The following is a 144,179-nucleotide window of genomic DNA, read 5'->3' as shown; positions in this document are numbered from 1 at the left end:
TTTTGACATCTATCGCTTATGTGAAGCGGGTGTATTTTTCGATACTTTTTTCCTGTTGTTGATGTTTGGCTACGAGAGACGACGACACCACCGCCGATGATCTGTTGTTTTGGCTGAGACGAGGTGCCGCGATGAGGCATCCTTCGATCAGCTTTTTTTCTTCTTCCTGGCTTTTCTCGTGTGAGTGCCTGAAGCTGTTTCACCACATTTCCTATTGGATTATCTGGTACGGTTGTCGAATGTCCGCCGCATGCGGGAGTTTGTTGATACCAGCTGTATGAATGGCTGTAGAGAACACATCACCAGGGCTAAATACCGTTTCCTACGGGCAAGTCGGCGAACTACGGTTGCATATATGTAGAACAGAGTCAACCATGACGCGAGATGACAACATCTTTTTTTCTGACTCTGTGATGTATTTTAAACTAGGTATTCAGTGAACTTGTTGGGACGTTTGATGCGTGCCGACATTATTGATTTCTGTTGCTTTTGAAGATTACTTTATTTACAAGAAATTTAGAAAGTCTTGAATTATGTTCATAGTCCAAATATAATGTCCATAGCAATATGTAGGAAATTTAATTTTATTTTGGAATTATGAACAAGGTTTCGAAAAATACAGTTAAAGGGTGAATTGTGGTAAACTAATAATATTAAGTCTTGGAGTATGTACTTGTAAACTGTTACAAGGTAAGGAAGAAACGTTGGGGTTATACCGATATTTGACATAAATTATTGGTTTTAGCAGGTGTTTTTTAAGTCTGGATTCGCCAGGTTAGTTAGTGGCTCCTGTTACCGGTATAGGTGCTAATGCTGAGTCGCACTCGGAAAAACACTCAGTCTGTCTGTGAGTGATCATCCATTTGTGTCCATGCCGGAGATTGACACCTACTCAACTGTCCTTTTCAGATTTTAAACCGTTACTTCTGCTGCTGGCTGCCAGAGGTAGAGGTAGTTTATTTTTATACCCAGGTACTTTTACTTCAAACAAACAATATGTCAATGTGAGTTATTAATGTTGAAAGTCTTTCCTCTTGAAGTAGCATATTGAAATTTACGACTGACGAACACGGTTAAAATGATAGTCTCACGATAAATAAGAAGATTTTCAACGAACCTGTGGAGGTGATAGCTTTCAAAAATATGTGCCCTTTTGCTCGCGGTTTTCATCGCATTCATCCATCCAGATGATCTTGTCGGTGTTGTTCGGCTTATGACTGCTTGGCAGCGAAAACACAAGATGCGATGGTATGTGCCACATTGCCGTCTCAGCAGGAGTAACAGGGAAGAGCCCCTCCACTATTATCATTCTTCGTCCTCGTACATGCAACGCAAATATGTAGGTTGGTGGGTAGGTATTGCTAATCGCGTCAGGAATGCAAAGTGGAAAACTATTTTCGCCGGGCTTGAGTGGAAAAGCTAATATCGTTTGGTACGAAGCTACATAGTGCATTTATAAACAAGGTAACATTTGACGAAAAACCATTTCTCATTCTCACTTCCCAATCTACGCAGGGGGACGGTGTGTGTGTGTGTGTGTTAGGAAAGTTGGTGCTTGGTAACCTGTCGTTGTACTTTGAGATCGATACAAATGTTACAAGTATACATAACCATAATCCTATTTTTGAACGCATGTTTCACGGTGTCTCTGACTGAAAACGTTCTTCAAAAACCAACTAAATCCACTTAGCAGCGAGATGAGAGGTTTCTTTTATATATCACGGTTGGGTCATTCGTTAATTTGCAGTGCTCATTTGATATTTATTTATTTATTCGTCAAATTTATAGAGACTACATATTTACTTATATACTATATGGTTAAGTTACAATTTAAGTTGTTTTCTGGACATTGAGTAGACAATCATTTCATACTTTTCAGGGGGAATGCCGTTGAGAGAAGACATCCAAATAGAGTTGGGATGAATTCAGCTTCGAGTCCCATCTCTAAGAAACTGAATAAAATATAAAAATGGAATTAATAAAACAAAAAAAAACGACAAAGAATCATTAAGTCCATGAAATGAGTAGAAATAAATAGAAATTTAATTGATAAGATCCAAATTAATAAAAAAATAGATACAAAAAGAATGGAATGAATGAAATAAATAAAACAAGTCAAATAACCTTCTTTTAAATAAAAAGAGAGAAAAAAGAATAAAATTAATAAAAGTAGTTCAACTCATTAAATGGATAATAAAAAAACAAAATGAATAGAATAAATCAAATTAAAGTTAAAGTAATAAATTGGATGCAATATTAAAAAGAAATTATTGAGCATAATAAAACATTGATAAAATGAAGAAAGTGAATAAAATGTATGAAATAAATGAAACAAATGAAATAAGCGAAATATGGATAAAACAGCAAATAAATAATAAGGATAAAATAGGAAAGTGAATAAAATGCATTGAATGAATAAAAAACCAAATAGAATTGATAAAATGAATAAAAATAGGGGAATGTGTTCGGTTGGCGGCACACTTTTGTTTTTGGCTCACAACATCACTCCAATAGAACAATATATGAGAATAAGCATACCAATGGAAAGCTTAGAGGCCTTAGCTAATAACTTATGAAAGAATTTAATTTATACTGTCAACATGAAAAAATTTATTAACAAAAAATAAACAGTAAAATGATAAATTTTTACCATTTTGAAAATGTGGTCGGTTGTCGGCACTCTAACAAAATTTACTAAAAATGGAAAAATATCAATTAAAATCATCAATTTATTCATTTCAACAACCATCAAAGGCATTATGAACATCACTCTTTATCAGAACCACAATATGTGTATGTGAAAAACTGGTGCGAATATTATGCACTGCTAATGCACTGACGGATCGCATTCACTGCAATTGGGTGAGTTTCATGTAGTCCATTTTTACTAAAGCTTCACACAAATCAGACAGAAGTCCGCGCTGGCACGTAGCCAAAAAGGGAGGGGTGCTACAGGGTAACCCCGCCAGCCCACCAAATTTACTGGTCGTGAAAATCTGGTATATACAGTGCTATAGTGGTGGTGAAAACACTACCAGGTGGGCTTTCTTCATGTAAATGTAAAACTCTAAATCGGAAGTCGCCTTCTTGGTTTTCAGAATGATTCCAAAGATCGATCTCTGGTATCTATACGTAAAGCCCGTTCCAAATATACCTATATTGATTAGATTATTGAGAACTCAGCATTTGCCACAAAAATGGGGTGCCGACAACCGACCATGTTTGGGTGCCGACAACTGATTTTAGTAACCTTTTTGAAAACTGATCAAAAAAAAAATTGTGGCAAACATTTCTGTACCATTAAATGTTGAATCACAAAATAGAATAAATTCACATCGTAAATAATAATCAATGCGCATACTTTTTCGATCGAATTACTTCTTTCTGTAACACTAAGCAAATCACCAAAAAAACTTTTAATTGAAGTTTCACTTGTTCAAAAATATTTTTGTTGTAGAACAGAACATTCGAGTAGGTTTGCTTCAGCAATCAGCTCAAAATGATCGTGTTAATATTACACACAAATAATATTTATCAGAATGTCCATGTCTGCTTTCTGTCCAAAGTTACGTAGGGGTGCCGACAACCGACCAGTGCCGGCAACCGACCACTTTCCCCTAACAATAAAGTGAATTAAAGTATTGTAATAAAAAATTGATTTTTTTAAATAATTGAATATATTCAGTTGTGTCAAATTTATAATTTGGACGAAGGAATAAAATTAATGGCTGAACATAACTAGTATTGATATTTTAATGTTAAAACCTGACTAATAGTTCTACCCATTAATAGGAGCTGCTGTAGCGGCGCTTGTTCACGCTTTCTTGAAAATACGATTTGCTCAGTTTTCTCCCCGGAGATTTCGATACCCAGCTGGAGGGCCCATGCCAAAGTACCTCTAAACAAGGTCCTAGCATGCGTCAAAACTATTAGTGGTAGTGAACAGAGACAGCTTATAAAACGTAGTATTGATGACGTAGACGCTACCATTCGCCCATAGAAACTGTCACACATACAAGAACAGAGGTAGTTTTCGTGTTGACGCATGCTAGAACCTTCCTATATAACGACTTTGGGCCCATGCTGAAAAATAGTCTAAGGTATCTTGCATTGATTCTTGCAAATGGACAGCTTTAGAACCTGTAATAAGAACCACACCGTCAGCTGCAGGCTGCCGTGACGTGCAGGTAAGGGAGTCTTCGGATTATATACATGATCCCTGGGGATATAGCTGAATCGTGATGTCGATAAATCACCATACGGAAAATGTATGTGTTTATCAAACAGAAAGTTTAGCACAAAGTTTTTAAAATCGACCATGTCGGTACAGCCTCTCCAAAAAAAATTTTTATGGAAACTGAATCAAAGGCTCCCTTAATATCAAAGAAAACTGATGCCATCTTCTCTTTTATAGCATAGGTCATTTTAACTTCGGTTGAGATCAACACAAGGCAATCGTTCGTTCCTTTACCTTTACTGAAGCCTAATTGTATATTGGACTGTAAACCATTTACTTCAATCCAATTGTCAAGGCAAAACAAGATCATTTTCTCGAATAACTTCCGGATACAGGAAAGTATTTAATTGGACGATATGAGTTGTGGTCGGATGCTGGTTTTCCAGGTTGTGAAATTTCGATGACCTTCGTTTACCTCCAGATACAAGAGAAAAAATTGAAACCGTGCCATCTCTAGCATGTCTGATGTCATGTTCAAACAGTATTGTTCCGTGATTTTCCGTCTATCTAGTCCTGGCACACGTTGTGCTAAAAATCAGAATGATTAAAAAAAAAACCAAGCCGTTAATACCACCAATTTCGAAGTTGCGGAAAATATAACTCACGTTTCGAATCACCGTCACCCAATGTTGATAAAATCACGATTCGAACATCAAAATTAGTTGCAGCTGATCTGATTTTTTCCGCTGATTGCGCGATTGAGGTCACAATAAAAACCACCGACTCATCTTGGTTGTAAACATTTTAGCAGAAAATATTCAGGGATTAGGTTCCAACATGAGCTTCATCAATTTGGTTCTCACCAGTCTGGTTGTAGTTCTCTATTTGGTGTCTGTCCAGTATGCTCCTGTGGATGCTGACGATGATCTTCCAATTGGCCAAAGGTGCAATAATCCAAATGAAATGTTCTCTCCTAAACTGACGTACGTGTGTTTCTGCAATATGTGGAGAATAGTCCAAACTTGTCGATTAGAATATATTCCAGGAAGGTAGAGCAATGTTTAATATTAAGGCTGTTATTGTAATCCTATGTTGCAAAATATGCACATTTTTCTGTGGTTAAATAAAGTTATATTCAATCAATTAATTTTTGAAAGCTTGCTAGGCAAATCTTACTTATCTGAATTCGAAAATTCGCCAGGTAAGGTTTTCAAAACTACTCTGAGTGAAAAACAGCAAAGCAAGATAATCTTAACTAAAGCGACACGATGGCTGCTACTTCTCTCAGTAAAAGAATAATGATGAAAATCGCTCGTGCGCTCCCGGTGACCAAAACTAATCGAAATTGTAAAATGATTTCTGCAGCAACATGCTTGAGGACAATGTCCTACCTCACGCCGAATGATTGCCTCGTCCGATTCCAAATCTACTCAGTTCTCCTTTCTAAAGAAATGGCTATTTACGTGGCGAGTGAGAGTGTTCCAGATGATCAGGATTACGAGATACTTTGAAGATAAACGATAAAACTGACTGTGTTATACAAAATACAACGCGAGTACCCGTGTTAAAAATTTGCTGCGAGTCCCGAAGGGTTAACCCAATCTACCCACACACAATCGAAAAAGCAAGGATTTCTCTCAGAATTTTTATGATTACGATCATGATAGCTGAGCGAATTGTTGTGATTTACATAAAATCCTGCACATTGTTCATTAAGTATAAGAATCAGTTTGAATGCGTTCAAGCGAGTTATTACAACACAGTTTCACACGTCACGTCTGGTGATGGCATCGCATGCCAGGAATGGGTTAATCATACATCACTATGCATATTTCAACAAATAGAAATTCAAATTCCTGAAAACCCGACGGAACGATGCTTTTTGAAGAAAGTGCATATTTTATTCAACAATAGCACAAGTGCGATGGTATGGAATGCAGACATAATATGATGCCATCATGACATCTCGGAAAAGAAAAATTAGAATATTGTAATTTTTATAAATTAAATTCTTGAAAATGCGTTATTTTGAAATATCATTTGCTGTCTGCCAATTTTCATTTTATTATGCGTATCTCAGCTTTTCACCAATGACAAGTTGAATGCACTCTTATTTAGGTCGTTGCGGAAAGCACGTAAATCATTGGCTGGTTTTTTGTTTTTGTGTCAACTACGATGGCAGTTTTTATCATCTCACAATTTATTGTTCATTTCGACATGATTGAACTATACCCCATCTATTACACAGACACACGTAATTCCAGTCATGTTGAAATAATGAGTTTGGAGTGTAGCAGTCTTCTCCATTCGGCAATCCAGCTTGTGAATCTGCAAAAACATTGTAACAATTATTAAAATAATTATCAAGCTACCAATATATTTCGTACAGGGGACCAAACACAGGACAGCAAATAGACAAATAAAAACCAGGCACACCAGCTTCATGATGAATTTCTTTTGCAACAAATGTGCTCGTAGCGAAAGGTAATCTCGCGTCTTATAAAATACCTTTCATCGTGCTATCACATCAGTTGTGACTAATTGCTATTTTCAAAACAGTTTCCTACCGTCACATTGGGTAAATATCTGCAAAATGCTGTCAAAATGCATTTTTTGTGTCATTACTACTATAGGAATTACTGGCGTTCAAAAGTGGGTAACCCACATTTTTCATTTTTTGGCAGGAAACGGGAAAACTCCCTCATTTCTGATTTTTTTATCGTGAAAATAAATTACAATATCGCCTTTATGTCAAAGAGTATGTGCCTTTTGGAAAACCTGTTGTTGTTGATGGAGAAACGCGAATAACTTCTGAAAAGGTCGCAACAAAACAAAAGAATTATGTTGTTAAAACAAAATTTAAAATATCCCGAGAACTACTACATTTCAGAAATTTTTTGTTTTTAGCATTTTGATTTAAAATGGCGTTTAGAATCATATTCAAAAAGAAAATTGTATTTTTTGCTGCAAATAGTGTGAATTGTAAGAATATGTCAAAAGATGTTGTTGGGAAATCTTTTTTATTAATAACATCTCCATGATTCAAACTTACTGAAAAAGTTTCTTATACGTCTTAAAAACGATGAACGTTAGATTTTTGACATTTTATGATGGGGTAACTCGAAAAACTATTAAAAAGGGCATAATCACACGATTTGTCTATTTTGGCGGGAAAAAAGTTCCAAATAACTCGAAAACTATCCAATTTTGGAAGATTTTTGTTGAAATCATTTTAATTCAAAACGAAACTTAGAATTATATTCTGTCATAAAATTACAGTTTTGTATGTCATTCAGTATGGAATTTAAAAATATGCGTTAGAAAAAAATTTACCGATAAGTTCTCCATCATACAATCACATTCAAAATATTTCTTTTCTCTTTAGGTTTATTTTGACAAAATATAAAAAATAGAAAAAATAGGTTTTTTTTTTCAATTTAAATTTTTAACCATTTTTTATGTTTTTGTGAAAAATGACGCAACATTTTTTTCAGTGTGTATTTTTTCGTACAGAAATGTTCATCCCCTATAACTCGTTCTCAGAAAGTTTTGCTGTATAAAGTACAGTAATCGATCAAAAAAAAATTGAAATTTGTATCTACGCCCTTGTATCAAAATATTGCGATATAGAAAATCATGGAGATTCATAAACCCAACATAACTTCAAAGTTTCGTTCGAATCGACGATGGTTATAGGGTGATGAGCCTATTTTGGCACCATTATGGAGAGGGTCGCACTATTTTTTGAACAACTTAAAAAGAAGCCATATTACCTATAACCTTTTTCAGAATATCAAGTATCAGTATACTGTTTCTTAAACATCTGTATAATGCTTATTTGGCAGAATTGTCTCAATTTTCAGCATAAATGAAAATAAATGTTCTATTCTGTGCATCTATTCCCACCTGAACGTTCCAATTATCGCCTCATGGGTGTGCCGATTTCCACCTCATCGAAAAACAATCTAGTTGAAACGCAATGCCTCATATTTCATTTGCGTCGATTCTAACTAGGTATCCAGATCATGGACGCCAACGCGTGATTTGTAAAACGAATTATTCTGCTTTTTTCAGCCGATCAAAACAAACGTAAACATTACGCACACGAAAGAAACTCATCAGCTGTTAGTAGAAGAGCGCCCAGAACTGCGCATGCAGGAAATAACCATGCGAAAGTTAACAACTGGAATATAAAGTTCACATCACTCATTACTTCCTCCCGATCCAAATTGTATGTGCAGATGAAAATAAAATATCTGCGATCAACAATTAGTTGAATAACTTGAAATAATTGATTACTTATACCTGAAATTGCATAACATTATGTTTTCAAGTTCATGTTTTGGTTTGGCCGCACTGGTGATTCTTTTCTGTATGATGGATGCAAAAAGTCGGTTTTGATTGTGGTAGTGTATCAGCAAAACATGCCAATAATAGGAACCCCCGTATTTAGTTTTATCCTATTATAACACTAGGCCTATTCTAGTGTTTGACGAGTGCTTTTAAAGTGAAATAATCGTAAAAAGGTTCTCCAGCTAAAATAAAGGTATGTATCAGTGCAATATTTAATATATTTGTGCCGGAATAACGAGATATGAGGCGGTAAATGCTGGCTCGAAAGTGTTTATTTTGCTAAGCGCCGTTGCGTCCTGTTTCGGTTCACTACGCGAGTGAGGCGGATTAGCAGATATTTCAATAAGGTGATTTTGTTTTAATTAAAAGTTGGATTTAGTGGATAGTTCTGAATACGTATGTGCACAACAAATAAAGAATATAACTTGAGCTTTTTTTGCACACCTGTTTTAGCCAAATCGATATTGTCATTATCTCATATACTTGGTTCGAAACCAAGGGGTACGAAATAGGGTCACAATAGGCTCTACTGCCATAATAGGCACATCACCCTATTTTGTGGTCGGCCGGTTTCTCATGAAAATCCTTCGTTAGGAGAAATTATTTAACTTTTAACGAAATGCTGTCTGAGTCAGTTTTGCATGGTGTCTAACACATAATAAAGAATCATTAGTCTATTCCCACAAACTTTATATTTTTTGCGAAATCTTTTGACTACTAAATTTCAGTTCCATATTTCACCGCACAGAGGGCACCTACACTAAATTTCGAAGTAATAGAGATAGAATATGTTCACAAGAATTACTGGAAAATATTTGTTACGCAACTTTGTAGAAGACATCTAATTTCTATCTCTTTTCGTTGAGTAGTTAGCGTTGGTGGTGAAATGTAAAACTAAAATTTACTAGTTGAAAGATGACGCATAGCATGTTCCCAAATTCTTTCAGATACATTATTTATCCAAATCTAATCATTCTTACGCAGAAAAAAGTTCGTAGAAATCGAGTACTGATACCATTTGCTGTTAGGCCCCATGTAAAGCTGACTCAGCCATCACTTCATGAAAAGTTTAATAACTTCTCCTAAAGAAATTGGATTGATGTACAGTAGAGTGACAGAAAAAAATGACCTCCATCGGCCCACCCCTGAGTCGATTCCTAGTCCCACCAGGAGTGTCTGCTCCAAATTTGAGCCAAATCGAACAAGTCTAGCTACCGGACCAACGTTCTTGAAGTTTGTATGGGATTTTTCGACAATTTACATGGAGAAAACCCACCTGCGAACATTTTCACCGCTAGGTGGCACTGTATACATCAGATTATTACCAAAAGTGAAACTTAAGAAGATAATTCTATTATCTACAACTGTGTTCAAGACTGCAAAGCAATCCGACTTGAACAAGAAAAGTTATTAAACTTATAACGAAGTGATGTCTGAATCAGTTTTGCATGGGGCCTAGCAATGCATGGTAGTGTATCAGTACTAGGTTCTAACAAACTAAACATTTTTATGGAATAATGGTTAGATTTAGCTCACTAGTGTGTTCGGAAGAATTGTAGTACATAATAAGAGTTATGTTTTGGTTAGAAAACTTTAGTTCCAGCTGTGACCGCATAGATGGCGCCAACACTAACTTTTCAACGGAGAGAGATAGAAATTAGTTGTCTTCTACAAAGTTGTAGAACAAGATTTTTTCAGTAATTTTGCCAAATATCTCGATATTCTATCTCTCTCCGTTGAAAAGTTAGTGTTAGCGCCATCTATGCGGTCACAGGTGGAACTAAAATTTTCTAACCAAAACATAACTCGTGTTATGTACTGCAATTCTTCCGAACATACTATTCAGCTAAATCTAACCATTATTCCACAAAAATGTTTAGTTTGTTAGAACCTAGTACTGATATACTACCATGCATTGCTAGGCCCCATGCAAAACTGACTCAGACATCACTTCACTAAAAGTTTAATAACTTCTTTCAACAAAGCCGGATTGACTAGCAGTCTTCGACAAAGTGGTAGACAATTAAATCATCTTTCTTATTTTCACTTACTGTGATAATATGATGCATACAGTGCCACCTAGCGGTGAAAATGCGAGCTAGTGGGTTTTCTCCATGTAAATCGTCGAAAAATCCCATACAAACTTCAGGTACCTTGGTCCGGTAGCTAGACTTGTCCGATTTGCTTCAAATTTGGAGCAAGTACTCCTGGTGGGACTAGGAATCGACTCAGGGGTGGGCCGAGTGAGTTTTCAAAAGTTCATTATTTTTCAGGGCACTTTAATGTGCAGTCTTCGACAAGGTTGTTGACAATAAAATTATCTTTCTTGTTATCATTTTCAGTGACAAACTGACTGATACAGTGCCACCAAGCGGTGGAAATGCCAGTTAGCGAGGTTTCTTCATGTAAATTGTCGAAAAATCCCATACAAACTTCGAACTCCCGACACTCTGCTCCAAATTTGAGCTAAATCGGACAAGTATAGCTACCGGACCAAAATGTTCGAAATTAGTATGGGATTTTTCGACAATTTACATGGAGAAAACCCACTAATTTGTACCGGAATTGGTGGGATTAGGAATGGACTGGCTCAAAGGGAGTTGTGCACCTTGCTTTCTGCTTCCTCCCTGTAATTTTTATCTTCCGCCGTCTGCAGATTGCAGTTGAGGTTGTAGTTTGCTTGCGATAGGCGAAGTGCGCTATAGTTGCAGTCCGCAGCACAAACTGCTTGATATACTCCATGTCGGATGGCATTTTCCACAAAGTATTCTCGCAGTTGTAGCACCTGCGCTACGCATAGTGCTGGATATAGACCATTCCTTGCCCTGTGGCAATGTGAATCTCTCCAGCACCGACTGAGGATGGCGTATTCTCGCTAGTCTAAACGCCTTCCTCAATTTTCGCTCAAGATCATCCAGGTCAGTCCGGCTCCATTAGATGACGCCGAAACTGTAGGGCAACACGAGGACAGTAAACGTGTTGATTGCACTGATCATATTCCCCGCGTTCAGGGAAGACTTAAAGACACAGTTCACTCGACTCAAGAACTGCTCTCGAAGCTTAAGCTTGATGTTGGTGTGGCGGGTCTCGGGGAGCTGCCGGAATCCGGGATACTTATACAATTCTCCCGAATCATCTCGCCTTCATCGATCTCGTAGCCTACAGTGTCGACCAATCGCCCTAATAGTAGCTGAACAGATGGGAATTTCGCTAGGCTAAACACCATGCCGAAGTAGCCACGGTTATCTTTCGCGATGTTCTACGGGTGCCTCCCAAATACTGGCCCTAAAAGCTAGTAACATCGCGGATATTCGGTAGACATTCGCTTCGGGCTTCTCGTGGCTGATCTGGTCATAAAAGTATAACGCCTCAGTCATTTTGATGCGACACTCTATTGCTGTACTAGTGTGTCGAGCTCTTCAGTCAGCTGGCGACCTCCCCGCACGCGAAGCTCAGTAGCTACAATGATCGCAGCCACATGACGACACGCTTTCGCCAATCTTTTGCCGTCTCCTTGCGTGGTCAGCCTTCCAATAGCGGCACGTTTGTTCGAGTTCTGACTCTTCAATCTCCGATACCATGGATGTACTCGCCTTTCCCGGTGATATTGTGGTGGGTCGGCTCTAGGTGTAAGTCAGTATCTTAACTATTAAACGGTTGCCACTGCAGCACGTAATACTATTAGCAGTAGATCTGCAGATTAAGGATCCCGGGGCGTGATATTCGATCCGGACGCGAAACTGCACAATCGCTTCGTCCGTATTGAAGACCGAATCGCGTAGTAGCCGTCGATCAAGGGATGGATCTTCTTGCAATGATTTTCTTTTCTTCCTTTTTATTAAAGAGTGAGTAAATATTTTTCTTTTTGCCTTTCTCCTATAGAAAGGTTATACAATCACTCTGAACATCGCCAACTTAATCCCGGCCTGGAGGGCCGTCTGTCATATACCATTCGACTCAGTTTTTCGAATTCGGCAAATGTCTGTTTGTGTGTGTGAGTGTGTATATATGTGACCAAAAAATGCACACCCGTTACTCGGAGATGACTGAACCAATTTCATCAAACTTAGTCTTAAATGAAAGGTACAACGTTCCCATAGGCAGCTGTTGAATTTCATTAAATTCCGGCTTTCGGTTCCGGAGTTACTGGTTGAAGAGCGCGGACATACTGCAAATTTACATTTTTTCCTTTCTCCTATAGAAAGGTTATGCAATCACTCTGAACATCGTCAACTTAATCACGGCCATTTTTTTACTTACATAGGTTTTCTGTATTTTAACAGTGCTGTAGTTAGGGGGATACAGTGAGGGTTACCCCCCCCCACCCACATCACTCACCACCCTTCCCCAAACCGCCCTTCTCTCATCATTTACCCCCTCTATCTGAACAAAACTTTCTTGTTTCTCCAGAATAAATTTTCCTAGTGATTCTGAAAAACCAGTGATAAATTTGGGTTGAAATGATTTTGAGTTGAAAAACTAATTTAAAATTTCTTAACAAGTTGAAAATTTTTGGCGGGGTCCAAGCCCCCGAATCCTCCTCCTGAATCCGCCGCTGGTTTCAAGTGTTTCAGACACATAGCATCTCAAGGTCGTAGCTTTCGTTCCATTGTATGTATGTGCAAATCGCACTGAATTTATTAAACATAACCAGCCATGGAATCGTAGTTTGGATAAATGAAAAAGGCACAATTGTACCACTAAGTGGATTAAAACAGGTTTTTACTGGTGTAATCAGCGAGACGGTTAAGGAAGAAGGTTTAGAAAAGCATTTAATAAAGTCATATGAGAAAACTTAGAGCTTCCCGAAGACTTAGCCCTTTGTCTTCTACAGCAGGAGTCAGGAACGTCTCGCTCTCCCTTGAGTACTATGGCTCTTAATATTGAAAAAAGTACTTCATGTCTTCCGGTCCTTTGCTAATTGAATGTCGTTTCATCATAAAAAGTTGAAATACAGTAATGTTCCGATTATATCATGCTTATATATCCATATATGTATGTATGTGTCTGTGTATATGTACGTGTCCATGTAAGCATTTGTAAATCGGTATGTATATATTTAGTGTACTTATATATAGTTTTATACATATGCGCATCCATTCCTATATACAACTAGGCGTGATATAATCGAAACATTACCGTATACGTTAAATTTAATAAACAATATTGACCCCCACCTCCCCCCCCTGGCAAAACAAAATTGCTACGACTCTGAGTAAGACCTCTTACGACATAGGAAAGAAAACCCAGTTGGCCAATTATTTGGTGAAATATTTCGAGAAATTTCAGCCGTCCGATACCACACGGTCGGTTGATAATTAAGTGGTCCGTTACGTATAATTTGGCCATTGCCTGTAGACAGGGCACTGACTGGATATCGTAAACTCAATTGTCACATGGCTACTATTCAGCGTGCTGAGTATTATTCGTGTGACCATTGTGAATCCTATTACGGACCTTCATATCATTTAATTATTAACTGCCATGAAGTAAACCAATCGCGTATCCGAATTTTTGGTTCTCCATATATCGTTGAAAGTTGGAACTTAACACTCAAGGACATGCCATTGTTTCTAATCCAGTGTGATAAATAGTTATAGGCTTCATCAGAACGGTCCAGGCTGTTTACTGTTTTGTGTTGTAATTGTATTGTGTTGTCATTAGGAACCTATTTTGTTCAGCTTTCTTTCCCTTCCCATAAGGAAAGCGATCAGACGACATGGAGAGGCACAAAGCTCCGAAAATATAGGGTACGTGCCATTTGAGCCTATATAATGATTCTTCATCCCTTTATATTGCGTAGTCCCTAGAAGGCTCTTTTCAATTAGTTATTGTAGTTTTCAGAACTGATTAGCACCGAAGCAAACGGGAAAATTTAATCCTTTCCGGTAATCCAAGCGCTTCGCGAATTAATAGGGCTGTAGGGCTCACTTTCGTCCTGTTTCCATTATAACTCTACCGATTTGAAACCGTCGATTAGAGCAGCGTTTTTGTTCGTCGAATTGGTTCAACCATATTGCTCAACATGAGTTATCACATTTTTCAGACCATTTTGGATATTTTTCACCATTTCCATAGAATCAAAGCAAATACGTTGATAGCAATTAATGCGCAATTTACCCATAGCATGCCGAGAAAATAACAAAATAGCGCGGAAGCGTCCGTAATTGTCTCATTGCCCTAATATAAATTATTTGATTGCTAGATCTTGTCAGCCAACGCATTTCGCCGAATTAGGCATACGTATTCCGTACAGCAATGGTTTATGGTGACTTCTGGTTAGCCTTTGTTGGTTATACAGCAATCGGCTGTTCGTGGAAACCGTCAACAGCGAATAGGCGCATCGAAGGCCCCGACTAGCTGTCGGATCAGTTCAGGCTATGAATAATTGAATAATCGATTCCCCAAATATTGAACCTGGCTGGAGAAGAGCACTTTTCTCCTCGGGGCCATTGCTGATGAAAGCTGTCTCGCGGTCCGGTAGGAATTGTTGTGATTCGATGCCGCCGGGCGAAGGAAGGAGCGGGAGGGAAATTTAGAGTACACGAAAGAGGATTATGTGATTTGTACGTCAGTTCGACACCATCACTCGTCCACCTAGCTCGCTGGGTGGTGGCCGTTGATGGAGACCACTGGGGTCCCATGTGCTACACCGATATGTGGGAAATGTATTTTTTTTTTCGTTTATTCAATTAGCTGCCGAGCAACTGATGGAGAGTTTTGCTTTTAATCGAAATTGTCGGGTGAAATTGTCTTTCGTGAGTGTTTTTCTAATTTTACATTTCTTTGGCAGAGAAGTCTAGAAGCGACAGAAAATAAAAATGGCAATTTAGCAGATCAGCCAGCAGCTGTAGGATAGCATTTTTCTAAATGTTATACTTGTTTGCAGAGTTGTGTAGTCTGTTACACGTAAGATGATTTAAATTTGTAAATCAAAGCTATCAAAAATGAAAATTGAAAACAACGCCACTTAGCCCCGGGCTCCACTATATTTTTACATTTATTTATATATGTATTGTCCTCTCGATATACTACTATTGAGGTACTTGCAATCAACCTCTTAAAGCAACTTTCTGGATATTTCACACGATACGAATTAATGCCAGAACGATACTTTTTTATTAAAGAAAAATAAACCCATCTCAAAACCAATTAGCGGAGGCAGCAGCTGCAACTGAGCAAATAATAAATACAACCGTTCGCATTGTACGATCGTTCAACATTAGTTTATGACACTCAACTAGACTGTGAAACTATAAAAGATACGTCAATTACATATTATTGTTATAAGACAGACTTTGACACTCTGACCAATAACTAGTTTTAATCCAAATAGGGACGTCGAAGAGTTCAACATGTCTTGTTACTATCGATTATTAATACAAATAAATACGTGGACATGCTGGTGGAATATCAATCCTAATATTCCGGGCCGCTGATTCAGTTTTTTAGGTTTAGGTGTTTGCATAGACATTTTTTTTGAAATTTAAATCATAGAGGTTTTAATCTTAGGGTTATTCGTCTCTTTTTTGGATAAGGAAAATCTCTAACCCTATCTGCAGGTAGGGACTCAAGTTTTATTGCGTTATATTCAAGTTTTATTGCGTTTAATATTTAAAACCTTCCATGCTTACCTTATGGTTTTATGTCCTTCCTACAGGTTGTAGAAACCCATGTTATGATCTAGTTGGTCTAATTTTATTGTAATAAACAGAACCTGCTATAGAAATTACTGTAGGAGTAACAGTTTTATTACAATTGTATTCTACTCTTTAAGTGTAATACTAAACGTACGGCATAAAACCTTCTTATGACTTAGTAGTTTTAAGAACCATTAAATGAGCTCTATAAAACCATCATACAACTATGTAAACCATTCCTAAAAAAGTTTATAAAACCGTTTATGCTTTCCATACTACGGCTTTTAGTTTTGATTTGCTCTACTCATTGGATGCGTTTACAAAAATTTTATCAAGGCTTTATTTTTTAATGCCCCCAGGATTCCGATCATCGAACGAAATGGCAGACTTAGATCCAAAATTTTTCTCAGAATATTTAATATAAAAGTACTTTTTTGTTATTTAAGCCCCTTTCAAGATTATTTGGAAGCATGCCGTTAATTTTTTTAGGAAAAATACGGGAGCTACTGAGTGCTTTATCTGACAAATCTTTCCAGATCACCTTGGTTTGGGTCCCATCCCATTGCTCCATCTCGGGCAATGAGAAGGCGGACACTTTAGCTAAGGTGGGTGCATTAGAAGGTGACATATTAATGAAAGACAAATTTGAATTTTTCAGTATCATCAGAGAACCCTCGAAAGTTGGCAAACTTCGCAAAGTTCCTAAGGTATCGACGAAACATTTGTTCAGGGGAATGGATGTGGGTCGCGACTTTATTGTGATGATACGACTCATGGCAAACCACTACACACTGGTTGCGCATCTCCAGCATATTGGATAGTGGTATCTGCGTTTGTGGCGACGTCTATCACGATATCGAGTACATTGTCCGGGCGTGCACCGGACAATGTGCTTGATATCTATATGTCCCTCATCTATCTCTTCCTAAAATCAATCAGTATAAGAATTTAGCCGCTCTCTTTCTTTTTTTCTTATTCTCAGAAGTCTCCTGTACTGCATTGTGGCGCTAACTCGCGTCAGAGCGCTACTACGTGATTTTTTTTTATTCAAATCGTTTATTTGATAAGGCACGTTGCGTTAGCTTAAAGGTGCCAATTTTGTTTTGTTTTACATTTTAAATTGCTTAAAACTAGGGGATTACATATTGATTTTTTTAAAATGAAACTAATGCGATTTTATAGCTATCTTATATATCTACACAAGGGGATAATATTGTTTTCGTAAGATTAGGGGGGTCATTTAGTTTTTGTGGCAATATGGTTTGACATTTTTATCAGTGAGATTATTGGAGCAAATAATGTTTAATTAAGGGGGACAATTTTTTACGACTAACTTAAAACTAGGAATAACTAGAGGGCATGATTGAATTTTGTAAAGATTCGTAATTATAGTTATTTTTGTGGGTAGTAGAGTTGGGCAATTTCAACGAGATTATATAATATAATAGTTAAAACTAGAAGAGACAAGAAGAGCTAAATGCTTCGTGATGATATTGGGGGGGGGGGGGGGGTAGGGGTGTTACTTCTGGGTATAAGAGTCAGGGGAGGGAGGGTAGACAAAGATGGCAGGGAGAGAAAATTATTTCAGTTTCAGGCATCGTGAGATCAACGGATGGATTACAAACTCGGGTGGCCTTCATCAGGAGAATCATGTACTGGGACGCCGGGTGGTCCTCCTCAAGATGGCAGGGGTTTTTTCCAGACGATTTCGTAGTACGGCTCAGATGTGGATCGGCTACATTTCGAGTTAAGCGTGTTATGTTCGTGCCGTAGGTCCCGTGTTTGTTGGCTCATTCGATACAGATGCTTTGATACAGGTGGAAGAGCGTTCTGAGAATGATAAGGAGATAACAAGGGGCAGTTAGACTTGTATATTGATGGTTTTCACAAAGGTGTATATAAGGGACATATAGAGAACATCGCGGCTTGCCAGCACATCTCGAACCGGGACGTTGGTTGGTCTTCCTCGGGCCCGCAGGGTATCCATTAGCCGAGACCTAGCGGAACTGTACTCGGTGCACGCCCAGACAATGTGCTCGATGTCGTGATAGCCGTCGCCACAAGCGCAGATACCACTATCCACGAGCCCAATACGCCGGAGATGTGCATCCAGCGTGTAATGGTTTGCCATGAGTCGGGACATCACACGAATGAAGTCACGACCCACATCCATCCCCTTGAACCAAGGTTTCGTCGATACCTTAGGGATTATCGAATGTAGCCACCTTCCCAGCTCTCCACTGCTCCACGAAGTTTGCCAACTTTCGAGGGTTCTCTGATGAGTAATACTGAAAAATTCGCTGAAGCAAATTGGTCTTTCGTAAACGTCTCCTTCTAAGGCACCCACCTTAGCTAAGGAGTCTGCCTTCTCATTGCCCGGAATGGAGCAATGAGAAGGGACCCATACCAAGGTAATCTGGAAAGAGTTGTCAGATAAAGCACTCAGTAGCTCCCGTATTTTCCCCAAAAAATACGAGGAGTGCTTGCCTTGTTTCATCGAGCGAATAGCGTCAATGGAACTGAGGCTATCCGAAACGATGAAGTAATGGTCTGCGGGTAATGTTTCAATGACTCCAAGGGTATACTGAATGGCAGCTAGTTCTGCAGCGTAAACTGAAGCAGGGTCACTGAGTTTGTAGGAGGCGGTGAACTTTTGATTGAAAATACCGAAGCCAGTGGATCCTTCGAGGTTTGATCCGTCAGTATAAAACATCTTAGAACAGTCGACTTCTCGGAATTTATTATAAAAAATGTTTGGAACCACTTGTGGGCGTATGTGGTCTGGAATTCCACTAATCTCGTCTTTCATGGATGTGTCGAAGAAAACAGTAGATTCAGAAGTATTTATGAAATGCACACGGTTGGGATTGTAAGAAGAAGGGTTAATATTCTGCGCCATGTAGTCAAAGTACAGGGACATGAAACGGGTCTGAGAATTGAGCTCAACAAGCCTTTCGAAATTTTCAATCACGACCGGGTTCAAGATATCGCATCGAATGAGCAATCGATATGAGAGTTCCCAAAATCGATTTTTCAACGGGAGAACGCCCGACAGCACTTCGAGACTCATCGTATGGGTCGACTGCATGCACCCTAAGGCGATACGCAAACAACGATACTGAATTCTTTCGAGTTTGATGAAATGTATGTTCGCGGCGGAGCGAAAGCAGAAGCATCCGTATTCCAGTACCGACAGTATCGTTGTTTGATACAACCTAATTAGGTCTCCTGGGTGGGCACCCCACCATGTTCCGGTTATTGTACGAAGAAAGTTGATCCTTTGTTGGCATTTCTGTTTCAGATACCGAATATGGCATCCCCAAGTACCTTTCGAGTCGAACCAGACCCCTAGATATTTTACTGTGAAGACCTGAGCGATAGTTTGACCCATTAATAGAAGCTGTAGTTGTGCTGGTTCACGCTTCCTTGAAAATACAACTAGCTCAGTTTTCTCCGTGGAGAATTCGATACCCAGCTTAATAGCCCAAGCAGACAAATTGTCCAGGGTATTCTGTAATGGTCCTTGTAGATCGACAGCTTTGGGTCCCGTAACAGACACCACGCCATCGTCTGCAAGTTGCCTTAACGTGCAGGAATTGTCAAGACATTCATCAATGTCGTTGACGTAGAAATTGTATAACAGGGGGCTTAGACATGAGCCCTGGGGAAGGCCCATGTAGCTAAATCGTGATGTCGATAAGTTACCATGCGAAAAATGCATGTGCTTTTCCGACAAGTTTAGTAAAAAGTTGTTTAAAGTCGCTGAAAGACCATGCTGGTGCAGCTTCTCTGAAAGAATGTTGATCGAAACTGAATCAAAAGCCCCCTTAATATCTAGGAACACTGATGACATCTGCTCTTTGCAAGCATAGGCCATTTGAATTTCAGTTGAGAGCAACGCAAGACAATCGTTCGTCCCTTTGCCTTTGCGAAAGCCAAATTGTGTATCTGACAGTAAGCCATTTGCTTCGACCCAATTGTCGAGGCGGGATAGGATCATTTTCTCGAACAACTTCCGGATACAGGATAGCATTGCGATCGGACGGTACGAATTGTGGTCGGAGGCTGGTTTTCCTGGTTTTTGGATGGCGATGACCTTCACTTGTCTCCAATCGAGTGGGACAATGTTAGCCTCGAGAAACTTATTAAATAAGTTCAACAAGCGTCTCTTGGCAGAGTCAGGCAGATTCTTCAACAAGTTAAATTTGATTCTGTCTGGCCCCGGAGCTTTATTGTTACACGACAAGAGAGCAAGTGAGAACTCCACCATCGAAAAAGGTGTTTCGTTCGCGCTATCGTGAGGAGACGCGGCGCGGTAAACCTTCTGTGCCGGGGCGGAATCCGGACAAACCTTCTTGGCGAAATCGAATATCCAACGGTTTGAATATTCCACGCTCTCATTAGTACTGTTTCGATTTCGCATACGTCGGGCTGTTCCCCAAAGAGTGCTCATCGATGTTTCTCTCGTTAATCCGTCGACGAACCGGCGCCAATGATCGCGTTTTTTGGCTTTCATCAAACTCTTCATTCGCTTGTCTAACGTCGCGTATTGTCGAAAACTGGCGGGTAACCCGTCGTTCCGGAAGGTCTTAAACGCGGCGGCCTTCTCTGCGTACACGTCTGAGCACTCTTTATCCCACCAGGGATTGGGAGAACGTTTTTGTATGTTCGCGCCGGGTACTGGCCTAGTCTGAGCTTGATTCGCGCTGTCGAGAATCAAGCCAGCCAAAAAGCTGTACTCTTCCTCCGGAGGAAGTTCTTGGGTAGATTCGATGTTGTCGGATATCGCGGCAGCATAGCTCTTCCAATCGATATTTCGTGTGAGGTCATACGAAATATTGATTGATTTCAATGGCCTTGAACCGTTATTGATTGAGACTACAATCGGCAGATGGTCGCTGCCGTGGGGATCAGGAATTACCTTCCACGTGCAATTTAACCGCAGCGATGTTGAGCAAAGGGACAAGTCTAAGGCGCTCGGGCGCGCTGGAGGAGCAGGAATCCGTGTCATTTCACCCGTGTTTAAAATTGTCAAATTGAAGTTATCGCAAAGATCCTGAATTAAGGAAGACCGGTTATCATCATAGAGGCAACCCCATGCTGTACCGTGAGAGTTAAAGTCTCCTAAAACTAGTCGCGGTGCTGGCAGGGATTCTATGGTGTCTTGTAGCCGGCGATGCCCAATCGCGGTGTTGGGGGGAATATATATGGAAGCTATGCAAAGATCTTTGCCTTTGGTTGTTACTTGACAAGCGACAACTTCAATACCTGTTATCGAGGGAAGGTTCATTCTGTAGAAGGAATAGCACTTTTTGATCCCCAAAAGCACTCCTCCATAGGGGGTGTCTCGATCCAGGCGAATAATATTAAAGTCGTGGAAGTTGAGTTCTATGTCGGAAGTTAACCAAGTTTCACATAATGCAAATGCATCGCAACTCAAATTATTTATTAAAATTTTGAAGGAATCGATTTTCGGGATGATACTTCTGCAATTCCACTGTAGAACAGTGATCAAATCCGTGACCTCGTTCGATGAGTTAGCCATCGAAGGATACAATCGCTGAGAGGAGGGGCCATTTAGCAGTCAACTGCTTCAAAAATGTTCTCACTGTAGGGAGAAAAGCTAACATAAGACTTTTAATAGGATCAGTAATATTGAAAGTTTTTATTATCCAGTCCACTATGTCCGAGAGTTTTATAATTCCAGTGCTGTGATTACTCTCGAACTGAAACAAAGGAACACTTGGGATTTTTGATGTTCCTGGAAGTGCTGGGAACTCCTTCTCTGAGCTTAATCCTCCGAGACCAGGAGCTAATTGCTTCGGTTTGGTTGCAACACTTCCAATAGATGTGACTTTCGGAGCCCCCTCAAGGGACACCTTCTGGCCTTTACAAGGAACTTTACGAGAGGAAGTGTTCCTCCTCTTCCTATAAATTCTAGGCACCCTAGTAGATGTTCCCTCTTGTGGGTTACCAGCCTCGCCCTCGTCAGGAGGCAAGTGAGTATAGATGTTTGCTGAGGATGGTGGCGTAGCATTCTTTAACATTTCTGCGAAAGAATGTTTGGATCGTCCCGCAAGGGAACGTTTCAGTTTATCCCCGCGTAGTTTGTACGCGGGACATGCCGAGATATCATGCAGACTCTCCGCACAGTAAGGACACTTTTCGGCTTGCCTACTGCACGAATCATCTAGATGATTCTCCCCGCATTTTCCACAGCGGGCCTTGTTGCTACAATGGGTGGCTGTGTGACCCAGTTGTTTACACTTTGTGCAATTCATGACCCGCGGCACAAACAGACGCACAGGCAGACGAACCTTGTGCAAGAGGACGAAATTTGGCAAAGCGGTACCAGCGAAGGTCACCCGATAAGAGTTTGATTGGGGGTACGTTTTTGAACCATCCCCCGCAACTACTACTGAGTGCAAACGTTTGCACTCAAGTATTTTAACTGGCTGAAGTAAGCGGTCTCTGAATCGGCCAACCCCGTACTTCAGCAGATCCTCGCACGTCAAACTCTCATCGGTTACGACGCCTTCGGATTGTACTCTTACAGCCGGAATATACACGTTATAATCCCGCGTAAAGTGCTCACAGCAAGCAATATCGTTTGCCTGCTTTGAGTTGGCTAGCAACACCCTTATCTTGTCCGAGCGGACCTTTGAAATTTCGGTCACAGCCGAGAACCGTTCCGTCAGGTCTCTAGAAATCTGAAGAAGATTCAGTGATTTAGTCTTGGGCCGAAAGAAGACCACAAATGGACCAGTTGAGAGTTCTGGATAGCATTTGGGCCGGGGGGGAGCCTTAGAAGTTGAACCCGATTCAACTTCCATTTGACCATCCGGAGAGGGAACCATAGAAAACGTCAACGCACGGGGTCAGCGCCCGCGCAGACGGAAGAAAGCAATAAATGTGTTACAAAAGACAAAAACCACTTAGCTTTAAACTGGTGTCCAACGACGAACCGATCCAGCTTATACAGCTGGCTATTGTTTAATCCTCACACGCGAACAAAAGACTGAGGACCGAACCGAACTGGCAAAATAACCTTGAATGCGGATTAAAACTATTCTTTATCGCCTCACACAGCACTACGGACTAGAAAAAACAACCTCTGTCTCGATGGAGAGCTCGAAAACGAATGAACGTGATTGTCTTCAATCTCACCTTTGTGCTGGCATAAATCAAAATTGAAGCCGAAACGATCTAAAGATCTAACTAGCGAGGACCACCCGCCATCCTGCTGCGTGCTGTCTTGGCAGTACTGGCGTGTAGGGCGTACCGTCGACGATCTGCCATAAAGTGCAAACTTGATTCGTCTCTTCTCTGTCATCGTTGTCCACCCTCTGTTCCCTGTATATTGCTGTTATTACAAATTTATCTCCCAAGTAAACAGGTCGTTGTTAGAAAAAGAGAATTTGATTCCGTTTCCCCATATTGCCCTCCATATTACTGTGTGAAGACAGTTCAAAGTTCTAAAAGTGATCAGTGGTGCTCAGATGTGAGCTGTTTGTTTTCGCGATTTTTACTACATATACTCGTAAGGTTACCACCTGTGGCAAGGCTGTGACCCGGAGATTTTTAATGACCTGGTAACAGACTTCAAGAAATATATGAGTATTCGTTGGAATCAAACAGAAATGTGTATTAAAGTGATTGCTCAACATTTATCACTGTTTATTACCCAATGAAGTAAAAATGATAAATCTCATTCATTCCTTCTGAAACTAGTCAGGGTATCGATTCAGCGCTGGTTGGTTGGAATATTACCAAAATAATCTCACGTTTGCTAAATATAATGCACACAGCTATTCAGAGCCGTTCACATTACGCTGTAATTTTTTTACATTTGAAATGGTTTTGTATGTTTAGTTTGGTATAGAATTTCACTTCCTCGGCTAATCCCCGAGCATTGCTTTCAACTTGGAATCACACTGCGATGTCTTCTAGAATTCTTTGTAGGGAGCGAAGAAAAAAACTAAAAAGGCAACTATCAGTTAACAAAAATTATGTCGAAATTAAAGCGGACTCATTCGACTCAAATCTCGGAAACGGCCTAGAGTTGAAACAGAAGAAAAAAATCTACCTAGTGAAAATCGTAATGCTCTGAAACCACAATTGTAAATTTGTCGAATGAGTCAAAATGAAACACCAAAACAGCCGCGCAAGAATGAGCCTGTTATTGTTGTGCGTGGAAGGAAGGAAGTGAACCAATGTGCTAAAAAAACAAAATTGCAACAAATTGCGTAGTCAAATCGACTGTGCATCAAATAATATTCAAACAGCTCGAGAAGGCAGTAGTGGCTCTATTATCCTTGGCATGAAAAATGCGGAAGTAGTGGAATCCTTAGTTGCAGTTGTTAAAGAAAAGCTGAGTGAAAAGTACGACGTATCAGTGCCGAAACCAACAAAACCGAGACTGAAGATAGTGGGTGTTGCAGATCAGCTATCCGAGTGTGATCTTAGGGATAGTCTAGCGGATCAAAACGAGGCAGTGCATTTTAATGAGTTGAAGCTTATAACGTGTTTCAAAACTGTGCGAAGTGACTTCACGGCTTACAATTTTGGAATCGAGGTGAACACAGATACACATGATGCAAAATAGGGTGGGTCAATATTGGTTGGGAACGATGCAAAGTGGTCGAATGATTCGGAATTTTTCATTGCTTTAAGTGTTGTGCATATGATCATAAAAGCACAGCGTGTAAACACTCGCAGGTGTGCTCTAAATGTGCAGCAGATCATATAACGGCAGATTGTGCATCGGAGACGCTATGTTGCGCCCAGGGCCGTCGAGAGCCGCGTTGGACCCCAAGGCTTGTATTATTGTCGGGCCTTTTTTAACCAAAGCCCTCTAGTTCAGTATGAGTTAGTTCCTCTTCAGCCCTGGGAAACTCGTGAGTCCGTGGATTCTATTAGTCTCCGGTTGACTCATATTGCCACATCCACAGATAGCGTGCCAAACAGGTGAATTTCGACAGCTTATTATTCAATGGTATCCAAATCGGGTAAAATTGCCATAGTTACGAGTTTTTCAATTTGCGGGTACTCAGGAAGCAGTAACGTCTAGCTCAAACGGCACGTTCCCCATGTTGATCGGAGATTTGGGCCTTGCCATGAATCCCCACCCACCCTTTCTCTTCTTTTGTTTGAAAAACAGACTGTTTAAATTGACGAATTAGTGCCTAAAGAAATGGGATTCGATCCGCAGTCGAAAACCTCGTCTCAATTTGGTATCTACGTTTGACCACTGATCTGTGAGAAGATGTGCATGTATACTTGGTTTAATCCAAACTCTACCTAGATGTTGGTTGAAATTACGCAAACGTCTATTGTAGATTATATTTGCAAATGTATTTTTTTTTTCAAAAATCGTGCAGAATTTGCATTTTGATTTTAAGTTTATTGCATCATCAGTTATTATATGAAGGCATACGAGTTTAGGTGACTATTGGAACGCATACGTATATTAGATATTGTTCGGTGTCTCAAAGCACTATAAGAAGATTATATATTAGTAATTAGAGTTTTCTATAAAAGCTTCATAACATTTATCCTCAAAAGCTTTTTAGCACGATGTCTATGTTCTGTATATCGATATAGTGCTAGACTTAATATTTTACATTTTAGGTTCATTGAAACTTTAAATACTTATTTACGGCTAGTTGGCGATGGAAATGCTAACTTATAGCTTATCTAGAATTTTAAATTAGTGCTTATGGTTGCTTGGGTAACGACACAAAACAATTAAAGCAGAGCATTCTGAACCTCTGAACGATCTGCAGGTGTTACAATAGCAGGAATAATTCTTCCAACCGCCTGAGGAATTTTGAATTTTTATTTTAACAGTGAGCGGATATATTTCGTTTCGCGAAACAAACACTTCTGCTTGATTGATGATCTGGAACAAAATCAGCACGCTTGTCTAACATGGTGAAATTGTAGGGTGTAAACATTGGCCATAGTGGTTTGGAACACGACATTTTGCTTCTACTGTGCAGACAAAGCGATACACGGATTGATATATTTGCTGGTAGCAATGGAGCAGTTTTTAGCTTTTGTTGTAAGCAGAATTATTACTTTTTATTAAGATACAGTGAAAAATGTCACCAATCGGTGAAGAGACAATAAAATTAGCTCGATTTTGATAAAAATACTCGAGACCCTATAAGTTGGTGATGCAAATTTGTAAAAACTAAATTTAATCCGAAAATTTGGTTTAAGAGTGGTAAAAATTGCAAGGATACAAAATAAAATGAATAAATGAACGTACAGAAGTTTTGGTCTGTGGTCTTATTTTTCAACTTTATTTTATTTACAGTTAATCAGGTAATAACCGGTCTGTCCGAATTTCTGATCCAGCTCGATTTGTCTTTATATTTGACTAATCTCGTTGGAAATGCATCAAACATTACGAAGACTGATGTTTTCTAACGGGCAGTAGGTAGTATATTTTCTAAACAGCAAAAAGCGAACATATAAGAGGTCGGATGCGTTTGTCCGTGCGCTCGCATTTCTGTTTAACGTTCTATTGCTTTCTTCGAAATACTTGAAATTGGCTTCGCAATACTTTGTAGTTTATTCCGCCTGTTCAAGCAATGAAACTGGTTTTTTTAAACTTGTACACAGAAAAAAATATTTTGTAATTTTAAGTTTATTTACATGCACATGTTTGGAGCATGAATATAAATGTAAAATTTAGTTCCACCACAAATACACACGATTTGTCGTCATTTCTTCATATAATTTTATTATAATTTTACACGTGGATAGAAAATTGCAGTTTCTTTAAACGGAAAACCAATGCACTTCAATGTATTTTTACTCGAATACTGCTGTAAAATGAATGACATGTAATATTACACGAAAGTGTAAAATTCAATGAAAGTGTAAAATTGTATGCTGTTTGATGCTCCAATTGATTTCAACGTAATTTTCAATCAAATTTTTGATTCAATCGCTGTATGTTTACATTCGTATTGATTTACATGTCGTTTAAATTTCTTAAGAAGAAAGAAAGTTAAGAAAGTTTGTTTTTTACAAATGTCAACCAAATACAAATTAAATACATATTTGTATTTGTGTCAACTATCAAGTCAAGTTTTCATTTTTATACGTTTTCATCATATAACAATTTATTAAGGCGAATGATCACAAAGAAATTACTATTGCTATTTTTTTATCTTCTATGAATACCGGACGTGTTCGCTAATCTTTCAGGTAAGATCGCGGGCCCCCAAATACGATCCGGGCCCCAGGGTAATTGCCCTGGCTGCCTCCCCCTAGAAACATGACTGAACGACAAAATCAACTCGCTGCAGCTGTTCGGACCTGGATATATGGTCTATCGTAACGATCGTGATCCAATCATTGCTAGCAAAAAAGGGGCGGAGGAGTACTCATCGCTGTTTCTAATCAGTTAGCGTCCAAACAAAGGAATTGTCAAAATAACGGTCTACAGCAACTGTGGGTGAACCATAACATGGTACTAACACATGTGTGGGCATAGTATATCTCCCTCCAGACTCCGCGGATAATATAAACGTTATTCAGAAGCATATTGACTCCGCACTTGACATTGCCAATTCTCTAGAACCACAAGCTTCTCATTTGTTATTTGAAGATTACAACCAGCCTGGTCTTGTAAGGAAAAGCACTTCCTTCGATTACACTTATGCTGACCCCTCCGATTCATCCATTTCGAGATCTAGCATAGCTCTACTAGACGGAATGTCTCTACTGAACATACTAAAAATGAGTACAATAACTAAAAGACGAAATCGCACGTTGTATCTTCTTTTCCTAAATGAAGAATCATACATAAACTGCCATGTGTACGAAGCAGATGAGTCGCTCGTTGAAGTAGACTCACATCACCACCACCCCCTCCCTCTCTTAGTTGAGTAGACCTGTCCTCAACAGGTTATCTTTGATGATATGTCTGAAGATTTGAAGTTCAACTTCTCAAAAACCGATTTCCCTAGATTTAACAAGGAACTGCAAACTGTTGATTGGGTGACATCGCCCAATAGTGTAACCGATGTAAATTACGCAGTAGAAAAGTTTTCGTCGATCCACACACAACTGTTCAAAATATACGTTCCGGTACCGGGTCCTAGATCAAAACCACTCTGGTCCAATAGACGACTTCGAGAATTTAAGCGGCTGAGAGCAGTCGCACTTCGGCACTTTACAAATCGACGAAATACCAATACAAAGCGAGAGTTTATTAACGCTAGCAACAATTACAAAGCTTATAACCGCTTTCTCTTCTTCCGATACGTGCTACAAACTCAACATGATCTTGAACGAAATGCTAAATGGACTTTTGTAAATGGCAAACGTAGGGAGAGCGGGATTCCTTCTAGCTTGACATTAGCAAACGAAAGTGCTGGCACGACCAGCGGCATTTGCAATCTGTTCGCGAAACATTTTTCGAGTGCATTTGAAACAGTTCCGACGACTCCAGCACAGGTTGTAACCGGATTTCGCGATGTTCCCAGCAACATGATAAGCCTTGGTAACATCAGTTCTTCTGATAAAGATATTGTTTCTACTGTATCGATTTTGTTGGCTATTTTCGGCAAATTTGAGACTAAGAGAAACGAAAGCAATGAAATTGAAAGACGGATAGGTATTCTAGAGCGAATCAGTTATAAACTTAGAACGGAAAACTAGAACTAGGCAGGCTTCTTCAGGCATTGAAAAGATGAAACCCTCGACATCAACTGGACCCGATGGAATTCCTGTCATTATCTTAAAAAAAAATGCGCTCGTGCACTCTCTGTTCCTCTAAAGCTAATTTTAAATCAATCGCTATCGCAAGCGACGTTTCTTTTGTGTTTGAAAAAAATCGGTTATGTTTCCCGCTTTTAAAAAAAGCGATAAGCAGGACGTGGCAAATTACCAAAGTATAATCTCCCTCTGTGCCTGTTCCAAGCTGTTCGAAATTCTAGTAAGCAACGTGTTATTCCGGGAAGCCAAAATGTATATATCAACAGATCCACTTTTTTATGTGACATCCACAAATTTAGCACAGTTCACTTCACAATGCATAAAAAGTATAGAGAACGGAGTACAAGTAGATACTGTCTACACTGACCTCAAAGCGGCGTTTGATCGTGTCGATCACTCGCTCCTACTGGCTATGATAGAGAAACTGCGTGCTTCATCTAACTTCACTAAGTGGCTTAAGTCATATCTTGTTAGCCGCATCCTATCTGTCAAACTGGGAAATAGTGAGTCACAAAACTTCATAAGTCTATCGGGTGTACCCCAAGGTAGCAATCTCGGACCCTTACTGCTCTCCTTGTTCTTCAATAACGTTTCTAATATCATTCCACCAGGATGTAAACTCATCTATGCAGATGATCTTAAATTTTTTCTTATTGTTCGGTCTGATTTGGACTGCATTGGTCTACAGCGGCAACTAGATGAGTTCTGGAGTTGCAGTACTCGAAATCGGTTGACTCTTAGTATATCCAAATGCTCAATAATTTCCTTCAAGCGCAAAAAAAAATCTGATTTCGTGGAGTTACACTATATCTGGAAAATTACTTGAAAGAGTTTCAGTTGTCAGGGACCTTGGCGAGATCACTACTCTCTCATTATTTCGCAAGCTAATAGAAACCTTGGAGTTTACCGACCCATACTGTCTAAGAGCATTGTACTTCTCTCTTGTTCGCTCCATCCTCGAAGCATCAGCTATCATCTCGTGCCCTTATACGCACTAGCAGGAATGAATCCATACAAGCTAGGTTTATCCGTAATGCCCCTAAATCCCTACCATGGCGCAACCCGATGGAGTTGTCGCCCTATATTGATCGCTGTCGTTTACTCGACATGGATACCCTTGCAAAAAGGCGAGATATATCCCGAGACGTTTTCGTAGGAAAAGTGATAACTGTCGAAGTAGATACTCCATATATACTGTCGCAGATTAATATAAATGTGCCCCCTAGAGGTTTAAGATCTTGGGACTTTTAAGACTTGACTATCAAAGTACTGATTATGGACAGGACGAACCTATAAGGACGATTTGTAGCGTTTTTAATGGAGTTTATGAATACTTTGACTTGTCTTTATCATGTGATGTTATTTTAAATAGGCTTAATCGACTAACTTAGTGCATTTAGATGTAACTTAGATAATTATTTTGATTTGTTTATGTATAACTAAATCCAATGCAATGTAGTGTAATGCATTGTAATCAAATGTAATGTTATGTATGGTTATGCAATCTATTGTTATGTAATGTGATGTAATGTGCAATGTTTTATAATGTGTTAATATGAAAAGATAATGAGGTTTTTACGCGCATTTGATAGGTCTAAAAAAGAGAAATAAATTAATTAATTAATTAATTCTCATATACATTCCCCTAAAAATTATAAATGATATTAGTATTAATAGTATTTTATTTATTTGACCCCCCCCCCTTCTTAGTCTTAGAGAATAATTGGGGAATTATGCAGTTTGGACTTTACTCCTAGTTAACCTTCCGGCAATTGCGCTAGTGCACTGAGTGCACGCAGCTCTGAATATCTAGCTCAATCGTCTTAGCATACCAGCTGCTGCTCGTTCAGTGGGTCATTTGCGCGACTTTTGGAGGATTGAGATAGTCTTGAAATTGCCCCTTACTTCTTAAATGTGGTGTTAACAAAATCATACTATAATCTTCTAGTTTTAAGAAATTTAAAAAGTAAAAATTCTATATACTTTTTTTTTTTAATTGAATATTCAAAAAAAAAGAGAATATAGAATTTTTACTTTTTAAATTTCTTAAAACTAGAAGATTATAGTATGATTTTGTTAAAACCACATTTAAAAAGTAAGGGGCAATTTCTCAGATTCATCTAATTTACTTATTTATTTTGAATATTTTGAATTTTGAATATATGATCATTTAACTTCAATCATTTCGTTCATTCAGTATTCTTATTCATTTGAGTTTATATTATTACTTTTTTCTATTTTATTTGTTTCATTCTTCGGATTTGGATTCTCTTTTTATTCATTTTATAGATTCTATTAATTTTGTTTCTTTTATTCGTTATTAATAATTTTTTTTTAATTTTATTAATTTTATTTGTTTCATCCATTTCATGCAATGCATTCATTTTATCCATACTTTTTAATCAGTTTCTTCATCTTGTTGATCTTATTAGTTCTGTTGAGTTAGTTAATTTGACTTAAATTAATCGGTTCTATTAATTTAATAACTTCTTTTAACACCGTCTAATTTTTCATTTTATAAGCTGAACTAATTTGATTCATTTATTTTATTTCGTTTATATTAGCCTTTTTCCTTATTTAATGAATTTGACGTCATGTTTTTGTTTATTAATTTGTAATTTCATTTGTTTTATTGATTTTCTATAATTTATTCAGTTTATTCGAGGTTTTTGTATTGCATCATTCGAAACATTTTTTTGGACTCGTCATTCATATTATTGTTTAATATTATGGCTTATATACATAGGGGAAGAATGATCACGTGATCCTCTGGGCGAAAATTTGTGAAGAATTTTTTGCTTGCGGTGGTAGAACATGATCATGAGTTATACTTTACCACCGACTTAGGTGGACGGTTCAACTCCTACCAGCAGAAGGCAAAAGAATTTTCACATTTCCTTATGATAATGTCGATATGAGATTGCCTAGTCCTTGTTTTCTGTTCCAAGTTTATAAGTGATTCGTACTAGAATACCAATCCGTCTTTCAATTTCATAGCTTTCATTTCGCTTAGTTTTAAATTTTCCAAAAATACCCAACAAATTCGGTGCAGTAAAAATTGATGAAAAATTGCTCGCCTTTAACCACAACATTTGGCTGGCTTCCTATTTCCAGTAAACCTAAAACCCAAAAAAGGGGTTTTTTCCTTCTAATATGTGCACTGAATTTTAGAGGTCCAATGAGCACTTTTACAGAAAATTACTATTTAATCCCCAATACTGCTAAAAAGAGCAATCAGGTTGTTCAAGTTTATATGTACATTCTTTAAAATTGAGTCAACAAATAAAACAAATATATTCCCAACGTCTAGCTGAGTTACGCATTCTCTTGCTATTTACGATACAGACCCTACCCAACTTAAAATATTCATTACTCAATATTCAACCAGGCGAAAAGATGTCCCACTGCCCAACCCTGGGAACGGTCCCCATCATTGCCGCTCTTTTATCTGGGCTGCAAGAAACTGACAATTAAAAGAAAAGGCGTCTCATCCTATTCAGCTGAAGCGTCGCATCGCCAGCATCGTTTCAGAGACATTTTTCATGTACCAATAAAGTAAGTTAGACGAGCTGCCAGCTTCGTAAAAGTTTATGAGAAACCGGCCCAGTGTCACGGCGGAGTGAAAGAAACTGGCAGGGGGAGAGACGAGTCCAAAATATTTTGTCTAATTATCTAGAAAACGACATGCTGAGCGTCGAAATCTAAAGCGTGTAAGAAGGCATCGCTCGTTTGCAGAAGTGAAATTTCACCATACATTTTCAAATAACCAACAAGATTTTCGTTGATGCCACCGAATGCTATAGTGTGCCGTGGCGTGTTCGTTTGATGATGCTGACCAGCCACAAGATTTGGCATGTACCGTATGATGAGCAAAATGACCAAGATTTGCCACTTCCCCACAGTTTTTGTTTCTATCTGCGACCGGGTCTTGGGCGTCTCGCCTGAACTGAAAATTGCATGGTCATCAGTCATGCTGGTACCTAGATGCTTTCTTCCTGGATATTCCCCAGTTCAGCTCAACATGCCATGTCACGTTCCCGCATGTTGTGTGTGTTCGCTGTTTCAATGCGGATGGAAACGAGAATGCTTTTTCCTGGCACTTTCACGAGATCAGCAAAGCTGAAGCAACCGAGCTGTCCAATCACAAATTATTTCTGCTTGTTTTTACGGTGTTCACGGTTCGTTTCTAACACCTGCGTTGCTTTGGAATACCTTACGGTAATTTTTTATTTAATTCTGTTAATTTGCTGGCGTTTGGGTCGTAAATCAAGTTTGTATGTCCTCGCGGTGGATTTTATTTCACCAGCTGCATGAATATTACACTGTGTATCCGAAAAAAGATACTTACACTTATTTCTCACCTCAATTGGCGTGGGAAACGAAATGGGCTGGCTTTATGTTGACGCCCACACTTAAATATTAATTGGATCCGTTGTGCGAGAGACTTTTTTCTCCAAAGGCGCACTGGCAGATATAGACCGAGAGAACTACTTAACCTTAGGTAGTCAATGTCGGTTTCAAAGTATCACGGTTTATTCTGATATACTATGCGAATAACGGCATGACCTTGTACCGCGTAAAGTCCTATGGGTCAGATCTTATGAAAGTTGTGATACCCAAAGACTTCAATCCTCGCAACACAAAAAATGACACAGGAGTTAGACAATACCTCGATATTGTGTTGACTGTTTTGTAGAATAATTCGCTAACTATCGTACAGCTGTTAGAATAGACTTGAATCAATTTCTGAAGTTAAATACTACACTTTATCCATACGTAAAGAACGCATGGCTTTAGTTTTCGTGTTTTTTAACTACTATTTTTAATGGCATAGCTTTTATTAGGCTTTCTTCGGTGAAACATGACTCCATGTATAGTTTCTATTTCGACATAGCCACCTTGGAGCTCATCAAAATTTAAAACCGACTATTACTTCTTCCTCACTGCATAGTGACAGATTTACATGAAAACATGGCCAATGCACAGTCGGCCAGAATGTGAATTTGGTAAACAATTTTAGCTTTTTAGTAGAACCAAGTAACTAAGCCTTGTATCATTATCAGGAAAAATTTTCTTTGCAAGGCCCTTATTAAAGTTAAAAAAATTAAAGGGTTGTGTACAAGACACGACCACGGTGACATTAAAAATGTAGCTTTTTTCAAGAGCATGCAAATGAATTTTATCTATCACACATATCGACTCACGTTCTTGTTTACTCGCCTGTTTTCATATGTTACAATTTGCTATATACCCTCCTCATTAAAACATAATTTATTGAAGGTCTTTTAACGGTAATCTATTAATTAATCAAGTATATCACTAGGTGATTGGCATTATTTGGCCATCTAGTAAAAATAGTCTGGTCTGTCCAGAAAATATATTCAAAAAAAAAGTTCCATATTAAGAACAGTAATGAGGAAGCCCACGCCCGCCAACGGAAATATACAGATTCTCCATGAAATATGAAATTTTATTTTCCATTTAAATTTTCAATAATGTACTAATGAACTTAAGTAAACAATCTTAAGGTTATGTATTTATTGATCGATTAGTGGTGGAAAAAATTAAATTATTTAATAAATTACATTGTTATGCAACGTTCGCACTACCAGTTAAAACGGGTTTTTATGCTATCTTGGTGACATTTTTCTTGTTGCTAATTATTAAAACGTGTTATAACTCTGTAGTGTAAACATTGTATTATTAAACCAATTCTGCAGCGTTTTATGTTATATAGGTGTTTTATGTGGTAATAGGACTGACATAATTATATCTTCAGTACAGCGGTTTGTTTCATAATTTAAAACAGATTTATTTTAAAATTTAAATTAGTATACCCAACCATTCTATTTGTTGTATACTTTAAAACGCAATAAGAACTGTGTTTTAAATACATAGGGTAGGACAGATATTCTGACTGGATAAACTGAGAAAACAATTTTAAGTCCAGTAACGCTTAAGACATGGCTTGAATTTGAATCGAAAAAGAACACCCGCTTCAACTGCTGCTGGGACGGTAAGTTCTGTTTTAAAATTTTCCGTTTTGCACAGTACGAAACAAAAGTGTTTGAAATTAGAAAACAAAAAGTTCTGCTGGGAATGTGATTGTTTCCGATGCAATTACAGGTTTTTTTACGCGGGAGATACAGGCCGCGTAAATGAAAACCGCGTAAATTTCAAAATCCGCGTAAAAAAACCTGAGTGAACTCTCCTATATAAAATACTACGCTGCTGAACAGTGCAATAACTACAGAAGCACGTTGTCAGAGGCCTTACTGATAAAAAACATAACCGAAATATGAAACATGAAAACCAATAGGCTCTTTACCCTACGCAGCTACAAAGCGCCGTAAACATGGATTAACAAGTTACAACGCACACGCATGCATAAAAATAAATATTTTTTTTTTCAAACGCAACACTCTTAAGCAGCACACACCGTATTGAATTAAATCCAAACCACCCCGCCCACCCACTATGCAAATCATTCTGACACCGTGCTGGTACCCGAAAAATCCGCACACGGCCACCGCTGCCGAAAATGCATAGCGTCTACCGCTTATTGTAGTGCCCAGACGCTCAGCCATGATCTTACCCGTTCGACATAAGAACAAAACTGATTCAAACGGGTACGCGTCACCTCTATTTATAAACTAACCGTATTTGGTTTAGTCACTTAGGTGCGAGTGTGTGCAAATGCCAACGTTACCGAAAATCGATAGAGCTTATTCCATCGCCCGGAGACGACGTTGCTCGTGTGGGATAAGAGCAACAACTGATTTAAACGGACAGGCGTTGCTTCTATTTATGACTTTTCGTGTTTCATTGAGCAACTAAGCTGCCCTCTCTTGACGGCTGTGTCTGAGAAATCTGCCTCACGAATGGTAATTTTCCTGTTTTTCGTGAACTTTTTAATTTTACCAATTTCCAAAAGTCTACTTTTATTGGGGAGATATTAAGTTATTACCAATATTTAAGTTAGGTGTTTCTGAATCGGTTGGTGTATGAATGATTAAAATCCATCTAGTAATATCGGAGTTATAAGCGTGCAAACCTTACATAGTTTCGTTACATGGGAGATAGTTTAGATTTTAGAATGACACCTAGCCCCAGATAGTGGAGTAAGGCATTTTTAATGTCAAAAATACTGCTAGGGTGGTTCTAATTTTAGCAAGAAAGCCGGTTGCTGTGGCAAACACAATAGTCGATCAAATAAACCACTCCGGCATGCAATATGTGAAAGAGGATAACTAGCTCACTCAAGAGTTTCAATGTCGCAAAATGCTTAGTGTGGAAGTTTACCGTGACTTTACTTTTAGCAGTTCCAACAGCATAAATTGCTAAGGGACTTAACGCTTGTCCGGGCAAACCCCAGACCCCCAGTAATTAACATTCGATAAAAATACCAAAAATCCTGACTCCTGCGGTCGTAGAGATAATTCGCCAGGAAACTCTAAGCTAGCTGATGTGACCCTATTCCTGTTTTTTGTTCGTTTATTTGACACGGCTCATAGCGGTAACTTAACGGAGCCGTGGATCTTTCATGTGTTAACAATATGTAAAAAATAAAAATAAAAACTGTTCGTTGGATCTCGTCCGCGCCACTTTTTATTGCGAGCGGAGACCTTCTTTCGCGGCTCGCCTACTGCATCATGGGGACCATTTAATTCTTTCCTGTCCTCCACATCAATGGCATCATCGTTAAAAGTGCCTTGGTGCTCGCGACCAGATGTTCTTTCCTGCTTCTTGCATTTACGGGTGACCAATGTAAATCCGTCTTCATTGTTATTATCTTCTTCACCGATGTTGCTTACAGTGGTTTTTGGGGAGCTGGATGCTACTTTGGCAGTTGTCAATGTGGACTGAACAGCAGCCACAAAATTGGCAACCGTTTGTGGTTGTATTGAAAACTCTTTTTTAGGTTGATTTTCCGTGGATGCGTTGACAATCGGTAGAGATGCATTATCCTCTGTATCTTCCGCGCAAGGTTGTCCGTGGTGCGCTGTCTGATTACAATACTTGCACTTAGGAGTTTGCCCCTCATGGGTGCATAACGTAGTTTGGCTAATAGTAGCTTCATGGGTTTTGAGTTTTATAGTCAAATGAGTGGGGATAGGTCTTTCGATCCGCATCCTCACCACAAGAACACGGTAAGGTGTATCCGGGAAAAAATTTCTCCACGTATCAGGTATAACGGATTCTACTTCCCCGTATTGCGACATGTATTTTGCAATTAGATCAGGAGGGGTACGTGGCGATAGGTCATGTAGCTTTACATATACATGGTCTTTTTCTATATACACGGGAATCTTAATTCCAACTTTATCACTTTCAGCCACGTGCTTCAAGTTGTTCTACAAAACGAAACGTTCGGGTTGATCTAACGTGTTGAATGATATGATATGATATCTTCACCTTCAGCAGGTATTCCATTTCACGAAAACCAAACTTATTGAACAGAATTTAAAGTCCACGACCGCTGTGCTGGGTCGGAGCAGTGATTTTTCGTCAACTTTACTCATGTTGGCAAGCATAAATTAAAAGTTTCCCTTGTTCTCGAGACAATGCACACTAGATCGAGAGGTTGTTAGTTGTTGTTCGCTTGGTTCGATTGTACGTCTGACTTGGGCAGAAGTAGAAATTAGACTGACCCTATTCCTGTTCTAAACTTTCTTCCATTAAACTCCTTGCTCTTCCTTCAGAACTATGACTCTTAATATTAAAAATACTTCACACCTTCCAGTCCCTCGCTAATTGAATGTCATTACAACAAGAAAGAAAAATGACTTAACTTTAGGGTGTATCTTAAAAAACCGTGTGAAAATTGTAACCGGCATTTATACGTTCACCATATTTTTTCAGGAAAACTTTTGACATTTAAAATGTCTTACTCCACTGTCTGAGGCTAAGTGTCATTAAAAAATCTCTAATATTTTCTTTGTAGCGAAAATTTATTGAAAAGACAATTGTCACATTTCATAGGAACCACCCTCACATATTTTTGTCTCTAGAAACGAGGATAATGTATCAAACATTTTAAATAAATTCAGAGATGTTGCTAGCAGTTTGCCCTTTCATGCAACGTGTTCTATTTCGCAAGATCTATAAAAAACAAAGCGATAAAAACTGAAAACTGAAAACACCGCCAACTAGTCCTGGTCTTCCCTATATTCCTTTATATTGTACTAGCTAATAACCATCGCGCATTGCTGCGACTTTCAACGAAATAGGAGGAAAACACAATTTGTTCCGAAGCGCCATCTGGCGGGCAGATAATACCCAACCAATAGCACATAAACATGCTCCATAACAAATGCCTACTATGTATAAAGTTTCACTGCAATCGGTCAAGCCGTTTGGGTGTCCATACATCATATACATACAAACATTGACTTTTATATATGTAGATAGAGCAGTGTTTTTCAACCGGGGGTGAATTCACCCCCAGGTGTACGGCGGATGGTGAATTATCCCGGGTAAACTTCATCTTATTATTCCTAATATTTCCATCAAATTATTGACTCTATAGTACAGGTCGGACTCGATTATCCAGGGATTCGATTAACCGGAGATTCGAATATCCGTGATTCGATTATCCGGGGAAAATGATTCGATTATCCGGGTGTTTCGAAAAAGATTCAAATTTCAAATTTTAATTCGATCACTGCAGTCAACAAAACTTTTTTTCAGGGGTCTAGGGTTAACCACCTCCAAATTTTGGCGCACCTCAAAAAAAAGCTTATATAAGGGTTATTCCGCGCAAAGTGGCCAAAAAACCAAAATTTGGATTCAACCTTCACGAATTGGAACCAGTTTTGAATAAATTGCTCATCTAGAGCCAATATATAATATCCTAAATTATTGTGTCATTTTTAACCACCCCTCGGTCCATGGGAACACTCCTAATTTCAACAAATTGTTTAAAAAAAAATAGTAGTTCTTCGGATTATATCTCTGGTACTCTTTGCACTAGAAACAAACAGAGAAATGATTTGTGAAGGATTTGTTTAATTAATTTGGAAAAAAATGTTAGATTTTACGGCAGTGTTGCCAAATATGCAACTTTTTAGTTTTAAACTAAAAGTACATTTTTCTTGTAATACACATATCGGTTACTGCAGGCCTTTTTCACATACAATGTCATACTTACTCGGTCGGTTTCTGACACTCTCTTGGGATAATGATGACATGCTGTTTAGGATTCTGTATGGATACGTTCTAGGATTCTGATCGAAGTTTTCTTAGCAATCTATTTCAAAATTTCAATTGAATCCTTATTCGTATTTTTATGTTTTTTCTCTGAATTTTGATGAATCCTTCTCAAAATCCATGTTCCTATTTTCAATAAAATCCGGTGTAAAATTTTGATGATTATCCTGCTTTGAGTTCCAGTGGACTTTGACACAATATTGCTCTTCTTCCTTAACAATTGATTCCAGCTTCAGAATTTTAATGGCATCTTTAACCCGTTCGTGTCAATGTTGTTGATATATAACCACGTTTTTAAACGACTATAACTTTTGATTTACACAACGCATGTTTACAATGACAAGTGAGGCTAATAACTGGGACTAATATCTTTCATTCGAGCAGTAACAGTTATAAATATGATGGGTAGAAAAAAAGTTCTCACAATTAATCTGATTGGGTTCCGCTGAAACAGTGCTGCCAGGAATAGTTTCTGTTAATGGTGAAAGTGAAATTTTGAAATATTTTCGTAGCCAATATGAAAATATTATTGGAAACTGATAGAACTTTCTAATTTAGACTGCCTTCAACTACCTTTTTCATGAAATTGGACTTGATCGGAAGGTAAATATTGAGCAGCTTCTAGCACTGCGAAAGAAGCACCTATCTTTATTAAAGCGGGTTTTTCCGCGGGTTACCAACAGTTTTAAGAAAAAATAGTTTTGGAACCCTATATGCGGTAGAAAAAAGTTGGTCGAGAAATGGTTAACCAGATTCTGATAAGACATCCGGCAGTCACTGGAGGCAATTTCAATTCTTGGGTAGATCAAGCAAAAATGGATGTTAGGCTATGTAAAGAGGGTGCCAGCAGTACTTCTCGCTGAGGCTGCCGGGAACCCATTATCTACGTAACCTTCTGTAGTTCTTCGCTGGTGACAAACATGAGTGGGAGAGTTTGCGAAGACCACATGCGTAGTGATCACCTGACAATCCGGTACGACATTGGTCAAATAAATGATGTTACAAAGACAAGGATCTCTATTTGGATGCACAATGCGCCCTCTTCTAACTAAAGTGAGTATTAAAAGAAACGTTAGCTGTTGTATGTGACTATACTAGAGACAAGAAGCAGACGACCCCCCGTTTAATAACTTTATTTTTTTTTCTAGTCTACGAGTAATCGAATCATTTACCCCGGAAAATCGAAGCCCCAGGTAATCGAGTTAGTCTTGTATTACAGAATGCACACCTTATTAAAAAGTTTGTCTTAGAATTCTTGCGCAAATAGCTATAAACAACTGATACATACTGTTAACTCGTTACGAATATAAAACGCATTAAAATTCTGAGAAATCAAGGGTCAAAATAGGTACATTTACATTAACCATGATAGGAAAATTTAACCAGACCATATTATTTCTCATTTTTTCGCGTATAAAGCTTAAATTCATAAAAGTTTGATTCGATTATCCGGGTGAGATTTTTTTGAAATTCCCGGATAATCGAGTCCGACTTGTATATCGACAAAAATTCGATGGGAATATTATGATAAAAGGCCGAAATAATTAACTATCTGCCGTACGCCTGGGGGTGAATTCACCCCCGGTTGGAAAACACTGGTATAGAGGGATCTAACTAAAAATAAAGAGAAATTTCAGAAATTATAACTAATCGAGAATTTTGGTTGAACATTGTATTGGTGTCAAGGTCTCTTGAATTGGGGAACAGAAATGCTTTCATCTATTTCCCCGAAAATCGTTGCGAAAAATTTACCATTCTTTGTTCAGTGATTGATACGCTACATACATCCGTTCTGACGTAAGTATCAATTAATCTTTGCACTAATACTTATCTTTCCTTTTATTCGCCGCAAAATGTTCGAGAGCTTTTCATATTTCAGAATATTGTTTTGGGAAAACAGCGATAGTTAAAAAAAAAGAATAAAAAGTGGACCAAGGTCGTCATTGTGTGCCAATAAATCTAATGAATATTGCGCTCCTCAAGCCATAACAAAAATAAATCCAATCGACCGTATTAAAAGCATTGTGACCAGGTACTGGCATGGCTGTCGTTTCAGACCTACGTAATAATATTTCTCCCAGTCAAGCTCACTAAACACACTCGACGAATGGTTTTGCTTGAGAGCTCATCGCGCATACAGATTGCCCACAGCCATAGCCATTCAGTCCGTCAGCCAGCCAGTCAGTCAACTCGCTGTTCGCTCGGCCGAATGATGGCGTCATTTCGAACACGTGTGAGACGATGGTCTAAATTATGCGCGTACTCAATCTACTTTCGCCCGGTGTAGCTTCTGGACCTCGAACTCTGAGTAGCCGATTCTCATGCACGTCACAAAACCTTTCCAACCATCATCACACTGTTCGACTGTGAGATCGTGAGTTTTCCACACTCACGACGCTATGCGATCTTGTCCGCATCGGCTTGTCGATCGGGAAAGGAAAACCCGGGGCTAACGGATGAGAGGCGTGTGCGGTCCATCGAGAAAACGTGTTCGAGATGGTGTTTTGCTGTACTCTGATCGGATTTTCAGGCCCGGTAGACTGTTATTGTCGTTACGTGCCCCTTGAGTCAAAACGAGAGTCCCATGTTCTGTATATCGGAATATGAGAGAGAACCAACAAAACCGGCCAAGTTTATGCCGCTTGGTAGCGACTCAGATTGAATTTGCCATGCAGTTTTGTCATAAAATTCGTCGGGCAAGGAGTGACGCGCGCGTTTTCACGTTAGAAAGTGGAAATATTTCGACGTGTACAAATATTTTTTGCTACTCTGCGTTCAGAGATATATTTATCCTCGGTTTGCCGTGAGGTGGCTGTCCCGCCGTACGAGTTCTCACGTCTTTCATCTGCGAGGCGCGGAATATTTTTTTTATTGAGCTGAAGCACGAAGAAAACTGCGAATGAGTGTAATTTCCTACAAAAATGTAATATATTGTACGTGTAAATGATACCAAAGTCAAGCAAAAAGGCTCCTGCTGCCGGAGTCTGAAATTAGCTGCTCATTTTGGGGCGAAGAATTATGGTGAAGTGTCCGGGAGGGAAGCACAGATCCAGCAAATTTAGTGCCATACGTGTTGTGAAACTCACCTGCCTGGGTGTGCGATTGTGTATCGTGGCTTGCATTACCAAATCTCATCAGCGGTAGCAAACAATTGTGGTTGAGTGGAAAGCGTTTGGAAAATTAATATAGAATATGGTGTCCGTTGCAAAAGCATCAAGTTGTTCGAGTTGCTGAATTGTGATGAGAATATGTGAGCACGACATGGATGATAATTTGTTGAAACAAGTCTTCCGTTCGCGTATGACGTGAATGATAAAAAAATTAAAGATTAGTGCAACTGTATTGTTTAGCAACTCAACGTTCAGAACTTGCTCGTTTATCTCCGTTTCAGTGTGTACTTCAGAATAATTATCCACCGTGACTTTCGTCGATGTGTAGGGGACTGGCCCAACTGCGCCTTCAAGAATTAGGTTTTAAGATTAGTTCCTTTTTTTATCTGCTCTAAAATTGCTTTACATTAGTTGGGATAGATTTTATATAATTTTGAATAATTGGATGTAAATTTGAAGCAATATTTTATACACTATCAGAAAATGAAAAAACAAAACAAGGTCGTACGTTTACACAGCAACCTTCGGAGGGCATTATACTTTTTCTATATCTGCCCAGATCTTGAACATTTCCAGAATTCTGTTCATTTGTCACACATTGGAGACAACTATGATACATTCAAAATAATGAGGCCATGCAATTTGTTTGACCAAATATTCGGAATGCGGATGAATGGTATGCGAGCTCTATGTGCAAATTGCTATGGAATAAAGACCTTCATTATGCACTTCTAATTTGGGTGTTGTAATGGAAGTGATTAGTTATGCAATCTGTAGATTCTGGAATGGAAAATTACCTCTTACTCTCAATCAAAATTGTTTCGGATGAAGAAAACATTTTACTTCTGATGTTTCAGTTAAATAGTTAAATAGTTAAATAGTTATGTATTATTACACTACAATTTTGTTTTTAGAGAGTACTATGGTAAACATTTCTTTCAATCAACTCGAGGAATTTGCGATTTTGTACGACTGACAGCATCGGTATTGAATTTATTTTTGTTTTTTTTTCCTGAGAAGGTTATAATTTTTAAATTCAATGCATTGTACAGTTATTTGGAATGTCATAGACATGAGAGTAGTTCAGCTTAATTTCGACAAATTTAACTACAATTGAGAGCAGAGCTGCGCAGTATTAACTTCTTCGGATGTTTTATTTCGTGTCGGAAAACTTATAAGACAAACTAAATAAATTTTATTCGAAATGTTTTGAAATTTGTTTTCAAAACTTCCAACAACAAAATGCAAATGTTAGTTTCCCTGAGGAATTTTATTATACTCTCCACATTTTTTTTTCTGTGGCTGCGCAAAGCCACTCGCAGACTAGTCGACTGGATATCGTGCTTCCTTCTAAAGTCGTCGTATTTCCTGTAGTGGAGGATCACATGGCGGACATCTACAATGATCCCACAGCAGTCGCACGCTGATGGTGAAGTTTTCTTCATCAGAAAGTCGTGTCTTAGCCGGGTATGGCGTATTCGAAGCCGGGTAAGCACTTGCTGTTCGGCCGAATTCTCGCGGTCAGTTCCCTTCACTGTGTCGAATTTAACTTCGCGAAGCTTTACTACAGTGGCCGCAGACCATCGACGGTACCACTGATTTCGTATAGCTGTTTTGAACTGTCAGCGTCAGCTCCCGAAACTGCTATTTGCAAAGGAGTATTGCCCCTGGCTTCTCCTGCGAAGCAGTCTGCCTCTTCGTTCCCGCGGATACCAGCGTGACCTAGAGTCCAGCAAAGATTGATTGGACGATGTCAGATCATGGTTTCAATCTCCTAGATTCACGGATGCTATGAGTCTACTTATCTATACCCAGGTTTTTTACGCGGGGGATACGTACCGCGTAAAAAATCGCGCTGATTGGAAAATCCGCGAAAAACCGCGGTAATTGAAAATCCGCGTAAATAAACCGCGTTAATTGGAAAATCCGCGTAAAAAAACCTCGTAAAAACATTGGTTCCTTCGTTTTAATCTTTAAAGTTTCAAGTACTAACTTTCGTGAACGCATTAATTTGTAGTGATGTAATTTTTGCGATATAAGTGAATCAGTGTAACACAACAGTGAAATACAACTTTATAATCTTTATCAACGATGCCGTCGATTTGCACAGAAAGTAATTGAAATTAGTATGAACTCTGAATTACTGAATAAAATAAACCCCATTTTTTGATAAACTGCAAAACCAATTTTAATTTTACGAAAAAGAGAAAATATCTCATAATATTATCGTAAAAATCTCAAGTCCATGCTAGGAAATGTGAGTTGAATCGCTACTATAAACACCGAAATTATCTTGAAGACTAAAAATCGAAGCGATGTTTGTCGAAAAATAAAGTCACGTTTTGCATCGAAATGTTCTTCGACAGCTTCGTGTTTTTTCGCAAAACCATTATTGCTGTTTATTTTCAAGCTTAACAATAAATATCGCATTATAGTGTACATCCGTTGAATCAAATTGTCACCGCAGCCTAGAACCGCAATCCAGAACAACTGAAACCGTAACTTATGAGGTGACCCGGCCAGAGACTGACAGTCTCCCACGCACACATGAAATAATTCACTTCATCAGTTTTGGATAATTGCGCACTTGTCAGGTCATAAATCGATAAGAATTGGATTAATATTAAAGTGATGGTGCTGGACGCGGTGAATGAAAGCCAGTTGAGTGTGGCAAATTATTCCACCACCCGGTGTGTTATTTGAATTACCTGTGAACCGTGTGTACCGAAGCGATAGCACCGTTTGGTAAACATTTGCCGCCGGATATGGTGAATGTGGGAATTGTTTAGCGAAACATAACGCAATCGCAATCGAAGTAGGCGTGTTGGAGTGGGTGGTCGGCAGCTGCGGATCAGTATGGAACCTCTTCTATGGCCCTGCAGTCGGAGGCAAGTGAATTTATGTTTATGCAAATTAGCACGATTATGGTCAATAACAGAAACTGTCTAAAGCGTCGCTAATTGGCTGGCAGTAAGGATCAACACAAGTGCAAAACTGACGATGCAGAATTCTGGAGTCGAAGGATGGAGTGCCATTGAAATGCTCACGTACGGTAATTTATGCGTAAAGGAAGCATCCAACAATCAACATTTCCAGGCTAATTTGTGTTTGAAGCTGTACAGGTTCCACGTTGTTAATATCAGTTGGCAACTATGGTGTTCTTGATGTAAAGGAAAGATCATGGATGGCACGTGATGAGAAATACTAAGAATTATCCTAATTAATAAGCACATCTCTTTTTACGTTCATTTGGGCTCTCATGATTTATTGATTCGTGTTCAACATTTAGATAACTATTTCAGGCAAATTGAAAAAAAACAGCCCGAATAAACTGTTTTCCAGAAGACGGTCAAGAATTTTACTGACAATCGTTAGTAATTAATAATCAATAAAATATTATTATTTTAAGATTAAAAGTTTGTAGTTATTATTTATACTGCTAACACTGCAATTATACTAGCAGCAATTATACTAGCGACCCAGTATTACTAACCTAAATATATGTGAATATGTTCATTAGAGCGACTTGTGACATTTTCATGAACTACTCAGACTGATCACATGACTGTAGCTCGAAAATTTATATTCTGAAAAGTCTTAACTTCAACAATCAAGACAGTCCAGGGGTCATGATTCAAAATAAACTGACCCGATCGGCCAATAAGCTGAGTTATTCGGTGATTTGTACCAAGGGGAAAATGATACAGCAAAAGTTTAGAAGAGAAACTAAATGACAACATAATGGACTCTCAACAGCAAATATAATAATAAAACTGCCAGAAAAGCCCGAAATAACAATGAATCCAACTGGTGAAACCCACAGCTTTTTACAACATTACATTGAGTTAAGAGAAATAATTAATCAGTTACGGGTCGAGCAAATTTGACATTCTACTCTTTGGAAGCACGCACATCCCGAAGCAAAGGAAATAAAATGTATACTACTTGAAAATGGGGCACTTTCAAAAACGAGTATTGTTTAACCTTCCTTTCTACTGAAGAGCTTTCTAAGGATGAAAGAAAAGTAACAAAATTTGATTTAATGAAAATAACAGAAACTTGTCATTCATCGTTATTTCAAAGAAAAGTATTTTTCAGTAGACTCCGCTCACCAACCGACGCACACTTCGTCGGTTATAGTCTTGGCTGGTTGACTGGTTGATCAAATCTTCCTCCGACCAATGTCACTGGACACTGTTGCTCTACATCTGCAATTTCCGCTGCATTATCGCCTAATACTTTTCTATTGGACGAAGCTGGTGACAAATTAGTTGATTCAGCTTTTAGGCTAAATTGGACTCCACTGTCATTGTACCATTGTAGCACACAACGTAACTGGTTCATCATGAGACTTAAAGGAATTTATTGTGGCACTCTCTTTTGCGTACTTTCGAATTCGCAAAATAATTTGTTATTTGGCAAGGAATCTGTTGATGTGACAAAACACAGCTGTTCTGTGTCCAATAAGACCACAAAACAGATGTGTTTAGTCACATCAACAGATCCATTGTCAAATCCAGGAGCGGATCCAGAAAAAAAAATCGTCCAAAATTTCGATTTTGAAATGTTCATTGTACAATACGTAATATGTAATATCCTCATTCAATTAAAATCGGTTTTGGTTATCGAATCTGGAATCGAATGATTTTGAACTTTGAATGAATTTAAAATAGAAACTATTTCAAAATTTCTCAAGAAGTTAAACATTTTCGGGGGGGGGTCCGGTAGAATTTGATCCCGGAATTGGTTTGAAATCTACTTAATCGTCGATCAAAATACTTTCATCGAGTTTCGCCAGCATATAACTTTCGAACTCGGCCATTGTTTGCTGCTTGAGGCTTCGGTTGAGTTCAGAATCATGGCACTTGACTATGACACCAGGTGATGTCAAGTTAGTAGCCGTTTAGTGTATTTACCAATATCATTCAGTTTTGTTTTACCCCACATCCCCGGTAATTGAATATTAGGAATAACCAGTATCAAATAACAACGGGCGTTCCTCAGGGCTCCATTCTTGTTTCAACTCTCTGGAACGGGATATACGAAGGGGTCTTGACACTGTGGCTGTTCAGGAAAGTGAAAACCGTGGGTTTCGTAGACAACGTATGACGGTGAGGGGTGTGACACTTGAGGGAGTAGAGGACTCAGAAACGGAGACAATAGACGCAATAGAGAGCTGGATGAACGGAGTTAACCCTCTAGTGTCCAAATTTTTTTTTGGCTTGAAAAAACTTTTGGAGGTGGGCCTCGTGATGAGAAAAACGAAAATAATGTTGAAAATTCTTGGAAGTAATGGGTTTTTCATTAAGACCTTAAAATAAGTAGGCCGCCTAGAGGCGGTGTTGGGCACTTGGGCGAATAAAAAACAAAAATTTCTTTTTCTTCTAGTTACTTCAACATAAGCGAATACAGATGGTTTCTTATATTTTGGACTTCATCAGAACGCAAAATACCTAAACTGTAAGGAGTATTTCTCTAGTGCTTTGGTTGTTTAATTATTGACTTCTAATTCATAGTAGGGGAGTCCAGGGTCTGCTGGCGATGGTTTCACTTATCATGTTTTATGTTTTTAATTTAAGAAGATCGTGTAAAAGTGAATGCGTTGCACAAAAGAGCGGACTGTTGTCTGCATTACAGAATTTTAAATATGTGACGCGGAAATCTCGCCAATTTACGACTATACGTACAATGATGCAACCTGGCCACTTTTGATGATAAAGTATGGATCGCGTGAGATGTTTTTTGAATAAAACTGCAAATCAATGATACTTGTTATTATTTTTCAGCCTCAATGCTCGTGCATTTTAATTTCGGCGCACAATTTGTATTCAAAAGCTAAATTTTCGAAATTTTTCAGGTGAAATTCCGAAGTAAACAAACAAAAAAACAAATTTTACTTGTGGTTACGTATATTACATATACGGCCAAGGAAAGTTCCTTTCGCGCGCTATCGAAAAATCTAGTCATTCGTGGAATAGCTTTGAACTCGCCCTAAATAACAAAAATGCTTAAATTTAAGAACGTTACTTAGGGTAATGAGTTAGAGCGGCGTTAGCCATCTTTGTTCAACGTATAAGAAGAAAGCAAATATATTGATGCCAATTCATACGCATTACATCAATTGTATTCCGAGTAATTAATGAAATTGTGAGGCACCCTTCCTAATACGAGTAAAGTAGGCTCTTCACTCTAATACGCTCGAAAACTCAATATCACTTACAACGTGTTCGAAACAGAATTTAATGCAACATAAACACATTGGAGAATGGATTAAACAGTACTTGAAGTGCTGAACTAGAGACAGCGCTAGGGTTGTGGTACCGGTAATACCGGTACCGAAAATCCCGGGAATACCGACCCATTTTTGGTACCGTAATACCAGTACTGAACAAAAGCCAGTACCGGTATTTTCGGTACCATACAATTTTTTATGAAAAATATGTGGACTCTCTAGGGGGACCTGTTTCAAAATATTGGTCTACAAGATGACTTTTAATTATATTAATTGTCTTCTAGATAAATCGTTGAGCTAACACCTTTGTAGGGGAATGAGGTGCGGCCATCATCATAATAATTCTAGAAGTAAAACATTACTAGCTCCCGTTGTACTGAACGGTATGTTTAAATTCTTGCTTTATTTTGTCGAAATTAAAATTTAACGATCTTGTACTAAATTTCAAAATATTCACATCTAGCGTAAGAGACGTAAAAATTTGCTATTATTTTGTTTATTAGCGACATTCTGATTGGTTTTCATTATTCACTGGGTGGCGCGTAATAAGACTATGGTCTAAGTCATGTCTGTATTTGGTTTGATCTTAAACCATTATCTATAAAAGAACGAACAGCGATTTAGTAGCTAATAATTTTAGAGTTGGTGAACTGGGGCGATTTGTAATTATTTGGTGATCGGAAAATGCTGGAAAACTCAATACTTTACGGAAAAGCAAGGAGCCTTGGTATGCATTAGAGAATAATAGGCAAATGACATAAAGATCGAAACCAATTTAGAGAAAAGCAAGAGAGGAAATTTGAGCAACCTGCTCGGATTTACTGCCATTCTCGCTTTGATTTACTGTTATTAATAGGGTTTCTTACATTTACCATCTGTTGAAGTCGACGAAAGTCGCACCGCTTAGCAGTTAGTGATATCAAAGTGGCCTAGATTTTAAAATAAAAGAAAGTGCCGCATACGAAAAATATCTTCTGTGAAATGAGTCATATCAGTCCGAAGCAATTAAAAACAATAAACATGTTTTTTTGATCAGCACAAATCAATCATCTGAGAATAAGGTCATCAGTTTGAGCATGCGATTTCACTTTGAAGCTGTTTTCGATTTTTTTTAAATGTTCGAGTATCGGTACTTTACCGGTACTACCGGTACTGAGGGCTTCAGTACCGTAGTACCGGTTCTCACCAAAAAGGGTCGGTACTGCGAACCCTAGACAGCGCCATATGTCTAATACAAAAGGAGAAAAAAAGATTCTGTCAACTAGCCCCAGACTCCCCTAAATATTATTAAATGATAAGAATATCCATATTCTAACTGCAACATTCACCCAAAGTTTTTAAAACGTAAGTTTTTTCAGCTAAAATTGCACTTAATACTGGTTTCGGTACGATAAGTAATCACTAAAGACTAAAAAAAAATTTCGCTCAGGTGCCCAACACCGCCTCTAGGCGGGCAAAGTATTTTACCAAAAAACCTAAACTTCCGAATTATTCCACTAAACCAATTCACATCTACATTGAAATGCTAGTAACAGGCTACTCAAAAATATTTTTTTAGTTATTGAAATTTCCAAAAACAGTTAAAATTTGTTTAATGAAGATTACCACTAAACACAAAATAGTTTTTTTTCACGTTTTCCTCGAATTTGCAACTTTGAGCTTCAAATGCCTTTGACAGAAAGCTACGAATATTAAAATAATGTGTGTGTATGAAGGGTGTGAGCGTTGGGAAAAAAATGTTAGTGCGGATGACAACATACAATCATGTTTTAGTAGTTTTATTTAGATTTTTATAGAGACCGCCTAGAGGCGGTGTTGGGAACTAGAGGGTTAAACTTCAGATAGCTCACCACAAGACGAAGGAGTTGTGCACTGAAGCAATTGGGAGTGATAATCGATGACCGATTGAGCTTCAACAACTACGTCGACTGCGCCTGAGTATAATTGGTGAAGGCAACGAACGCAGTAGCGGGGATCATGCCATTCGTCGGCGGTCTGAGAAACAGCACAAGCCGTCTACTAGCTAGTGTTTCGTCATCGATACTTCGATATGGGCTCCAGGCTGGGGTTCGGCACTGAAGACCAAGGCGAAATGCTGAACAGGACGTTCCAACTACGTTCACGATTGCGTACAGAATAATAATTTCGGAGGCAGTACACATTATCATCGGGATGAAACCTACCGGATCCCAAATCTGTCGACAAGAGTCAATAGAAAGCATGGAGAGGTGAACTTCCACCTGACACAGTTCGGGTCACGACTGCTTCAGGAAGCATTTTCATCGGTTCGGGCATGCCACATCACCATAGTGCCTGGAATGTGAGAACGTCGAGGAGACACCGGACCATGTGTTCTTCGAGTCCCCGAGATTCAAAGCGAAACACACCCTTTGTCGGGGACTAGTCGAGTAGACTGTGACAAAGCACGTGGTATGGGTCGTCGGGTTCACCCTGAATCGCTGAACTGACCTCGGCATTCTACCGATTGATCCGAAAGAAATATAGCCAAAACCAAAGAAGAATCGGTGTCGGGAGAAATTTTTTCGTCGAGGAACTCTCCGTTGGTGTAAGTTATGTTCACCGAAGGGGACTAGACTGTGTAGACGGTGACAAGACTGCTAGAGTCATTGATCGTCTGAGTACCCTCAAACCGGACGCCCTACTCCAACGAAATCGCCGAACTGACCTTGGCACCTGGCCGGTTAGTTTGGTTTCGGAAGAATTTCACTCGCTGAGGAATTTTTCCCCGGAGTAGGCTAGGTCCACCGTCGGGAACTAAACCGAGTAGTTCGCGAAAAAGTCGGGCGCTGAATAACTCAATACGGAAGTGTTGCTACATCGCATGAGAATGGAACCAAAAGGCCTGAAAGAATTGCGGTGCTGAATGGCATTGAGCAGGGAGCCAAAAGGCTCAAGAAGTTGTGGTGCTGAATGGCACAAGGAAGCCGAGTCGTGGTTCAGAACACCAGGAGGGATCCGAGTCGTGGTACTGAATGGCATAAGGGATCCGAAGGACTCAGAAAATTACACAATATGGATCTTCCCGCTTAGATTGTCCTCGTAAGTGGAAGAGTACTTATTCTCGACCCACCGCTAGCTTTCGCAATACCATACAAAAATGGACACTTTGTGTGGATGGTCGAAAACTGGTGGTGTGTCGAGGAGTAGTGGCCTAACTTTACTGAAGGAGTTAACTACTACACATAAAAAACCTCTCCCCAAAGTAATGTCGTAAAGTAATGCCGGAGCGAAATCAAATTTGGCGGCAAATGTAGTTGTTATAGCGGGTCAGGAGGCTGCCAAACCCCATTCCCTAAATGAGTTTTTAGACATTTTGTCTATTCAGAATGCATTTGAACATTTTTCTGACCTTAAAAAACACACACACATACAGATATTGTTCCAATTTGTCGAGCTGAGACGATTTGGATATGGGACGGCCCTCCGGGACATGGGAAAAGTTTTCATGATTTGAGCGAAACTTATATCTTTCTTTCAAACGAAATGTACAAAGTCCAAAAAATAAGAACAACATTTTTTAACAAGTAAAAAAGTAAATAAAAATCAAAATACAGAAACATGAAGCTTTAAAGGTTTGTGGTTGGATTAAACGCAATATTGGTTTCAAAAATCTTATATAATCTTATATATATTATATCTTATAATAATGAATAATGAAATAATCTAATGGCGTTTTCGTTTTTTCTTGGTGTTACACCGGTGTAGTGCAAAGAAAGAGATAGATTGATTACACCCAAGTTTGAATGAGTGTAGCACCGACTACACCGGTGTAGTGCACTGTTAAAAACGAATATGCCATAAGCTCATACAGATTTTCTTGAAAAAACAGCGATTCCGCCAATTCATTAGTAAAAAACCCCCTTAATTGAAAAATTATCTCAAAAACTCAACGTAGGGGTTAGTAGGGTTGCCACCCCTCCGAGATTGACCCGGAGACTCCGATTTTCGGAAGCGATCTCCGGGCCTCCGGGTTATATATCAATTTATTCGGGTTTGGTGGGAAGAAGTGCAATTTCAATTTTTGTGGAATTATTTTATTCTTTACAAATTATTTAAAAAGTCTAAGTTAACTAATACTCTGGTTCAGATTTATTTTGTCCGACTCTTCGTTTCAAGGTGGCGAGGATGAGTTCATTGCTGATTTCTTTCACAAAGCAATGAAAATGAAAAATAAATCAAATTTACTCCAAATTAAGGAAAGTAATATTTCTCTATATGCTACAATTGAAATGTTGCATCCCACTAAGTCGCTCAAAATGGTGCAAAAAAGTTATTTTGCTGTAAATTTACCAAATCACTTCACCGTTAATGGTGCTGCACCAAGGTATGGCAGATTTGCTCCAATCCAACTGGCTAGAGCAACATAGAGTTCTTCCGGTGTTGTGGCTACTCCTGCAGCGACCCTTAACTGTTGGCTTGAAAGGTTAGTTTTACCCCTTTGTTGCGACCTCTGGTGATGAATAACCGACACCACAAAGTGCTTCCCATGCGATAGCACTGCCTGTCTCCTTTGCTCGCCTTTTCCTGTTAGTTGTGGAGGAGAGCAAAGCTCGTTCCACTTATCCTCCACAGCGAGAGTAGCTGGTGCTTTTATATTCTATACACTTAGTCTGGGAAGTGAAATACTACACCCGATTAAACCGAAAAAGTCGTTCTCAAACGTGAACAATTTACAGCTTTACTCTACCGTAGTAATAAAAAGCAATTAAACTGCTCTAAATTGCCGAGCAATCGCTTTGATCTAAATTTCTGTCTAGTTCCACCCAAACCCCCTCACCTTCGCCGGTCTGTGAAAATCTCCGGGTCAAAGCCTCTCCATAGGTGGCAACCCTATGGGTTAGTAATTTTTTACATAGAATGTGTTGTGTACGCAAAGTTTGAAATAAATAGGTCAAGTAGTTTTTAAATGGCAGTTAACACCGCAATTCGTGTTTTTCCAGAGACGATCCACTAAAAGCTTCATCACAAAGTCTATCTACAAGCGTAAAAAATTACAGAATGTTATTGAAATGGTGTAGTATAATGTATAAAAGTTTCAATCAATTCGCTTCACCCATCTTTCTAAAAAATTACAACTAAACTGATTTTTTACAGTAACCCCCCCCCCCTCCTTAACCGTGCACCAGGGATACCAGGTATATTTTTCAAATGTCTTCACATTTCCAAAAAATGTCTTCATTTGTCTTCAACGGCCAGGATTCTGAATCGGTTACTGATTTTGAGCCAGAATTCTGCCAGAAATCAATCAGACAACCGAACAAATTTGTCTTCAAAATGAAAAACACGTCTTCACAACATTTCAAATGTCTTCAAAATGAAGACAAATCTTCAAATCTGGCAAATCTGCCGTGCACACTTCGAAACATAATATAAGAGTATTGTCACTGTTTCCAAACAAACAGTGTAAACATTAAGTCATTGTGTTCAACAAGCAAAAATGATCAAAGTTCAAAATTTCAGGCACGTTGCACAGTGGGAAAAAATGGACCCAAAACGCGACATTTTTTGAAAAGGCTGGATGTCGTTTACCAGGTAAGGATTTTCTTAGGTAAAAAGGGCTGAAAAATTGATTACTAGTATTTACAATGACCGCAGGGTACGCTATCATGCCCGTTTTGCCCCAATTCTCCTTTTCGTTTGAGTTTATTTTCAAAACTGAATATATAACTCGGAATAAAGTTGGAAACGACTGACAAAAATTGATATTTCTTATGTGAAAAAGTCCAGAAAATCGGTTGAAGACATTTAGAATCATCTCACGAAACGTATACATCCATTTTACCCCAAATCTCCGCAAAACTAAAGTTTGAAGTTAATCCTGGCTTTATATTTCGGTAAAAGGCTATATGCGGCTGATCAAAAGTGATGATTCTTATGTATAAAAATCCAGGTTATCGTTTGAATATAGTTAGACTGGTCGCCCGAAACGTATGTACCTGTTTTACCCCAATTCTTCCCATAACTCAAGTATAAAGTCAAACCAGGCTCTACATTTCAGAAAGAGGCTGAATGCGGTTGATCAAAAGTATTATTTCTTATGCAAAAAATTCTAAGAAATCGATTGAAGATAGTTAGAATGGCCGCACGAAACATGTGTACCCGTTTTACCCCAAATCTTCCCATATCTCAAGTGGAAAATTAAACCTGACTGTGCTTCTCGAAAAGAGGCTGAAGGTGGCTGATGAACAGTAGTAATCCTTATATAGAAAAATCCGGAGAATCGGTTGAAGATAGTTGGAATGGCCGCACGAAACGTTTGTATCCGTTTTACGCCAATTATTTACATAATACAGGCGTGGTGATACACCTTACTCAATATTTCAGAAAGAAGCAGAAAGCGGTTGATCAAAACTAATTTTTTTATGCCAAATAATCCAGGAAATCGATTGAAGGTAGTACGAATGACCGGACAAAACACGTGTATCCGTTTTACCCCAACTTCTTCCCATAGCTCAAGTGTGAGCTTAAACCTGGCTGTACTTCTCGGAAAGAGGCTGAATTCGGCTGATGAAAAATAGTAATTCTTATGTACAAAATTCCGGGCAATAGATTCGAGATAGATAGAATAACCGCACGAAACGTATATCCGTTTTACCCCCAATTCTTCCCATAGCTCAAGTGTGAGGTTAAACCTAGCTCTGCTTCTCCGAATGAAGCTGAATGCGGCTGATGAAGCGTAGCAATTCCTATGTAAAAACTTCCGGGAAATCGAATGAAAATAGTTAGAATGACCGTACGAAACGTGTATACCCGTTTTACCCCAATTCTTCACATAATGTATGTGTGAAGTTATACCTTACTCATTATTTCAGCAAGAGGCTGTAAGCGGCTCACCAAAGTAGTTTCTCTTGTGTAAATCAGTTCAGGGAATCGATTGAAAATACTTGGAATGACCGCACGAAACGTGTTGACCCGTTTTACCCCAATTCTGTCCCTTACACTTGTGTGAAATTATACTTACCCAACATTTCAGAAAGAGGCTGAAAGCGGCTGATAAAAAGTAATTTTTTTATGTTAAACACTTCAGGGAATTTATGAAGGTAGCTAGAATATCCGCACAAAACATGTGTACCCGTTTTACCCTAAGTTCCTCTGATAACTCAAATATGAAATTAAACCTGGCTGTACTCCTCCGAAATAGGCTGACTGCAACTGATGAAAAATACTAATTCTATGTACTAAAAATTCGCGTTGAGCCTGTTTTTGAAAGGATGAGTAAGAATTAAGATTTGGGGTAAAACGAGTACACATGTTTCGTGCGGCCATTCTAACTATCTTCAATCGATTTCCCAGAATTTTTTGCATAAGAAATACTACTTTTGATCAACCGCATTCAGCCTCTTTCTGAAATGTAGAGCCTGGTTTGACTTTATACTTGAGTTTGGGAAGAATTGGGGTAAAACGGATACATACGTTTCGGGCGACCAGTCTAACTATATTCAAACGATAACCTGGATTTTTATACATAAGAATCATCACTTTTGATTAGCCGCATATAGCCTTTTACCGAAATATAAAGGCGGGATTAACTTCAAACTTTAGTTTTGCGGAGAATTGGGGTAAAATGAGATGATTCTAAATGTCTTCAATCAATTTTCTGGACTTTTTCACATAAGAAATATCAATTTTTGTCAGCCGTTTCCAACTTTCTTTCGAGTTATATATTCAGTGTTGAAGATAAACTCAAACGAAAAGGAGAATTGGGGCAAAACGTACATGATAGCGTACTTTACGGTCATTTTAAATACCTGCAATCGACTCCCCAGACATTTTTACATAAGAAGTATTCATCTTTGATTACAACACTTAGCCTTCTATCAAGCTATTGAGTAAAGTCGCGTTTTCGATACTTTTTTTCCCACAGTGCGTTGTTTTGAAAAGGACTCATCTATTGAAAGGATAGATTACTCTATATCAAACCCATAAATCACGAATATATTTTGTCGGTGAAAAGTGCTGTTCCCTAGTTGCCTATGGCACATATGTGAATTCCAATTTCTTCTATTTTTCGACATAACTGCTAAAACAGAGCAATGCTAAAACGAAACCGTCTCCAAAGTTTTCAAACACAATTTCAAAAACTCCCACCAAAGCATACGTCTCATAATGTAATACTTCAAAACACGTTCTGTTCGCCATCTGCGTCATTTGTCGACAAGCAATCTGAGCATTTCAACTGTCAAACATCGTACGCAGCCATCTGTAAACGGGAAGATTAGATTCGAAGGAGCAAAAGGGTTAGAAACTACCGCAATCTATCGTCAACATATAAAGGAATGCCATGCTCGGGGTGACATATAGAGAAAATTCCCAGCTGTTTCATTTATCGGCACTAATACCTATTTACGGTGTAGATTGAGATCCGAGTACGACAAGCTGGTGCAAACTTTCGGCAAAATATCAGACAACAGTAACAAATGGCTAGTCGAATTCATTTACTCGGACTGCCTCCCGATGATGATCAGATACAGATCAACATTTAATTAGTAACATGCCTCGGGATTATTCCCATCGAACGGTTTAGTGTGTGTATGCATGTGTGTGGCAAATGGAAGTTATCTTTAGGAATCATCACTGGCGACAGCGCGGAGACATACCAAACTTCTACCTTGCTAAAAATGATCCGATGTTCGGTTTACCTTTTAGACAACAAGCAAGTGTTTCAAATGTCTACTTAACCTTCCGACTCCGCTGCTGATGGGATTTTGAATGACGGTGATAATATTTCACTTTTAACTTTATTTGAGTGGCATTTTTCTGAAGCACTGAACAACAGCAGGAAAAGGCAAAAATGTCTTCACGTAGCATTCTTTCCTGATAGCATTGGCTGGGGTAATTGGCAACCGATTTTATATACGTTCTGGCCTGAGCAACCCAAGAGGCACATCGGAAGGAAAGTGCGAGCTCGTAAAAATGTCACCTCGGGATGGGTGTTTTATTACTCACTTTCAGGGCACGACTGAGTGCTACAAGATTCCGATGCTATCTACGGATTGTGTTTTGATTTATTGGAACTTTTATTAACTAATGCAGATTTTGAGTTATGCATCCGAATATTTGGAGAATTGATCGTAAATTTTACGAACAGAAGAAAAGTTTGCAGCCTTTCGCGAACTACGTACAGGGCGTGAAAAATGATCAATTGATGTTTCAATATATCATATGGTGTATCTTACGATAGTAGATAATATAGTGGAGGAAATAATAGTACGACGATGACGTTGCTAACCTAACCCTAAAGTCTTTCACAAACCAATTTGAATAGCGTTCTAGTACACTTTATGTATTTTTCCGTGACCTGACAGACTGAGTCGAATATTAATATTTCTGACAGTTAATTTACGACCACAGATGCCAAGTCAAACCACAAGAATTTGGTTTGTGTTCTTCGTGAAATGCCTAACCTCAACCGCTTTTGCAATGCAAATGTTTTGTTTTCCTCGCGAAATAATTCGGTACCATATCTTTTTAACGTGAAAAGAAAGACTTTCGACTTCGTCTCATCAGGATCCGAGCACTAACATAGTGACAAGACTAAGCTAGCGCCAGATTGACACTAGTTGCCATAACGAAAACATTATTTGTGATTCTGAGCAAACTCCCAGTCCTACGTGATGTTCTGACTAAGCTGGCGAGAATTAATGAAATCGAAACTTGGTTTGGCTCAGCAAGTGCGATTCATAATCATGTTGTGTGTGTTAAGTTACCTTACATTTATTATGTTTTCGTTTCCCCCTGACAAACCTGAGGCCCGTAAAACAATCTACCTCAGAAAATGTGGCAGGTTGTCACTCGATCCACTGACTATCACAACACCCATTTCTAATTGGCTCAAATTCAGTAGGTATGAGAACGATAACGTAAAAATAATAGCATGTCGTTTTTGCGAATCATTTTTCTTCCAATCCCAATTGGTCGTTTTAATGTCGAGCCAGCTGTGTTCGTTTCATCGTGCGACTGTGCGTGCATTGCAGCACGGGCCAGCATGCTGTGATAGAGTGCGACTTCTGTTCTAGTCAAAATACCAGACTTGCTTGATTAAAAGTAAATGTTTGTACTGTTTATCAAAGCTGCACTGTCAGACAGCCAAACACTAGATAACTGATCGAACAGACAGACAGCCAAACAGGCAGAGATGTTAGCAAACGAACTGTAAAGAATATTTGAACATCTAGTAGGCAATGATTTTGTAGTATTCAACAGAGAGACCTGCACAAAAAGTAAAATTGTTTCATAAAGCTTGCTGCAGTTAGAATCCGGACGTAAGATGTCAGCTCCATATTGGGATAGGTTTGACCCAGAAAAACGTTCGGTAGTAAAATAAGTAGATGATTCTGCATTTTTTTTAAATGACTGTCAGATCACTGTTTTGATGTTTCGCACTTTCCATTCAACTGCGCTCATCAAATTTTGGATAATCTGCTGGTCAGTATTTTTCGATTGAGTGACATTGGGATCATTCTCTTTGCAAAATTCATTCTGTTGCCACAGTTCGGTTCCAGCGGCCAAAACAACGCATATCACTGACGAGACATTAAAAAAAAGAACACGTATATACAAGTATTCGTTCTTGTACATCCTCTTACTCACAGTCTTGTTTGTAACAAAATCCTTTTTTGTCCACAGTTGTAAGTACTTTGACAAATTAAGAGTTGAACATACTGGGAACATTTCTTCGAGTCAGATAAAATGTATACCCTCATACAACATCCTTTTTCATCTATGTTCGGTCGACTATTAGCAAACATCATCTGAAACTCGTTAGTACCACCCCACGAAATGCAAACGGGTTTTGTTGATAGCAGGTTCTTCTTTAATGGCTGGTTCGGTTACTTCATAATAAGTACTCTGCTACATCTAAACGATAGTTTTCCGTACAAGGAAACAGTAGATTGGAAGAATTTCCGTGACTTTTTCTAATAAAATCTTATTGAATTTTCAGAGGGGATGTCCAAAAATAAAGTTCTTCTTTCCGCATCTATGTAGCATACCACAAGAACTGCGCACATTCGAAACATTCAAATTCGAATGAAGAATTTTTCCAAAACCTACTACTGTCAACACATTCCAGAATTGACAACATCAGAAGCGCCCTACAAATAAATTTTGTATTCGGATTCTAATTGAAGCAAGCTTTACTTGGCCGTGCGAACAAACACATTCCATGTTCGGAAAGCCCATACGGTGTACCTCGTCAGAATACGCATGGTCTAGTCGTGCATGAAACAAGCATCGAATTCGAAATAGTAGTTTTTTTCTTCTTCTCTGTGGAACAGTGCACGAAAAAGCCGCTTGAAAATTAATTATCGAAAGTGTTCTCCAGCGTCAGGCTGATGAGTTGAAAGGGGTTTGTTTTGTTCATTGCGGCAACTGTTGTATATTCGTCCGATGATTTAGGTTCTCCATGGCGGTAAGTTATCGGAAGTGCAAAGTGAAGGGTGAACTTGTTGTCTGAGACCGCTGTCGACACATGGTTGAAATGTTGAATAGTGCACCTGGAAATGTTGGTTTGATTTAGAGGCTGTATTGTTAGAGCAGAATTGTCGACATGTAAAATCACCACGGTAGAGGTCACGTGAGCGATCCAAAGCATATAACACAATATATCACTTATTGATTACCAAGGATTAATTAACTAATTAATTCGATTTTCAAAACTACTCCTTTACTCCTTTATTCCTTTACTCCTTTACTCCTTTACTCCTTTACTCCTTTACTCCTTTACTCCTTTACTCCTTTACTCCTTTACTCCTTTACTCCTTTACTCCTTTACTCCTTTACTCCTTTACTCCTTTACTCCTTTACTCCTTTACTCCTTTACTCCTTTACTCCTTTACTCCTTTACTCCTTTACTCCTTTACTCCTTTACTCCTTTACTCCTTTACTCCTTTACTCCTTTACTCCTTTACTTCTTTACTCCTTTACTTCTTTACTCCTTTACTCCTTTACTCCTTTACTCCTTTACTCCTTTACTCCTTTACTCCTTTACTCCTTTACTCCTTTACTCCTTTACTCCTTTACTCCTTTACTCCTTTACTCCTTTACTCCTTTACTCCTTTACTCCTTTACTCCTTTACTCCTTTACTCCTTTACTCCTTTACTCCTTTACTCCTTCACTCCTTTACTCCTTTACTCCTTTACTCCTTTACTCCTTTACTCCTTTACTCCTTTACTCCTTTACTCCTTTACTCCTTTACTCCTTTACTCCTTTACTCCTTTACTCCTTTACTCCTTTACTCCTTTACTCCTTTACTCCTTTACTCCTTTACTCCTTTACTCCTTTACTCCTTTACTCCTTTACTCCTTTACTCCTTTACTCCTTTACTCCTTTACTCCTTTACTCCTTTACTCCTTTACTCCTTTACTCCTTTACTCCTTTACTCCTTTACTCCTTTACTCCTTTACTCCTTTACTCCTTTACTCCTTTACTCCTTTACTCCTTTACTCCTTTACTCCTTTACTCCTTTACTCCTTTACTCCTTTACTCCTTTACTCCTTTACTCCTTTACTCCTTTACTCCTTTACTCCTTTACTCCTTTACTCCTTTACTCCTTTACTCCTTTACTCCTTTACTCCTTTACTCCTTTACTCCTTTACTCCTTTACTCCTTTACTCCTTTACTCCTTTACTCCTTTACTCCTTTACTCCTTTACTCCTTTACTCCTTTACTCCTTTACTCCTTTACTCCTTTACTCCTTTACTCCTTTACTCCTTTACTCCTTTACTCCTTTACTCCTTTACTCCTTTACTCCTTTACTCCTTTACTCCTTTACTCCTTTACTCCTTTACTCCTTTACTCCTTTACTCCTTGACTCCTTTACTCCTTTACTACTTTACTCATTTACTCCTTAACTCCTTTATTCCTTTACTCCTTTACTCCTTTACTCCTTTACTCCTTTACTTCTTTACTCCTTTACTCCTTTACTCCTTGACTCTTTGACTCCTTTACTTCTCTAATCCTTAACTCTTTAATCCTTAAGGTTGCACAGAGAATGCGCAAAATTCGCAAACGAAAAAAGCAGTTTTTTTCCACACCGTATGTCAGATCTTCATAAAAATCAATCAGCAGTACTGTAACAACATTCTACATACGCTGATTGATTTTTATGAAGATCTGACATACGGTGTGGGAAAAAACTGCTTTTTTCGTTTGCGAATTTTGCGCATTCTCTGTGCAACCTTAACTCTTTATTTTTGACTTACGAGTGTTTTAAATTTACTATTATGATTAATACTATGTTAATCACAGATACACCCCTGTGTCCCCTGACGTACCACCAGCATGGTCCTCACTGAACTTCATCGCTATCAGAAAATCACCAACCCAATCGTCGAAGACCAAAGATGCATATGTATTCTATTAGCCCGTCAAAGATATCTCTTCTAATGTCAATGCTTCGCAGTGCTGTCCAGCGGTTGTTGGTCCGGGTAAACTTACTGATAGAGAGGCCCTGGTTGTGTGTCGTAGTTACGTTCGTACGTTCATAAGTTTCAGGACATGGCCCTTGTAAGCTGATTCCCGCATTGATCACAAGAAGTAAAACTATGCATGTCAAAAATATAGTTAGAGATCTTCTTATCACTTGCGAAGCTTGATGAACGCCCGCCTGGGGACGGGGAATGTTCAATTTTCGAATACACAACTGACATCGCCACTGGACGTTGCTTTGGGTACCCTTTCGCATTCAGCAACCAAACGGATGAGTAGCTAGAACACGACACGGCCATGTGCGCCATTGAGTGGTACACAAAAACCGGCTCGTTGTGGACTGATTAAAAGTTGATGTTGCCAAATGTATCTAAGCTTGGTGTACACGTTTTGACTTCTAGAGAGATGGATATTTCCATCGATATCAGACAGATTGGAGTAAATTGGAAAGTGGCTCTTCTCATCGATAGCAAATTTATGCTCAGTTTATACGGTTACCTAATAAAGGGATTAGGCATTGAGTTTTGAACTAGTTACACGTTAGTTAATTTTAGGTTGGGCGAGGATTTATGTGCATCACGTTACTGTATATTTTGTAACGCTTTTTCTAGTTTGATTCTTGTTTATTTACTTTGAATTATATTACTTTATCGACGAAATTGAATGTAACTAGGTGAAAAGTCTAACAACGGATATAAAACAGGGGACAAATCAAAAACAACTTTTAGTGCGGATTTTACTTCAGGTCATGTCAATTTCAACGATACTTACTCAGTTGCAGTTTTAGTTACCTTATTCTGATTGAAATCACATACAATTTTCGAAAAATGCAGAAAACGAAAAAATTAGATCCCACTTCCAGGAAAATCCATCAGCGGAACCAGATAACTGATTATGTTGTGTAAAATACAATATCCGTTTTTCCACATCAAAGGGTCCAGTTGAGTACGCCATTTAGTGAGCAGCAGATAATCTCGGATGGAAATGAAGCTTACCATCGAAGTGGTAGAATACTTTACCACTACGTCAAGATTTAATTGAAAGTGCAAAGTTTCTTGAGGCGAACAAAGAAAAGATGAGACGGAAAGGAAAATGAATGAAAACAGTGGTGGAAGTAGTAGCAACAGGCATAATAAACTTATCTTTCTTCTAATAAAATAGTTTTTAATGAGTTATTTCTGCTGTGCAAGCAAGTGCGCGATAGTGTCAGGGCGGTGCACCGAGTGTAGCCCCGAAAAGTGCCTAACTGCCCCGCAGTGGCGGCTTGCGAGAACCAGAAGAAGAAAGAAGAAAAGTGATCAGAGGCGGGCGGAAATTAATCGCTAAAGTATAAAATAACTTCCGGTCGCGGGCGTTTACACACCGATTCGAAACGGAACCTTCCAATAAGCTTCCCTGCTAGACTCGGTAACCGCCGGCTGGTTTACACATCAGGCTCAGGCCGGGTGTCACGGGACCATGGAACGCCGACGCTCGGTTAGACGACGGCAGAAACCGCCGTTTGCAGAACGTTTCAAGGACCACTGTCGAAACTTCACTGCATTTATGTTCAGCAATGTTGGGATCATTTTTTTAGTCGTTCTCTACATGATTGCGGGTAAGTAAAAACATTAACCAACAAAGCATGCTGAATCATTTGCATCATACTTGACCAAAATTATTATAAAACGGTAATCCATCACACAATAGTCCCTTAGCTAAGCTCTCCAAACATAAACTATTATGCTAATCTGTCATCTATACATCTCTACGTACCGGATAGCGTAAAAGCGTAGGAGGGATTGCATCCATTATCGAGATAAACATCAACCTACTCTTCTAAGCTGTGTCGTATACTACCGAGAAAAACTTTCAACAATAACCTTCTCCGGTTACTTTCAAGTCTAAAGTTTTTAATGGGCTAGTGGAAATAGGAAGCAAGGTCTGATGTTAGCCAGTGTTTTAGAAAATGTGAACAAACAAGCTTGAAACGCGCTTTCCAAGCGTAATAATCAACTTTGCTCTTCATTAGTTCCATAGTAACGGAATCCTACGCACAATGTTTATCGATGGTTTTCCGTGTCTACAGGGAACTTTACTGCACACTTGACGGTTTTACGCTTGAATGAGCCACCAAGTACAATTTTATCTCCGATTTAAGCACCTTTTTACATAAGCACACAATAGTGGAGTAACGTAAAGGAGTAAACTCTAAAAGCATATTCAAGGGTTGACGGTTAGGATAAGTTGGAGGAATTTATTTCATTGCCGAACCGAAAATAATAACGAACTTATAACTGAGATTTAGTGGAATAACGAACTTTGTTCATTTGCATATTATTACACAAACAATACAAAATAAGAGATGAGTTATTCATTATAACTTGTTATATTATCACATTAAACTAAAATTCATGGCTTTGCTTCACCTTCGGTTGATTGAAGCACACATTTTACAATTATGTTGAATATAACAGCTTTTTTGTTGATGTTCAATTCCGTGTAGGGGAATTATGGTTAAAACCGACACCTTAAGCTTAAAAAATTTTCTAAGTTGCCACAAAACCAATAAAATTATAGTTTTTATGCAGAATTTTTCTTCAGAAAATTCTTAACAAGACTTCATTTTTTCAGCGCTTAAAAAAATTAATTTCATTAAAAATTATTGGTTGTAAAACTTGAAAAACAAAGTGACTTTTTGTAGACACTGCGGGTAAAACCGACACCCCATAGTGGTAAGATCGACACCTTCCTTAATTTATTTTCTCTCCACTTTATTAAAATCTTTATCTTTATTAAAAATGAGATATATGCGTGATTAATAAAGTGTGAGTATGTATGATGCAAATAAGTGCTTTTTATTGCTTCATCATGTAGTGAGGGGAAGAAAGTTCGAAAGCGTAGTACTATAAATAAGAGTCTTTTATGCTATAGGATTATTTATTGATATCATAACAGTTTTTGCAACCGACCGAGACGGTTGTGCCTCCAGGTGGAAGGATTTGTTCTCGAGAGAGTGACGGAGTGCGAGACGCTGTATGCGTTGTTGTGGGAGAGAGAGAGAGACCAGTTTGTTAAGTGTGAGTCGACAGTTGATACGTCGGAGGCGTGGTCAACGGCATCCTCGACAAGTGGTGTTTTGACAGCAAACCGCGGGTAGACGAATTTGCCTACCGCGGTGGCAGAGATCGACAGTGATCGTGCCTGTACACACAGAAAAAAATATAGTGTATTGGTGTCGTCGGGCAATTCTAATCGACGAGAGGGAAGCGTCACAGGTAGACCCATTTGCTCTATTTGTCTACCGCAGAAGTGGTACGACGAATAAGGAAAACAAGTGGCACTGAAAAGTGCCGCATCGACAGTGGGATTTTCGCAGCAAGCCACAGGTAGCCACATTTGTCTACCGAGGTGGTGGAAACGGAGAGAGCGCGCTTGTGGTGGTGATACCGACGAGCAGCTTAATCGGAGAGAGTTTTGAAGTGTTGCAGGTAGGACTATTTCTCTACTGAAGAAGCAACGCGACGAAGAAGAACAGCAGGTGTCACATTGTCAAACAACGGGCACCGAGTTTACAACGTAACACATGAGGTGTGTTCTACAGGTATAACAGGTATATTTTTCATTCCTTTTTGTGATAGTTTTTCTTGCTAGGTAAAATGGATGAAGAGATGGGAGAACGAGTAACAGACCCTCCCCCTAAGCCTTATGCTGAAAATGTAAATCCGACTAGAATTAAAATTTACCCAGAGTCGTCAACGGGACCATGGATTGTATTTATTAGGCGTAAAGTAAAGGCGCTAAATATTATTCAAATTTCTAAAGATTTGACTTCGCGATTCTCGGATGTAAAAGAGATCGTCAAAGTCAATAAAGATAAAATACGCATTGTCGTTGGTAGTTTCAAACAAGCCAATGCAATTGCTTCTTGCGAGCTTTTTACGCGTGAGTATAGAGCGTATATTCCTTCAAAGGAAATTGAAATTGATGGGGTCATCACAGAATCGAGTTTGACTGTTGATGACTTAGTTAAGCATGGGGTTGGTCGTTTCAAAGACACCATACTTAAAGACGTAAAAATACTTGAATGCAAGCAATTGCATTCAGTATCACACGAAGGAGATAAAAAAGTTTATCGACTGTCTGACTCATTTCGAGTGACTTTCGCTGGGTCTGCGCTGCCCAACTATGTCATTATCGATAAGATTCGTCTCCCTGTTCGCCTTTTTATCCCTCGTGTAATGAATTGCCTTAATTGCAAACAGCTTGGCCACACAGCCACTTACTGTTCCAATAAGGCACGGTGTGGCAAATGTGGGGGTTCTCATCAAGAGGATACATGTAATGAAAATTCAGAAAAATGTTTAATGTGCGGAGAAAACTCACATGAGGTCCCTGCATGCCCCATTTATAAATTGCGTGAGGATAAAATTAAACGATCCTTGAAGGAGAGGTCTAAGCGCTCCTATGCAGAAATGTTGAAAAATGCTACCCCTAAACCCATCTTCTTAGAAAACACTTACACATCTCTATTTTCGGAACAGTCTGACTCTGACGGAGCGTGCGAAGGTACATCATTTGTTTTACCCGGAAATTCCAGAAAAAGAAAACAGTCTTCTTTTCCCAAGCTGCCAAGCAAGGGCCTTAAAATTTCTCCACCAATAGATAAACTGCGCCCAAAACCGAAAAATTCCGATTCAAAACCGAAATCAATTCCGCCCGGTTTTGGGAACGTACAATCCAAACAGAACACCATTACTGGAAATAATAAAATTTCGACTTCCTCTGAGCCTCAGCCGGGGGTAGGATTATTGAAATTTTCTGAAATTGTTGATTGGATTTTTAAAGCATTCAATATTTCTGAACCACTAAAGAGTATACTTTCAGCTTTCCTCCCAACAATTAGAACATTTTTAGAGCAGCTGATTGCTCAATGGCCCATCCTTGCAGCGATTGTATCTTTCAATGGGTAATTCACCTCCTCCAATGAAAGATTCCATCACTGTTTTACAGTGGAATTGCAGAAGTATCATACCTAAAATTGATTCCTTAAAAATTTTACTGCATAATTTAAAATGCGATGCTTTTGCTCTATGTGAAACATGGCTTACCTCAAACATTAATTTCAACTTAAATGATTTCAACATTATTCGCCTAGACCGAGACACCCCGTATGGAGGAGTGCTTCTAGGAATTAAAAAGTGCTATTCTTTCTATAGAATTAACATCCCCTTGTTTGCGGGCATTGAGGCTGTAGCTGTCCAAACGAACATTAAAGGCAAAGACATGTCTATCGCTTCTATATATATACCTCCCAAAGTTCAAATTGGACAACGTCAAATTTTTGAGGTAGTGGAATCCATGGCTGCTCCGCGTCTGATACTGGGAGACTTCAACTCGCACGGAGTATTGTGGGGTTCCCTCTACAATGATAATCGATCCTCTTTGATTTACAATGTTTGTGACGAATTTAATATGACAGTTTTAAATACTGGCGAAACAACACGCATCCCCAGACCTCCTGCACGTCCAAGTGCATTAGATCTATCTCTGTGCTCGACATCACTTCGGTTAGACTGCACGTGGAAGGTTGTACCTGATCCTCACGGTAGCGATCATTTGCCAATCGTTGTTTCAATTAACAGTGAATTAGGCCTTACGAATTCAATCAATGTTCCTTATGACTTAACACGAAATATTGATTGGAAAACATACGAAACATTAATTTCCACTTCTCTTGCTTCGACAGAAGAGCTACCCCCTACCGAAGAATATGAATTCCTAGCGGGTTTAATTATTGAAGCAGCAGAACAAGCCCAAACGAAATGCAATCCTGGAATGACAATAAATAGACGGCCCCCTAATCCTTGGTGGGACAAAGAGTGCTCTGATGCATATGAAGCTAAACAAGTTGCCTACAAAGAAATTATGAAACAGAAAGGGGGTATACGTGAGAACTTTGAAAATTATTTCATTTTGCAAAACAAATTTGACAGTATACGTCGTGCCAAAAAATCTAGTTATTGGAGACACTTCGTTAATGGCTTGTCAAGAGAAACATCAATGAGTACTCTTTGGAACACAGCCAGAAGAATGAGGAATCGAAACGTGACTAATGAAAGCGAAGATTTTTCGAATCGTTGGATATTTAATTTTGCCAAGAAAATTTGTCCCGATTCTGCTCCTGCGCAGAAAATCACTCGCGATGCTCCAACAAGTAACGATTTCATAGTTTCGCCCTTGACAATGATGGAATTCTCAATTGCACTCCTCTCATGCAACAATAATGCTCCGGGACTAGACAGAATTAAATTCAACTTGGTGAAGAATCTGCCTGACCTAGCAAAAAGACGCTTGTTGAATTTATTCAATAAGCTTCTTGAGCAGAACATTGTCCCGCACGACTGGAGACAAGTGAGAGTTATCGCTATTCCAAAACCGGGAAAACCAGCCTCCGATCATAACTCGTATCGACCGATTGCAATGTTATCCTGCATCAGGAAATTGTTGGAAAAAATTATCCTACGACGTCTCGACAATTGGGTTGAGGCGAACGGCTTGCTATCAGATACCCAGTTTGGTTTTCGGAGGGGAAAGGGAACGAATGATTGTCTGGCGCTACTTTCGTCAGAAATCCAACTAGCTTATGCAAAAAAAGAACAAATGGCGTCTGTGTTCTTAGACATAAAAGGAGCATTCGACTCTGTTTCCATTGATGTTCTCTCAGAGAAACTACATCAATGTGGTCTTTCACCAATATTAAATAATTATTTATACAACTTATTGTCAGAAAAGCACATGCATTTTTCATATGGCGATTTGGCAACATTCAGAATAAGTTACATGGGCCTCCCACAAGGTTCTTGTTTAAGCCCCCTTCTCTACAATTTTTACGTGAATGATATTGATAATTGTATTGTCAGCCCATGCACTCTAAGACAACTTGCAGATGATGGCGTGGTTTCTGTTACAGGACCAAAAGCCTTAAATTTACAACAACCACTGCAAGATAGTTTGGATAATTTATCAAGTTGGGCTTTGAAGTTAGGCATCGATTTCTCTACGGAGAAAACAGAGTTGGTTGTTTTTTCAAGGAAGCGTGATCCAGCTCAGCTTCAGCTTCAGTTGGTTGGTAGAACGATAGCCCAAGTCCTGACTTTTAAATACCTTGGAATTTGGTTCGATTCTAAAGGCACATGGGGAGGCCACATTAGGTATCTAATAACGAAATGCCAACAAAGGATAAATTTTCTGCGAACAATAACTGGATCATGGTGGGGTTCTCATCCAAGTGACATGATAAGATTGTATCAAACAACAATACTTTCAGTAATGGAATATGGGTGCATCTGTTTCCGTTCAGCTGCGAACACTCACATTATTAAACTGGAACGGATACAGTATCGCTGTTTACGAATTGCCTTAGGTTGCATGCAGTCGACCCATACGATGAGTCTTGAAGTACTAGCGGGAGTTCTTCCTTTAAAAGACCGATTCTGGGATCTTTCTTCTCGTTTACTTATTCGATGTGAGGTTATGAACCCACTGGTAATTGAAAATTTTGAAAGACTTGTCGAGCTTCAACCCCAAACCAGATTCATGACAGTGTATTTCAATCACATGTCACAAGAAATAACGCCTGCTAGGTATGTTCCCACATACGTCAATATACTAGATATTCCTGAATCCACTTTATTCTTCGACACGTCCATGCAAGCAGAGATTCGTGGAATTCCGGATCATCTACGCTCGCGGGAGATCCCTAAAATATTCACAAGTAAATATCAACACATAGACTGCCTTAAAATGTTTTACACTGATGGGTCACGAATCAGTGAGGCCACTGGTTTCGGTATTTTCAACAATAATTTTTCAATTTCTCTCAAACTTGCAGAACCCGCCTCTGTTTATATAGCGGAACTAGCAGCAGTTCACTATAGTTTGCAAAGAATTAATACTTTACCCCCGAACCATTACTTTATCCTCACTGATAGTCTCAGCACAATTGCAGCTCTACGCTCAAAGAGGATTGATAATCACGATCCATTCTTTTTGGGGAAGATACGAGAATCTCTGAGTAACCTGACAAGAAAATGTTATAAATTTACCCTAGTGTGGCTCCCCGCCCATTGCTCTATTGCGGGCAATGAGAAAGCTGATAATTTAGCCAAGATTGGTGCACTAGATGGTGAAATATATGAAAGACCCATCGCTTACAATGAATTTTATAGCGCTTCTCGACAGAGGACACTTGCTAGTTGGCAAACATCTTGGGACAATGGAGATATGGGACGATGGCTACACTCAATTACCCCTAAAGTATCAACGAAGGCATGGTTCAAAGGATTGGATGTAAGTCGGGACTTCATCCGTGTGATGTCTAGGCTCATGTCCAATCATTATACTTTAGATGCGCATCTCCGTCGTATTGGGCTCGCTGAGGGTAATCATTGTGCTTGTGGAGAAGGTTACCATGACATTGAGCATGTTGTTTGGTCCTGCACTGAATATCGTGAAGCCAGATCACAATTAGTAGATTCTTTACAAGTCCGAGGAAGACCAATCCATGTTCCTGTTAGAGACATCCTGGCGTATCGCGATCCTCTATACATGGAACTTATCTATCATTTTCTAAAAACAGCGTCTGTCAAAATTTAATTAAATTCATCTCCTCATACTCTCATCCAAGGCTAATCATTCACCAATTAAAGGAACCTAGAATATTTAGTTTTTAAATTTAGACAATAACAGAAAAAAAAGTAAATAAATACACCCGAAAATACTAGATCAGTATGAAATACAACAATGTAAGGAAAAAAGCAAACAATAAAGTGATTTCAGTGTTAGTTTTAGACAAAGTACTAGTATAGTTAAAATTAGTCTTAAGGATTTTTGTAACGTGCTATGTAAAAAAAGAAACTGGCGTAAAAAGCTATTGCAAATGCCGTGTCAAATAAACGTATGAAAAAAAAAAAAAATATTTATTGATATGAGTATTTCCAAATAATCCTTGCGCACATCATTTGAACCTCCAGTGTCATTTTCTTTCGTAAGAGAAGATTTGCAAGCGTTCTACGTTCTGCTAATTGGATTCATTCACTTATAAGTGACACACACACACTTCTTAGTAAAACTATCTTTTTCAGATTTGATTTTTCGGACTCTGATCATCAACGATCTATTGGGGTATACATAAGATCATTGTCTCATTGTGATAAAGTTCGTCTATGACAAACCAAGAGAACACTATAAATTTGGTTTGATGAGCTTTTTGCAGAAATAGCAAAAGCTTCGATAGAATCAGATAAGCAAAAATTCCAATTTTTGTTTTTTATAACGTTTATTTTAAAAGAAACGTATAGAAACCCTCAAACTTTGAAGAATTTTTCAGAGGCCTGGACCTAGTCTTGTGAACCAAACGACTCTGCGCAACCAATTCGGTAAATGTTTGTTATCGAGAAGGAATCATCAAAAGACACCGCTGCTTAGTGGTCGGAAACCCCAAAAACGTAAACTTAATTGACTAGAGGCCAAACCATCGATTATATTCACAGGGTATGTTTGGACGAATTGTTCGTAAGAATATTTCCCACAACCTTTTTAAAAATTAAAATTAGGCATGGCTTACTACGATCAAATTTAAAAAAAAATCGCCAAAGTTTTAGAAATGCTCGTAATAAAGAATTTTGTTGAACTAATTGAACTTGTAGGATTTGATGTTATCGATTTGTAAAGCGTTTTCTATGATAACACCCTCAAATTTAGTTTTTTAAATAACTATTTCCGCTTTTAATACTTTTAATACTTTTCGTGCAAAACGTGCTCCAGACAAATGTGGAGGCATTAAAACCACATAATATTGTTGAAGACTGTAAGTAAAAATACCCAAATAAAAAAACATTACAAAATGAGCTTAAAACCTTCTTATGGGCCATACACTAATTACGTAAGGGCATATGGGGGGAGGGGGAGTTTCACAATATCACAAATCCTTATCTGAGGGGGAGGGAGGGTTCCTCCCTTCTTACGTAATATCATAAAACATGCATGAAAAATGAAATCAATAAGAAAAATATTCTTTTCATAAGAAATGAAACTATTTCTTATTTGTGCCATGCACATTTTGTATATCAAACAATATAAGCACATATTGTACATCATGGTCAAGGAAAGGCGGACCTCGAATTGAAGTGTTTTGCAGCGACAGAATACGATAGTTAAATTAGTTATGGAATTTGGTTAATTGTTGCCAACGTGAGGAGTGGCTTAATTATCGATGGTTTTGGAGCAGTTACAGCAATTTCTTGACTCTTGGTGGTACATTGTTCTGATCAAGAACTGTAGTCACAATCTGTCTTACAAGTTAAGTAGTGTTTATACCCTTATAGTTGGAATAAATTCACACCAGAAGAGGTTATAAATTCTTTTGAGTTCTACATCACAAGGAAATAGACTCAAAAAAAGTGGAATATAGCGAAGCAAATTATGTTGACCCAATCAAAGTTGCTGAAAATCTACAAAAAATTAATCTGATATTTCTACTGGGCGAGATTAGAATGCAAATAAAATTACTGCAGATGATTATAGTTAAATTTTGTCCATTCTTTTCTTTTAATAGTTCTATAAGTATCGTTTTCGCTATCATATAATTTAATGAATTAACAATATATTTTTTTAATTACACAAGTCATGATAAGATCTTATGTAGGGGGAGGGAGAGTTCACCAAAATCTTACGAACTCTTATCTGGGGGGAAGGGGGAGGTTGAAAAGTTCTAAAAAAGCCTTAATTAGTGTACGTTCCCTTACCTTTATTATGCGTAGTCCGGACATTGAAAATAGCGCTCGTCCATTTTGGCTTGCACCTTTCTCTCTTATACGCAGTTGAACTTGGTGTAAAATTTTTTAAAATTCTTCAATAACTATAAAACGATTGAGTATTTTTACAAGAGGTGTGCGCCGCGCCTCCGATTTCAGGTACAATTTTTATATGCAGTGTTCAACAATATGTTAACATGAGGTCTTCAACAATAATTTAATTTTTACATGTAGTCTTCAACAATATTATGTGGTTTTAATACTTCACCATTTGTCTGGAACATCGTTTGCACGAAAAATCACAGCGAAAAAAGCTATCTTAAAAAGCTAAATTTAAGGGGTTTGGCTTAGAAAACGCTTTATAAATCGGAAACATTAAGTCCTACAAGCTCAAGTTGTTCAACAAAATTCTTCATTATGAGCATTCCTAAAACTTTGTCGAAGACACCATCTTTCTACCTCGTCATCATAAAAAGTTAATTTTTCTAGTTCAATCATAGTAAGCCATGCCTCAATGTAATTTTCATCAGATTGTGGGGAATATTCTTACGAACAATTTCTCCAAAAATACTCTATGAATATGGTTTGGCCCCTACTGACGTTTTTGGCATTTCCGACCACTGTGCGTTGCCTGCTGGCTCGTGGTGGATTCGGATTGGTTTGTAGTAGTTGTTAAGCCAACCGACTAAACTTAAACTTCTTGTATCTCGTAATCCTCATCCATCCGGGGCAACCGTTAAGTACTACTTTAGTAAGAATTGTGTTCTTGCTTATTTTGTTTTGTGTTAATCGTCATGTTTTTATCCATAGCTACTTTTCCTTACTTGCTGGCAAGCCTTCGTGATATATCTCACCTGCACAGGTCTGCTGCAAATATCGTACTCTGTTGAGACATGAACCAATCCGGGGGTGTCGACCACAAGGATTTACCTCGGTTTATTACCACCTTCGCCGGTTTTCTTATCCTTCTCGATGCTAGCCGTTCCTATTTATCTGCTAACTGGTGCTGAGAACTTCTTGGCGGCAGTATTTCACCCTATACCGATGCCCATTTACGCGATCCATTTCGCTGCCACTCTAAAAAAATAATCATCGGTGGTAAAATTTCTCTAGACAACGTTATCCCTATTTTCTCCAACCTCGTGTTTTTCCTCCTCGACTGCTGACCGATATCTACTGTCTACTCACTACTTTTGCTAATATCGAAGCTTGTCGAAACGTTAGCCGATCCTTCAGAGTAGCCGTCCAACTTGACATACATCCCTTTCCAGCCACCCTTGCAATGTTTCGTCCTTGGTTTCTTCATTGACTTGTTTCTAGAGTGACCGAACTCAAATGACATTTTATGTGTCCAAACGGTTTGCAGTATATTTTTTTTCTGAACAGGATAATAAATTTTTAAAAGTAATTCAAAACGCTCCCCCCATGAGGTTTGAACCCACACTTCTCGGAAAGGGGCTGAATGCGGCTGATAAAAAGTAGTAATTCTTATGTACAATATTCCGGGGAATCAATTGGAGATAGTATGACCGCACGAAACGTGTATACCCTTTTTGCTCCAATTCTCAACGTTATGTATGTGTGAAGTTTTACCTTACTCATCGTTTGAGATACAGGCTGAATGGGAGTTTTTTGTACATAAAAGCTGCTGCATTGAGCCTCTTTCGGAGAAGTACAACCAGGTTTAACTTCATACTTGAGTTATGCGAGGAACTTAGGGTAAAACGGGTACACAAGTTTCGTACGGACATTCTAGCTACCTTCAATTTTTGCCTGAAGTGTTTAACATTAAAAATTACTTTTTATCAGCCTCTTTCTGAAATGTTGGGTAAGTATAAGTTTACACATGTAAAAGAGAAAGAATTGGGGTGAAATAGCTAAACAACTTCCGTCATCATGGTCATTCCAAGTATAGTCAATCGATTCAATGAACTGTATTACATAACAGAAACTACATTGGTGAGCCGCTGTCAACCTCTTACTGAAACGATGAGAAAGGTATAACTTCACACATACATTATGTGAAGTATTGGGGTGAAACGAGTATACACGTTTCGGGCGGTCTTTCTAACTATCTTCAGTCGATTGCCCAGAAGTAAAGGGGGTACACAAGTTTCGGGCGGCTAGTCTAGCTATATTCAAACGATAACCTGGACTTCTATACATAAGATTTACCACTTTTGAGCAACCGCATATAGCCTTTTACCGAAATATAAAGCCAGGATTAACTTCTAACTTTAGTTTTGCGGATACGTGGGGTAAAATGGGTGTATAGTATACAAGTCACTTTACGCTCGTTCGGACATTACTTAGACTCAGGTGATTCGCATTTCCAATGCCAAAAGAAACTGACTTCTACGATAGCAGACAAAGGGTTAAGTCGCCGGTAGACTCTAAGCTTGCTCATATGACCCTATCCAAGCTTTTCTAAAACTTTCTTTCTTCAACCCCTTGCTCTCCTTTGAGTACTATGGCTCTTAATATTGAAAAATATACTTCATTTTCCAGTCCCTTGCTAATTGAATGTCGTTTAAAACATAAAAAAGGAAAATTGACCTACTCTTAGTCGTTAACAAAAAAAGGATATAAAAGCTTAGGTAGGAGTATGCAATGAGAGGTTGCTACTTTAAAATTAAAACTAGTTTAAAATTTCTTAACAAGTTGAACATTTTCAGCAGGGTCCAGACCCCCCGGTTCTTCCTCCTTTATCCGCCGCTGGTTTCAAGCGATGTTTCAGTGTCAATACATAGTATCTCAAGATCTTGGCTGTCGATCAATTGCATGTATGTTCAAATCGTACTGAATATGTAATATACATTTCCATCATTGTATTGAACATAACCAGCTATGAAATCGTAGTTTGGACAAATGAGAAAGGCACAATTGCACCACTAGGTGGATTAAACAGGTTTTTACACATGACTAATTTTTGTCAGCCGTATTCAACTTTCTTCCGAGTTCTATATTCAGTTTTGAACCTAAAAACTCAAACGAAAGGAGGAATTGGGGAAAAACGGGCATGATAGCGTACCATGCGGTCGTTGTAAATACTAGCAATCAATTTTTCATACCTTTTTACATAAGAAAAACCTTTTCTGGTAAACGTCATCCAGCCTTTTCAAAAAAGCTTTCCCACTGTGCAATGCGTTAGTTGTCATCGCAGCCTTCTCGCATACATAGTCGACATGGCTGTTGTAATTTAACCGATCGTCGACCATCACATCCAGGTGCTTCAGTGTACGCACCAATGGGATGGATTGTCCACCGACGCTGATCACGACACGATGGATGTGTTTATGGTTGCTGGCTAGCACTACCTCCAGGTGCAACTTGACGTTAGCCATCCAGGATTCCACGATGCCTATTGTCTGTGCCGTCAACATCTCTAACTCCTCAGGGGTTATCGTCAGGACAACACCATCTCCAAAGCCGACGATCTGAACTCCCCTGGGCAGTTCCAATGTTAACACTCCGTCATACATTATGTTCCACATCGTTGGGCCAGGTAGGTATCCCGCCATGATCCTAATCGACCTCTGCCCCATGTTCGTTTCATGCATCAGTACTCAGTTCTGGAAGTAACTTTTCAGAATACTGCATTGATAGTCCAGAACCCGCATTCTGCGTAGCGCTATGCTGATCGTCCCCACCTGACACCCTTTCTCTTTTGCTTCAATGCTTTCTCCGCGCTCGCGATGACTGTGCGGTTGGCGTCCACCATCGATATTTCTTTCCGGAACCCGAACTGCCTTAGCGGTAGTCCGTTCTCACTTTCAGTGTAGGTTGTTAGCCTGTTGAGAATGACTCTTTCCAAAAGTTTACCAAGAGCATCCAACAGACATATATGCCGATAGGACACTGGATCTCCCGGTGGGGTCCGTGGGTTTGGCAGCAACACCAGCTTCTGGATCTTCCATCCCTCCAGGAAGTAGCCATCGTCCAAGCATTTCTGTAGGACTATCCTGAACATGTGCGACAACGCCAGGATCGCGGTCTTCAGTGCCACGTTGGGTATATCGTCCGGTCCAGGAGCTTTCCTCACGCTCCTCCCTTCTTCCACTATAAGAAGCTGAATTTCCCGAGTCTATTCAGAAAGCATATTGTTCTATATGACGAAGGATCCTCAGAAGACCTACCTGGTTTTGACAGTAGCACTAGTCTAACCCCAACTTGTGTTGAAGGCGCTAACTACTTTGATCCTTCAGTAAGCTGTATTGGCATGGTGATCTGTTATTGCCCTAGTAACAATTGTGGTTTTATGATAGTTTTATAGCCACCGAAAAAACTTAGATTGCTCTTGTAGCATGCTATAAAACTTCAATTGTTACTTGGGTGGTCCTAACTAAAGATTCTGTTAACCTTTTCGAATTAATGACAAAGGAGCACAAAGCAATCCTTGTAAGTTGATTTAACCGTTCACTTCCGTTCGTAGCTTCCGACCTTCTGCAATGTAGCATGATTACGTTGATCAGTATCGTAAGGAATTACCAGGTGAGGACTACGGGTTATCCTACTCCATCAGAAGTCTGGAAAGGATACCAACAGAATTCTGACCAGAAACAGCTAATATACTGCTCCTTATAATATTCCAATTCTGCCATATTTTAGAGTAGGGTTTTCGTCCGAACTTTCTACATTCACATTTTTTGAAGATGAATAAATCGTAATCTTCACCAGATTTCCATCTAGAAAAAGATCCCACTAGAACTTTTCTTCTTTCTTCCTGCATCTGAATTCTGAGCAGAGACCCGTGGAAATCCAGAGAAGAATTCCATCGAAATATTGAGATAGATTTTCTGGGAAGGTTGAGAAATATTTAACCAGAATCCTGCACATCAACCTAAATATCTTTGTCACTCTTCTAACATTTCGTCCGAATATTTAGCAGTGATGCCGAAAAATCAAAGCGGCTCTCAGAATCCAATTTATGAACAGGATAACTTCCTGATAAACAAAAAATACCCGAAAGTTTAATGTACCGCATATCCGACAATATCATGATCGTCCACGAAATTTGGGTGAATCGAATTGATAAAAACTTTTGTACAATACAATGTATCGTTTCAAACAATCTGTTTTTCTATGCAAAAATTTCGACAAGCTTTTTGTAGAACGTCTCTGCAAAAACACAATTGCGATGTTAATTGCCATTCATAAACTACTAAACCGATTTATTTCAAACTTTGCATACACATTCTATATAGAAATATCCAACTTCTGCGTTGAATTTTCGAGATATTTTTTTTTTCAATGAAGGGGGTTTTTACCCATTTTAAATCAAAACTGCTATTTTCAGGAAACATTCCGCCATTTTATGAGTAAAAACCCCCTTACACGAAAAATTATCTCGAAAACTCAACGTAAGGATTAAGTATTTGTTACATAGAATATGTAAATAAAGCTTGAAATAAATCGGTTAAGTAGTTTTTGAATGAAAGTTAACACCGCAAATCGTGTTTATTTCAGAGACGTTCTACAAAAAGCTTCGTCACCGAGTCGAGCTTGTCGAAATTTTTGCATGGAAAAAATACAGAATGTTATTAAAATGATATATTATAATGTACAACAGTTTTGATCAATTCGATTTATCCAAATTTCTAAAACAAATTCGCTAATTCGCTTTCTCCCCACCTCTTAACGCTCTCATGCCCAACATTCTTCTAATGCATGTAGGGTTTCAAAACTAATTTTCCTTGAAAACGGTGCGGTTAAGAAACACGAAAAGCCTTTTTTCATAAAGATAGGTGCTTCCCTCGCAGTGCTAGAAGTTGCTCATTTTTTACCTTCCAATGCTTACTACAATTCTCCTAGAATATTTACAATAGTTCAATTGCGTGGAAAATTTAGACAAAGACAGTCTAAATTGGTAAGCTTTATCAATTTTCAAGAATATTGCTACAGAACTAAGATATATGAAAAATTCATTTTCCGTAAAGTGTCCCTGGCAGCACTGCTCCATCGGAATCCAATCAGACTAATTGCAATAACTTAAGTTCTAGAGCTGATCCTTGTAACTATTAGTACAAGTTAATAGTCACATTCATTAGCCTTACTTGTTTTTGTGAGCAAATCTTATCTCAATTAAAAGTTATAGCTGATTAAAAACGTTGTTGGTCACAAACAACATGGTCATGAAGGGGTTAAGTTAATGGTTCAAAGAGAAAGCTTTGCGTGTTAATTTCGCCAGTGTACGGGAAATTGCAAAAGTCAATGCGAATAAACTTCTCGTCGTCCTTTGGAATGATCGATTGAAAGCTAAAACGATAGTGATTGATCCACACTTCAAACCTGAATATTGAATTACATTCCAACGAGCGTCGTTCAAATAGACGGCGTAGTAACAAAAGAGTCCTTCACTTCCGCTGACCTAAAGAATGGGGTAGCTGTTTTCAAAACTGGAAACCTTTTACAAATTAAGATACAATTGTAGGACTCTTGAGAAAGACTGATTGTTGGTAAATACAGGTAGCATTGAGAAAGAGTTAACGAGGAAAAAATATAGGTGCTCTTGAGAAAGTCAATCAAACTGAGCACAATGGTTGCACTCATATCCTTGCCACCGGATGCAACGGAGTCAGGCAACTGGCTTTGGTTTTAACCCTGCGTTGCTCATTTCCGTTACTGAGCAACAATGAAAACGAATATTGGGGAAAGCATTCCAATCTTCGCGAAATGTGTGGACAAACTAAACACCGACTTCTTTATCAGTGAGATGAAACATTTCTTACACATATCACTGTTGGATTATTCATTAGTCTACAGAGCTCATGGGAAGTAAGCACCCAACCAGAAGTGTGATGAACGCAGTTTTTAGTTCTGCGCGAATAAAACCTTGAATAACCTAAATAAATTTAAACAAATAAATAAAACAAAGTAATTAAAAAGTAACAGAGCAAAAAATGAAAAAAAGTTATCATATTAATGAAATGAATAGAATGATAAATTTAAATCAAAAATAATAAAATAAATAAATCAAATTAGCTCAGCTTATTAACACTAGAACGTTACACTGGAGTTCAAATGTATCCCACGCAATCTTTGAAGCCGTGTGAAAACGAGAATTCGGCATTTACCGATCTGGAATCCTAACCATATTTCAATTTAGAGTTCATAGTAAAAGTAGGTAAAGGTGGTAAATCCAGTTTGCCTTTGGCCTTCGTGGAAGCAGGAGTCAAAATTGGCATGGGGTTCATTTGTACCCCAGTGTACGGTAGCTGTTAGAATTTTGTCAGGTTTCGTGCTACACAGCTGTTTTTGCAATTGAAAAACGAAGAAATATTATGCATGCATATATTTTGCATTTCATTTGCTTGGATTTTTACCTGCGAATAATCATATGAAGACTGTGGTCTTGAGCATTCGATTTTGATTCATTATTTTGGTCAGATGCCGTAAAAACCGGTTCAGAGCCGTAGCATGACCTTGTGGCACCTTTGGCGAAGTCACTGTTGGACACCTAACTTTGTCATTATTTTTAGCTCGACTTTCGAACAATTATTTCGTATTTACATGAAGCTTGCTACGTTGTCTGAAGGCGGTGGCCACAAAGGCATTTGCAGAATTGTCAGTGAATATGTCGCGGTGAACATGAATCCCCCTGAAGAAAGACTTGAGATGTAAACGTTTAAAAACTTTTCACATAGAAATGTGAATACAACATACGTTGTATTAAATTCCACTGACACAAACTCGAGGAGCAGGTGTTTCAGTTCAATAACACCAAGTTCTTTCGTGAATTGGGAGGGTCAAAGTAATGTTACAATGCTGTCAAATTTTTCATCATTTATAGGTAATTACATAAAAAGTTTTGCTGACATGACAAAACAGTTTCGATTAAAAATTGTTGGTAATGACATCCCTTCCGGACCCCCAGACTTACCACATGTTTGCATTATGATGCTTTAGCTTTCTTTCAATTTATTATATCTCCCGTAATTTCTGTCTCTGCCTTCGTATTCTTTAAATTTTCACTTTGCGCCGTACTTTAGCCCAAGGCATATATAAACACTTCCCATCTAAAAACATTGATTGAACACGGTTGGACCATATTTGCTTTCGGACTAAAAATAATTGCAAAAATTTGAAAGAAGCATATTCAACAATGACAAATATTCCGAAAGGTCGTCCAGATGAGCTCAAAATTAGGATATTCTGTCCAAAGCAAGCAAATGACATCAGTGGTGACAAGGCTTGTATGAAGGACTGCCGCGTCTAAATGTCCGCTTACAAAGTTGAGATCGACGGTGGGGTCATCGATTCGAAATTGTGACTAGATCTTCTGAAGCACAAGGTTGGCTGTTTCAAGGTCACTTTGCTTCATTCAGCGAAAATTTTTGAATGGAAATCGTACTGGATTGAACAAAATTCTGTGTCCCTTCAAACTCGCATCGGATGAACTTTGGTATTTAATTACGTCTTCTTCGACAAGAATCGTCTGCCTGTTCGGCTGTTGTACCGAGAATCGTGAGGATGACTCTTGCATTGAGAATGCGAAAAATAGGTATGCCGATTATGAGAGAGTCCATATGATCTAGGGTCCTAGAAATTTAAAGCGTTCCCTTTTAATACGATCTAAGCACTTTTGCAGAAAAACTAAAAAGAGTTAGAACCTGACTCAGTTTCTCTTCGAGCAAAAACTGCATTAGTTTTGCAACCCTTTGGTGATTATATTCTCTTCTTTTTCAGTGCTCAGTTTCAAATGGCACATTATCTTGATTTATTTCATGATTCATCCTCACAAAAATTAAAAATATCGGTCATGATTTCATCGTCCCTCTGAGGCTAGCGTCCTTGGCGGGGGCCAACCTGGCCAACCGCACACTACGGCTCTGCCTATGGTACTATATACCATCCACGCCAAAATCTAGAATAACAAATAAGAAAAATTCACCACGCGTTTTTACAGAATCTCTTTTATGCTTGTTAAGTGAGTCTGAACATCTTGTTTAAATATTGTTATTCATAAAATCTGCAGTACTTCATATTCATTATTCTAATCCGTCTAACTAATTCACTAAAGTTAAGTGCAGTTGAAGAATTCGAGAGCCAATAGACCACCGCCCATCCCACTCGACCGGCATTGAACCCCAGATAAATGTGCGACCAACAGCTTGCGAGAGCTATAAAAAGACCCTACTGTACATTGAAGAGCCCAGTAGGTCAAAAGTAATTAAAAGAGCACACCGATTTGAAGTCTGGAAATTGTTTTTCTCGACTGCCATCATCTGGTAAAGTTCCATCTGCATCTGATTCTCTTCGTTCTGTACGGTCTATGTCTATGTAACGCTTTTTTGTAGACTTCCACTTTTTTTGCTATCTAAACAAACCAGTGCCTACCGCCCGCTCTCATCTATTATGTATACTTCAATTACAGGTGCGTTCATGTTCATCGCGATCGAAGGCAATGAAGCTTTAGAAAGGTTTGCTCAAATACCGTCCAAGAGAAACGAGACTGCCATGCGGCTGTGGCAGATATCCTGCTGCGAGGTGAATGTGTTCAACAAATCCGTATTCGAGGAAAGGTGAGTAATTTTTCGTCATTGTCTGCGTCCCACTTGTCACCTTGCTTCAGTCTGTTTCCCCCGAACTGACCTCAACCCGTAACCACCCACCAGAATGACGCAGTTTTCGCAGTAGCAATGAAAAAATTAAACGAAGGCGATTCATTCTGTTGAACCGGTCAACTTCCTCACAACCGAACTGACACCTGCGGAAGCAATATTTCGATCAATTGATGCCATTTATTCGGATCCGTTCGATTGACCTGGTTCGTCTTCGATTTTTCACTTCGGACTTACGCTCTATTGGGTTTTTGATATTAATTAATGCTCGTTTGGTTTCAGGATTATACTCATTTCTCTGGGCCTAGGACGGAAAAGGTTGAAGTCATTGGGAATTGTCATCGGCTGTGACGTTTTTTTTCCTGTCTATTTCCTGTGACTGAAACGATTCTGGCGATTTTCAAAATTCGAAGATTTGCTGTTAGTGAACTATCCCAAACTCGATATAGTTGAACTAAGGAAAAGAGTTCTACTCCGTTGTAAATGCGAGAAACAGTATAAAATTTGATGAAAGTCGAGTGAAATTATTTTGAATAAGAGATTTATGAACAAAACATTTTGGCGTTGAAAGAAATTAGCGAGCAACTAAGAACTAGAGATATTAATCAAAAAAGTTAGGGAAACGTATTTCAAGTTGGCAATTTAGAATGTTTTGAATTGAGTTTTGAATCGTTTCGAACCGTAAAAAAGTTCAAGTCAGCTGAATTAGAGTCCGAAAATTTCATAAGAGTTTTTTCATAATTCGGAGCAGTGAAAAATCATACCCTAGTGCTGCGATACTATTTGAGAATTTCAATGAAATTAGTGCAAAGTTCTTAGTATGAGAGTGTAGAAAGATTTGGGTTCGTTAGAGTTCAGTATTGTTTAATAGGGTTGATTGAAGACAATGAGCATGACAGTACAAATCAAGGATTACCAAAGCTGCTTGGTTCTCAAACAAATATTTAGAAATTCTGGTTATGAATGGTATCATGAAAAAAATAAACAATGAAAAAAACACATTAAACGCATTTTCCATGTTAAACGCTCATTATTTTAAAATTGTGCTTAAATAATATATTTACAAATATTTTCAGCAATCTCCTTTCTAATAATTGAAATCTAACTGGCCAATTTTCAGTGCAATTTAATCTCTATATTTTTGCTGTAAGGTTTTTGACTAAGCATAAAATATGAACTAATAAACTGATTTCCGATAAAGCGAAGCACCCAGCAACCACCACAAATATCCAATCAAAACTCCACTTCTTTAATTTAAAAAAAAAACTCCACGAATCGGGGTAAAGAGCGAATCACAGAACTAATCCTCTTCGATCGGAATTATTAACTTTGGCATTTGACGTTTAAAATCGATTTGGGTCTACAAGGGAAATGTTCCACTCTCTCGTACATCCTCGTTCACTGGAAATTATAGAATCAATATCTTTCTGCTTCATGAGTCTCCTTTTTCCGCCCCTTGAAGTATTCTTTTGCTGCCCAAAATTCGCCTAGCTGGCACTTAGTCCAATGAAACACCCAAAGCTCACGCCATTTATGCGAATTTGGTCAGCTCGCAAACATAGTGATAAAACCTCATTTCAATTATCGAATGCTTTTCTTAAGAAATTTATTTCCGTGCATTTTGTTTTCTTGCTGGCTGCCTTCCTTCCTTCTAGAGTAGGAGAAGAAATACGTGCCTATCAGGAGAAGATTGTGCTCTGGTATCGCCGGGGCTGGCAAGGAAGTGACACCACGCTGGAAAGTGAAACGCAGCAGTGGTCCTTCTCCGGAGGATTCCTGTACTCCCTCACAGTCATCACTACAATCGGTAAGTGCTTTCGCTTTTCTTTTTCTTCACTGCCCTTGACATTTTTCCCATATACGAGGGACTTTCAGACAGAGAATCCGTAAATCTACAAAGTAGGGTAGTAAATCTCGTCGAGAACCGGACGTATCACGGTCGATGAAAAATGTATAAACGTCAGTTTGTGAATTCTGATCAGCGAATATATTATATCATGCCAGAAATGGGTTCCACAGATGCCGTAGAATCTGTATTAACCAGGCATATCGGACTGTTACATAGCATATTTTTCCACGTTTGCGATTCGCATTATTGAAATTCTATCAACGTATCCATCCAGCTATGAAGAAGGAAGATAGATGAAAGTACACAGAAATGACAATACAACGTCGTGGGCTATTGACAAAACCCAACCCTGATGGGGTTTGCTTGTTACTTTCAGTAACGTGCAAAGAATTTCCCAAAAATGCACAATTTTTCATGAATGGGTGATCTTCTGTGGGTCAACCAAGACAAATTGATTTTTTTTCGAAAGAGTCGAACAATAGGGGAAGTTGTGCGTGCTCATTCTATAATGAATAGTTTCACTATTGTATACCAAAACCACTAAAAGATTTGTATTTTATTTATTTACTTTTTTATTTATTAAACTGCCCATATATGCATAAGATTTAACTGCCCATATATGCATATATTGAAAAACAACAAGCCGAGAAAAACGCTGCTCAAGATTTATATTTTCATTGAGTTTTATGAATGGGATAAAAATGTTTTGGTTTTTTTTCTGTATTTTCAAATCAAACCAGATAAGCTTATTTGTGCATTGTGATTCAGTGGTGATACAGAATACAACCCAATAGATAACTCATTTTTACAAAAATCCATATGGGACTCTTATGCTTTCATAGGCATTTAATCCCTTTCCCTTTCAGAATATTATCACTTTTATTTGGCTTGTATCAGAGACACCGTGAAAACGAATCCCGACGCGCCGATTATGATTCCTTGCCCAATGTGAAGTGATTCGGCGCTAGTTCTCGAGATTGCATTTATCACCTTTATTTAATACAGGAAACATGGTAAAAATGTCTCGGAAAGTGCCTCGCATTTACCAAAATGCCGGTTATCATTCCAAAATGCCCACATTGTACACTCATACTGTTCAAAACGCTCATAAAATTTTTGGGTCATGCTGCATATTCTCCGAGGGAAATGTGCAAATTGAACCAATTTATTCTGATTGTCGCGGTGTCCTTTTCGACTGAGCCAGGTAATGAGTTCTTACAAAAAGTTCTACACAAGTTGTGCAAATATTTTGGAAATATACATTGTCAATAAGTTTATTTAACCCATAAGCAGATGCGATGCAGATCATCCTTTTGGGTATGGTTTTCGCTTAGTGACGGGGTTACCAAATTCACTGATTACCATGAGGGTTTTCGTAAATTTCGTGTTTTGTGGTTTATTATTTAATGAATATTTACATGTAATGTTATTGGTTACTGGTAATGATGCAGCAGTAAGTCCAAAGTAAATACCAGAGCCGTAGCAACCTAAGGGGCAAGGGGTGGACTTTGTCCCACCACATGTTTTTCTTATATATGGAATAGATACTAGAAAGAAAGGAAAGAAATAAACAAATTAAAAGCATTAAAGAGTGTATACTGTGTACAAATTATCGCAACACAACGCTGCACGGCGCATGTATGTTTTGGCGGTTTACTATCCAATAAACGGCCAGTGGGAGATATCTGTCAATTTTTCCATCGTGAGTATCTACCAAATTGTGGTCGAATGGAATGGCGACGTCGAGCATTATCATAGACTAGTATATATGGACGGTATAGGAATTGATCCGATAGAACAGTGTGATTTTAGCACAGTACGGCAAGTACGCAAGTACGGTCATTTTCCAGAACAGCTACAGAAAGATGACGGTAGTTCGACACAATCTCTTCCAAAAGACCATATTGCAGCGCTAATTGCTGGTACAAAATCTTAGCAACGCTATTGTGACGCTCGGTGTAGGCTGCGATAGCTAGTACGCAGCAGCCTGCCATATTGTAGTCGCTGGTATCGTGCGGTGAATGCCTCATCCGGCATATATCCTCGATATCTTAGTTACAAACCTACCTCCTGTAATTCCTTAACGGCCATATCCTGTTCTGGATGGCTATCATGTCGGACTCGATCACTAAAAACAGTTTACCTTGCTTGAGCCACAGTTCCCTATCGACGTACGGCTGTTCCAACTGGTGGAAGTGGGTACCGAGCACAGCTTTCTTCTCCCACCTCCAGTGGCGACAAATTGCCCTGATAGTAGCTAAACAGATCGGCATTTCTGGCCAAACGCCATGCCGATGTCGCCACTCGTTCTTTCAACTAGTTTGATGACTACACCCAGTCATTCTGTCAAGTCAGCATAGATCTTTAGATCGTTCATGTCGAAGGTATTTTTTACGATGGAGACGAACTTTACGTCCTAGCCCAGTACACGTGCTATTGGTAGGGTCCAAGCTACCGCACGGGGTGCACTGGGGGCGTGTCGGGCTCGAATGGTGACGCTGCCATTAATACCGGCTAAACTCCATTGGGCTCCGCCATCGTTCCTCCCAGGAACTACCTCTCGGTATTACTTCTGGGGGGATGGCTGTACATGATGTACTCATTCACTCTCACTCACGCGTTCATACGTCCTGTATGCGGCTTACTTGGGTGCTCTCTCTATCGCACCTTGATTCACTCTCAAACACTCTCACATGAGGCTGACTTTTGTGCTCACCTTTTTCGTTCCTTGCGAGGCTGATTTGTGTGCTCACCTTACTCATTCCTTGCTAGGCTTACTTTTGTGCTCGCCCCACCCATACCATGTGAGGCTGACTTGGGTGCTCACCCTATCACCTGGTTCACTCTCGTACGTGCCACTTTATTGTACCTCTATCACTCCCCCTGGCATCCCATGTGGGACATTTTTCTTAGGTCCCACTTCTGACATATCATGCGAGGCTGACTTGTGTGCTCACCTTTTTCATTCCTTGCTAGGCTTACTTTTGTGCTAGCCTCTACCATACCATGTGAGGCTGACTTTTGTGCTCACCCTTAACATGCCGTGTGAGACTGACTTGGATGCTCACCCTTTCACTCCTCTGCCACGCCATGAGGCATCGATAGCTAAGTCCCAACATACTACGCTCCCGTCTTGGCATGAGGCAGTCCACTTATACGCCTATACACTCACTCTTCTGTCTTGCTTCGGGGTGGCTGGGTTTACCCCTTACGCGGTTGCCAGTCGCTGCGCCAAACCTGCCTCGGCATGAACAGACCATTCACTCCCTTTTTTGCGCTTGGCCTTTTTCGCTCCAACTAACCAATCACTAGTTAGCCGAAGGTATGGGTCACCTCTTCCGGTGACCTTTCTCCATATCTTATCTGATAGCCATGCCCGTTTCGATTTAGTGTCCTACTGAGCGGGTTGAAGGAATCGCCTTAGAATGTCCCCCTCAAGTTGCGAAGCGTTCCAGACCGCAACACGTCTTTTCCACTTCTGAACTGCAGTGTTTTTGTCTCCCGCTCCCCCCCCCCCCTGCCGCAGGAACCTCACGACTACATGATCAACTTTATACATCTCTAATACCTTGATAAGGAACGAGTACGATATGGCGGCGTATGCCTTATTGTAATCGATATAGGCCATATTAAGGTTCCGTTGGTTACATACTACTTGTCCAACAATGACTACATCGATGATTGCATCCCTTCTTCTCCTCTGTCAGGATACTATTCTGTTCACAGTGGGCCCGTTCGTATGTGGTGATGAAGATGCTCATAATCTTGTGCAGACTTGCTAGACAGGTATTTGGATGTACTTTGATGGGTTGAACGTGTTGTTGTCCTTGGGGAGGAGAATTGTGGTACCACGGGTGACGAAATCCGGCAATAAGCGTGACGGGTGACGAAATCCGGCAATAAGCGTGGTTGGCGTAACGCCCTACTGAAACATACAGCCATCGTGGGATGTTCAAAGGTCAGCATCTTGTACCAGAATTTTTGGGAACCGTCTGGTCCAGGTGCCGCCCAATTCCTTACCTTACCGCATAACCTCGTGAGCGTCATTGGTTTTGAGGGAGATAGTCTCATCAGTATCTTCACCTGCCCATTTCGTCTCGCACCTTAGCCACGGTTTCCCTTCATGATGCTGTACGGAGCCTCCCAAATACTGGCCCAAAATCTAGTGACATCGTCGATATCTGGTATATCCGGACCTTCGCTGAAATCGGGCTTTTCGTGGCTACATTGATCATAGAAGTGTAACGCCTTGACCAATTTGTTGTACTAGTGAGTCAAGTTTTTCCGTCAGCTGTGGTGAGCTCCCAGTATGCGAAGCTCACTAGGTACAATGATCGCTGCCACATGATAACATAATATCGCCGATCTTTTGCCGTCTCTGTACGCGGTCAACCTTCCAATAGCGGCACTTTTGTTCGAAATCCGACTCTCCAATCTCCGCCACCATGGAGGTACTCGCCTTTCCCGGTGATGTTGGGGCGGGTCGTCTCTACGTGTAAGTCGGTATCCTAAACATGTAACAGTTGTCACTGCAGTACAGAACACTTCCACAAATTTCAGGTGCATTGGAAGAACGATACCATGCATGACCTGAAGTTCACAGCTCAACGTACAAGAACTCGGGCTCCTGGGACGCGACATTGGGTCCGTGTCGCGATACTGCGCAACCGTTTCGTCCATATTGAAGATCGCGTAGTAGCTGCCGATCAAGGGACGGGTCATCTAGTAATGATTCTCTCTTTTTCCTTTTTATTAACGACTAAGAGTGAGTCAATTTTGCCTTACCGTTCCTTGTTCCGTGACACGTGTTAATTGAGAGATGTAACAACTACCCTCCAGCAGGGGTGGGCGTGGCGTAGTTGGTAAATCGATTGCCTTGTACTCAGCGCACCTGGGTTCGAGTCCCGACCCCGCACATAGGGTTAGAAATTTTTCACAAGAGATTTTTCTAACCCGAAGAGGCGAATGACCTCAAGGTTAAAACCTCTATAATCGAAATAAAAAAAAAAAAAAAAAAAAAAAATACCCTCCAGCAGCAACTGCAGCGTTAATCTTACACGTTCTGCAAATAAAGTATACATGACAATAGAGGAATTCGGTCCGCAACAGCGATGGAATATGTAGGACGCTTATGAGTGTCGAGATGAAATCTGTGTTAGGGAAAGTCTTGCGCAATAGTGTAATATTGCACTAGTGTACTATTAAAATACACAAATAAATTTGATGACAATTTTTTACTGGTAGTTGGCTGAATTGATTGATGATTGAATCATGAAAATTCATCACCAATTAGCAAAACGTTAGGGAAAAGATTTTTTTTAATTTTTACAATGATTTTATAATAATAGGGATTTTTAAATAGTGTGCCTACAGTTAAAATACCAAGCGAAAGTTGTTGAACTTTTCTGAACCGATTGGTATTTATATGACGCAAATCTATCAACAATTAACAGCATTAACAGTCGTTGAAAATTATGCCACATTTTCTTGACGCGGATCGAATTGAAAATTACAGTTTTAATCCTACCCCGCAGCCCATACAGTCAAGTCAAACATTTTCAATTCTAAAAGTCCGAGCAGTAGGGGAGACTGAGGAGACTTGATCCCCTTTTTTATTTTTCAGTCCAACTCCGTGGAATGATAAAAAACTATGTATTTTTTGTAGTTTTATATTGTTTCTAGGGATGACTAATAATCATAAAAAAATTACATGGAAATATTATACTGGACATGAGCTATGAGCATTTCTGGAAAACAACAAAAAAATGGAAAGTTCTTAGATTAGTGGAGACTCGATCCCTATTTTGGGGACACTTGATTCCTTTATGAAAACGTGTTTAAAAGAGCATGTAGGGTAATAAGCCTATTTTTGCCTGTTTTTACTATCATCCTACCCATCTGAAGCCTTTGGTTAGAGCAGCGTCTGCCATCTTTGCTCAACGCATTGACTCAAATTGTATTGCGATAACGGGGGTACTCGATTAGAGATTTTGCTGCGCTCAAACAGAAGACTTTCACTATTCTCAAGACAATTTTGTTATTATATTGGCTCTTAATAAGAGGCGAATGACCTTAACGTTAAAACCTCTATAATCGAAATAAAAAAATGGACCTTAATAACAAATCATAGAAGCTGAAATAATAAAATTATTGTAGTAATAATGTGGTACCCTTCTTAATAGGGCAACAACGGGTACATTACCCCATTCAATTTTATAAATGGATTGTAGTATTGATTAAATTGTTATGATAAGATATTGTTATTTTTGTTACTACATATTACGCATCTCTCACCTGATTTTTTTACGAATTCCCCAAATCTCTGTGCAATTTTTTGAAAGCTGTCTTTATTATGGTTGAGGAACGTCAAATGTGGGATGAATGGTTGCTACGTACACTGTAGTAAACAATTACAGTTAAGTTTCTTTACGATGAAGCGTTCATTTTTGACATTTTTTATGACAACAATGACTTCAATTGTTCTGGTGTGAATTTGGTTATTTTCAGTGGTGTGTATGAAGTATGGCGAAGGGGATCAAATCGAATTTGAAGGGATCAAGTGAACCCATAGCATCTATTTCAGTAAACTTTAGTAAAAATATAGTTGAACAAAAGAATCAGCTCAATCATAACGTATTCATATAATTGACATTCTCCTGTAATTCTGTATGCAAAAGTAGAGTATGTAATGGGTGATTTTATCAATTTTATAAAAGTTTGAAAATTTGAAAAATAAATCTTCTTCAGTTCTTCTGAGACTTTTTTTTAAATCGGTAAAAATTCGGCTACACAAAAGTCCAATTTCTTTTTTCTGTGTTAATGAAATTTATGTTTAGATAAAACTACGCAACTTTCTAGTATATTCGATTAATGTATTCTGATACGCCTTTGAGTTACAATGATGGGATCAAGTCTCCCCGGGGATCAAGTCTCCTCAGTCTCCCCTACAGTTATGCATTGAGACCTGAAGCGTAAAATGATTTGATTTTCTGATGTGTGGAGAGAACTATTTGTGCATAGAGTCTATGACATCGACAGTAATCGAATCCATAGCCACAGCGTAAGCAGAATCGTTTTGAGCAGCGTGTGCGAGTTAGACTGTGAATCAGTTAGGAATATACTCGGCAAATATCAGGAAAACAGTCAGCATTCAGCATTATTTGTCGTAGCTACTTGAAAAGCATCCTTGACAAGAGTCCGGGTTTTCTTCTCTTCGTGTTACAAATGAACAAAGTGCTATGGATTTCGTTTTAGTTAGTCTGGATGCGGTTTACCTCGTTTGTACAAACGCTTTTGGTAACTACCCGATCATAAAACCATATCAACAATATATCAAAATTATTTCTCGATTTGATATTTATATCAAATAATCATATAATTTTGACATAGGTCGTTTGGAACGAATTAAGATTAAATTAAAATTATATCATGTTTTGATTCGTCAATAATGATATCAAATAATATATCATATTTATATCAACCATATCGTGTCTTTTCAACATAATATGTACAATAAAATATTATCTTTCCAAGACAATTTGGCAGAGCTATAACAATGCCTCCAGTGATGGATCCTCCCAAGAACTGGCTCCAAATGGCATTACTAGTGGTCTTGTCTTGTAATATGTTTGAATGTAAATACATAAGAAAATGTACGTTTTGTAAAGTTACTCGCTGATTATAAATCACAACAGAGAAAATGTTTTGCTGGAGGGCCACGAAGCAACAAGTAGTTTTAAAGATTTGATTAGATGGGTTTCGGCATATGACAAGCCGAAAGAGCAACACTCGGTCAGCCTTGAAGAGGAATGGAAGCAAAACCTATATCAACTGCAGGTAAACCATTAAAGAAGATTAAAAGAGAGAAGAGCATACGAAAGAATAGAATCAGGCATTTTAAAACTGTAAAGGATGTGATGTGAAAAACAGGAACACCTTCAGAAAAAAAACCAATGAAATTTTTTTTAAATTATATGCTGAGCTAACTGCGAGTTCTAACAAGTAAATTCGATGGTAATAAAAAATAATAAAATTAGTAACACAGCGAAAGTAAATGCATATGTTCGGGATATATATGAAAACATATTTTTGTCATAACTCTTGCTTATTGTTACATATTTCAAATCTGTAAAAAGTCGAATTTAGCTGAAGAAATTCTTTATACACTGCTATCATTATCTCATTTTTTGATGTTTTGCGACTTAGTTCGGTCGAACTTAACACCGACCACTTGTACTAATAAGAATAATGAATAATTTTTCACAAGAAAATATTTGATTTATTAATTAAAAACAATTAAAAAACAGATTTTTGTGATATAATTCTGATATTTTCGGATATATTTACTCATTTAGATATAAAATATCTTAAATATCCGTCTGTGTGATACAATTATTTTATCAAACCAAGATATAACTAACATTCTTTATACTAAAATAGATTGAGATATAATATGATATAACCGATACATTTTCTTGGTATAAAAACTTGATATTTTAACAACTATCCAGCTATATTTTATATCAAACTGAGATATAGATTTTGCCGTGATATAATATCTTATTTTGATATAATTTTGATGTGAATTTCTGATCGGGTACGGTATCCATTACAGGCTGATGCGTAAAGGCGCTTGGAGAGGGGTGTCCTCTCGTACACACGTAAAGTTTTGGGGTGCTTTTGCTTCCGAGGAGTGCCGTTAGAAAACCCGATTATAACGAAAAAAAAAAACAAAATAATGAAAGAATGTGATACATATTTGAATGGCTAATTAGTTTTTTTTCGCTGAACTTTATGAAAATTAATCAATGTATTGGGGGCATTGGTAGTGTACTACTAAATTAGTTATTGGAGACGTTTCGAGTTCCTCTCATCAGAATCCGACACTAACTTAGTTAATGGACTCAGCTGATTCTGATGAGAGGAACTCGAAATACCTCCAATGACTAATTTAGTTATAGGTTTCGTGTACTTAACGCGAAAGTTGGTTTAAAACAATTTTCTCCTTAGTGAAGAAAAAATGGTTTTTTACCCTAAAAATGTTCTCCACCTAGGAGAAATATAGCATAGTGATAGATTTTCGAAAAGATTTGGTCAACGGGGAGAAAAACTGTTTTTTTTGTTTGCAAAGATGGCCGTTTTTCCAGGCTTTCCCAGCTGATCCTTAATAACAAACAAAACTATATACCTATCACAACAAAACCTCAGTGTTCCAACTTAATACAATACCTATCAAACAATTTTTAACAAATAATTATTTTTATTTTGACTTTAATGCCAATGCCTTATTTAAAGCTTTTTGGTGGTATTCAACAGTGAAAACAGATCGGAATAGTGAGTTAACTGAAAGCAATCATGTGAAAAAAATCTAGCTTCTTGTGGGGGATGTACCGCCAGGTGACTACTGAACTCTCAAGTAGCAGTTGACGCACCAAATGACTCTTAACCATAGTTTAGTATATCCACGGAACGTGATACATCGTGTGCATACGATCAAACAGATATAAACATATTTCGATTTTATTAGTTTTATTTCCACATTCAAATTAAAAATACACAAAAGGAAAAAAAAGACAATAATGAAAGAATGACATATCTCCGAAAGTTGGCCAAACGAAAAATACCGATTGTTACTCCCACATCTGAATTTTTCAGAAATATAGAGCACTAAATTAATAAATTATAGTAGCACAATAGATTGTTTCAAAATTCATGTAACGTATCCAAATATTTACCATGCTTTTTAGCTAACCGCAGCTGATGGAAAGTGAACTTTCTAACAGATGCACGGTGAGGAAAACGTGCATGCCTTTGAAGTAAACTGATGTATCCATTCCAGAATCTCAAAACAATTTTATTTTATCATCCGTCCCAAGTGGAGAAATGCAAGAATTCCCATAGCTGCAGTTTGTATGCAAGGGAATCTCTAACCGCAAATAGAATCAGGAAACTATTTTCCCCATCCAATCGATTTACTGAACTGTGTGGGAAGTTAGCACCCACCATTCATCACCTCACCAACTTAATTCCAATGTAGTAAAGCGGACGGGATCAACAAAAAATGAACTGAGAGAATCTAACCGTGAAAACCTGGAAACAAGTGACTACAAGTGTTTTGTTTTCCCATCTTGGGCCATTTTATGCTATTCTGATCCCACTTCACTGAAAACAGGGTACTGTGTATTGAAAGTAACTGTGCAGCCAATGAATAAAAGAGTTGAGAAGAGTATATTTGCATCTTGCACGCTGCAATGTTGAATAGAGATCTCTGTTTACGAGAAATCGGAGAAATTTTCCACTGCAGTCTCAACTTGTACCCAGCATTTATCATTATTTCGTGGTGATTCAATTTTAAACAACGTCACAAATTCTCAAAATTAACCATTTAAGCGGGAGAACATATTGTTACGGATATTTCAAGAGTTTGAATATAGTTTTGGCGTTCATGTAAGTCATCCAAATAATTGTTCATTTGTTGGTATTTATTCGATTTCTGACCATTAAAATAATGATGGGATATTGCTTCATCGTTTTCGTCTGGAAAATAAGAAACATGATAATGGATGTGGTTTTTCTATTCTCAAAGTAATTGTAGATCGAATCATTTCAAGAAATCATTAGACGAATGAGGAATCTTAAATAGGTTTTGGAATGTATTTTTGAAAAATAAAGTTTTTAGTCAGTTTGAAGTTTTTATGTTTTATTAAAACAATATAACTATTGAATTATTTGCCCTAGCATATAAGCCATATTTTGGAGTTAAAAGTTTCATTTTTAGCAGAAAATCGTTTTAAAATCATTTTAAAAAATCAAATGAAGACACTGGCAAACTGAAAAAAATTATAGTAATAAATATAGTTAATTATGAACACCACAAAATATATGTTTAAATTTCTCTTTTCATGGATAATTTATAACTCTGCCATAAATAATGTTTTCGAAAAACGACCAACAAGAAATTGTCGGAATGCAACGTAGCGGCATGTTCAGAAGAGTGTCTCGCGGTTGTATAGGAAAACTTTAAACTGACACACAGAACTTTTTAAGTTCCTTTTGTGATATCATATGTCTGTGCGAAATTTGGGAGCGATTGGTTGCTTTCCGGGTTTGTGCATTACGCTCAAAGTTTGTATGGGATTTTATATGGGGAAATCAATTATTTTGCATATACGTGAATAAGATCGCTATTTCACTCAATATGAAAAACCAGCTATATAAAACTATAGTTCAAACCTTGGTTAACAACTTTGTCGAAGACAGTAACTAGCTACGAATTTTCAGAGAGTTACAACTATTTTAAAACATATGGTTCAATCCAAATGCAGAAATCCTTTGTTTCTTCCAACACTGCCAGTGCACCACCGACATTTAAAAGTTAAATAAAAGAGAATATATTCATTGCAAAGACTTGATACCTTTGAATGAAATGTTCAGAATGAATTGCTGATTATCATAAACGTAAACAGAAAATGAAAAAAGGTTTAGACAGCTAAACCAAGAAGAAGTCTTATGTGTTTAAATACCACTATTTAACGACTCAGTTGTTGTGTTATTTGAAACGATACAACAATACCAAAACTTTCGGCTAAGATTGTAAACAAAGCTGACATATTATAAAACCTGTTTTATATGAAACAATGAGCTTTGAATATAAATTGGAACAATAGAATAAATGATGGTTAGTTGAATATATTTATTTTTTATCTATGAGGCTCGCATCTGAAGTAAGAATATTTAATCAATTTACTATTTATAAAATTTAATTAGGTGCAGTGGCGTAGTGCACATAGCTTTCGATTCCTCATTTTCATAATTTATATTCTATTCTCTTTAATTCAATTAAAGGCATTTGAAAAAAAAAAATATATGCCGAAAAACGCTTCTGTCAATTTCCAGGCTCAATTAGCTGGTACCGTTGCACCATTTTAAAAAATATACCAGCAGAGCCCTTAAATAGTAGCACTCGAACACGTAAGATTAATTTTTAATTCGTCGGTTTTAACCTGCGTTGAAGAAGTACTCCTTATCTTATACTAAACTATTTACGAAGCAGCAGGGGAGTATAAAAGCCCCCACCCCCTTCTTTTCATTTTCTGGCTACATCTATGTTATTCAACAATTCAAAAAATAGTGGAACAACTCAGTGGGAACCTTTGTCCGGCTTGCTTCATTCTTCTTGACGATTAACTGTGGAGGAGAGCTTGGCTCATTCGATTGATCCTCCAGACCGCTTAAGGTGTCCTTTTTGTTTAGTCGGGGTAGCGAGTAGCTCCTTGGCGATTAGCTTCCGTATTCCGGCGACCTTAATACTAGGTACACAGACCACAGGCCGGTACTTTCGACTGGAATCTTCCCTCACACTTAACTTTTATAAAGGTGGCGGAAACTGTCCCGAAAAAAGCAGCTATTATCTGGACCGCGGCCCGTCACATCAAAATAAAAGTGACATAAAGCCGCTTCACCGCATATCTGTCATCGTCGTTTTGCAACAAAAAAAGAATGGTGGCCTATTTAAAGCCATATGTTATTCACACAGAAATATGAAACAAAAGCTGCTACAGCTATCTAACCGAACAGAATCGTTAACAAAAGCTAAAATAAAAAAAACATACAAGAGAAAGGGATCGATCATATGGAATAGTGGTGAGAATTATTTTACATAAACAATACACTTTACGTAGAGAATAAGCAAAGTTAGCTATATTTTCAATTAGTTCTGAATTGCTATCCTGACGATACGGTGTACAAAGAAACGAACTCATCATCACACGCTTCTTCGCTTCGTGGAAGACTTCGGAATAATTGACGTTGATCAAAGGTCACTCGACTAAAATTTAGTTTTAATATGAATTTATATTTAATATGAATTTCTTCAAGCGATATGCTACGACTAATACTCAGATGAAGAACGTAGGGTTCGTCGCGGTGCGGATGTGGGCGGTAAATGGATTGTCCGCACCGAAACCGCAAAAAAATTATAAAACCGCACCGCTTACCGCAACCGCAATTTATTTACCGCACCGCACCGCGCGGTAATGCGGTAAATGCGGTAAAATTTTTATATTTTTAAAAATAGTGTTGAAAAATTGTACAAACCATATATAATAAAACGTTATTCTTATACACACGAAATTTAACTTTAAGAGATTCCTCAGAATGTTATGTTTATGAAAAAAATCAACTTTTGTATTTTTTATTAATAAAATTTCGTACATTTTAAGGCAAACATTATACATTCAAGAACGTTCTACTACAGTAATAGGAAAACTTTTATTTTAGCAACCCTTCAGTTAATTGAAAAATGTGGAATAAAAATGTAATAAGAAATGAAGTTGTATATTTTTTTCTTTAAATTTTCATATTTTCAATGTTTTTGACATATGAAAATGAAATGGATGATTTTCGCATTTACGTAGTAAAAACCACCTTTCATTCTTAAAGGAAACTCACCAAAAAAAAATTAAAATCGAAATATCAGTACTGCTCTATACATTACATCTAAGCATGAGTCCGGTATCAACCGGTACATTAGAAAAACTGCAAAAAATTTATGGTTTTTAAAAATAGGGGGTTTTACGGACAAAATATCCCAAAACTCTAACTTCCGCATTCTTCAAGAAAGAGATGTATTCTCATTCAAAATCTAAGATTGCTCTCTTTAAAAATGTATGAAGTGTAATTTTCTAAAGGCTAGTTCGAAAGTTCTAGCATTTAATGTATTTTCCTAAAATATTTTCCCAAAGAGCCAATGGCAAAAACTTCAATTGAAGTGTTCGGGAATCAAACTATGTGGTATTTGGCAAAAAAGCTTCATAAAAGCTACAAAATAGTCTTAACTGAAAAATATTAGGATTTAATTTGGTAGAAAATTATAGTAAATTTGAATGAAAGTACGCGAAAAAAGTTATGTAGCATACTTTTTGAGAAAGAGTCCAATAAAATTGACTGCAGAAAAATTCACATTGAATTTACACAGCAATCAAAGAAGATAGAAATACGATATTGATGAACGAATAATCATCCTAATTTGGACCCCTCCTTATTTTGGACGCTTTCATACATTTGTATCCTTTACCGCCAATTACTCCAAATTCGTTTGGTTTGATGAAGAGGGTTGTGTTTAAGTCCTAGCATAATTAGTTCATCTCTAATTCCATTAAATTAGTCAAAATTCACGATTGAAAAATTGATATCGAAAACGATTCATAATTCCACGATTTCCAACGGAAATCGGGAGAAGTGATGTACTTTTAAATAGGATTTAAGAGTACAAATTTATTGTTTTAAATGATCTAATAATTTTGTCTCTATTGGGTTCTTGAATTTTATGTATTTGAAATGGTTAGTTTGTGAAGTTTTACTTAGAAGTATAAAATAACTAGTCCAAAATATGTCGTCAAAAATAATAGCGTCAAAATATTTCGGACACAGCTAGATTTCCTTTCGTTATAGCAGTCTGTTTATCAATTTAGAATAATCAAAATTATTACATTATCATTTTTTTTGCGGTTCGGTTGCGGTAAAACCGCGCGGTAAAAGCTCTTTCCCGCACCGCATCTACGGGAAAAAGTGTCTCACCGCAGCGCAGACTTCGCGGTGCGGGTGCGGTAAATACCGCGCGGTTGCGGTAATTATCGCAACCGCGACGAACCCTAGAAGAACGGAAAATGAAAAATGGTACTGAAGCATGATCGGCGAGCTGTACGAATTAGTTTTTGTTGACCGATTTGACCATCCGAACACTCAAAGAAATGACTCACGAGTTTACTTAATTTTGTATATAAATATATTTAAGATTCCCGTAATATTATAGATCATGAGATTTTTCATGAATTGATAAAGTATTTCTTTGGTGAAAATCTAGGAAATCACACATCGCGGATTTCATGAATTGAAATTAGACCATTCACAAAATATATTTAAACCTAAAGCTTACAGTGTATAAAAGAAGTCACAATAAATAAAAATGGTGGCCGAGAGCGTACGCCGTGTACGCGATGATCGCGGAGAATCGATTTGACACCGTTGTTTACAATATGCCTGTTCGTATGCAACAATATGGCACATTTTGTGGAAAAGTATTGATTTAAAATCATGTCAACAGACTGGTTACTGCCCGAACTTGATAATATTTGGTTCTAATAAGACGGAGGTATGTGCCATACAATTATTGTAACAGTGGAATGACTGCGTGAGAAATACGGTGAACGTTTATTTTCTCCCCGTGGACCTGTCTGATCGCCTAGATCGGGCGATATCACATATATAAACTTTTTCTTATGAAATCAAAAGTCTGTGGATAAGCCTGTAACGATTGAAGCATTGGAAGCCAACATTACTCGAGTAATTAGCCAGATATCACTTGAAATGCTCGAAGGCGTCTTCAAAAATTGGACCACCTACTATGATAAACATTTTAAAATCAATTGTTGGCAAAGAAATTCTTTCAAGCGAAAATAGAGATTTCGCGATGTAATTGAGGGGTGGGCGTAACGTAGTTGGTAAATCGATTGCCTTGTACTCAGCACACCTGGGTTCGAGTCCCGACCTCGCACATAGGGTTAGAAATTTTTCATAAGAATTTTTTTTAACTCGAAGAAGCGAATGCCCTTAAGGTTAAAACGAAATAAAAAGCGATATAATTCATGTTTTAATCACCCTGTATGGTTTATGTTATCAGTCAGCCGTAATGTATTGCCAAATCTTGGTGAGATATAAATAGAAAAGCAATTTTTTTTAATAGTTTTGACTTGAGCCTCATCTTCGAGCTACGTGGGGAATGCGAAAACTGCGTCAATTTATTCTGATGCTCTTTGCAACTTTTAATATAAGCCTGATCATCATTGCGAAAAATTTCTCAGTCTTCCACAAGTTGTGCAAATATTTGGGAAACGTGCATAGTCAATACGTTTCTTAAGCGTAACCGGTATTTGACAGCTAGTAACACGATTTCTGGAGCCAGCGTGGAGCCAACTTGACGTCTTCGAATTTGACATATGCGATACTGTTTTAGTTACACAGGGCTCATTTCACAGTGTTGGCTTCATGATCAATGCAAGTTGCCTAATGAAATAATTTGAATTCGTCAATTATGTATCATGAAAATTTAATATATTAAAAAACTCTGAATATTTGAATAAAGATTCGACAAATCAATTTGTTTACCATTTATATATTAGTTTCCTTCCGATCAAATACGAGGACTGTCAAAAAAATTCATATGAAACAATTTTTTTTTTGGAATTCCTTGTGAAAGAGAACATTTATATTTGCATGTTTATTTGTGACGATAGCCTATTAGCGTATTTGTAATATTTAAATTGACTATTCTCGTGTATGATTGAAATTTCACTGACTTACATATAAAAAGAATACAAAATATAGAGAGATCGAGCCATTATCCAGTGATTCTACGTTTTTATGTACTACCCATGATCGCATATTTGTCCCGTTTTCTATAGGATTTCCTATCTTTATGGGACTGATATGCGATCATGGGCAATGTTCATCTATTAAATAAAATGTGTGTAGTCTGCAAACTGTTCTCATTGCAAATGGGCGGAAGGGTAAAACAATGGGATTTATGATAGTTTTGTTCTTGTGGTTGCAACACTATCCGTATTTTAATTCATTTAATCCAGCTAGTTAAACAGTCAACATACCCGAAGAAAATGACAAAACAGTTGTTTTCATTTCATTCGTTTATGAAATATTTGGCGTTTATTCTACCCACTCTGATATGATATTATGCTGGCCAGATTTGATAGAAACATGTAGAATGTAATAAAAATGTTTAATTAGTTAGTACCAGATAAATTTTAACCGAAATGTTTATTTATAAAACGGGAATTGTGTATTATAGCAACATATTTAAATATGACAAAGACAAAGGCTGCACTGTCAACTTCGCTAGCCCATACAGTCAACTGTCAAGAAAAGCAAGAAAACCAAATATAAGAATCCAGTTTTTTATTTCGATTATAGAGGTTTTAACCTTAAGGTCATTTGCCTCTTCGGGTTAGAAAAATCACTTATGAAAAACTTCTAACCCTATGTCTGAGTTCGGGACTGGAACCCAGGTGCGCTGCGTACAAGGCAATCGATTTACCAACTACGCTACGCCCACCCTGCCGATTCCAGTTGTCTAGTTTTGTCTTAGCAATGAATTCGAATTTTCGTTGTTGAAGATTCAACTGAGAATTGTGAGGTTGCCACCTCTGGAGACACTTTGACCGGGAGATTTCTATTGACCTGGGGTTGACTTCACGAGAAACATGAGCATCCGCTGGAATTACACAATCAAAGCGATTGTTCCATAAAGTTTTGAAACACTTTCTTATTTTTTGATCACCTAATGCGTTTAAATGTCACATGTTTGACTTTTTTCAGTCCTTCTTAACAGGTCAAATTTGGGAAAAGCATAATGCTCACCACTATTCTTGTGTCGTCCACATTTAGTTGTAAATTGGTCACATTTAAGAACGGATTTGTCGTGTAAATTTGCGCACCCTTTGCTAATCGCAAAGAATTCTAAAGCAGCAGTCACTCTTACTGTGGAGAATAAGTCGAACGAGTATTGCTCTCCTCCACAAATAACAGAAGTTTATGATATATTTTGAATGATATATGATGTTTATGATATATTTTGAAGAATAACATCAAAAATACATTCAGAATATATATTAGAGTGCACGTTTTCCATTACAGTTATAAGAAAAACTAACACTATATCCAACAAAACGCCAAACGAAATGAACCAATAAAGGATGTTTGTTGGAAGAACCTTTCTTTGAGGGTCTGCAAGACAAATTATCCTTCGTCTCGCTGGACCCGGAGAAATCAACGTAAAACCCAAAAGCCCGGAGATCGTCTCCAAAAACCGGAGTCTCCGGGTCAAACCCAAGGGGGTACCAGTAGGTTAGAGGAATGGCAACCCTAGAGAATTTACATTTGAAAATTAAATTTCGCATTACTGCTATATAGGAACGCTATAATCAATATTGAAACATTAATTATGAATTTTAAATTTATTTTTGATAAACATCCACAACTTTCAATCCCTGTACGGGGTGGATTTTTTGTCCCGCAGACATCGGGTTAGGAAAATGTCTGTATGTGTATACTATTTAATTTCAATATCAAACTGGAATGGATTCCTTTTGATCGCAAATTTCGTTTATTGCATTTCGCTGTTTTAGTCCAGTATTATTTACATCAGTTCCGACCGAGCTAACGGGATGCAAACTTGATTACCCTTTTCTCCGGTTATTTACAGTAGTTTGCCACTGTTCCAGGTATAGCCTTCAGCAGTTTTGACGTATTTGCACTAATGCAACTTTATTTACGCTGCGTTCAGGTTCGCTTACAAAACTGGAAAAATAACTTTCACAACATTACACTCCACTCTGAGCTTTGATATTTCTGCCAGTAATATTTGTGCCGAACTTTTACGCTTCACTATTCTTGTTTTTTACTTCTTTTTCTCTACTGCAACAGGCTACGGGAATATCGTTCCTCGCACGGAATGGGGCAAAATCGCTACGATATTCTACGCAATCATCGGAATGCCACTATTTCTTCTTTATCTTTCCAACATAGGTAAGTTCTAGTTTATAAATATTTTTGCGAAAAAAAGTTTTCTTTTAGAATTCATTTTAATTTCTCACTCTCTTCCTCTTTCTGTTTCTCGTCCTATCTTTTTCCCCATTTGCAACAATTTGAACCGCTGCCGCTAAACTGAATGCTACCGATATAAAACTCCTTGGTGGGTGGAAACAGGTGATATTTTGGCCAAATCGTTCAAATGGATCTACGCCAAATTTTGCCTGTGTCAGGTGTGTCCGGGTGTGGCTCGGCGGCGTGCGTTCCGTGCCAGACGTAGAGCCAGAACCGAGGATCGTGAATACCAGGTGAGTGCGGGATTGAATTGAACCGGAACCAAGTACTCCGTCGAGTAATGTAATGCCGAATAAACAATTTTATTAATTTCGCTTCGACCGCATACACCTGTCCCTGTCTGTTCCGTTCGGAAAGTTAGCATATTTGCTGCTTCACCGCCTTTCGCATGGCGCAATGCATTTGTGTGTGCACGGAAATCGAATCGACACTCGAAAACCAGACAGTAGGACCGATAGGTGAACCGAAACGCTTCGAGTCATGCTCCCGTGGGAATGCTGTTTTTTGACAAACAATAACAGGTTCGGTTTGCAATAGCTGACTACGAGCATTTTTTGCTTTGTAATTGAATATTCAAATTTCTTTTCTTTCGAGTACCCCGGGTGGTTTTTTTTGCAGTTGTTTCCATCTTTCGTTGGGCTATTCAATTTGCATGAGGATGCAGATCTCTACCTTTTGGTTTCAGCTAGCGCCAGTAATTTTTTGTTGTAAAATTGCATCAGCCTTTTTTAACTTTGACGTTCGACATGTACTTACATTTTAGTATTACGATCACACTGCTTAAGAAAATAATATACTTTCTGCTCCACGGGACATCCGTGACATTTCGTAGTGCACGTTAGTTGCTGGTATGTTATTGATGGACTTAGATTTTCCCAAAGAGAGAATTGCGCTCAACTTTTATTTAGCAAACATTTGGTAATTTTTCCGTTTCCAAAAGTTTAATGCTAAATTTTTTTTGGCGACTACTTTCTCCAAACATAAAACGCTTAGTTGTACCCGGGTTTGTCAATCTCACTGAAATTTTCTAATCCCGTCTTAAATTGCTTGGTGTGAGTCAGATTAAGACTCCCTAAGATTAACCAGATACACCAGACATCGATGAATAAGAAAGAATGAGGTTTTGTAAATTAAATTTGTTCGTTAAGAAAGTATGCGTTATTTGAGATTTTCTTCATAAAAACGTTTTCTTTATATTTTAAATCAGGTTCTTTTCGTGAACTAGGTTTACGAAAATAAATTCATAAATTATGTAACACTTTTTGGGAGGGAAGGCATGACAAATTTGACATGTTGTGACATATGCGGGGAGAGTAATCTAGAACGTAACGTTTTAACTGAAGAAAAAACCACGTTTCAGTTAGCACTATCACATCATATTCTGCTTCAGATACAATTAAAAAGAACGCATCAATTGTTCGCAATCCACGTACGTTCTGGTGGTAAATACTAAGTTTGACTGTAGAAGTAAATTGGAAATCCACTTCTCCAAGCCCGAGCACAGAACACGGACGAACACGAAGGCGGAAGGCGGTAGGTAGCTCAGTTAGGTTGGCATGAGGATCGGGAGTTAGTTCATCGGTCCTAACGAAGTGCGCAGGCCTGTTCTGTTTGTAGAGAGGGCTCCGGTAATTTGAATTCTCAAAGAGCTTTGCAAATTTATCACACATCCAATATAGGTTGTTCTTGTGTGGAGTGACAACATGTATCGGGTAAATCAATATAGCATCGTTCTAACCTACTGGTACCCCCTTAATTCCACTTTCAAATAATGCAACGAATCGCTGTTACATTTGGGTCATTTAGTGTGTTTTGTATAGTAATGTACTTTAGCATTTTTAACATAGAGATTATTGCAGCAGTTAATTATTAGCTAAGAATTTTTCAACCATATTAAAACTAATAATAACTAAAGATTAGGGGGTGGAGGGTAATTAGGGTTATTTTTGGGAGGTTATTTTTTGTTGGGCACTTCTTTACGAGAGTATGTATTGAAGAACCAAAACTAGAAAATACAGGGGCAAATAAGTATTGGGAAGCTTTTCAGGAAGGAGGTGGTGAATTCCTTCATCTGGGTATCAGAGACAGAGAGTGAGGGTAGACAAAGCTGACAATTTCGTAGTACAACTTAAATTCGAATCGGTAACATACCGCGTTGCGCGTGTGATGTTTGTGCTGTAGGTCCCGTGTTTGTTGGCTCAATCGACAGAGGTGTTTCGTCAGCTTGAAATCGCATCAAACCATCGTTGATGTACGATACCAGGCGGAAGAGGGCACTTCTGAGAATGATAAGAAAAATAATAGGGGCAGTTAAATCTGTATATTGATGGATTTTAGAGAGCTGTATACGAGGGACATATAGAGGAAATCGTGGCTTGCCAGTACACCTCCAACCGGGACATTGGGTGGTTTTCCTCGGTCCCGAAGGGAATCGAATAGTTGTAATCTGGCGGAACAGTACTCAGCGCATGCCCAGACAATATGTTCGATATCGTGATACAGGCGCAGATACCGCTATTTGTGAACCTGATACGTCAGAAATGACCGTCTAACGTGTAGTGATTGGACATGAGCCGAGACATCACACGAACTAAATCCCGACTCACATCCAATCTTCTGAACCAAAGTTTCTTTGATACCTCCGGGATGATAGAATGTACCCAGGTCCTAACTCTCCATTGCTCCAAGATGTCTGCCAACTTTCTATCGTCCTCTGACGAGAGATATTGAAAAATTTAATGAAGTAGATAAAGATGTCACCTTCTAAAGAACCTGCATTAGCTAAAGGGCCCTTCTTCATTACCTATGCCTGGAAACCATAACTAAGGCAATCTTATACGATCTTACCTGCTTTACACAGGAGCTCCCATTTTCCCCAGAGAATATGGAACGTGTTTTCTAGGTTTCATTGAACGGAAAGCTTCTATTGAGCTGAGGCTAGCCGAGACAAGAAAGCAATCATCGGTGGGCAAAGTATAAATAATCCCAAGGCTATACTGAATAGCACGACGTAAACTGAAGCAGGATCAATGAATGTGAATGTGAGAGCGCAACAAGCCTCTCGAAATTAGCAATTACTAAAGGGTTCATTATATCGCATCGGATGACCAGTCGATTTGAGAGGTCACAAAAACGATTTTTCAGCGGAAGAACGCTCACCAGCACTTCGAGACTCATCGTATGAGTCGAGTACATGCAACTCAAAGAAATACGCAAAAAAATGTTGGATTCGCTCTAGTTTGATGAAATGTATGTTCGCAGCGGAGCGGAACAGAAACTCCCGTACTCCATCACCGACAATATCGTTGTTTGATACAGCCTTATCAGACCTCCAAAACATGGTGAGGCACACCACCATGTTTCGGTTATTGTACGGAGAAAGTTGATCATTTGTTGGCACTTCTGTTTCAGATATCTAATGTGACATCCCCCAAGAACTTTTACAGTAGAACAAGACCCCGAGATATTTGAAAGTTGAAAGCTGAGTGATAGTTTGACCCATTAATTGAAACTGTAGTTCCGCTGGTTTACGCTTTCTTCCGACTAGCCCAGTTTTCTCCGTGGAAAACTCGATACCCAGCTTAATAACCCAAGCAGACAAATTGTCCAAAGTAGTTTGCAATGGCCCTTGTAAATCGACAGCTTTGGGACCTGCAATAGAGACCACACCGCCATCTGCAAGCTGCCTTAGCGTGCAGGAATTGACAAGACATTCGACACGTAAAAGTTGTAGAGAAGGGGGCTAAGACATGAGCCCTGAAGAAGACCCATGTAGCTAATTCGTGATGTCGATAAATCACCATGCGAAAAATGCATGTGTTTTCCAGACAACAAGTTCAGTAAAAAGTTGTTTAGATTTGATAAAGGACCATGCTGGTGCAGTTTCTCAGAAAGAATTTTAATGGAAACTAAATTAAAAGCCCCCTTAATATCCAAGAAAACTGATGCCACGTGCTCCTTGATAGCATAGGCTGATTGAATTTCTGTTTAGAGCAACGCAAGACAATCATTCGCCCCTTTGCCTTTGCGGAAGCCAAATTGTGTACCTGACAGTAAGCCATTTGCTTAAACCCAATTGTCGAGGCGAAACAAGATTATTTTGTCAAACAACTTTTGAATACAAGACAGAATTCCAATCGGTCGATACGATTTGTGGTCGGAGGCTAGTTTTTGGATGGCGATGACCTTCACTTGCCTCCAGTCATGAGGGACCACGTTACCCTCAGGAAAATTAATAAATAAATACAACAAGCATCTCTTGACAGTCAGGCGGATTCATTATAAAGGTAAATTTGATTCCGTCTGGTCCTGGGGCTTAATTGTTACATGATAAGAGAGCAAGTGAGGACTCCACCATCGAAAGCGATATTCCGTTGGCGTTATCGTGAGGGGACGCGGCGTCGTAGATCTGCTTTACTGGGGCGGAATCCGGACAAACTTTCTTGGCGAAATCGAATATTCAAATAATTGAATATTCCACGCTCTCACTAGTACTGTTTCGGTTTCGTAAGCGCCGGGTCGTACCCCAAAGAGTGTTCATCAATGTTTCTCTCGTTAGTCCGTCAACGAACCAGCGGCAGTAGCTACGTTTCTTGGATTTCATAAAATCCTTCATGCGCCTTTCTAACATCGCGTACTGTCGATAGCTGGCGAGTACCCCTTCATTTCGGCGGCCTTCTCCGCGTACACGTCTGAGCACTCTTTGTCCTACCATGGGATGGAACGACGCTCGCGAGAGTTCGCGTCTGATACGCGTTTGGTCAGAGCTTCAATCGCGGTATCGAAAATCAAGCCAGCCAGGAACCCGTATTCTTCCTCCGGAGGAAGCTCTTGTGTGGATTCGATTATGTCGTATATCGTAGACGCGTAGCTCTTTCAATCAATATTTCGTGTGAGGTCATATGAAACATTGATTGTATTCGGTGGCCCTGAACAGTTAGCAATATTAATTACGATTGGCAGATGGTCGCTACTGTGGGGATCAGAGACTACCTTCTACATGCAACCTAACCACAGCGATGCCCAGCAGAGGGACGAGTCTAAGCCGCTCGGACGCACTAGTGGAGCAGGAATCCGTGCCATTTCACCCGAGTTGAAAATGATCATATTGAAGTCGTCGCAAAGCTCATGGAGTGAGGTAGATCGATTATCGTCATGAAGGCCAACCCATGGCGTACGACAATATCGCCAAGACGTCGGTGGCTAACTGAGGCTCCAGAGGGGATGTAAGTGGAAGCAATGCAAAGGTTTTGCCTTTAATTCGCCCTGAACAGTGCATTCGGTGAATATCTGAACCAAGTTCAGCGCAGCCTTCGAAATAATCCTTCGACATTCTGTACATTTATAAACAGCAGAAAACGTTCCGTGGTGTACCAGAAAATGTCTATCTTCGAGACAAAAATTCACAGTCCGCTGCCGAGTCGGCGAACCTTTTTGCAGATCACTTCCAAGATGTATTTTCCAGCCCTCCTGTCTATCCATCACAACAGTACCTTGAAACATTGCCAACGCACAATATCAACCTTCCTCTTCCTTACGTAAATGATTCTGATGTAGTGAGCGCTCTGTCCAGCGTTGATCCTTTGAAAGGGCCTGGTCCGGATTGCTTGCCTCCTGTGTTTATAAAGCATTGTGCCCGAGCACTTTCTGCACCAATAAGTATTATTTTTCAGCGTTCAATCTCGGAAAATATTTTCCCAATGGCATGGAAAGAAGCTGCTATAGTTCCTATTCATAAGACTGGAGATAGGCACAATGTTGAAAACTACAGAGGAATCTCGCTGCTGAACTGTCTAGCTAAAGTTCTGGAAAAGTTTGTGTACAATGCGATGTACGCTGCTTCTTCCAACATTATCGACGAACGACAACACGGATTTATGAAAAAGCGCTCCTCCACTTCGAACTTGATGACGTACACGAGCCTTCTAGTTCCAGCTGTAGAGAAGCGTCAACAAGTGGACGCTATATATTTTGATTTCGCAAAAGCATTCGACAAGGTGCCCCACAACATTGCTGTTTTGAAGCTGGAGCGACTTGGCTTTCCTGAGTGGGTTACTCTCACAACGATCTGCCTTCGTTAGAAGCGCTCAAGCGCATTCGTAACGCCAACCGGTGTGCCTCAAGGAAGTCACCTAGGGCCACTGATCTTTCTCTTATTCATCAACGACCTCTGCACCCGCATCAACTCTGAAAAACTGCTCTATGCTGATGATCTGAAAATCTTTCGCTCAACTGCTTCAGCACTCGACTCTGCTGTGCTCCAAGACGATACAGCCAATATAGAGGAATGGTGTTTGCTGAACGGTATACAGATCAACATTGATAAATGTAAGATGATAAGTTTCGGACGCTCGGCAAATATAAGGCGTTGCAAATATACTCTTCAAGCCTGTGTCATCGAGCGGGTGGATTCTATCCGTGACCTGGGAGTGTTATTCGACAGAAAACTTCGTTTCGCTGACCACATCACTGCAACAACGGCGAAGGCTTTTGCAACATTGGGTTTTCTAAAACAGAACGCTGTCGAATTTGTGGATTTCTACACACCAAAAAATTATGAATTTTATCATTGACGTAATTGCAAACATGACACAATTTAGCAACCCGTAATTCTCGAAATGACGAAACATTACCGTGTTCCATTTAATTTTACATGAAACATATACTTTACATGCGCAATGACATAAAATTACACTTACTGCCACTGAAAACAAACGCAATATGTGGAGTAAAATTACACGATTTACGAAAATCAACGTCGTGTAAAATTAAAACCAAACGTGAAACTAAGTCATTTTTGATGCTCGTATATGTCAGGGTCAGGAGACGTAAATTTACACGATTTTTTCTAGGTGTGTACGCACTGAAATCTTTATACTGCGCACTGGTCTGGAGCACTTTGGAGTACGCTGTACAAGTATGGGCGCCATACAACGCCGTTCAAAGTAGCCGACTGGAGCGCGTTCAGAGAAGTTTTGTACGATTTGCTCTTAGAAAGTTGCCTTGGAACGACCCTATCCGTCTTCCGCCGTATAATAATAGATGCATGTTGCTAGATTTGCCAACGCTTGCAAAGAATGTTCATTTTCGATATGTTGTCGAACAATATTGACTGTCCCGACATTCTTTCTAGGATTCATTTATTTGTTCCCCCTCGTGATATAAGGAATCGTCCGCTTCTGTGGATTCCCAGGCACCGCACAGCATATGGCCAGAACAATCCGTTAGACAGATGTTGTAGCAGATTCAACGAAACTGTTTTAGTTTATGACTTCCATACCACTAAATCTAATTATAAGTTAGCAATTGCTGTTTGATTACGCTAGAACGTTCGATTTTTTGTAGCTGTTTGTTGAGCGTTTTACATGTGAAAATTGTGTTTGTTTTCCGGAAATCAAAGCTCAATCGTTTCTACGTTGACTGATTTATGAAAGTCAACTTTTTCTCTGTGATTTGCGGTGCAAGAAGGCTTAATAACGAGAAATTTGCAATTGGATTTTACGTGACCCGCGTTTTGTACTCTTCTACCATTGTTCATCGGATAGATTGCGTAGAAAATGGAATGTAAGAAGTGTTCTTTATCCATCGACGCTAACACCTACTCGTATGCAGTGTGTGAAGGAAGATGTGGTAAACGATTTCACGCAGCGTGTGTTAAGCTTACAGAAGAACAACTTCGCTCATTCTCGAATAATTTGATTTGGCTCTGTGATGACTGTGTCTGTATTTTCTTTAAAATACGCGATACGATGGAGATTCCAGCGAAGCCGAAAACCACTGTGGAACACGAAATATTATTGATGAAAAGGCAAATCAATGAAATTGTCAATACGCTGTCAGTAATCGTTCCCGGCGAATATGCTGCAAAAGGCCAATCGACTCCCGTTTCATCACCCAGACAACAAACTAACGTAGACTCAAGTGTACAGCGAACTATAGCCTCGACAGGAACTTCTACATCGCTCCAGTCATTACCGTTTACCTGTTCATCGGAAGAAAGTGAAAGGAAATTTGCACTTTTCCTATCCAACGTAGATAGTAAAGTGTCTGAAAACGAAATTTCGCAAATGGTCTGCAATTCTCTCGGTATTAGCAGTGTCAGTGAAATTGAAACGACAAAGCTCGTCCCGAAATGGAAGAACGTCGTGGCCGAGTGGATTAAAGTTCCGAGAATTTGTTCATCACAGTCGCCTTCGTCAGCAGACAAGTCAGTATAGACTCCACTAGGTTCAGATGGAGTAGCTATCTTTAGCATTTCTGCAAAAGATCGCTTAGAACGTCCCTGAAGGGATTTTCTTAAATTTCTCCTCACGTTTTTTGTACGCGGGACTTGTCGGGAGATCGTGTGGTTTTTCCCCACAGTAGAGACACTTTTTGATATCCCTTTCACAATAATCATACACATGATTCCCACCTCATTTCCCAAAACGAATCTTATTACTACAATGGGAGGCTATGCGTCCCAATTGTTTGCAATTAGTATAGTTCATGAACCGCGGCACAAAAAGGCGAACCGGTAGACGAACATTGTCATAGAGGTGTTAGTTAGGTAGGACAGATCCGGTGAAGGTCACCCAATAGGAGTCTGAGTTGACATAGCTACGACTGATGCTGAATGCAAACGTTTGCAATTCAGTGTCTTCGCTGGCTGAAGTGTGGGGTCTTTAAAACAGCCAGTCCCATGTGTCAGCAGGTCTTCGCAATTCAAACTCGAATCGGAAACGACCCCGCAGACTTCAACCCTGTTAGCTGGTTTATACACTATGTACTCCTTCGCAAAGAGCCCGTAGCCAGCAATATCGTTAGACTGATTCAAATTATTTACCACCACCCGAAGCTTATCAGGGCGAATTTTTGATATTTCTGTCACGGCTGTAATCGTTCTGTCAGAACTCGAGAAATCTGCAATAGATTCACTTTTCGTCTATGGCCCGGAAGAAGATCACGTGGCCGAGCATGGATAAACCTTGAGCCGAGGAGCCGATTTCGTTTCAACACCCATCTCACCTTGAAATGAGCCACTGTCAGAGGAAGTCAATTTTTGCACGGGCCTATTGCGCCGTGCACGTTAGTAGGAGAACCAAGGAGGGGAAATGAAAAATTATAACGGTACTTAACTTGTGTGTATAACGGTGTCCAGACGGCTTACTAGAAAAAACTGCTTCACTGGTCACTGGCCGGATAAAGGTAAACTCAGAAACAGAAACACAAAAGAAGGAGAAAATACTGAAACTTTGGCAGCGTATTAGCACTATTCTTTTTACGTTACACATCACGGACGGAAAAGAAATATCGATCGATCCGTGAGTCACAGAAATTTATGATATAAACGGTACCCAAACGATTCGATTATTGCTATGATATTTATTTAATTATACTGGTCTTCGATTTTTTCGTAGAGACAGCTCCTTAATTAATAATAGTTCTATGTTTAAAGCCTACATCATTAAAATTACGACAGCATACATTGAACGGATTGTTTTGAGAAAAAAGAGTACGATACATCGGTAACCGAAATAAATCAGTTCGTCTGGTGGGTCTAGGTGTTACGTTGAATCGGAGCTGGCTCAGCAACTCCGGGCTATCTATATTGTTTCCCAGAAGATCGAACAAGAAGAGCCATTGCAGCATTATCCTCCGACTGGCAAGAGTTGGCAAACGTAGAAGATTGCATCGATGTTCATAGGGCGGTAGACGAATAGGATCAGTACAAGATAGTAACCGCAGAGCGTAACGAACAAAGTGACGCTGAATTCGTTCGATGCGATTGATTTAAACAGCATGATAGGGTGCCCACACAAGCACGCCGTACTCCAGGATGCTACGCACGAGTGCACAAAAGAGCGTTTTTAGGCAATAAATATCGCTGAATTGCTGCTTATTTCGTTTCATGAACCCCAGCACGGCATAGGCCTTGGCTGTTGTCATTGCAATGTGCTGCGCGAAATTTAGTTTGTTATCGAGGAGAATGCCTAGGTCCTTTATCGTATTAACTCGGTTGATACTGCTTTCTGCCATTCTATAATCGAATGTCAGAACGTGCCTGTTTCGACAGAACGATATCACATTGCACTTCTGCACATTTACTTCCATCCCGTGATGAGTACACCATTTTAGCAGCATATCAATATCGGCTTGAATAGCACAGCAATCGACTGCCGACGCAATTACACGGAAAAATTTCAGATCAAACATATACTTAGGAGACTGTATAGCGGAGCATAAATCGTTTACTAATAAAATAAACAGTAGCGGGCCCAAATGACTTCCCTGAGGCACGCCCGACTCTATCACAAACGGAGATGATTTCGTTTCATCAATGCGCACAAACGCACTACGCTCGGTGAGGTATGACATTATCCACTGTGTCAGCCACTCAGGAAATCCCATGCGCTCAAATTTGGCCACGATTAACAAATGAGGCACCCTATCGAACGCTTTTGCAATGTCAACGTAAACGGCATCAACCTGCTGACGTTTTCCAAGCGCGCTATTAAGTGACGAAACGTCATAAGATTAGTACTCGTCGAACGTTTTTTGCACAAATCCATGCTGCCACTCGGAAATGATGGTGGGAACCTTCGGGTAAAGCAAATCGTGAACGAGGCTTCCAAAAATTTTCGGTATGCAGCTCAAAATTGAAATGGCTCGATAATTTTCAACATCGTGGATGCTACCTGCCTTGTGGATCGGTGTAATAGATGCTGTCTTCCAGACACTCGGGAAAATTCCTTTGGACAATGACCTGTTGAAAATTATACTCGCAGGAACACCCAACGCTACAGCACAGCTCTTGAAGAAGATAGGCGGTAAGCCATCCGGACCAGCACCCTTAGAACCATCAATAGACTGCAACTTCAGCTCCAACAACGGCAGACTATTCAAATATGCTTCAGACAAAAGTGGTCGGTTATTACTTTGCACACTTTGAAAAAAGGATGAGAATAGAATTGCCGATTCAATCGGGGACTCGGTTGTAATTGCGTTGTAACTAACAAATATGAAGCAGGTTATGCTGTTATGCTATAAGTTCCGTGAGCATGTGTGAATGTTATTAGAGTACGAGTCACTCATGCATATGAATTCACATGTATACAAGTGAAGGTGTCCTTTGCATGTGCATTCGTGCAGGGTTATATTAATACTAATACTCTGATAACGTTGAGTTCATTAATACACTTCCAATTGTGGGATTGTGTGAGTTTCTACGATGCAATAGCAGCATAATGTATTTTTGTCCCAGATCAATAACGTTTTATACGCATTATACCATAATGCATATTTCGGAATTAGAGTATGATTATATTATCATGAGCACGTAAACCATACAACCGGCGTTTTGGGAGTAATAAACTAGAACAATTATAGTTTCCCCACGATATCAGTTATAATACTAAAATATTCTCGCCTTTTGCGTTCTAAAACCTTTATAAAAGCATAGGCTTCCCAAATATTTTACAGTCAGTTCTCATGCTATATTGAGAAGTTAAGTTCGCGTTTTTTGTTCGACTCAACAACGTTAAGTATAGTTCGGAATTCGATATCGTATACATGACCGACAACTGTGGAGTTGTACAAATATGTTATTTTTTCTATCCGCAGCTTGGTGATCGCACAAATGTTCAGGTAAAGAATTCAGGCGAATAAGAAGTAAATTAACACCCTCCGCATCGGACGTCACAGAATAATGCATTTCAAAATGCTCCAATTTGCGCTTCATAAATTCTCGACATAGTCTGCGCCAGTGGAAGTCCCGTAAATTAGATTTGCTATGATAATTCAGGCCAACTGCTCACAAACGATGTACGGTAAAACAATCATGTTACTCGGCAACTTCGGAGACAAAAAAGACACTCTCAACCATATTTTCCAATTGCTCACCCGTGCGCGTTTTTTCAAGCTTACCGTGGTCAAGTTCCGCCTTCTACTCGAGTGTCACTGTGTCGCCATTAGTCTCTGGTAGATTCTGCCCTTGCGGGTGGTGTAGCAAAAACGGAGTGCACGAACTTGCGCTGAATTTAAATGACAAAAAAAATCTAACAAAGGTGTTGAGAAGAATCGCAATTCACTTCTTCCCATTGTTCCGCCAATTTTGCAGGTTCTCGATTCCATAGCTGTTGTTCCGTGGAGTCTCGTCCTGATGGTGTTGAAAAATGCCAAACTGCACTCTGTTGCTTCACTGCATTTTCCTTTTCTCAGTGGGCGAATATTCGCACACATTTTAATTTATGTTGTGAACGGTAACAATGGCATGAGAAATGCGGTCCAACTAGCAATGAACATGCATCCGCCGGACGGGTTGTGAAAGCAAAACAAACTGCAACGATATATTTTTATTTCCGACGCCATTATTCACGGAATTTCCTCTCTTGCTAATTTCATGTTTCGCTTCGTCGTTGTCCGCGCACATCTCCTTCTTCTTCCAATGGGATTACTTCGCACCGTCATATCATAATCGCCATCGAAAATCAGTCGGAACTGGGCGAAAACGGTTTCGACACGGCCACCATCACCACCTCCAACGTGGATGACGACATCGACGAGGAAATCACTGCCGAGACGCAAACTGTGACCGTTCCAATTACTATTTGTATAATGATTATGATCGGGTGAGTGGACCAAGTTTTCCCACCAGAACGCGGCTTCGAGCTTCGGTGAAAGTCGGGCAAGTTTTCTATTGTTTCATTAATTTTGTTCTTTTTTTTCAGATACATATTTTTCGGTGCTCGATTATTTGCAGACTGGGAAAACTGGGATATTCTAGATGGCAGCTATTTCTGTTTCATTTCATTAAGCAGCATTGGCTTCGGCGATATCGTGCCAGGTGCCTCGGTAAGTTAACCGTAAATGTGCGGATGATTCATTCGAACTTATTTTGAAATATTTGGCGCGGCATAAAAAAGTAAAGGAACATGAAAACAAAATCAGACAAATCAATATTCAAAAAATTCATAGTACCATTTCTTTTTTCGCCGCAACACGTGCCTATCCCTAGTTGTCAATTTTGGTGGAAAATGGTTATAATACGAATTAATGATATAGACAAGATTTTTCCCTTCCACATGAAACATGGACATATGCTTTTGCCTTTCTCATATAAAGGAAGGCTATGCAATCACTCTTTTTACCGAAGCCCGGAGGACCGAATGTCATATGCCATTCAATTCAGTTCGTCGAGATCGAAACATGTCTGTGTATGTGTGCGTGTCATTTAAACTCACATAATTTCCTCAGAGATGCCTGAACCGATTAACACAAACTTAGCTACAAATGTAAGGCATAACGCTTCCATAAGCTGCTATTGAACTGTCTTCTGATTCCGGAGTTACGGGTTGAAGAGTGCGGCCACACAGCATATTCCCATATAAACTGGTAACACCATGATGTCTAAATGATGTAATACGTATTAAAACGAGAAGAACATCACTTGTATTTGCAGGTCTAAATCACTTATGACCAATCAAAATAGCTTCGACAACATTGGCCACCTATGACGATTTTGATGCCCCCGGAGAACTCGCCAATTTCCCAAACTAATATCACACCTATTTCCTAGCGAATTCTTGATTATTTTTTACCAACTTGATTTCAAGCTAAAAATATAGTAATCCCATTAACTGCTATTCAATTTCGTCCGGTTCTGACTTTTGGTTTCGAAGTTACAAGTTGGTTAGTAAGGCCACACTGGAATTCTCCATATAAACCGTTACAATCGTAATCCTCAGAAACTAAAAATCTATTCGAATAGTCAAAAAATTTCAGGCTTAAACTACTGATTGCCAATCAAGCATTCTATGAATTTATTGTTTACTAGTGACAATTCCGGAAGTTCCAGCTTCCGGGCATATTACACAATTAAGGTCACTTCGATTATTCGGTCCTGACAGAATCGTTTTTCTCCAACCAAGTCTCAGATGGAAGGTATAATATGCAGTTGGGTGTTACATGGCTCCTCCCCTCCAATTATCCTTACACCTTCTGGACATAACTGGTATACTGGTAAGACAGTATTGTTCGCTGTACCCAGCTTGTATTGTACTGGTATCAAACGGGATTTGGAGGTAGCGGTTCCAACAGAATGAAACGAAATATATGCCCAATGAATTCCTGCAGATAAAAATAATGATGTCATATATTCATTAATGCCCAGTGTTACTAAAGAACGATGAAGCTGAAATTGCTAAAAGCTACGTAAAATCTTTGCTCGCATCACATGACAATATTGTATTGAAAGAATTTTCATTGGCGAAGAGTATTTTAATTAGCTCTCACTAGAGGCTACAGCTTAAAAGGTATCGATTGTACATGCGACGCGAATATGAAATAATTTTGAGTGGCCCAAAATAAGTACTAACTATAAGTGAAAACCTTACTATGCATGACGAATATACTAACAAATTCACGCAAGCAGATTTATTATGAATTCATAAGAAGAATGATTAACATAAAATTGTTTGATGAAAACCCAATACAAACCACGAGCCATTCGAAAGAGCCATGAAAAGAGACAGAACAAAGAAACAACCGATTCTTCTTCATTTGCTGTTGCAGCTTCGGTTCGAGTGCGTTTACCATGCCAGGTCGTTTTACTTTATTTTCTATGTAGGTAAAATGCTTCATAGGAGAAGATTTGATGTGATTAAACAGTAAAAGGAAACTTTCTCTTCGGAAAGTGCAATTTAATCATAAGAGTGGAACCATTTAGAACCAGCTGTACTTTCCGAGCAACCCAAAGTCATTCGGAAAATCAAGGCTGATCATAACATCTCACACCTAACGAGGATTTGGTGTCAAAACAGAGTACTACCAGTTGAACTGTTGGGGAATTCGACTCCGAAAATTCTACAAACGTTACCACGAAAATAAACAACCCAGCCGAAGTCCTAAACAATAAACAGTGGTCAGAATCCGAGCCCGTGTACTGTTCGACCAGGTGCTGATAAAGCTCAATGGACGTGTCTCAATCAACGATGAAGGCATAATGCGAAAATCGATTTAAAACAAATCTTTCTCGCGGCAAGTTTCCTGACAAATTCAAGTTTGTTTTAACGTAAAATGTTATGATTTGGCATGGGATCTGTTCCTGCGGCAAGATAATCAGCGTTTTTTTTGGCTACGCATTTGAAAGTGCTCAAAATAGTACACCATAACAAATATATTTGACCCTTTATTGAATACCATGACATTCTAGCCACGTTTGGGCCAAATCTGGCTAGTTCCCATCGTAGCATGGACGTGCGATATTGGATCAATGGCAATGGTTCCTAAAAGCTGAATCCACCAAATTATTCCCAGTTTCGTTCAATTCACAAGCAATGAGTAATAATGAAGATTAAGGTAGCAGTCACCAGCGTCACGTTTATTTAATTAAAAATTAGTTTGATGAATTTGATTAGTTGCACGAAAAAGCATTTACTAGGCTTGTCTTAGGTCGCTTAGCACGAAAACAATATTTATTCCTTTTTTCGAAGAAGCGCTATAGAGATCTTTTCAAAACAAGTTTTTCTTCTCTAAGTTATTCGTGAATGTCTCACGAGAAAATCATCCGATCAATACAATCAATAATCTGTTCAAAAGGTTTTGGCAGAAACTTACCGAAAACTACCAACTTTTATTAACAGAATGATTATATATATTATGCGGAGAACTTGGTTATAAAATTGGTTTTGATTACGGAACGGAATACTATTCAAATCCCCTGGAAAAATTTACTGAGCCCGTGAATCGTACTTAAGCTGTTTGAAAGAGATACAAGCAGAATTATACTAATATGATACGCCTTTGCATCGCGGTTACGTACCGGACATTACTCGCCCCTAGAAGTGTAGTAGCTAAGCAATGTGTTTAAACATATTTTGAAACAATGTCAATGAAAAACACATGACAAATTTTGTTTTGTAAAGGGTAACTCGCATATAAATGTAATTCTCTCATAAAACTATTCGATTCAACATTATTTTCACTTACCACTCTTCAAAACATTTTATTTAAAACAATTTCATTAACAATTCATTTGATACAATAAATATTAAGAATAGAAAATTTCGTTTCGTCGGAAAATCACTAAAAATAGGATGTCGTCCTAAGGACTTGTCGGAAATCAAAAATATTTATCATTTTGATACCATATGATTTCAAAACGCATAATAGGTGAAGATCTGATGTCAAAGCAAAAATACAAGTTGTGGAAAAAATATTATGAATCCTTGGTAGTGAAAAATAAAAGTCAAAAGAAATTTCTTCTGGACACTTTTCAAAAAAAAATCTTCGAACATCTTTTTATCGTCGAATTTTTCAAACGAACTGAACTGAACAAAACCAAAAACTGCTAGGACTCTAGTAACTGGTTAAGGAAGCATGCATGTGTATCGAGATTACGAGTTATGAGAGAGATTGGACACAAGCCCGTAACCGTAGTTTTGAGGCGAACCGTACGAGACGGCGAAAACTTCTGCCATAGGCTTGTCGATTGTGGACTTGTGAGAGTTGTACTTGCTGATGGCTTTTAGCAAACAACTACTCGTTTTGTAATACTCGTACTCTGTCCGGAAGCCGTTTGTGGCCTTCCTTGGCGCATTGTTTTTCTGTCTGCTTCTCTTACCTTAAGATTCAGTGCGTAGAACTTGACTACGACCACGACCATTTCTGTCATCTGGTCACTACTTTTACAACCGCGATTACACGCTTCTGGAACTTTCCCGACATTCTGGGCCATCGACAGTAACTTTTGACGCTGTAGAAGCACATAATCCCTGGAACCGTAATATTCCATCAGGCGGTGTTTTGCATTTATATACGGAAATGCATACTCGTCCAGACCGCTGTTGCTGGACGTGGTACTCTCTAGCACTCTCTAGAAACAAAGCTGATCTGCTTTCGCATGGAAGACAGTTATTTTTATGGACTCCTTAGCTATTTCGGAGAATGTAATCGATGCTTCAAGAATATGATGCCACTGCTCGAAAGTTTTATTATCAATTTCTTCCTCGCCGTCGAGTGGTTTGCACTCCGAAACATGAATGACATCGACGACATCGATCGAAGAATCACGTCCAGTCTCTCTCATCGCTGAATTCACCTTAATGTTGAACTCGATCTCAGAATCATCATGCGGCTCCTCAATCCATTCGTTTTTCGCATTATTTCCACAGCGACACGTTCGAAGTTTGGCCTTTAGTGCCACATTACGTCGCTATTTGCTTTAGAGATGTTTGATCAGACTTTCTCGAATGATGAAGTTGTGCATCTTTAATGATAAGGATGAGTGTAAAGAGACAATCATTACTATCAACCCGGGGCAGTTCACGCTCTTGAGGAAACATTAAAACTACCACTGGGGTACATAAATCTCGTAAACCCTCACTGAGCTCTAATTCGCAATACCCTCCAGGGAGATTTTATATTTAAAAGCGCTTTCGGGGGAAAGCATTACGGGAATACTGAATAAAGCGTTCCAAATTCGTTGCTCTTCCTACAACGTCGATCACAACTTCCTTCCTTGTTTATTTTCCTAGCAAAAGTCTACGTTTGTCTACGAGGGAAGAGGGGATCTTTGCAAAAGCCTATGTAGACTTTAATTTTTTGTTATTCTGGCATTACTAATTATAAATTGAATTTAAAGAGTGTATCCAACATGTGAGTCAATTCGGTTAGATGCATTTATGCAGAGACTTCTAAGCTAGTACACTATTGTTGTAACTACCTCATAGGCTACGGTTAACAGAGCGTCGTCTCGTACGTATACGGTGTACTCACACAGTTGTTTGTTTCCAGCATTGTACAATTGTACACCGTTCTCTTGTGTTCAATGTTTGAGGCAAATGCGTAGATATATCTAATTTGTTTGCGGTTGTATGCGTGCATGATAGCAATCTGTGCTTTCATTGTACAAAGACGAAAATTTTCTTAGCAACAAATCGAATCGATGGAAAGCGCAACGAAGATTTATTATTTACGTTCGATCAATTAATTGATTCTACGTGATTCATTTATATTCAGCCTATCCTACTTTGATTCTGCCAATACGCACTACATAGCCTGTTTATGAATGAATACACTGTTATTCGAAAAACCGTTGCAAAAACACACACCTTAGTAAACATAAAAATTTAATTTCCTTTCTGTGCTTCGATAATATATGCTAAATACCACTGCGTTCGTTACATTTATATCTGTACTACAGGAAAGTTACAATAATAGTAAAATAAAACTAGAAGGCTGTGACTATATTGTCTAAAACTTGATATTTCTTCACTAGTTCGGGTTTTCTACCACACACAATCGAAAAGTGTTTATATTTTTTTAGTCTTCTCAAATAAGTTTAATCGGAATCGATCGTCTACTACACATAAAATGATCAGATAAGCAAGAAGGTTTAGTTCAATATGGGGGATTCCATGAGGCCGACCACAAAATATGACCATCGTCGATTCGAACGAAACTTTGAAGTTGTGTTCGATTTATGAATCTCCATGATTTTCTCTGACAATTGCAATATTTTGATACAAGAGCATTTTTTATAAAATGGCGTAGACATTTCTAAGTTAAATTTTTTGTTCGATTAATGTATTTTATACAGCAAAACCGTGTAAGAACGAGTAACAGGGGATAAATATTGCTGAACGAAAAAAATATACACTGAAAAAAATGTTGTGTCATTTTTTACAAAAACAAAAATTTGTGCTAAAAATTTAAATTGAAAAAAACAATTTTTTCCAATTTTGTATATTTTGTCAACAAAAATCTCCCAAAATGCGATAGTTAATTATGCCCTTTTCAAAGTTATTCGCGTTACCCCATCATAAAATCCCAACAATCCAATGTTTATCGTTTTTAGTGTATTTGGAGAAGCTTTCAATAAAAAAGTTTTCCTAACAACAACTTTTAACATATTTTCATAATTCATGCTACTTGCAGTCAAAAATACAATTTTCTTTTTGAATATGATTCTAATGGCCATTTTAAATCAAAATGCTGATTACAAAAATTTTCTGAAATGTAGTTTTCGAGATATTTTAATTTTTTTTTTAACTAAACAATTATTTTGTTTTATTACGATCTTTTCATAAGTTGTTCGCGTTTCTCCATCAACAAAAATAAGTTTTTCAAAAGGCCCATAACGTTTTCTGTGGTTCGCTCTTTTACATCAAGGCGATATTGCAAACCATTTGAAAGCTATACGAGCTTTCGGTTAGTTTTAAACTGAGGTTATACAAATGGTTGTATTCAACTAAGTTTGTGAAAATATTTTCTAATTCAATACAGTCACTGGAAAGCGATATTGTTAAATAAATAAGGAAAAATGATTAAAAGCTCCTTAGAATATTACCATTTTGTATCCACGTAAAAATTCTTTAGCAAGCAATTTTATGCTTTTAGGTATGTTAAAAAATATAACTTAATAAAAAAAGTGGAAAAAAATTGGTTATTGGCCAGGAATTTGTTCTAGTTACTCCTTTGTATAACGGAGCGATTTCTTGCTTTTGAACTAAACATCTCACCGGGCTTTTTAGACAATTGTACGAAAGTTTTAGAACAAACAATTGGTTTCTAACTTTTATCGTTGGAAAATGATGATCACTTTTTCTTCAGGCTTTTTTTTTAATTCCAATATAAATTATTTTGGCAAAAGAAAGATAATTCTGTTTTAACAACATATAAGGAATGATATTGATTCGAGGTATGATTGAGCACGTTTTGTTTTAAATTTCACAAAATTGATTTCAAAAAATCAATTTTTGATGGTATAAGTATCATTATCTCTTTCATAATGGAGTTTTGATGTGTTAGAAGAAAATATTCGTCTGTAAAAACTCTGAAAACCCTCTAAAGGATAGGTTAGTAAAAAAGGAAATTTGATAAAATTAGATTAAAAATAAGGTTTTTCCTGATTGGCTGATGCCCCAAAATCGCAACCTACATTGTTCCGAAAATTACCTTTTCTCTATTTTTAATAGTTCTAGGTATTCTACGTGTCATTTGAGAAATTTGAAAATTATTTTTGGGTTTTCGCTATTAGCAATCAAAGTTGACCATGGAGGTTGTGTCTTATGGAAACTCGTGATTTCATAAAATATGTGAAAGTCTATGCATCGCTACGAGAAGGCCGGAACCTTTCCTATGTCAAATTTGTCCTCAGTTGCCCCAAATCCATTCAAAAATACGGCTCTATGACGAAATTCTCAAAAAATATCTGCATGGTCGATTTTCTTCTTGAGCGAAACTACTGTGCATTGTGCGCAACCGGGAAACTGACCGAAACGGCAGAATGAAATAACACATCACCAAATATTTTCAACCGCTTTAAAGGATAATCTGGTTTAACAAAAGTCAGTATGTTGTAAGGCTTGTCACAAAATGTGTATAAAAGCTGATCTAAATTATTTATTTCCATGACACGAATAAATAGTGCTGGAATATATATTGCCCGACCAGGCTGAGACATGCTATCCTGAGAGTATCCAATTGTAATAATTTAATAGGTTTCTGCTGGGTTGCTATGGCTGGCAAAAATGTTTAACTTACGCACATACTTTTCAAACAAAATTATCCAACCCACTTAGAATGAGAACTGGAGAGCTACGATTTTGATGCATGGATGCTTGCTTTCCTTGGCACATCCGTTACGCTGACACTTGACGAATCAACTGTTGGCAACTAGCACGCGCAACCGTCTTCGAGGAGAGCAAAATAATCACCATAAAAACAGCAGCACCACAGAAATACAGCAGATAAAGACGTTTTTAAGCTTCGGGTACTTCATGAACGTCTTTTTAATGATCTTGTCAAGCCATTGTCACGATGCTATGGAGGAAGGGAACGGGGAAGAAAATAAAACACCGTTAAAGGGCGCAGAAGATCTCAGCAAACTGCCACCGCACGAAATGATAAAAGAGGACGTCAAACAAAGTAACTTACTTTTAGAAGTGTACTTTCATCCAAGCAACCAAACAACGGAAGCATATCACCCTTCCACTTTAAAGGAAAAACATCCCGGTCGGTTGGTTTGCTCGAGTACAGAATAGCGCAGCACAAAAAACGACGGTCACTATTTTACATAAACATAAATTGTGCGAAGATCAGCAGGCGCTTTCCGCAATGTGGCGGTGGTGCAATCATATCATACAGCATTTTTCCGAGCTCCAGCTACAGGCAAAAGCGAAAAGCTTCTATGGAATGTTTTCCAACAAACATTCAAACAAAAATGACACGCACTGTTCACAAAGTATCTCCGAAACGAGCGAAAATAAAATGTTCATTTTATTTCAGCAAATAAAGAGTGCCGTGTGCATAAATGCAAAGCATAAAATTGTATTAAAATAATAAAATTCCATACTTTAAATTATTTAATGCACATTATCCACAGCACGAGCGGAATGGTGAGGATTTTTGCAGCAAATTATTGCCCCAAGATCCAATTTTTCGGTTAAAAGGTTTTCCCTCATTCAATCAACAAGCTTTTAACCATTTGCATGTGTAGTGACCGTTAAGGGCTCTTCACATTTAGTACTAAAACAGATGTCCATCATAATTTCCACACTATATTGTTCATATAGCCCGTAAACAGTTTCGCAATTCGACCTTCCTTCAAATATGCGATTTTATTGTTACTCGCTATCATACAAAAAAAAACACTGTTCTCATGAGCTGTACCGTCTCGAATCAACATTTCATGTGCTGTGATTTAAGGAACATGTCGTATAACATGCCCGCTAGACACGAAACGATTGGTGGTAGGATTATCCAATCTGCTTGACAACCGCAATTCATTTCAAACGAAAATAAAACCTAGCCTAGACATTAGCAGCAGTAGTGGGCCGCAACAGTTCCAGTTGTTGTTTTTTTTTATTTACATTTCATGAATAAGAACACGGTGAGCAGACGTATAAATGGACCATTTCTTTACCGGTAAACTTGTGTAGCATTCGAAAAGAAAATACGTCACAAATCATCATCGTGCTCTATTTTATATAACATGAATAACCATGTTATGTAAGTTTGCACTAAAGATAATTGGGTTCGAGGTTTTCGACCCGAAAATTGGAGTTGAAATGTTTTTTTGGGAAGCCTAACTACTTGTATTTATTTTCTCCGTTAGTACCACCAACAAATTGTATTTCGCTTTTTCAAAAAAAATGCCTTTTAAAAAATCACAAACTTAGCTTTTGCATATAACCCATTAAATCGATTGAGTTCATTATATTGTGAGTGTTGTCAAAAAAGCATGTTTTGCATTAATTGATAAAATTTCTTAAGCTCAGATTTGCAAACTACTTGAATTATTTATTTCTTAAAAGGCACACTTACGAGAAGGTATCCATCAAGGAGTTTTTCATATTTGGAATCCATTTGCGATTTTTTCATGCTAATCGTATATTATTGAACTTTAATTGGTCGGTGTTAGGTCAGACCGGACTAAGTGACAGTGCATTGATTTCGAGAAAAACGCGTTTAAAGTTTGAATCGCAGCATCCTTTACATTATAATTGGAAAATAAATTTTTGCCATCTTGTTTATTGTTTCATATTTCAAATATGGTAAAAGTGGAATGTAGATGATGAATTTCTTTATCCAGTGCTATCATTACCTCCTTTTTTAATGTTTTGCGACTTAGTCCGGTCTGACTTAACACCGACCAATTAAGCTAGTCAAAGGTAATCTGTAGGATTTTTTTTGCTCAACTTTACTTTATAGAACACTGGCTAATACCCATCGCATGTTACTGCGACTTTCAACAAAATAGGAAGAAAACTAATTTGTTCCGAAGTGCCATCTGGCAGGCAGATAATCCCCAACCAATAGTACACAAACACGCTCCATAACAAATGCCTACTATGCATAAATTTTTACGGCAATAGGTTAAGCCGTTTGGGAGTCCATAAAACACATACATTGACTTTTATATAGATAGATTTATGTATTTTGACATACATACTTTTAAGCCAATTGAACTGGGTTGAACTATGCAGCAAATCAAAGCGAGTTGAGATCAACGAGAACAAGAGGCTATCTAGCCCCTGATTAGTCGTTGTGATAATCACGAGCGTTCGTGAAGTTTTAAAAATGATCGCTAGTGCTAGTACTGTGGAAACTTTTTAATACATCTATGTATATAAAAATGAAATGGTTTCCGTGTGTCATCGCATAACTCAAGAACGAGACGACGGATTTCTTTGATTTTTGCATTATTTTGTTGGTTATTTCCTGTGGAAGGTTCTTTGACATAAAAATCAAATATTGAAATTTTCCTAATCCACCTATTATTGTTTTTTTTTTCTCTTTATGCACCTTTTGCTGGATATCTCTATATATAAAATGAAATGGTTTCCGCGTGTCATCGCATAACTCAAGAACGAGACGACGGATTTCTTTGATTTTTACATTGTTTTGTTGGTTATTTTCTGTGGAAGTTTCTTTGACATAAAAATCAAATATTTAAATTTTCCTAATCTACCTATTAGTGCAATTGTGTTTTTCTCATATATGCACCTTTTTTATATTCAAATCGTTTATTTGATAAGGCACGTTGCGTTTGCTTAAAGGTGCCAATTTTGTTTTGTTTTACATTTTAAATTGCTTAAAACTAGGGGATTACATATTGATTTTTTAAAATGAAACTAATGCGATTTTATAGCTATCTTATATATCTACACAAGGGGATAATATTATTTTCGTAAGATTAGGGGGGTCATTTAGTTTTTGTGGCAATATGGTTTGACATTTTTATCAGTGAGATTATTGGAGCAAATAATGTTTAACTAAGGGGGACAATTTTTTAAGACTAACTTAAAACTAGGAATAAATAGAGGGCATGATTGAATTTTGTGAAGATTCGTAATTATAGTTATTTTTGTGGGTAGTAGAGTTGGGCATTTTCAACGAGATTATATAATATAATAGTTAAAACTAGAAGAGATAAGAAGAGCTAAATGCTTCGTGATGATATTGGGGGGGATAGGGGTGTTACTTCTGGGTATAAGAGTCAGGGGAGGGAGGGTAGACAAAGATGGCAGGGAGAGAAAAATATTTCAGTTTCAGGCATCGTGAGATCAACGGATGGATCACAAACTCGGGTGGCCTTCATCAGGGGAATCATGTACTGGGACGCCGGGTGGTCCTCCTCAAGATGGCAGGGGTTTTTCCAGACGATTTCGTAGTACGGCTCAGATGTGGATCGGCTACATTTCGAGTTAAGCGTGTTATGTTCGTGCCGTAGGTCCCGTGTTTGTTGGCTCATTCGATACAGATGCTTTGATACAGGTGGAAGAGGGTTCTGAGAATGATAAGGAAAATAACAAGGGGCAGTTAGACTTGTATATTGATGGTTTTCACAAAGGTGTATATAAGGGACATATAGAGGACATCGCGGCTTGCCAGCACATCTCGAACCGGGACGTTGGTTGGTCTTCCTCGGGCCCGCAGGGTATCCATTAGCCGAGACCTAGCGGAACTGTACTCGGTGCACGCCCAGACAATGTGTTCGATGTCGTGATAGCCGTCGCCACAAGCGCAGATACCACTATCCACGAGCCCAATACGCCGGAGATGTGCATCCAGCGTGTAATGGTTTGCCATGAGTCGGGACATCACACGAATGAAGTCACGACCCACATCCATCCCCTTGAACCAAGGTTTCGTCGATACCTTAGGGATTATCGAATGTAGCCACCTTCCCAGCTCTCCACTGCTCCACGAAGTTTGCCAACTTTCGAGGGTTCTCTGATGAGTAATACTGAAAAATTCGCTGAAGCAAATTGGTCTTTCGTAAACGTCTCCTTCTAAGGCACCCACCTTAGCTAAGGAGTCTACCTTCTCATTGCCCGGAATGGAGCAATGAGAAGGGACCCATACCAAGGTAATCTGGAAAGAGTTGTCAGATAAAGCACTCAGTAGCTCCCGTATTTTCCCCAAAAAATACGAGGAGTGCTTTCCATGTTTCATCGAGCGAATAGCGTCAATGGAACTGAGGCTATCCGAAACGATGAAGTAATGGCCTGCGGGTAATGTTTCAATGACTCCAAGGGTATACTGAATGGCAGCTAGTTCTGCGGCGTAAACTGAAGCAGGGTCACTGAGTTTGTAGGAGGCGGTGAACTTTTGATTGAAAATACCGAAGCCAGTGGATCCTTCGAGTTTTGATCCGTCAGTATAAAACATCTTAGAACAGTCGACTTCTCGGAATTTATTGAAAAAAATGTTTGGAACCACTTGTGGGCGTATGTGGTCCGGAATCCCACTAATCTCGTCTTTCATGGATGTGTCGAAGGAAACAGTAGATTCAGAAGTGTTTATGAAATGCACACGGTTGGGATTGTAAGAAGAAGGGTTAATATTCTGCGCCATGTAGTCAAAGTACAGGGACATGAAACCGGTCTGAGAATTGAGCTCAACAAGCCTTTCGAAATTTTCAATCACGACCGGGTTCAAGATATCGCATCGAATGAGCGATCGATATGAGAGTTCCCAAAATCGATTTTTCAACGGGAGAACGCCCGACAGCACTTCGAGACTCATCGTATGGGTCGACTGCATGCACCCTAAGGCGATACGCAAACAACGATACTGAATTCTTTCGAGTTTGATGAAATGTATGTTCGCGGCGGAGCGAAAGCAGAAGCATCCGTATTCCATTACCGACAGTATCGTTGTTTGATACAACCTAATTAGGTCTCCTGGGTGGGCACCCCACCATGTTCCGGTTATTGTACGAAGAAAGTTGATCCTTTGCTGGCATTTCTGTTTCAGATACCGAATATGGCATCCCCAAGTACCTTTCGAGTCGAACCAGACCCCTAGATATTTTACTGTTAAGACCTGAGCGATAGTTTGACCCATTAATAGAAGCTGTAGTTGTGCTGGTTCACGCTTCCTTGAAAATACAACTTGCTCAGTTTTCTCCGTGGAGAATTCGATACCCAGCTTAATAGCCCAAGCAGACAAATTGTCCAAGGTATTCTGTAATGGTCCTTGTAGATCGACAGCTTTGGGTCCCGTAACAGACACCACGCCATCGTCTGCAAGTTGCCTTAACGTGCAGGAATTGTCAAGACATTCATCAATGTCGTTGACATAGAAATTGTATAAAAGGGGGCTTAGACATGAGCCCTGGGGAAGGCCCATGTAGCTAAATCGCCATTGTAGCCATTTGAATTTCAGTTGAGAGCAACGCAAGACAATCGTTCGTCCCTTTGCCTTTGCGAAAACCAAATTGTGTATCTGACAGTAAGCCATTTGCTTCGACCCAATTGTCGAGGCGGGATAGGATCATTTTCTCGAACAACTTCCGGATACAGGATAGCATTGCGATCGGACGGTACGAATTGTGGTCGGAGGCTGGTTTTCCTGGTTTTTGGATGGCGATGACCTTCACTTGTCTCCAATCGAGTGGGACAATGTTAGCCTCGAGAAACTTATTAAATAAGTTCAACAAGCGTCTCTTGGCAGAGTCAGGCAGATTCTTCAACAAGTTGAATTTGATTCTGTCTGGCCCCGGAGCTTTATTGTTACACGACAAGAGAGCAAGTGAGAACTCCACCATCGAAAAAGGTGTTTCGTTCGCGCTATCGTGAGGAGACGCGGCGCGGTAAATCTTCTGTGCCGGGGCGGAATCCGGACAAACCTTCTTGGCGAAATCGAATATCCAACGGTTTGAATATTCCACGCTCTCATTAGTACTGTTTCGATTTCGCATACGTCGGGCTGTTCCCCAAAGAGTGCTCATCGATGTTTCTCTCGTTAATCCGTCGACGAACCGGCGCCAATAACCGCGTTTTTTGGTTTTCATCAAACTCTTCATTCGCTTGTCTAACGTCGCGTACTGTCGAAAACTAGCGGGTAACCCGTCGTTCCGGAAGGTCTTAAACGCGGCGGCCTTCTCTGCGTACACGTCTGAGCACTCTTTATCCCACCAGGGATTGGGAGAACGTTTTTGTATGTTCGCGCCGGGTACTGGCCTAGTCTGAGCTTGATTCGCGCTGTCGAGAATCAAGCCAGCCAAAAAGCTGTACTCTTCCTCCGGAGGAAGTTCTTGGGTAGATTCGATGTTGTCGGATATCGCGGCAGCATAGCTCTTCCAATCGATATTTCGTGTGAGGTCATACGAAATATTGATTGATTTCAATGGCCTTGAACCGTTATTGATTGAGACTACAATCGGCAGATGGTCGCTGCCGTGGGGATCAGGAATTACCTTCCACGTGCAATTTAACCGCAGCGATGTTGAGCAAAGGGACAAGTCTAAGGCGCTCCGGCGCGCTGGAGGAGCAGGAATCCGTGTCATTTCACCCGTGTTTAAAATTGTCAAATTGAAGTTATCGCAAAGATCCTGAATTAAGGAAGACCGGTTATCATCATAGAGGCAACCCCATGCTGTACCGTGAGAGTTAAAGTCTCCTAAAACTAGTCGCGGTGCTGGCAGGGATTCTAAGATGTCTTGTAGCCGTCGGTGCCCAACCGCGATGTTGGGGGGAATATATATGGAAGCTATGCAAAGGCTTTTGCCTTTGGTTGTTACTTGACAAGCGACAACTTCAATACCTGTTATCGAGGGAAAGTTAATTCTGTAGAAGGAATAGCACTTTTTGATCCCCAAAAGCACTCCTCCATAGGGGGTGTCTCGATCCAGGCGAATAATATTAAAGTCGTGGAAGTTGAGATCGATGTCGGAAGTTAACCAAGTTTCACATAATGCAAATGCATCGCAACTCAAATTATTTATTAAAATTTTGAAGGAATCGATTTTCGGGATGATACTTCTGCAATTCCACTGTAGAACAGTGATCAAATCCGTGACCTCGTTCGATGAGTTAGCCATCGAAGGATACAATCGCTGAGAGGAGGGGCCATTTAGCAGTCAACTGCTTCAAAAATGTTCTCACTGTAGGGAGAAAAGCTAACATAAGACTTTTAATAGGATCAGTAATATTGAAAGTTTTTATTATCCAGTCCACTATGTCCGAGAGTTTTATAATTCCAGTGCTGTGATTACTCTCGAACTGAAACAAAGGAACACTTGGGATTTTTGATGTTCCGGGAAGTGCTGGGAACTCCTTCTCTGAGCTTAATCCTCCGAGACCAGGAGCTAATTGCTTCGGTTTGGTTGCAACACTTCCAATAGATGTGACTTTCGGAGCCCCCTCAAGGGACACCTTCTGGCCTTTACAAGGAACTTTACGAGAGGAAGTGTTCCTCCTCTTCCTATAAATTCTAGGCACCCTAGTAGATGTTCCCTCTTGTGGGTTACCAGCCTCGCCCTCGTCAGGAGGCAAGTGAGTATAGATGTTTGCTGAGGATGGTGGCGTAGCATTCTTTAACATTTCTGCGAAAGAATGTTTGGATCGTCCCGCAAGGGAACGTTTCAGTTTATCCCCGCGTAGTTTGTACGCGGGACATGCCGAGATATCATGCAGACTCTCCGCACAGTAAGGACACTTTTCGGCTTGCCTACTGCACGAATCATCTAGATGATTCTCCCCGCATTTTCCACAGCGGGCCTTATTGCTACAATGGGTGGCTGTGTGACCCAATTGTTTACACTTTGTGCTATTCATGACCCGCGGCACAAACAGACGCACAGGCAGACGAACCTTGTGCAAGAGGACGAAATTTGGCAAAGCGGTACCAGCGAAGGTCACCCGATAAGAGTTTGATTGGGGGTACGTTTTTGAACCATCCCCCGCAACTACTACTGAGTGCAAACGTTTGCACTCAAGTATTTTAACTGGCTGAAGTAAGCGGTCTCTGAATCGGCCAACCCCGTACTTCAGCAGATCCTCGCACGTCAAACTCTCATCGGTTACGACGCCTTCGGATTGTACTCTTACAGCCGGAATATACACGTTATAATCCCGTGTAAAGTGCTCACAGCAAGCAATATCGTTTGCCTGCTTTGAGTTGGCTAGCAACACCCTTATCTTGTCCGAGCGGACCTTTGAAATTTCGGTCACAGCCGAGAACCGTTCCGTCAGGTCTCTAGAAATCTGAAGAAGATTCAGTGATTTAGTCTTGGGCCGAAAGAAGACCACAAATGGACCAGTTGAGAGTTCTGGATAGCATTTGGGCCGGGGGGGAGCCTTAGAAGTTGAAACCGATTCAACTTCCATTTGACCATCCGGAGAGGGAACCATAGAAAACGTCAACGCACGGGGTCAGCGCCCGCGCAGACGGAAGAAAGCAATAAATGTGTTACAAAAGACAAAAACCACTTAGCTTTAAACTGGTGTCCAACGACGAACCGATCCAGCTTATACAGCTGGCTATTGTTTAATCCTCACACGCGAACAAAAGACTGAGAACCGAACCGAACTGGCAAAATAACCTTGAATGCGGATTAACACTATTCTTTATCGCCTCACACAGCACTACGGACTAGAAAAAACAACCTCTGTCTCGATGGAGAGCTCGAAAACGAATGATGATATATGCACCTTTTGCTGGATATCTCTATATAAAAATGAAATGCTCACGATTGTCACCATGGTCTGAACTCGAAACGTGAACCGATGCTCAGAAACCTGACTATCATCTCATCAAGCCACAATTGATTTTTTTTTAACTGAAATGGAACTACCCTACTACTACTTTTCCACTTTCTCAGACAAAATTGGTGTGACTGCTCTGCTGACGGCATTCAATATCATTGAACATCTCAGCAACGATTTTCTTTACACTAAGCGAATACGTTGCTGCAAATCCAAATGAGCACCGCATGCTCTAGTATCTTCTCGAGATTCACACACTGCAGACGGAAGCGTGACACCGCGTGTCCGGAACGAAGAACCTATTGGCTGAGACAACCCTGATCAGAGTGGAACTGTGCCCGATAGAAGGTTATTTCTCAATGCTTCCTCTTCACCCAGATCGAGACCATCTGTATTAGTCTGCGTGTCCATTTACTATCTATTCTCCACTAGAGTAATTATTCCAGTGATGATACAGACTGCCGATGAAATGGTTCTGTACGCACTAGCAACTCGTATGGCCATGCGTCTTAATGTACTGCTTAGCTTCACTCGATTACGCAGCGTCCCCAGCGCTGCAATCCAAAAAGAACCTTCATACCTCAGTCAATGATACAGTGTACAGATACACTATCCAGAAGGCGTCTCTCGCTTCTGCTTGGCACAGCGTTGTTCGGCGTAATTCTGGATAAAGCGTTGATAGCTTTGGCCACCTTCTCGCAGGCATAGTCTACATAAATCGGTCATAAATCATCACTCCCAGCTATTTTAGCACTTATGGTGGTATGACTAGTAGCTATCTGTAACTTCGCTCCATGCATCCAGTTTCCGATCAAGTCGATCGCCTTCATCGTCAACATTTCCACCTCTACCGGCGATTCAACTATTTTCAGGTTACTCTTATATCGCCTTTGTTGCCCGATTGAACACCAGCTACACGCGCAATCGCACACAACCAGCGAGTACGGGTTGTGCCCTGCAATCGACGACCTCTTCCAGGTTCTCTGCTGAGCATAACTTTAGCTGGCCTCTCTTCCGGGGTACTCGCGCTACATGTCCAACCCTTAGTCAGTCTACCGCGTTTTATCAGCCATCCAACGTCAGCTTGATTGTATACCTGTAGCACGTGGTTCATGTGTCTGAGTTATTCTGTGCGGCCGAGTGTTGAACTCAGAATTCTTCTCACAAACATTGCGAACACACGATAAAGGGCGAATCGATAATTATGGCGACACTTTCAAACTTTCATAACTTTTTTCTCACTTATCTGAAATTAACCAAACTTAGGCTCGCTTCTTTTTAGAGTGTATTGTCTGCATACGCTCAGTATTGCAGTTGTCAGTGAGATTCCGGTCGAGATAGGAGAACATCAGTCAAAGATTGGAAAAGAATTTTGTGCTGATTCAAAATCAAATTAAATTGGCATCATTCGACCGTCTCAAAGGTTCCAGAAATGAGCTTAAACACGAGCATTTCACCGTTTTCAGAGCATATCTTGGTTCTTAAAAACGATGCAAAGCTGTTGGTGGCAATTTGTACGGCCGAATGATTAATGAATTAGTGAGCCACCCTTCTTAATATGGCGAAAATAGGCACTTTACTGTTTATTTTGATATTAGAAATATCGAACTATACTATTTGGCTTTACCTGTCATTCCTAAATTTAAAATCTATCTATGCGTCACCATTTTGAACGCCAATAACTCCGATATTTAAGAATAGATTTACGTCTGCGATATTGTTATATATTTCAATAGTTGTGGAAAAAGTAACTTTTCTAATAGTGGTGAAGTGAGAAAATAGAAGAAGGTATTCTTCAACGATCAGCGCGATATCCAATATATTCGCTCATAAACAGTGGGATTTTACGAAACGACTTGTTTTGCTGGTATAAAGTTTCTTAGTTAATTTAGTCAAGCATCGAGAAATGTGAGCTCAAGTGCTTTGACTTTCTAACTTGCATTCGTTGGTAATATTCAATTTATTTGCTTACATTTGCATAACCGAGTGAGTTCTGACAATTTCTGTGACGTTCGTAACAATACAAAAGATTTATGGGTCCAAGAGAAGAAACAATAGAGTCGAAACAGTATTCCTTGCTCTAGTCGTAGCAGGGTTCGTGCTAACTCGAATTTCATATATTGTCTTCGACCGTCCATAGCAAGTATTTTCGAAAACATTAAAGTGTAGATCAGTAACATATCAACCAAATTTCCCATTAAAACTATATGTACGTCGTATTGGGTTTAGGAAAGCAGTTTATATTATTAAATGAACTTCAGCAATCTAGTAAAAAAGAAAAATACTCTGAAGTCTTCCTTATGCGGGGGATATGGAATATCACTTTGCAAATTCGTAACCGCCAAAATCCAAATCAAAGTTACTCAGGAGATCAGGACTAGGAGTAGATAATGTCAGGGATATATTCACTAGTTTGACAAATAACCGTTGGTATGATTATAGTATTTTTACTTTTAAACGATTAGTTACTATTATTTGTTGATTGCTGTGATTGAATAGTATGGAAAGATTCTTCGCAAATTCTATGAAATTAAATTTGGAACCCTTTCATGTTAAAGTTATGACGACTACGATAGTGTCTTCGCAAAGATTTTTAAAATGTTAAGGATTGCTTGATGACGGACAGAATAAATCAGTTTAATCCTTTTCGATGGGGTTTGAAACCATGTAATCTTTTGAAATCCAAATATAAATCGTAAGTATTAAAAATGCTCGCGTGTTTACAAATTTAGTTCAGAAAGGCGAGATCCGCACCACGACGAATATATTTATTCATGATTTCTTCTATCGAAGGATTTAGTGAGAGCGGCGATATCAACAACCCAATATGTCAAAGACGAGATCTCTAAACTAATGGTATCTTCAGTAAAATTTATTATTTTGAAAAACACTAGATGCGCTAGGATCTCGCAAACAAAAGCATATTTCACTTCAAATTACTGATGACATATTGTAAAATGCATACTAACTGCATGCTAGTTTCGATCTTTAGCAACATTAGTTTAAAATCCTTTGATAAAAATGCAATTTAATTTTTATAGGGGTTTTAACCTTAAGGTCATTCGTCACTTCGGGTTAGAAAAATCTCTTATGAAAAATTTCTAACCCTATCTGCGTACAAGGCAATCGATTTACCAACTACGCTACGTCCACCCCCTATTATTTAAATTATCTGACGTTTAGAAGAATGGTGGAATAAACTGAAATACTGATGTGACTTTAATTCAGAATATTATCACTTTCCTTTTGGCTTCGTGAACTATCATTAGTAATCAATAACATGATTGGTCTTGAAAGAGATGTGGCATCCATTTATATAAGATTCTTGGAAGTACGGTTTTTTCCAGAGCTGTAAGCCATATAATAATGAAATTCAACACCAGCTTCTGAGAACGTTGTACCTAAGTTTGAGAAAATCAGTTAAGCCAACTAATCGATGTGATATTGTCAGTTACACATACGCACACGTTCACAAATACACACACAGCCATTTGCTGAACCCGACGAACTGAGTCGAATGATGTATGGGACTCTGCCCTCCGGTCCTTGATTAAAAACTCGATGTTGAGAGCGATTGCTTTACTTCTCTATAGGAAAAATGCTAAAACCCGCATAATTTACGAAATCTATATAAAAACCAGCACTCCAGCAATCTGAAGTCACATAAAAACCGCGTAAAACAAACTTCAGTGTACATTAATTTAGACCTCATTCAAAAGTGTTGATCAAACTAGCACCGACTGGTAAACGCGCTTAGGTAGTAAAAGAAATTCACGACGTCATCCGATGTTGGCAGCATCCAACGATAGCCGAACAGCGCATCTTGAATTTTACACTTTTATTTCATCACTTAATCTTTTCTCTTTTCCATTTCCGTTTCATTTTCAACCCTTCCATGGTCACCGGAGCAGCTGCAAACGAAGGGTGACACGAAGATGGAAATCAGCTTCATTCTTTGTGCCATTTATCTACTGCTCGGCATGGCGCTGATAGCGATGTGCTTTAATCTAATGCAGGTGAGTTCAATCGTTTGCCCTCACGCGGCGCAGGTAGAGCTCTTGACTATCGACAAACATACATACGTGTAGCATGTTTTTAGCCCACCCGGAGCCTGAAATGAGTATGGGTTTGAGCGGTAGTGAAACAATTTTTTTACTAGAAGTAGGTAACCCTGGAAGGAGGTATGATTGTGCTTTCGATAATGCATCTTATCTACTATTTTAAATGATATCCTTTAATAGATGCGAGTCGAGTTCGGAAAAAAACAAAGGTAGAATCTTGGCGTTCGAAAGTTTTGCTCAATCTTCATACAGTGTTAGTAACCAGTTAGCGTTTATTGGTAGTAACGCGAAAAGGTCTGAAAACGATGATTGTCAAATTATATTAATTTATATAAATTGTAAAAAGATTACTAAGCTAAACACAAAATTAATTGTACAGGTTGCGAACTGAACTAAAACACGTTTAATATTTAATACGTTTCTAATCTATATATTTAAATTATATAATATATTGTAAGTTTCAATTAAATAATTGAAACGCAAATGAAAACATACATATTTTAAAACTTCAAGCCACTGAACGCAGTTGCTCTAAGGAATAATTTTTCTTGTTCGATCTGAACCAAACTCGCAGACACTTATATCGAACCTAACCTCAAAATGACAGGGGAATCAATGGATCCTAATACGGCACCGCAAATGAAGCAAAATGGCGAAATTTGCGGTGCGGATGCGATAGTTACCGAAAAATGTAACAAACCTTAACACGGTGTTTTTATCGAACAACTTTATGAAAAAAAATTCGGCATCTGCGTATATGAAGGATATGAAAAAATGGACTTTACCCTTTCATTTCCAAACACAAACCTCATAATCTGTCGGGGATCTAGAAACACTTTTTATTTTAAAGTTTTTTGATTGAAAGCTGGGGTTTAATAATGAAACTGGATTACATTTTTGCCACCAGTTGATACTATAGACATTCGAATATTGCAAAAAATGAGAATCTAATGAAAAATTATTGTCTACAACTTTGTAGAAAACTGACAATCGATGTAAAACCAGCCGAGGAAATTGTTAAAATTTGATCAGGTTTTAGATTTGCTCGTGGCAAATTTGATAAGAAGTCGAAGAACATACAAAACGTGTATCTGGATGAATTTAAGTGTTTACAAAGTCCCAGTTTCAAGCGAAAAAGTTATATTTTCAAATTTCACCGGCTCTTGGGCGCCAATGATATTTTCTGAACATGGAGGTATAAAGAAGTGTTTCCCAAACTCATTCGATATTTTTACCTTTTTTTTTAAATGTTGATATAGTAAACAGATTTTATTTTTTCTATCATATATTCGTGTATTCTTTTAATTTTTCTCATTCTAGGGGATGTATCCTATTTGAATGACTTTAATTAGACAATTCTAGGGGATGGCTAATGTCTGATTTGAATGAATTTAATTAGGCTATTCGAGTCATTGCTATAAATGACAGGCTTAGTTGTAGCTTTTCATTGTTTGTCCTTTTCAACATTAAAAGAAAGATGATTGAAAAAGAAAAAAAACTCTTCGAGTTTTAGGTCCACGTTTGTTATCTATTGGGGTAATCAAATTGCATTATGTATCCAAAACACAAACACATTTCACCTAATCTTAGGCGAAGGTATAAAAACCAAGTTACAAAATTCCCTTTAAGTAGGAATGTCGGAGTCGTTACTCGCTGATCATAGATCACAATAGCAAACGGACAAGAAATAATTTAAGGCTGTCTATTTAAGATTTCTCGTAATATATAGGATAAGAGCTATTACCACATATCTAGAAAACTGGCAGCTCTGTCCAAAAGCTGGAGACAGTAACAGGCACTCTTTCGAGTAATGGTGGTACTTTCTATATCTACTTTTATATTGAACTAACTTTCTTCGTACAATGGACAAAACTTTTATTTCTCATTTACTATTGCGATTTCTGTTCTGCGTGCAGCGATTTCGGATTTTTTCTTACATAGAATTATGACAGTAGGCTTTGACGGATTTCTTCCATATTAAGTTAAATTTATTCCTTTTGAAAACAAAGTGTCATTTGAGTATAAGAAAAACCTTGCAGCTATATCGTTCGAAGAACAGAATTTGGATAAATTCATAACAAACTTGAACGTAAATCTGATAGATTTTTTTCTATCCATCATCTTCATATTAAATTTGAAACGGTCAATTCTCAATCGAAATAAAGTCAAAAGACTAAATACCTATTTGTTCAAATATAAAGGTTTAAATTTAAGTCAAATGCATTTTACAAGATACTGCTGGAAATTACATCAGTCATCCTACAGAATGAGCAAAAAATGAGAAAAGTAACGAAATTGTTACTTTTTGCTATAGCAGCTTCGGAAAGAGTACCAATTTCGTACAAGTTTGTTCTACTCTTCTCTATATCTCGTTGCTCATAAGATATTATTGGTGAGGAAGAATCCGTGGAATATGGAATAATGATTTTGTCGCTTAAAGATAGGACTTTGCCAGCATTAAGATTATTCTGAGCACAGTGTCTAATTAAAACAAACCATTTTTTACAAATAAAAATGTTTTTGGAAATCGACTTCCTAACCCGTGCGAATCTAAAAATTTTCATAAAATTTTAATAGTTTTCGCGGGAGATTTTAGATCGATTTATAGTTTTCTACAAAGACAATGATGTTGCCCATAAAATTTTCCCTTTTAGTCATATTTGAACAGTACCACCTTGCGGCAAAAATGTGATCCAGTTTCATTGTTAAACCTACGTTTTCAAACAAAAAAATCTTTAAAATAGAAAGTTGTTTTGGAGCCCCCTACCGATTATTTTTCTTTTGGTTGCAAATGAAACGGAGAAGTCAATTGTATCGCATGCTGAAGTTTAAGAAATGCCAATTATTTTCGACTAAAGTTGTTCTACCAAACACACCATGCTTAGTGGAGTATCACATAGCAAATGTAATCTTGCGTAGTGAATCCAAATGAAGACGATCAACACATTCGCCGCGAGATACAAACGAAAAAAGCGGCATTGTTGACATTTTCATGATTACGACATAACAGTTGAACAAATAGAAATGTTTTATGCATACAAAATGCTTCGTTCAATAAATACAAGAACCTGTTTGAATATCTTCAATCAAGTTATTATGGTATTATTACACACGCCATGCATGTTGAAGCCGTATTGCACCACGCGCGGGGAATAGGTTAAGACAATGTTCAAAGATTCAGCGCTACGCAGTACTGATTCAAAGCTAACTAAATGCAGTATCGGAATTAATAAATTCTAAGCACTGCGGTCGAGCAAATGCAAGTTCAAGCAAAAATTCTTTTCAAAGTTTCAGGATTCAATTGGTCATACAAATTGAGTTGTAGTGTACGTTGTTTTTATATGATCCTACCTAATCATTCAAGGCAGTTATACAAAAATAATAACACAGACAGCTTTATCCTACTCCCGGCGTTGTGAAACTGAATTGTCCGTTGATTGTGGACGTGATTGATATCATCATCGCTATTTTCGCTACATAATGTGAAACAAAATAAAGGACGCATTACCGATGGTGCTGATCTGATGAATCTGTCCTGTCTATGGCCCATAAACAAACTATTCGCAATGAAAATATTTGCCCTGACAATCAATAAACCGTAATTTAGGAACCGGCCAGTTAGCACAAATAGATGCTGCTCGATCTCTCATTTTACTGTCATACGCCACCGCATACTCTACTGGGGCTCGACCACCATTCGAACGTATAGTGCTTTTGTTATCATTTTTTGTGTATCATCCACTAAACGGACCTAATCAGACTGGCATCCTTATGTTACTGCGATACTGGGGGAAATGAATAGCCATGATGAATCTCCATAAGACTAAGATAAAGAGATCTAATATGTAAGATAGGAACCGTTGCAGTAGTGAAACTTGAGACGGAATAATGTCATTCTCAAGCGATACGGACGGCTTTGACATTGTGCTCGAAGGCGAATGGAATATACTAGGATCATAGGGGTCCAATTATGGCTCATCGATTGGCATAATGGGATGTCATGTATATCGTATTGATTCTGATGGAAGTTGGTGAAATTGCTTAAATGAATCATACAAGTCAGTGGGTTTTTACTACATTGACGCCTTTTTTGACAATATTCAAAAAAGTTAGAGTTTCTCAGTCTGTCTTTGGAAAGTAGTCTCAGGCGGCTCCATAATCTGATCGGAAAACCACAGAAAACTGACATGGAAAGCAAATTTGTAACATCTGCTATCAGGAACTGCTCTACGGGCTATGAGTGGTATGACGAATTTTTTTAGAACGTTTTACATAAAACAAATTCGTCATGACAAAGTCACATTTTTGTATCTGTTTGGTAGACAATTAAAATATTTTTTAATCAGTAAACGACAAAGAAAATAAAGACCCAATTGAACACATCAGCTTTCACTCAGCAGAAGCGCATGACAATTCAATTTTCCCGTCAATATTCTACTTTGCACTTCTGTCAGCGCACTCACGGTGGCACCATAAAAAGTCGCCTGATGTTTCCCGACGTTCCCTGCAGCTGCCGCCGTAGGTTTGAGGGATCATTTTCCTTTACGGAATGGCACTATTTGCGAGGTGCCACCTAATTTCATTTCCACTCACATTATACTGACCACTTATTTTTCATCTGCTTCTTTCACCTTCCACAGGAGCAAGTTATCTACAAGATTCGGTCGCTGAAGAAATGTGTTCGGGGGTGTCTGCAGTGCAAGAAGGCGGCCGCCCCACCAATCGAGGAGGAATCCGACAGCTGAGATAGGATGTACGTACATCAACGCAGTTTGACATCGTGGCTAGTGAATCTGAAAAAAGTAGCAGTGACATCAGTAGAACCATAAGTGCTCAACAGTTACTGAGCTAGACTGAATTGCTATAACCGTCTCGGGAGTTGCATTCATCGGGAAGAAGTCAAGCTGAACACTGCTATACTGTTGGTCATAGGATAGGACAGCGATTAAAGACAATGCGACACAGTTGTTGATTTTTTTGTTTTTATTTTTATTTAGAAATTAATTTCTAGTCGGCGTTTCTTCTCTGATTATCTTAAATTTTAGAGTGAGTGACATTACTGATAAGTTGTTACCATATAAGGAAGTTTCGGATCTAAACGATTGTCAAACATTCCAGAAGATAAAAAGATAAACACTACTTTCTTTTTTACTTTCCCTAGAACTCCAATTTGGAGAATATCACGAATCCCGGAAAGTTGCAAGGTTATCGAAAAGTTGCTAGCAAGGCTACTTTTGGCTGGATCGAAAACAAAAACATTTTCAGGAAGCTAAACCAAGGCTTTCTTCCTAGAATAGAGCCGTAATGTTGACTGGTTTCCTATACTGGGCTTAGATAAAACAAACCATTCTAATTCGGAATTGGGTATTTCCCATAAGCATGAATTCTGAGCAGAAAATTGAGTGAGTTGGAGTATATTGGTAGAATGAATAGCATTGCTTATGCATCAAATGGAAAAAAATCTGTGGATTTCTTCTTACGTGTAGTATATTCTAGTTGGAGCTAAATATGCAAAATAAAAGGCATTTTTCCATCAGTCTGTTAAAAGAAATTAATTGAAATTGCTAATTCTATATTTTTTTTCACAAAATCATACAAAATCATATCAATCATAAGCGGCTTCAGCCCGATGGTAAAAGGGATGGGGGCAGGCCTTCCTGACATGCAGATATAGTGGCGAAGAATTATGCAAATACCCAAAAATAACTTAAGATGATCCTGAAGTGTACTACCAAGGACTACTCGTATCTGTTTTATTCATCAATGTTATTGAGTCAATAAGCTACAATGTGCTAACTAAAGGGTTGTACACGAACGCTTTTTAATATAACTCTTTTTAGTAGGAAAGATGGAGGGGTCACGTGTGTGTTTTAGTACCAATTCTATTTTTACTGCAATCTATTTTAAAAATGTTAGATGCGATTTTACCACTACTTTTATTTAGGTTTATTTTGCCCGGCGCACCCTTTATTTCAAGGTGACCGAGATGCGTCTACCAAGTAACGATTGTGGAGACGACCTGACTGGTTTATTGTTCTTTACTGTGAAGACCAATGCTAGCTCGGTTTACCATCCACTAACAAAATTTACAGCTAAATTTAAACGGCCCAGAACAGTTGTGTGCATTATTTTCTGCCAAAACATTTCACTCTACGGTGATGTGAGTATGGAAGGAATGAAAAAGAGTCTACTTGTCTTTTTTAACCCTGAATGTCTATTGTAATTGATGAAAGTGACCCAAAATTCTATCTAGCAATTCCGTTGATTACAAATTCTGTCTGACTTCAGCGAATACTCATCTTTCTCTTAAAGTTTACCCGGAGGTCGGTAAAACCCTCCGGGTCAAAGTGGTACCGTAGATGGCAACCCTAGGCGTGTTTCTGAGAAAAGGCTGAACCAATCTTAATCAAACTAGTGTAAAATATAGGGTCTCAGTTCCGGACAAAAGCCAAATTTTTTGGACTTAAGGTTAAGTTTTCAATGTATGAATGTCCAAAAAAAGTTTCATAATTCTCTGTATCAATTGTCAAAATAGAATACATAAAGAATCAATCGCCATAGTCCATATAGTCACTATAGCAAGCTGGTTGTCAAATTTCACTCCATACCATTCGACGGTTTATTTTTTATAATTTTGAAATTAAATATATTTTGCTCTTTGAGAAATATGTGCATCCGACAGTAATTGAATATTAATCATACAGTGTTCATAATACAAGTTATTTAACACGTTTGTACAGTCTTTCAAAATACATAAATTGATGAGACTGATAACTTCTATCTTATGAAAGCTACATCAGCTGTTTAACATCCAAATATCGCAACAAATTTTATCATTTAAAATTCATTCAAAATTCGACGCAATATATAAATTATTGACATCCGCTGTAACAATAAACTCTTCGTATGTTAACATTTATTCATATTTAGATTAAAATTACATTTTGCATCCGCCATTTTGAGTTTTGCTAATTTGTTATCAAAATCGTAGTCTGCCTGTATTCAACTCAAAAAAAAACCGTAGGAAATACTTTTTCAGGTCAATCAAAACCATTTTCGACTTTTGGTGGGGTTTCCCACTGTGCAGCAGTATAATTAACATTTGCCTGAACTTTTTTTTGTAAATCATTTTTTTCTTGCAATATAACAATAATAACCAAAAATAAAATGAAGATCGTCACTGCACTCCCGTTCCAGTTGAGATGCGTTTTATAATACAGTTGAAACATATTACCATTTGTTAGATAACTGAAGTGAGCGACTTTTTGATGTATATCCCCCCTAAACAGATGTTCGAAGACGGACTTCCATTTTTAGTAGTTTTCCTTTGCCAGCTCAACTTCCGATATTGACAGTTTCAATGCCTCACGATTATCTAGTCAACGCCCCATCTCTCATTTAGAGCAGTTCAATGCACAAGCTTCCATTAGCGACCCTTTACATACGATAACGAGTGCCATGGCAAACAGCGTTAGTGCAACAGAACGAGAAATATCTCATCATCTTTCCAGTCATCCTGTCAATTGAACCATAAAGTCCATAAACCATTCATAAAGTCCGTCACGCATTCAGAGTGGAGAAGGGATTACTGCGAACGTGGATATTACTGTGAGAATATTTGTCAGAATAAAATGAGACTATTTTGAATTGTAATTTACATCTCCATTTTCACTGAACTGTCATAACCACAGCCACTCTAGTATGTTCCAGTATTAAGGTTGGACAGAGAAAGGGTAAAATTCGCAAACGAAAAAAGCAGTTTTTTTCCACACCGTATGTCAGATCTCCATAAAAATCAATCAGCAGTACTGTAACAACATTCTACATACGCTGATTGATTTTTATGAAGATCTGA

The 144,179-nt window shown here is 38.7% G+C and overlaps 1 protein-coding gene across 12 annotated transcripts; it reads left to right on the top strand.

Annotated features, from left to right (window-relative positions):
• Positions 1-41,770: 41,770 nt before the first annotated feature.
• On the top strand, positions 41,771-141,444 carry LOC131689503 (two pore potassium channel protein sup-9). 12 transcript variants are annotated; one of them, XM_058974639.1, is made up of 10 exons: positions 41,771-42,019; positions 63,068-63,503; positions 82,076-82,223; positions 83,918-84,069; positions 102,607-102,708; positions 102,889-103,019; positions 115,258-115,394; positions 115,494-115,617; positions 136,175-136,279; positions 140,965-141,444. In XM_058974639.1, the coding sequence occupies exons 2-10, from the start codon at positions 63,365-63,367 to the stop codon at positions 141,067-141,069; spliced, it is 1,143 nt and encodes a 380-aa protein (XP_058830622.1). In that variant the 5' UTR covers positions 41,771-42,019; positions 63,068-63,364; the 3' UTR covers positions 141,070-141,444. The 12 variants fall into 12 exon arrangements, with proteins under 12 accessions (XP_058830622.1, XP_058830620.1, XP_058830616.1 ...); XM_058974637.1 differs by having other exon boundaries at positions 62,841-63,503; XM_058974633.1 differs by having other exon boundaries at positions 62,769-63,503.
• Positions 141,445-144,179: the final 2,735 nt, after the last annotated feature.

This window comes from Topomyia yanbarensis, chromosome 3 (assembly GCF_030247195.1).
Source record: "Topomyia yanbarensis strain Yona2022 chromosome 3, ASM3024719v1, whole genome shotgun sequence".
NCBI classification, from domain to species: domain Eukaryota; kingdom Metazoa; phylum Arthropoda; class Insecta; order Diptera; family Culicidae; genus Topomyia; species Topomyia yanbarensis.
Note: the sequence above shows the minus strand (reverse complement) of the source record. Positions and strands in the feature narration are given on the sequence as shown.

Coding starts and splice junctions, on each gene's coding strand:
- LOC131689503 (XM_058974639.1), top strand. CDS start 63,365: ATGGAACGCCGACGCTCGGTTAGACGACGGCAGAAACCGCCGTTTGCA. Junction 82,224..83,917: donor AAATCCGTATTCGAGGAAAG/GTGAGTAATTTT, acceptor CCTTCCTTCTAG/AGTAGGAGAAGAAATACGTG. Junction 136,280..140,964: donor TGTGCTTTAATCTAATGCAG/GTGAGTTCAATC, acceptor CACCTTCCACAG/GAGCAAGTTATCTACAAGAT.